The sequence below is a fragment of the Phocoena phocoena genome, chromosome 17 (assembly GCF_963924675.1).
Source record: "Phocoena phocoena chromosome 17, mPhoPho1.1, whole genome shotgun sequence".
Classification (NCBI taxonomy): domain Eukaryota; kingdom Metazoa; phylum Chordata; class Mammalia; order Artiodactyla; family Phocoenidae; genus Phocoena; species Phocoena phocoena.
In genome coordinates, this window is record NC_089235.1 from 28,575,585 (window position 1) to 28,705,623 (window position 130,039).

The 130,039-nt window shown below is 37.5% G+C and overlaps 2 protein-coding genes across 3 annotated transcripts; both read left to right on the forward strand.

Annotated features, from left to right (window-relative positions):
- Positions 1-32,752: 32,752 nt before the first annotated feature.
- Positions 32,753-44,160, forward strand: LOC136136884 (solute carrier family 7 member 12-like). Its single transcript, XM_065895136.1, has 4 exons — positions 32,753-33,543; positions 37,953-38,084; positions 40,744-41,105; positions 43,873-44,160. Exons 1-4 carry the CDS (start codon positions 32,877-32,879, stop codon positions 44,158-44,160), a joined length of 1,449 nt encoding a protein of 482 aa, XP_065751208.1. The 5' UTR covers positions 32,753-32,876.
- Positions 44,161-59,819: 15,659 nt separating this feature from the next.
- Positions 59,820-101,690, forward strand: LRRCC1 (leucine rich repeat and coiled-coil centrosomal protein 1). Of its 2 annotated transcripts, XM_065895221.1 has the most exons (19): positions 59,820-59,908; positions 62,210-62,415; positions 62,730-62,795; positions 67,119-67,286; positions 69,262-69,437; positions 69,538-69,744; positions 73,991-74,187; positions 74,462-74,609; positions 82,768-82,916; positions 88,428-88,632; positions 89,149-89,288; positions 90,690-90,891; positions 91,435-91,620; positions 92,365-92,539; positions 93,401-93,564; positions 96,421-96,629; positions 96,722-96,859; positions 99,589-99,724; positions 101,568-101,690. In XM_065895221.1, the coding sequence occupies exons 1-19, from the start codon at positions 59,820-59,822 to the stop codon at positions 101,688-101,690; spliced, it is 3,084 nt and encodes a 1,027-aa protein (XP_065751293.1). The 2 variants fall into 2 exon arrangements, with proteins under 2 accessions (XP_065751293.1, XP_065751294.1); XM_065895222.1 differs by lacking the exons at positions 59,820-59,908; positions 62,210-62,415; positions 62,730-62,795; positions 69,262-69,437; positions 69,538-69,744 and having other exon boundaries at positions 67,254-67,286.
- Positions 101,691-130,039: the final 28,349 nt, after the last annotated feature.

Below are 130,039 nucleotides of genomic sequence, written 5' to 3' on the forward strand. Positions count from 1 at the left end.
GGGAATCCAAATCTTTTATAATATCTTTTATAAGTCTTTCTTCAGAAGGTAGGTTCCAGGAATGACTCTAAAAGACAAAAGATCATTATTGTCCTTCCATCCTCATATTTTTCAGAGTCTAAATGTTCCCTCCTGGGCTCCCACAATTGCCACTGTAATAGAATTTAGCAAAGCATGTACTCAACCAAGCAGTCATTATCCTTGTAATCTATGACCATGTCAATCCAACAAGAGGATTCAAGTGCATGAACAAAAATTAATTTTGAATCCTCTTGGCTTCCTTATGGTCAGCTGCTGTCCAGAGGTTATACCAACCAGGTGAGATTAGGGTTGCTGTGTGAGGAAAAGAAGAAGCATAAAATTGAACAGTGATCAGGAAAGCCTCCTGAGTTTTCAAAATAGGTCTATATAAGTTCTTATCCTATTCTCCCTGATCACCACCCAGGAAGCAGCCAAGAGTAGATGATCATTCTCTAGGGATGGTTATATTCAGTGATCAAACTACCTGACCAAGGTGCATGGACCAGAAGAATGTGAGGGAGGAAGAGTCAGAAATATTTCTGTGTTGATATTTGAGGAAGCCATCCAAACACTAAATGATATCAGATGTATTCAAATGCCATATGTGAAAGATACATTGAATATCTTTGCCTTCAGCAGATTGACGTGTTTTTGTGTTGTACACAACTCTCAGATTTTTGAATGACCAAACACATAACACAGATTAATTTCAAGGGCCACAGTGGTGTGGCCAGAGTGGGCTGATCAAATTGAAACAGCAACACTGTAACCTGAAAAAGTACCAACAGCTATGAGTTGTCACTCCCAAGAGAGGGTCAATGTACAATGTAGTCAATTTGCCAGGAGTGAGCAGGGACAATATGTTGTGCAAGTGGCCTCCCTCACTGTGAACAAATGGTCAAATCTTGGCAGAAGTCACAGTGTGACATTTGGTGTTAGCCTCTGTAGCAAGAATATAGAGTCCTTTTTCTTATGTCCAGTGTATGATGGCAAATGTATTGCCATGTCTAGAAAGATGATGGATTCAGACATCAATCATGGCAATCTGGAAAGTGCATATCATTCAACAGCTTTATTCCAACTATTCCCATCAGAGAAGGGGCTCAGTGGACAGAACTTAAGGCTATTCTCATAGCCCATGCCAATTACCCCCTTGATGAAACTTGCTATATTTCTAATGACTTGAATTATTGTCAATGACCTGGATGCTTGGCCTGTCACTTGAAAAACTACAGACTGACAGATTAAAGACATCCATCTCTGGGACAATAAACTATAGAAAGAAATAATGGCTGCTGATTGGATAATCTGATGATTGGTCACCCATTACTGAGTAGAATACCCTTATCTATTTTCCATTCTGCATAGCTGGTGCAAAGGCTAACAACTGTAGCAGCCTAGTGGGCACCATAAGGTTTCAGCTTAGCTAAACTATCAGTGGGCCATGCCCAGACATTTGCAGGAACCCTTGTGAATAGAGGACCCCATTGAACCTGCAACTCCACTTCAGTCAGAAAACTGGGATGTAGCTTATACTTTTTCATGCAAAACCAAAATGCCACCGGACCAGGCTAGCTATGTTCTTGAATATGCCATTTCCATTTGATAAGAGAGAATTGTTGGGCTCTTCATACTTTTTAATAATTGAATACAATTTGATTCATCCCAAAATGAGAATATTAGGCTGGAAAGTCACAAGGCCTCCATGAGTCAGGTGTTCAGTTTTACAATATCCCAGTATCAAGCTAATATTTTTTTTCAAAAGCAGCTTACCTGGTAGTTGTGTCAAGGAGGAAACAAGTCAAAAACCTCAAGGGCTACCTCCAGCTATAAGGTGCCTTTCTTTGCCAGGAAATGCAATTTTAAAAAAAATCAATCACAGAGACTTCTAGGTCAAAGGAGTAATTATGGTTGCAGATCCAGAAAGGTAGAAAGTGTGCCATAGCTTGCTGGGCAGCTTTCAATACCGCCTGTTGATTTGTTCCTCCACTCAAAGGATACTGATCTGTGAATTAGCTGATACAGAAGACCAAGTAGAGTGCCCAAGTGAGACACATACAATCTACAACACACAAAGTGTCTGTAAGGTGCTGGGTTCCCTTTTAGTAGTAGGGGACCAGAGACAATATTTTTCTAGACTACCAGAGAGACTGAGTGTTGTGAATTTACCCACATGTTCCCCAGAAACCTTACTTGGCAAGCAGTACCATAAATATTGTTGTGATTCATCAGCCTGTTGGTAGAAGTGTAACAATACCAACTCATATCTGTTTAGACTGAGGCTTTTGACTTGCCCACCAACTGGACATGAACAATACAGTATAAACTGTGGATATTGGATGGCAGACAATACAGTATAAACTTTGGATGTCTTGCAAAATCCTGAACACCAACTGGTGGCAAATATCAGGGGAGTTTAGGAATCCCTAGGGGAATACTCCGAAAGTATGTTGAGCAAGTGAGATAGAAAAGAAATGTTGGTAATGTTTGAGACAGAATACCAGCCAGCATCAATCTATTCAGTGATTTTTTCCATTACAGTCACAATGTCTGGAATAACGACAAATGGGGCTATAGGAGCAACAATTGAGCATTTGGTAATAATCCACTGTAAAGCTCCAGGTCCCAGTAGCTTTTGTCACTGGGCATAGTTATATTGAGATATTGCGTCTTTTACCACCCCCCGCTACTGCCTTTAAGATTTCAATCAGGTCTGTGATCTTTCTCCTACTGAGATTCTATGTTGTTTTGTTGAACCACACAAGGAGGAAGAAGGAGAGGGTTTGGAAGGAACATACATGTCTAATACTCTCCACTTGCATCTCTACCTGAACAGGAGAACTGCCTCTGGACTTTTTGATCATTTATAGTACAAGCATCTAAAATATCAATACCAAAAATATATTCAACAGTGGAAGCCATGATAATACAGTACTTTGAATTTGCCCAAAGTGCTTTATTCACAAAGGAATTTCTGTGGGTAGAGGGCTTCACTTCTGCACTGTGAATTCTATCCAGATCCCCTTAGCTGAATCTAGCCCTCACTCCCCATTCCTGGGTTCGTTGATACTTGGGAACCCATATCTAAAAGACTTCATAAAGTTTCCCAGTATATTTGGATGGGTATAGCCTCAGGGCAGGGAGACCTCAGTCACACCCCTAATCATCTTTCTCCTCAAGACACCTGAGGTTAAGGGAGAGAAGGGGAGAGACCATGGAAAAAGAGAGAGTGGCTTTGTGCCACTAAGATACATTTTTTAATCTCGAATTAACAAAACTGCCTCCAGAAGACAGAGAATGTCGGAATAGATTTATATTAAGAAAACAAATTGAATTAATAATTTAAAATCTTCCCACAAATCAAATCCCAGGCCCCCGTAGCTTCTCTGATGAATTGTATCAAACATTTAAGAAAGAAATAATGCCACTCCTAAACAAACTCTTTCAGAAAAAGAGGGAACGCTTCCCAATTTATTTTATGGAACCAGTATTTCTATGATACCAAGCCAGAATAATTCTTTTCACAAAGAAAGAAAATTACATACAAATGTTATATACAGCATGTATTGTTCTATGAACTACAATGCAACAATTCTTAAAAGCATTGGTAAATTGAATCCAGCAACATATAAAAAAGGGTTATACACCATGAACAAGTGAGGTTTACCATTGGTTGGTTTAACATCCAAAATCAATTAATGTTTTACTAATATGGTAACTAACAAAGATCACATTATAATATTGAGATTCATAAAAAGCATTTGACAAAATGGAACACTCCATGATTTTTAGAAAATTTTGGAAAAAAATACGGATAGAAGGGAACTTCCTCATTTAGATAAAGAGCAGTTTCAACGTACTACTACTACTCCTTTGTCTTTGCGACAATTACAATTTAATGTTTGCTAAATTAATTAAGAATACTATACAGTACCAACATTTTGTCAGTTACATAATTAGTGGCTTTTTTTTATAAACCTCTTTATTGGAGTATAATTGCTTTACAATGGTGTGTTAGTTTCTGCTTTATAACAAAGTGAATCAGTTATACGTATACATATGTCCTCATATCTCTTCCCTCTTGCGTCTCCCTCCCATCCACCCTAACCCACTAACCCACCCCTCTAGGTGGTCACAAAGCGCCAAGCTGATCTCCCTGTGCTATGCGGCTACTTCCCACTAGCTATTTTACATTTGGTAGTGTATATATGTCCACGCCACTCTCTCACTTTGTCCCAGCTTACCCATCCCCCCGTATCCTGGAGTCGATTCTCTAATAGGTCTGTGTCTTTATTCCTGTCTTGCCCCTAGGTTCTTCATGACCTTTTTTTTTTTTTTTTTAGATTCCATATATATGTGTTAGCATACGGTATTTGCTTTGCCCTTTCTGACGTACTTCACACTGTATGACAGATGCTAGGTCCATCCACCTCACTAAAAATAACAGTTTAGTTTCTTTTTATGGCTGAGTAATAGTCCATTGTATACATGTGCCACATCTTCTTTATCCATTCATCTGTTCATGGACACTTAGGTTGCTTCCATGTCCTGGCTATTGTAAATAGAGCTACAATGAGCATTTTGGTAAATGACTCTTTTGAATTATGGTTTTCTCAGTGTATATGCCCAGTAGTGGGATTGCTGGGTCGCATGGTCGTTCTATTTTTAGTTTTTTAGGGAACCTCCATACTGTTCTCCATAGTGGCTGTATCAATTTACATTCCCACCAACAATGCAAGAGGGTTCACTTTTCTCCACACCCTCTTCCGCATTTATTGTTGGTAGATTTTTGATGATGGCCATTCTGACTGGTGTGAGATTATGTCTCATTGTAGTTTTGATTTGCATTTCTCTAATGATTAATGATGTTGAGCATTCTTTCATGTGTTTGTTGGCAATCTGTATATCTTCTTTGGAGAAATGTCTATTTAGGTCTTCTGCCCATTTTTGGATTGCGTTGTTTGTTTTTTTGATATTGAGCTGCATGAGCTGTTTGTAAATTTTGGAGATTAATCCTTTGTCAGTTGCTTCATTTGCAAATGTTTTCTCCCATTCTGAGGGTTGTCTTTTTGTCTTGCTTATGGTTTCCTTTGCTGTGCAAAAGCTTTTAAGTTTCATTAGGTCCCATTGTTTATTTTTCTTTCTATTTCCATTTCTCTAGAAGGTGGGTGAAAAAGGATCTTGCTGTGATTTATGTCATAGAGTGTTCTACCTATGTTTTCCTCTAAGAGTTTGATAGTGTCTGGCTTTACATGTACGTTTTAATCTATTTTAAGATTATTTTTGTGTTTGCTGTTTGGGAGTGTTCTAATTTCATTCTTTTACATGTAGTTGTTCAGTTTTCCCAGCACCACATATTGAAGAGGATGTCTTTTCTCCACTGTATATTCTTGCCTCCTTTATCAAAGATAAGGTGACCATAGGTGTGTGGGTTTACCTCTGGGCTTTCTATCCTCTTCCATTGATCTATATTTCTGTTTTTGTGCCAGTACCATACTGTCTTGATTACTGTAGCTTTCTAGTATAGTCTGAAGTCAGGGAGCATGATTCCTCCAGCTCCATTTTTCGTTCTCAAGATTGCTTTAGCTATTCGGGGTCTTCTGTGTTTCCATATAAATTGTGAAATTTTTTGCTCTAGTTGTGTGAAAAATGCCAGTGGTAGCTTGATAGGGATTGCATTGAATCTATAGATTGCTTTGGGTAGTAGAGTCATTTTCACAATATTGATTCTTCCAATCCAAGAACATGGTATATCTCTCATCTGTTCGTATCATCTTTAATTTCTTTCATAGGTGTCTTATAGTTTTCTGCATACAGGTCTTTTGTCTACTTAGGTAGGTGTATTCCTAGATATTTTATTCTTTTTGTTGCAATGGTAAATGGGAGTGTTTTCTTAATATCACTTTCAGATTTTTCATCATTAATGTATAGGTATGCAAGAGATTTCTGTGCACTAACTTTGTATCCTACTACTTTACCAAATTCATTGATTAGCTCTAGTAGTTTTCTAGTAGCATCTTTAGATTCTGTATGTATAGTATCATGTCATCTGCAAACAGTGACAGCTTTACTTCTTTTCTGATTTGGATTCCTTTCATTTCTTTTTCTCATCTGATTGCTGTGGCTAAAACTTCGAAATCTATGTTGAATAATAGTGGTGAGAGTGGGCAACCTTGTCTTGTTCCTGATCTTAGTGGAAATGGTTTCTGTTTGTCACCATTCAGGATGATGTTGACTGTGGGTTTGTCATATATGGCCTTTATTATGTTGAGGTAAGTTGACTTTATGCCTACTTTCTGGATGGTTTTTTTTTTTTGATAAACGGGTGTTGAAATTTTGTCAAAAGATTTCTCTGCATCTATTGAGATGATCATATGGATTTTCTCCTTCAATTTTTTACTATGGTGTGTCACATTGATTGATTTGCTTATACTGAAGAATCCTTGCATTCCTGGGATAAACCCCACTTGATCATGGTGAATGATCCTTTTAATGTGCTGTTGGACTCTGTTTGCTAGTATTTTGTTGAAGATTTTTGCATCTACATTCATCAGTGATATTGGCCTGTAGTTTTCTTTCTTTGTGACATCTTCACCTGGTTTGGTATCAGGGTGATGGTGGCCTTGTAGAATGAGTTTTGGAGTGTTCCTCCCTCTGCTATGTTTTGGAAGAGTTTGAGAAGGATAGGTGTTAGCTCTTCTCTAAATGTTTCATAGAATTTGCCTGTGAAGACCTCTGTTCCTGGGCTTTTGCTTGTTGGAAGATTTTTAATCAGTTTCAATATCTGTGCTTGTGATTTGTCTGTTCATATTTTCTATTTATTCCTGGTTCAGTCTCAGAAGGTTGTGCGTTTCTAAGAATTTGTCCATTTCTTCCAGGTTGTCCATTTTATTGGCATATAGTTGCTTGTAGTAATCTCTCATGATCCTTTGTATTTTTGCAGTGTCAGTTGTTACTTCTCCTTTTACATTTCTAATTCTATTGATTTTGAGTCTTCTTCCTTGTTTTCTTGATGAGTTTGGCTAATGGTTTATCCGTTTTATTTATCTTCTCAAAGAACCAGCTTTTAGTTTTATTCATCTTTCCTATTGTTTCTTTCATTTCTTTTTCATTTATTTCAGATCTGAGTTTTATTATTTCTTTCCTTCTGCTAATTTTGGGGGGGTTTTGTTCTTCTTTCTCTAATTGCTGTAGGTGTAAGGTTAGGTTATTTTTTGAGATGTTTCTTGTTTCTTAAGTAGGATTATATTGCTATAAACTTCCCGCTTAAAACTGTTTTTGCTGCATCCCATAGATTTTTGGTCATCGTGTTTTCATTGTCATTTGTTTCTAGGTATTTTTTAATTTCATCTTTGATTTATTCAGTGTTCTCTTGGTTACTAAGTAGTGTATTATTTAGCCTCCATATGTTGGTATATTTTACAGGTTTTTTCCTGTAATTGATACCTTGTCTCATAGAGTTGTGGTTGGAAAAGATACTTGATATGATTTCAATTCTCTTAAATTTACCAAGGTTTGATTTGTGACACAAAATATGATCTATCTTGGAGAATGCTCCATGAGCATTTAGGAAGAAAGTATATTCTGTTGTTTTTGGATGGAATGTCCTATAAATATCAGTTAAGTCCATCTTGTTTAATTTATCATTTACAGCTTGTGTTTCCTTATTTATTTTCATTTTGCATGATCTGTCCATTGGTGAAAGTGAGGTGTTAAAGTCCCCGACTATGATTGTGTTACTGTTGATTTTCCCTTTTATGGCTGTTAGTATTTGCCTTATGTTTTGGGGTGCTCCTATATTGGGTGCATAAATATTTACAATTGTTATACCTTCTTCTTTGATTGATCCCTTGATCGTTATGTAGTGTCTTTCTTTGTCTCTTGTAATAGTGTTTGTTTTAAAGTCTGTTTGTCTGATATGAGAATTGTTACTCCAGCTTTCTTTTGATTTCCACTTGCATGGAATATCTTTTTCTATCCCTTCACTTTTAGTCTGTATGTGTCTCTCGGTCGGAAGTGGGTGTTTTGTGGACAGCATATATACGGGTCTTGTTTTTGTATCCATTCAGCCAGTCTTTGTCTTTTGGTACGAGCATTTAATCCATTTACATTTAAGGTAATTATCGATATATATGTTCCTATTCCCATTTTCTTAATTGTTTTGGGTTTGTTATTGTAGTTCTTTTCCTTCTCTTGTGTTTCCAGCCTAGAGAAGTTCCTTTAGCATTTGCTGTAAAGCTGGTTTGGTGGTGCTGAATTCTCTTAGCTTTTGCTTGTGTGTAAAGCTTTTGATTTCTCCATCAAATCTGAATGAAGCCCTTGCTGGGTAGAGTAATGTTGGTTTTAGGTTTTTCCCTTTTATCACTTTAAATATATCTTGCCTCTCCCTTCTGGCCTGCAGAGTTTTTGCTGTAAGATCAGCTGATAACCTTAGGGTAATTTCCTTGTATGTTATTTGTTGCTTTTCCTTTGCTGCTTTTAATATATTTTGTTTGTATTTAATTTTTGTTAGTTTGATTAATGTGTCTTGGTTTCCTATTTTCTTCTAGGGTTTATCCTGTATGGGAGTCTCTGCACTTCCTATGCTTGGGCAACTATTTCCTTTCCCATGATAGTGATGTTTTTGACTATAATCTCTTCAAATATTTTCTCAGACCCTTTCTCTTTCTCCTCTTTTCTGGGGCACCAATATTTCAAATGTTGGTGCGTTTAATGTTGTCACAGAGGGCTCTGAAACTGTCGTCAATTCTTTTCATTCTTTTTTCTTTATTCTGCTCTGCAGTAGTTATTTCCACTATTTTATCTTCCAGGTCACTTATCTGTTCTTCTGCCTTAGTTATTCTACTATTGATCCCTTCTAGACAATTTTTAATTTCATTTATTGTGTTGTTCATCACTATTTGTTTGCTCTTTAGTTCTTCTAGTTCCTTGTTAAAAGTTTCTTGTATTTTCTCCATTCTATTTCCAAGATTTTGGATCTTTACTATCATTATTCTGAATTCTTTTTCAGGTAGACTGCCTATTTCCTCTTCATTTGTTAGGTCTGGTGGGTTTTTGCCTTGCTCCTTCATCTGCTGTGTGTTTCTCTGTCTTCTCATTTTTCTTAACTTACTGTGTTTGGGGTCTCCTTTTCGCAGGCTGCAGGTTCGTAGTTCCCGTTGTTTTTGGTGTCTGTCGCCAGTGGCTAAGGTTGGTTCAGCGGGTTGTGTAGGTTTCCTGGTTGAGGGGACTAGTGCCTGTCTTCTGGTGGATGAGGCTGGATCTTGTCTTTCTGGTGGGCAGGTTCACATCTGGTGATGTGTTTTGGGGTGTCTGTGGCCTTATTATGATTTTAAGCTGGCTCTCTGCTAATGGATGGGGTTGTGTTCCTGTCTTGCTATTTCTTTGGCCCAAGTTGTACAGCACTGTAGCTTGCTGTTCGTTGAGTGGAACTGGGTCTTGGCGTTGAGATGGAGATGTCTGGGATGTTTTCGCCATTTGATATTACGTGCAGCTGGGAGGTCTCTTGTGGACCAGTGTCCTGAAGTTGTCTCTCCCACCTCAGAGGCACAGCCCTGATGCCTGGCTGGAGCACCAAGGGCCTGTCATCCTCGTGACTCAGAATAAAAGGGAGAAAAGAAAGAAAGAAGATAAAATTTTTAAAAAGTAAAATAAAATAAAGTTATTAAAATAAAAAATAATTATTAAAAAAAGAAGAGAGCAACCAAACTAAAATACAAATACACCAATGATAACAAGTGCTAAAAACTATACTAAAAATTAAAAAATTAAAAAAAAAAAAGGACAGCCAGAACCTTAGGACAAATGGTAAAAGCAAAGCTATACAGACAAAATCGTACACATAAAGCATACACATACACACTCAGAAAAAGAGAAAAAGGGAAATATATATATATATATATCCTTGTTCCTCAAGTCCACCTCCTCAATTTGGGATGATTCATTGTCTATTCAGGTGTTCCACAGATGCAGGGTACATCAAGTTGATTGTGGAGATTTAATCCACTGCTCCTGAGGCTGCTGGGAGAAATTTCCCTTTCTCTTCTTCGCATAGCTCCCAGGGTTCAGCTTTGGATTTGGACCCTCCTCTCCGTGTAGGTCTTCTGAGGGCATCTGTTCCTCTCTCATACAGGAGAGGGTTAAAAGAGCAGCTGATTAGAGGGCTCTGCCTCACTCAGGGAAGGGGGAGGGAGGGGTACAGAGTTCGGGGCGAGCCTGCAGTGGCAGAGGCTGGCGTGACGTTGCACCAGCCTGTGGTGCGCCATGCGTTCTCCCGGGGAAGTTATCCCTGGATCTTGGGACCCTGGCAGTGGCAGGCTGCACAGGCTTCCGGAGGGGAGGTGTGGAGAGTGACCTGTGCTTGCACACAGGCTTCTTGGTGGCGGCAGCAGCAGCCTTAGCATCTCATGCCCGCAGACTCATCTGGGGTCCGCGCTGTTAGCCGCGGCTCGCGCCAGCCTCTGGATCTCCTTTAAGCAGTGCTCTTAATCCCCTCTCCTTGTGCACCAGGAAGCAAAGAGGCAAGAAAAAGTCTCTTTCCTCTTCGGCAGCTCCGGACTTTTTCTGGACTCCCTCCCGGCTAGCTGAGGTACACTAACCCCTTCAGGCTCTGTTCACGCAGCCAATCCCAGTCCTCACCAGGGGATCCGACCTCCGAAGCCTTAGTCACAGCTCCCAGCCCCGCCCGCCCCAGCGGGTGAGCAGACAAGCCTCTCGGGCTGGTGAGTGCCGGCCGGCACCGATCCTCTGTGCGGGAATCTCCCCGCTTTGCCCTCCGCATCCCTGTTGCTGTGTTCTCCTCTGCGGCCGCGAAGCTTCCCCCTCCACCACCCACAGTCTCTCCCCGCAAAGGGGCTTCCTAGTGTGTGGAAACCCTTCCTCCTTCACAGCTCCCTCCCACTGGTGCAGATCCCGTCCCTATTCTTTTGTCTCTGTTTTTTTCTTTTTCTTTTGCCCTACCCAGGTACGTGGGGAGTTTCTTGCCTTTTGGGAAGTCTGAGGTCTTCTGCCAGGGTTCAGTAGGTGCTCTGTAGGAGTTGTTCCACATGTAGATGTATTTCTGATGTAGTTCTGAAGTATTTGTGGGGAGGAAAGTGATCTCCACGTCTTACTCTTCCACCATCTTGAAGCTCAGATGCTCATCTTTGCCTCCATTTTAATTATTCCCTCAGACCTAATCCCCATAAACTATGTGGGATTCACAGATTGGATTCAACTTGGGCTAATGATGATGGGCTTGTTTAAACTGAGATTCCAGGAGTCCCACCTATCCAGACCTTATAAGGTAAATCAAACCTGAAAAAAATTCCCTTCACCTTTCTAAAGAGCATTTTGCACTTTTAGTTTTTTCTTACATCTGCATGTAAAGTCTTTTGAGCCCATTTTAGGAACATTTGATCTAAAGAATAGATTTTATATTTATTGGTTCAAAAGCTTCTTAGACCATTTTCAATTTGAAATCTCAAGAGAGAAAGCACTGGACTGGCCCTTGTTAGTAAAGGCAGAGGATCCTTAGGCTTTTTTATATTATAATGCAACTAGTGAAATTTGAGTCCACAGGGACCGTATGTGGGGTGTATGATGTTTGTACTAGATCTCAGGGGAAGAGATGGACCAATGTCCAGGGCCAATGATTATTTGAGTGTCCTCTTATTGGTACCACCTTAGATAAACTTGTAGGCTTGCCTAGGACTTTTCAGGCTTCTGAACTCAAATGTCTATAAGTGTATAAGTCTCCAGCTTTAATGGCCAATATAGAAGAGCTACACTCTAGATATTTGTGAAGGAGTATAATTGCAAACTCATTCATCTTTCAAAAGCTTACCTCAGAGACAGAATATGTACGAAGGATTGACTGAGGGATAAGTATTCTGTCAATTCCTCAAACCACCAAAACCTCTCTATATATTAACTATATCTGAAATGCTTCATAGCATTTGGAAGAATTTTTCCATAGCCTGTGGAAGAATTTTTTTCTTCTAATTGTTTACTACAGCCCGTCCATCTATATTGTAGATTTAACCAATGTTGTGTTTAACCAAACAACCTCTGGCAACTCATTCCTATACTTACTGAAAGGAGATCAAGTGATATATTTTTACATTATGCAACTGTCTTTCTAAATGTAGACCCATTGAAGAAAATTCTTCCTAATATTTGTATCAGAAATACTTGTGTTTCTAGGCAGATTGTTAGTTTTCTTTACAGACATTGACACTGACAATCAGCCTCTATATACAGACACCAAATTGAATCTCGGAGACAGAGTTTGGGTGAAGTAGAAAAGAACAGCTTTATTGCTTTGCCAGGCAAAAGGGACCACAGCAGGCTAATGCCCTCATAGCTGTGTGTGCCAACCTAGGGGGTTTGTGAGAAGTCTTATAGTCAAGGGGTGGTGTTGCTGATAAGGATCAGGGTACCTGAAGGGCATGAATTCCTTCAATCCAGAGATCCTCTGGCATCAGGTGGTCTCGTGATTCTCAAGGTTATGGAACTGTGACCTTCTCTCTGGAATGAAGAATACTTCATCACATAGTTAACATCTTCCATTTGGTGGGGGTTTTAGTTCTGCAGAAGAGCTCAAAGATATTGTCATGTATATCCCTTGAGGAGGAACCAGGACCCTGCCCTAAGGTTGCACTATTGTTTCCTTTTTTATTATTATTTTTTACTGAAGTATAGTTGAATTGCAGTGTTGTGTTAATTACTGCTGTACAGTAAAGTGACTCAGTTATACATATATATACATTCTTTTTCATATTCTTTTCCATTATGGTTTATCATAAGATATTGAATATAGTTCCCTGTGCTATAAGGTAGGACCTTGCTGTTTATCCATTGTCTATATACCAGTTTGTATCTGCTAATCCCAAACTCCCACTACTACCCTCTCCCACTCCCTCCCCCTTGGCAACCACCAGTCTATTTTCTATGTCCCTGATTTTGTTTCTGTTTCACAAATATGTTCCTTTGTCTCATATTTTAGATTCCACATATAAGTGATGTCATGATATTTGTCTTTCTCTTTCTGACTTACTTAGTATGATAATCTCTAGTTTCATCTATGTTGCTGCAAATGTGGTATTATTTCATTCTTTTTTATGGCTGAGTAATATTCCATTGTATATATGTACCACATCTTTAACCATTCATCTGTTGATGGACATTTAGGTTGCTTCCACGTCTTGGCTATTGTGAATATGAATAGTGCTGCTATGAACATAGGGGTGCATTTATCTTTTTGAATTATAGTTTTGTCTGGATATGTGCCCAGGAGTGGGATTGCTGGATCATATGGTAACTCTATTTTTAGTTCCCTGAGGAACCTCTACAGTGTTTTCCACAGTGATCACACCAACATACAGTCCCACCAACAGTATAGGAGGGTTCCTTTTCTTCACACCCCCTCCAGCATTTGTTATTTGTAGACTTTTTAATGATATGTCCATTCTGACTGGCATGAGGTGGTACCTCATTGTAATTTTGATTTGCGTTTCTCTAATGATTAGTGATGTTGAGCATCTTTTCCATGTGCTTATTAGCCATCTGTATTTCTTCTTTGGAGAAATGTATCTTTGGGTCTTCTTGCACTATTGTTTCTTGACTGCTCCTCCCTTGTCTCTGCATCCCCTCCCTTTCCTGATTAGCAACTGTTTAAACCTGCCCTTTGGAACTCAGGGAAGGTCATGGGGGCTAAATGAAGCCTATTTCCTACAAACGAACCAGGAGACAGAGAAAGGCTTTTGTGCCCAGGAGTCCCACAGGGTCCTGCTTGGTTTTAATACTTAAGCTTTGTAAGATCATGCTTCCCTTTTCATGCAGGCTGCTAGAAAACTTAAAGCTGAGTTAGTGGTTTGTCACTAACTTGTAAAATGGCTTATAGCATGCATATCTTGCCATATAGCTTTTATTATTTCTAGGCTTATAAGTTATTTTTAATGAGGTAGGTTCCAAACAATCCTAGTTTTATCAATAAGCTGTATTCTAAAAGCAATCAAGGGGCCCCTTTTATGATGTATTAACTTGGCCAAAAAGTTCGTTCGGATTTTTCCGTAACATTTTATGGAAAAACCTGAACGAATTTTTTGGCCAACCCAATACCTTGTATAAGGTAAAAGGAGGTAGCAGAATACCCACAGGAATATCTCAGCAGAACACTAAGGTACAGGGTTGGACTAGAAATTTTTAAAAGACAACCAAGACAGTTTATAGCTAAGATTTTCAAACTAAACTGTGAAAAAGAATAACTCTGGAATTTCTTATATAAATTCAGGTTCCTAGACATCACCCCTGGGGATTCTAATGCTTAGGGTGAGGAACAGAAATCTATATTTCAAAACTGAAGAAATGAAAGATAATGATAATCTTGCATCTGAGTCATTTAATGACTCAATAAATATGTACTAAGCAGCTACTATGTGGAAGACACTACTCTAAACACTTTAAAGCTATGTAGATAAATTGGCCATTAATTATGCCATCAATAGATTCATAGTCTAATAGGAAAGAGAAGAGAGTTACACAAAATATAGTAACAGGCAGTAATCAACAACCTTTAATTAAGCATTTTATTGTTTGCAGGTACTATTCTTTAATTACAGATAATAGTGTGTGTTTGTACATTCTTTAATTGTCCAAATTAAGATATACAAATTTGAAAGGTATGCATTGTTAAGACCCATTTTAAGGGAAAAGTGAGGATCAGAGAAAGTGAATCCGAACCCTGTGGTCCTTTTACAATAAAAATGTATCCCAAATGAATTATATATATGTTATATATTAGGTTATATATTAGGTTGAGGTGCAGAAAATATTAATTTTGATATTGCCTGAAAATAGAAAATCTTTATGGTGAAAAAATGCTTTATGGTAATAGTCTGGAATGTTTCATGATGTCTTCATTCAAGAGATCTGAATGGGCAAGTGGCACAGACTTATGAAAAAAATCAAAGGGTCAGCAAATTGGTGAAATTATTAAGTAAAAGCCTTCAGTTCTGCTATTTCACACCCCAAGGAGGTTCTCAGCAGATTATTTTCTCTTATATAAAAAGGAGGAAGACCTGGTAATATTTTTTTATTAATAAAACCAACTTCCTCAGTAGCAAAAAAATGTCTGTGGATAAAATGTTTTATGTTATTATTTGTAATAACCGCCAAGGCCACTCTAATACAAATTTATGTTTGCTCTCAGGTACGTTTGCCATTTGTATTTGGAACCATGGCCATGTCTTTGTTCTTGGTTTTGACACCCATTATCAAGTCTCCTAAGATGCACCATATCTATGTTCTTTTTATCCTCAGCGAACTTTTGGTTTGTTTGCCTTTTGTTCACTTTAATTTGTGGCTACGTGTTTCAACAAGGTAACTTGCTTTTTACAGTTACTATTAAACGTTTCGCCTGCTGATGACATTGATGAATATATTTCAACAGAAGGAAATTTACAGAAAATCCACCTACAACTGCAACCAAAAAAGAATAAATTATGCATATTTGACAAATGATTGATTTATTAAAAGCATCTTTCTCTTTTTTCTTTTTATGCATGAATTTCATACAATTTATTTTTCTGGCCTTTACACAAAATCTTTTAATTACATGTTATCATCAAGATTTTGATTAAAATTGTATCCTATGACAGTCATGATCTAAAGGATTACAAAGATAAAGTAAAATTATATTTGATCATACAAAATGAAATCGATGTCAAAAACGGGAAAATTTGCTTCCCAACAAATCCTTCCCTAAAATGGACCTCTAGAGTGAAAGTGCCTATGGACCGTGAACATCATGACATACACAGGCTGGATACTGTACTGTTGCCTTTCCACCCAGGCTGTCTGAGGCCCTCCAGAACCCAGTGATGTGGGCTGGAGACTTCCCTACTTAGTTTACATCAGCTGTCTTTGAAATGTTTCTCACCAGCCCAAGAAAAGCAGGAAATCAATTTAGCAGAGGGAAACAAACAGATGGACACAGTCATTTATTTTGAGGGGAATTCTGTGCTGTTTGAATTAAAGTAATGAGCACTTTATGATGCAGTGAAGTTGTTTTTGCATTTCATTTGAGTAATTCAAGCTGTAAACAGAGCCCCATGGCAGATGAGCAGTACCAAACTTCCTCAGCTTCTGGATATTCTAATAAAGGATTAGGGAAGGGAACATCCTTCCTCTTACAGAAGTTAATAATAATAATAATAGTAATAATGATGGTGATGGTCTCAATAATAGCATCTTCTTATCAACCATTATTATGTACAGGCCCCATGTAAGATACTTCTGTATATGGTATCTTTAATCCTCATCATACCTCTGCACGTTCCTACTTATAGATGACAAAACTGAGTCCCAGAAACTGGGAAATTTGTTATGGTTTCAGAGCTGGTAAGCAGTGGAGCTGGGATCTGAACACACTTCCCTATTATTCTAAAACTCTTAACTCTTCCTGCTGCACCACAGACTGAAGAGGTTCTACTGTCACCCATTCCTCCACTTTAGCATGTTTGCTTTCTTTTTTGTTTGTTTGTTTGTTTGTTTTGTTTTTAACATCTTTATTGGGGTATAATTGCTTTACAATGGTGTGTTAGTTTCTGCTTTATAACAAAGTGAATCAGTTATACATATACATATGTTCCCATATCTCTTCCCTCTTGCGTCTCCCTCCCTCCCACCCTCCCTATCCCACCCCTCCAGGCGGTCACAAAGCACCGAGACCTGTGCCATGCGACTGCTTCCCACTAGCTATCTACCTTACGTTTCTTAGTGTATATAGGTCCATGCCTCTCTCTCGCCCTATAACAGCTCACCCTTCCCCCTCCCCATATCCTCAAGTCCCTTCTCCAGTAGGTCTGTGTCTTTATTCCTGTCTTACCCCTACGTTCTTCATGACATTTTTTTCTTAAATTCCATATATATGTGTTAGCATACGGTATTTGTCTTTCTCTTTCTGACTTACTTCACTCTGTATGACAGACTCTAGGTCTATCCACCTCATTACAAATAGCTCAATATCGTTTCTTTTTATGGCTGAGTAATATTCCATTGTATATATGTGCCACATCTTCTTTATCCATTCATCTGATGATGGAAACTTAGGTTGTTTCCATCTCCGGGCTATTGTAAATAGAGCTGCAATGAACATTTTGGTACATGACTCTTTTTGAATTTTGGTTTTCTCAGGGTATATGCCCAGTAGTGGGATTGCTGGGTCATATGGTAGTTCCATTTGTTGTTTTTTAAGGAACCTCCATACTGTTCTCCATAGTGGCTGAACCAATTCACATTCCCACCAGCAGTGCAAGAGTGTTCCCTTTTCTCCACACCCTCTCCAGCATTTATTGTTTCTAGATTTTTTTGATAATGGCCATTCTGACTAGTGTGAGATGATAGTTCATTGTAGATTTGATTTGCATTTCTCTAATGATTAATGATGTTGAGCATTCTTTCATGTGTTTGTTGGCAGTCTGTATATCTTCTTTGGAGAAATGTCTATTTAGGTCTTCTGCCCATTTCTGGATTGGGTTGCTATTGTTATTGAGCTGCATGAGCTGCTTGCAAATTTTGGAAATTAATCCTTTGTCAGTTGCTTCATTTGCAAATATTTTCTCCCATTCTGAGGGTTGTCTTTTGGTCTTGTTTCTGGTTTCCTTTGCTGTGCAAAAGCTTTTAAGTTTCATTAGGTCCCATTTGTTTATTTTTGTTTTTATTTCCATTTCTCTAGGAGGTGGGTCAAAAAGGATCTTGCTGTGATTTATGTCATAGAATGTTCTGCCTATGTTTTCCTCTAAGAGTTTGATAGCTTCTGGCCTTACATTTAGGTCTTTAATCCATTTTGAGCTTATGTTTTGTGGATGGTGTTAAGGAGTGATCTAATCTCATACTTTTACATGTACCTGTCCAGTTTTCCCAGCACCACTTACTGAAGAGGCTGTCCTTTCTCCACTGTACATTCCTACCTCCTTTATCAAAGATAAGGTGTCCATATGTACGTGCGTTTATCTCTGGGCTTTCTATCCTCTTCCATTGATCCATCTTTCTGTTTTTGTGCAAGTAGCATACTGTCTTGATTACTGTAGCTGTGTAGTATAGTCTGAAGTCAGGGAGCCTGATTCCTCCAGCTCCCTTTTTCTTTCTCAAGATTGCTTTAGCTAGTTGGGGTCTTTTGTGTTTCCATACAAATTGTGAAATTTTTTGTTCAAGTTCTGTGAAAAATGCCAGTGGTAGTTTGATAGGGATTGCATTGAATCTATAGATTGCTTTGGGTAGTAGAGTCATTTTCACAATGTTGATTCTTCCAATCCAAGAACATGGTATATCTCTCCATTTATTTGTATCATCTTTAATTTCTTTCATCAGTGTCTTATAATTTTCTGCATACAAATCTTTTGTCTTCTTAGGTAGGTTTATTCCTAGATATTTTATTCTTTTTGTTGCAATGGTAAATGGGAGTGTTTTCTTGATTTCACTTTCAGATTTTTCATTAGTATATAGGAATGCCAGAGATCTCTGTGCATTAATTTTGTATCCTGCTACTTTACCAAATGCATTGTTTAGCTCTAGTAGTATTCTGGTAGCATCTTTAGGATTCTCTATGTATAGTATCATGATATCTGCAAATAGTGACAGCATTACTTCTTCTTTTCCGACTTGGATTCCTTTTATTTCCTTTTCTTCTCTGATTGCTGTGGCTAAAACTTCCAAAATTATGTTCAATAACAGTGGTGAGAGTGGGCAACTTTGTCTTGTTCCTGATCTTAGTGGAAGTGCTTTCAGTTTTTCACCATTGAGGATGATGTTTGCTATGGGCTTGTCATATATGGCCTTTATTATGTTGAGGAAAGTTCCCTCTATGCCTACTTTCTGCAGGGTTTTTATCATAAATAGGTATTGAATTTTGTCGAAAGCTTTCTCTGCATCTATTGAGATGATCATATGGTTTTTCTCCTTCAGTTTGTTAATATCGTTTATCACATTTATAGATTTGTGTATATTGAAGAATCCTTGCATTCCTGAAATAAACCCCACTTGATCATGGTGTATGATCCTTTTAATGTGCTGTTGAATTCTGTTTGCTAGTATTTTGTTGAGGATTTTAGCATCTATGTTCATCAGTGATATTGGCCTGTAATTTTCTTTTTTTGTGACATCCTTGTCTGGTTTTGGTATCAAGGTGATGGTGGCCTCATAGAAGGAATTTGGGAGTGTTCCTCCCTCTACTATATTTTGGAAGAGTTTGAGAAGGATAGGTGTTAGCTCTTCTCTAAACGTTTGATAGAATTCACCTGTGAAGCCATCTGGTCCTGGGCTTTTGTTTGTTGGAAGATTTTAAATCACTGTTTCAATTTCAGTGCTTGTGATTGGTCTGTTCATATTTTCTATTTCTTCCTGATTCAGTCTTGGCAGTTTGTTTATTTCTAATAATTTGTCCATTTCTTCCAGATTGTCCATTTTATTGGCATAGAGTTGCTTGTAGTAATCTCTCATGATCTTTTTTTTATTTCTGCAGTGTCAGTTGTTACTTCTCCTTTTTCATTTCTAATTCTATTGATTTGAGTCTTCTCCCTTTTTTTCTTGATGAGTCTGGCTAATGATTTATCTATTTTGTTTATCTTCTCAAAGAACCAGCGTTTAGATTTATTGATCTTTGCTATTGTTTCCTTCATTTCCTTTTCATTTATTTCTGATCTGATTTTTATGATTTCTTTCCTTCTGCTAACTTTGGGGTTTTCTTGTTCTTCTTCCTCTAATTGCTTGAGGTGCAAAGCTAGGTTGTTTATTCGAGATGTTTCCTGCTTCTTAAGGTGGGCTTGTATTGCTATAAACTTCCCTCTTAGAATTGCTTTTGCTGCATCCCATAGGTTTTGGGGCGTTGTGTCTCCATTGTCATTTGTTTCTATGTATTTTTTTATTTCCTCTTTGGTTTCTTCAGTGATCACTTCGTTATTAAGTAGTGTATTGTTTAGCCTCCATGTGTGTGTATTATTTACAGATCTATTCCTGTAATTGATATCTAGTCTCATGGAACTGTGGTCGGAAAAGATACTTCATACAATTACAATTTTCTTAAATTTACCAAGGCTTGATTTGTGACCCAAGATATGATCTATCCTGGAGAATGTTACATGAGCACTTGAGAAAAATATGTATTCTGTTGTTTTTGGATGGAGTGTACTATAATTATCAATTAAGTCCATCTTGTTTAATGTATCATTTAAAGCTTGTGTTTCCTTATTTATTTTCATTTTAGATGATCTGTCCATTGGTGAAGGTGAGGGGTTAAAGTCCCCTACTATGAATGTGTTACTGTCGATTTCCCCTTTTATGGCTGTTAGTATTTGCCTTATATATTGAGGTGCTCCTATGTTGGGTGCATAAATATTTACAATTGTTATATCTTCTTCTTGGATCGATCCCTTGATCATTATGTAGTGTCCTTCTTTGTCCCTTTAAATAGTCCTTATTTTAAAGTCTATTTTGTCTGATATGAGAATTGCTACTCCAGCTTCCTTTTGGTTTCCATTTGCATGGAATATCTTTTTCCATCCCCTTCCTTTCAGTCTGTATGTGTCTCTAGGCCTGAAGTGGGTCTCTTGTAGACAGCATATATAAGGGTCTTGTTTTGTATCCATTCAGCCAATCTGTGTCTTTTGGTTGGAGCATTTAGTCCATTTACATTTAAGGTAATTATTGATATGTATGTTCCTATTCCCATTTTCTAAATTGTTTTGGGTTCGTTATTATAGGTCTTTTCCTTCTCTTGTGTTTCTTGTCTAGAGAAGTTCCTTTAGCATTTGTTGTAAAGCTGGTTTGGTGGTGCTGAACTCTCTCAGCTTTTGCTTGTCCGTAAAGGTTTTAATTTCTCCATCAAATCGGAATGAGATCCTTGCTGGGTAGAGTAGTCTTGGTTGCAGGTTTTTCTCCTTCATCACTTTCAGTATGTTCTGCCACTCCCTTCTGGCTTGTAGGGGTTCTGCTGAGAGATTGGCTGTTAACCTTATGGGGATTCCCTTGTGTGTTATTTGTTGTTTTTCCCTTGCTGCTTTTAATATGCTTTCTTTGTATTTAATTTTTGACAGTTTGATTAATATGTGTCTTGTCTTGTTTCTCCTTGGATTTATCCTGTATGGGACTCTCTGTGCTTCCTGGACTTGTTTAACTATTTCTTTTCCCATATTAGGGAAGCTTTCAACTATAATCTCTTCAAATATTTTCTCAGTCCCTTTCTTTTTCTCTTCTTCTTCTGGAACCCCTATAATTCGAATGTTGATGCGTTTAATGTCGTCCCAGAGGTCTCTGAGACTGTCCTCAGTTCTTTTCATTCTTTTTTCTTTATTCTGCTTTGCAGTAGTTATTTCCACTATTTTATCTTCCAGGTCACTTATCCGTTCTTCTGCCTCAGTTATTGTGCTATTGATCCCATCTAGAGTATTTTTAATTTCATTTATTGCATTGTTCATCATTGCTTGTTTCATCTTTATTTCTTCTAGGTCTTTGTTAAATATTTCTTGCATTTTGTGTATTCTGTTTCCAAGATTTTGGATCATCTTTCCTATCATTATTCTGAATTCTTTTTCGGGTAGACTGCCTATTTCCTCTTCATTTGTTAGATCTGGTGCACTTTTATCTTGCTCCTTCCTCTGCTGTGTGTTTTTCTGTCTTCTCATTTTGCTTATCTTACTGTGTTTGGGGTCTCCTTTTTGCAGGCTACAGGTTCGTAGTTCCCGTTGTTTTTGATGTCTGTCTCCAGTGGCTAAGTTTGGTTCAGTGTGTTGTGTAGGCTTCCTGGTGGAGGGGTCTAGTGCCTGTGTTGTGGTGGATGAGGCTGGATCTTGTCTCTCTAGTGGGCAGGTCCACATCTGGTGTGTTTTGGGGTGTCTGTGGCCTTATTATGATTTTAGGCAGCCTCTCTGCTAATGGGTGGGGTTGTGTTCCTGTTTTCCTACTTGCTTGGCATAGGTTGTGCAGCACTGTAGCTTGCTGGTCATTGAGTGAAGCTGGGTGCTGGTGTTAAGATGGAGGTCTCTGGGAGATTTTCGCCGTTTGATATTTCATGGAGCTGGGAGGTCTCTTGTTGACCAGTGTCCTGAAGTTGGCTCTCCTACTTCAGAGGCAAAGCCCTGACTCCTGGCTGGAGCACCAAGAGCCTTTCATCCACACGGCTCAGAATAAAAGGGAGAAAAAGTAGAGAGAATTAGTAGAAGTAGGAGGAAAGAAAGAGAGAAAGAAAGAAAGAAAGAAAAAGAAAGTAAGAAACGAGGGAAGGAAGGAAGAAAGGAAGACAGAAAGAAAGAAAGAAGAAAAGAAGGAAAGAAGGCATGAAGGAAAGAAAGGAGGGAGGGAGGGAGGGAGAAAGGAGGGAAGTTAGGATAAAAGACAGAAAGAAAGAAAATACAGTAAAATAAAATAAAGTATAATAAAGTTATTGAATTAAAAAATAATTATTTAGAAAAAAGGGGGAGGGACGGATAGAACCTTAGGACAAATGGTGGAAGCAAAGCTATACAGACAAAATCTTACACAGAAGCATACACATACACCTTCACAAAAAGAGGTAAAGGGGAAAAAAATCATAAATCTTGCTCTCAAAGTCCACCTCCTCAATTTGGGATGATTCATTGTCTAAAGGAGGGAAGGAAGGTAGGAAGGAAGGAAGGAAAGAAAGAAAGAAAGAAAGAAAGGAAGGAAGGAAGGAAGGAAGGAAGGATGGAAGGAAAGAAAGAAAGAAAGAAAGAAAGAAAGAAAGAAAGAAAAGTATAATAAAGTTATTAAAATTAATTATTAAGAAAAAAAATTTTTTTTAAAAACAGAAACAATGGACGGATAAAACCCTAGGACAAATGGTGGAAGCAAAGCTATACAGACAAAATCTCACAGAGAAGCATACACATACACACTCACAAAAAGAGGTAAAGGGGAAAAAATCATAAATCTTGCTCTCAAAGTCCACCTCCTCAGTTTGGGATGATTCGTTGTCTATTCATGTATTTCACAGATGCAGGGTACATCAAGTTGATTGTGGAGCTTTAATCCGCTGCCTCTGAGGCTGCTGGGAGAGATTTCCCTTTCTCTTCTTTGTTTGCACAGCTCCCGGGGCTCAGCTTTGGATTTGGCCCTGCCTCTGCGTGTAGGTCGCTGGAGGGCGTCTGTTTTCTGCTCAGACAGGACGGGTTTAAAGGAGCCGCTGATTCAGGAGCTCTGGCTCACTCAGGCCGGGGGGAGGGAGGGGCACGGAGTGCGGGGCGAGCCTGCAGCGGCAGAGGCCGGTGTGACGTTGCACCAGCCTGAGGCCCGCCGTGCGCCGTGCGTTCTCCCGGGGAAGTTGTCCCTGGATCCCGGGAACCTGGCAGTGGCGGGCTGCACAGGCTCCGCGGAAGAGGGGTGTGGATAGTGACCTGTGCTCGCACACGGGCCCCTTGGTGGCGGCAGCAGCAGCCTTAGCGTCTCCCGCCCGTCTTTGAGGTCCGTGCTTTTAGCCGCGGCTTGCACCCGTCTCTGGAGTTCCTTTAAGCAGCGCTCTTAAATCCCTCTCCTCGCACACCAGGAAACAGAGAGGGAAGAAAAAGTCTCTTGCCTCTTCGGCAGGTGCAGACTTTTCCCCAGACTCCCTCCCGGCTAGCCATGGTGCACTAACCCCTTCAGGCTGTGTTCACGCTGCCAGTCCTCTCCCTGCGCTCCTACCAAAGCCCAAGCCTCAGCTCGCAGCCCCGCCCGCCCTGGCGGGTGAGCAGACAAGCCTCTCGGGCTGGTGAGTGCCCGTCGGCACCGATCCTCTGTGCGGGAATCTCCCCGCTTTGCCCTCCGCACCCCTGTTGCTGTGCTATCCTCCTCGGCCTCGAAGCTCCCCCCTTCGCCTCCCGCAGTCTCCGCCCATGAAGGGGCTTCCTAGTGTGTGGAAACCTTTCCTCCTTCACAGCTCCCTCCCACTGGTGCAGGTGCCGTCCGTATTCTTTTGTCTGTTTTTTTCTTTTTTTTTTTCCTTTGCCCTACCCAGGTACGTGGGAAGTTTCTTGCCTTTTGGGAGGTCTGAGGTCTTCTGCCAGCATTCAGTAGGTGTTCTGTAGGAGTTGTTCCACGTGTAGATGTATTTCTGATGTATCTGTGGGGAGGAAGGTGATCTCCGTGTCTTACTCTTCCGCCATCTTCCCAGCACCCCCATGCTTTGTTTTTATTTGAATTTAGTTGGAAAGCATCTTTCTCTTTCAACCAGAATAATACTCCTTATGTATATGTATGTACATGGAACATATGTAAAACACAACCAGCACAAGATACCTAATGCCCAGAACTTTCACGCTTTAACTCTCCTTATCTGTAACAAAAGCCTTACATCCCCAATAATGCATGCTGATCTTAGTTTCCCAAGACTGAAGTAAATGTCCCTCTTTGTGCACTGATGCTTCTGAGCTTATTATGTCATAATCCACACTCTGTTTTAATTGTCTACCTTTTTTCCCTAAAGACAGTGAGCTCCTCTAAGGGAGGGATTGTTCCTTAGTCTTTTTTTTTTTAATTTCATTCATTTATTTAAATTTGTATGCTCACCCCCTCAGACAACGTGGGGATAAGAATAGACATCTTATAAAATAAATGTCTGAATGCACAGACAAATGAGTGAATAAGTGAATGGACTGTAGGTGTACATCCCTATAGGGGGCATCTCCCCTGATATTCTGCTTCAGTTTGGGTTCTTGGCAACACCTCAGAAGTATTCCATTATTGATTTTAGCTCTACTTTTTTGCGTGACTGAGGCTGGAATGCCATATAGAGATAGTACCAAAGAAGAATCTACACTAGTTCTTACCAAATATTTATTTTCTTTCACCCCTTGACTGACTTCTCTGAAACTGCTTTTGTCAATATGACCCTACCAGTGTCAACATAAATGTTCCCATTTGTATTTATCACGATGCTCACTGGTGACCTGACACCACTGTTCTAAACATAATTGCAAACCACTTTTAGTGATAGCATTGAAATGATTAATACAAAATGAAAATTAAATCCTAGAGAAGGCAAATAGGTATCAGAGAACATAGGTTGAGAAAAAAAATGGGCAATTAAGGATAAAATTGGATCTAGCATATATACTTGGACTAGCTTACTACAGGAATAATACATGGAGAGCCTTGTGATGACCTAGTGAATGATTAATAAATCAGAGCCCAACTCTTCTTTTCAAATTTTGTCTCAGTGAGGTTTTCGATAAAATGTGTCTGGCAAAGAAATTCACAAATAGCAGGTGTCTGAAGGGCATGTAATCTATATTTTGTTTGAAAGTTGATTCAAATACTCTAGGACACAGGGTTAAAAAGTTGATGTTTTATAATGATAACTAAGGAGTCTGGTCTTTAAAACACAGTTCAAAGGAAAACACCACATATGACACTTTTTGCACACTCTAGTTTACAGGAACAAGGCTGGTAGACTACAGGTGATCTTGCAGATTCTGGACAGCCCAGGAAGGTATGTTTGGCTATGCAGAGGACAAGTGGGTTGGTGCAGCAAGGGTGCCACTCTAGGAGAGAGACCTGATGGCCTGCCACCTCACATTTCTACAGAGAGGTTGGAAAAGGGTAGAGATCATTCAACTGTGTAGAAAGACTCTGAGCTTGGCAGTTAAGTTGTCGATCCAGCAGACATGAACAAATACAAATTAGTCCCAGGACTTCTCTGGTGATGCAGTGGTTAAGAATCCGCCTGCCAGTGCAGGTGACACGGGTCCGAGCCCTGGTCTGGGAAGATCCCACATGCCACCGTGCAACTAAGCCCCTGTGCCACAACTACTGAGCCCATGTTCTAGAGCCCATGAGCCACAACTACTGAGCCTGTGTGCCACAACTACTGAGCCTGTGCTCTAGAGCCCGCAAGCCACAACTACTGAAGCCCACACGCCTGGAGCCCATGCTCTGCAACAAGAGAAGCCACCACAACGAGAAGCCCACGTACCACAGCGAAGAGCAGCCCCCGCTCACCGCAACTAGAGAAAGCCGGCACACAGCAACAAAGACCCAATGCAGCCAAAAATAAAATATAAATAAATAAATAAATTTATTTAAAACAAAAAATTAGTCCCAAATACAGCTAGTTTATTGCTCCTCACCCCATATCTCATTGCTTGTTAAAAAGAAAAAGATGTTTAGGGTTGATATGGAATTAAATGTGCAAAACAAGGATTTTCCCTTTAAATTTTCCTTTAAACTGCCTTTAAGGAGGCACTTCCCAGTTTTGTGAAATGTCCTTCTCTGATCAAAATCTTTCATCCCACCCACAAAGAGCCAGCCCATCCATTCCATGGAGTAGTATCCACAGTCATCTTCAATCAGGGCAAGTGAAAGCCCCCAGCCAAAGGGTAGGTATGAAAACAATGCCAAAACAGTAATCATGACCTGAATCTCCCATTCATAGGTGACATTTGTAGTCCCACACCACAAAAGAGGAATTCACTTACTGTGGCCTTTCTAGAATTTCTGGATATCTATTTCTAGGGATAATAGTCACTAAGGATTCCATCCTCACTAACATTTGTTATTTCTTGTCTTTTTGATGATAGCCATTCTGATAGGTGTGAGGTGATACTTCATTGTGGCTTTGATTTTAAAACAAACCATTTTCGAGTGCAGAAGCCCAGCAGTAATGAACTGCTCTGGATGCTCCACATACTACAAGCAGCCTCATAATTCCTAGGTTTCCCTTGCATGGAAGACTTGCTGTTCCAGAGCTTCAGTTCTAAAGTTCTAAAACCACCATGTAACTGGCCAACCCTACTTGTCAAGTGTCCTGTCCTGGACTCTAAGGGGAATGCTTCTCAAACCCTGTATATCACAGTTGGCCATTTTACCCGGATAATTGGTCCACATTTATGCACCTCAAGGTGCACAAGTCAAAGCTACTAATAACACAAGCTACAGTGCAGGGTCAAAGAAGTTTACAGATACAGTGCTGTGGGTACACAAGGGCCCCCAGACTCTTAACATCCTATGAATAAATGTCCTTATACCAGACATGGTACCAGGATTCTCATCCAGAGAAGGGCCCTCGATACTCTGAATATGTATACATTTATAGAAGAAAAAGTGGGAGCAGGGACCAGATAAATAAGTCCAAAGCGTCTGAGGATTCTAGTATTCCCTTCACAGTCATCCATATTGAAGCTAATACAAAATATGTTCAGCAGAAATTTAAAGCCAGTCCCTTTATCTCGACTTCCAACCAACAATCAAGGCACAGACAAACAAAAGGAATGAGTACTACTGCCACTTTTAGCATTCAATAACCTAAAATTATTATGCTATGTAACTATTATGCTAATTATTAACCAGAGACTCTTAAGAGAAACCAGGCATCTAAAAAAGTCTATGTAAAACTTAGTAAGGAGATTATAAAGATGAACACTTAGAAGGTTAATTTTTCTGAGGTACTAAATAAAGATCAAGAGAAAAAATGTTCTATATTCAGGAGAGATGATTCAAAAATTATCCATCTGGCTTTAGCTGAGATATCTATGACCATTTGACACATATTTCTAACATGTAGGGAGAAAATGAAGTAGCCTAATGGTTTGGACAGAACGGAAATCATTTTGCAAAAATTCATTTGTACACAAATAATTTTAAAATCTGAAAGAAAATCAGGTAAAATGATGTATATTAACTTTTCATCTTGCCACTTACAGGGAAAAGGTATTTAGCTACTATGGGAATGCAGTGAAGAGCAGTGGTTTAGAACATGAAATTTAGAATCAAAAGACCTAGGTTCAAATCTTGACTCTAACATGGCATGTGGATATTTGACAAGTTTGGTTTTTTTTTTTTACATCTTTATTGGAGTATAATTGCTTTACAATGGTGTGTTAATTTCTGCCTTATAACAAAGTGAAGCAGTTATACATAAAGTTCTCTGAGCCTATTTACTCATCTCTAAAATGAGGATAGGGAAGTTCCTGGTGGTCCAGTGGTTAGGACTCCATGCTTCCACTGCATGGGACACAGGTTCAATCCCTGGTTGGGGAACTAAGATCCCACAAGCCATAGGGTGCAGCCAAAAAAAATAAATAGATAAAATAATGATAACCATAAATCAATTTGAGTACAGATTAAATGAAATAATTCCTGGAAACTTCTTAGCATAGAGAAGCATGAAATATTAATATATGTCTTAATTTCTTTTTGGAGAATCCACAGAATAAGGAAAAATGAACGGAGATTAGTACTATATTGCTTCTGTAACTTCAAGTGGACACGAACACCAGAGTTGGACAAAACTAATTTACTTGGGAATAATACAGCATGGCCCATCATTTCCCTGATCAGGTTCCAAGCCTAGTCATCTTAAGTTAAAAGAGGCTTGACAGGGAGGCACTAACTGCTAAGAATGACAACACTCTGCCCTGCCCAGTTCCTGAGGCATTAGAAATAAGAAGAGGAATGTATTCATTAGTAACTTCAATTCACCAGCTAGGAGGAACTAAACTAAATCCTCCTGTTGAGTCCAGAGATACTTCCTGGACACCTACGGGACCTCTAATTTATGCCTTCCCTTACCCACTACTACATTGCACTCACCAGATCCCATCCCCTTTGCACTGGCTTTATTGAGGTTGTTAGTGTAGCAATGCTAGGTACATTACTTATTTATTATTGTATAATAAACTACCCTCAAAATTTAGTGATTTAAAATTTAGTGATTAAAAGCAAACATTTATTATCTCATATTTTCTGTCAGCTAGAAATTTGAAAGAGCATTAGCTGGGTGAGTCTGAATCAGAGTATATCATGATTTCAATCAACATACGGGCCAGGGCTTCCCTGGTGGCGCAGTGGTTGAGAGTCCGCCTGCCAACGCAGGGGACACAGGTTTGTGTGCCTGTCCGGGAGGATCCCACATGCCGCGGAGCGGCTGGGCCCGTGAGCCATGGCTGCTGAGCCTGCGCGTCCGGAGCCTGTGCTCCACAACGGGAGAGGCCACAACAGTGAGAGGCCCATGTACAGCCAAAATATATATATATATATATATATATATATATAGAGAGAGAGAGAGAGAGAGAGAGAGAGAGACCAGAAGACTACAACCATCTGAAGCTTGACTGAGGCTGAAAGATCCTCCTTCAAGATGGCTCACTCACATGGTTTTGATGAGAGGCTTCAGTTCCTCACCAGGTGGGTCTCCCCATAAATTCTCCTCATGACATGGCCAATGGCCTTCCCCAGAGCAAGTAATCTGAGAGAGAGAGAGATAAAGAGGGAGAGAGAGAAAAATAGAGATTGAGAGGAGAGGGGAGGGGGAACAAAATTTCACTGCCTTTTGTAACATAATCTTATAATTGACATACCATCTCTTCTGTATTCTGTTGTCACACAGACCAAGAGTAGTGATAGCACAGTATGGGAGGGAAATACACAAGAGTGTATGGATCATCTCAGAGGTTGGCTACCCCAAAGAGGACCTACCTGAGTTACAGTACACATACAACACCCATTATTACACAACTTTATAAGGTAAAAACTAAAAGACCCTCCTTGATCATTCTTCAGTCACTTGCCCCTTCACTCACTATACTCCAGACACAATACCTATCTTTCAGCTCCTGAGTACATCAAGTTGTTTTTCACCTATGAGGCTTTGCATATCTCTTCCTTCTTCCAGAAATTCTCCTCCCTCCCAATCTCTGCATCTTAAGTTCTCAGTTTAAATACTGCTTCCCCTGAGAGTTCTTTCATGATCAAATTATGTCATCAGTGATGTTAGTACTAACAATGATAATTGTTAATATTTACTGCATGGTTACTATATGCCAGGTACCATTCCAAGAACTTTTTATGTTCTAACACATTTAATTCTCACAATAACCCAATGAATTAGGTACTGTTATTATCCACATTTTACAAATGAGCAAACAGGCCCAAAGAAGCAACTTTCTTAAGGCAAGAAAACTAGGAACTGGTGAAGGATTTGAGGAATAGTGTGACTGACGTGTCCTGAACAAGAAGAGAGGGGAATGAGAGGAGATTAGAAAGAATAGTCAGGAAACTGATCTTGTAGAGCCTATAGACCATAGACTATAGCCTATAGCCATAGACCATATTACATTGATATTTTATTCTAAGGGCAATAGTAAACCATTGGAGAATTTTAAGCAGTACATATAATCTGATAAAGTAATACTTAAACATGTTTTAAATATAAAGAATAATAAACACTCAACCTAAGAAATAAAACACTACAAATATTGTTAAAGAGCCCTAGGCTACTCTCCTTTCCCCACTTACTCTTAGAAGTAGCCCCTATTTGGGGACTTCCCTGGCAGTCCAGTGGTTAAGACTCCACACTTCCACTGCAGGAGGCACAGGTTCAATCCCTGCCGGGGGAGCTAAGATCCCACATGCTGCGTGACGTGGCCAAAGAGAATAAAAAGAAGAAGTAGCCCCTATCTTGAATATCATTATATTTTTATCACATATGTATGTATATTATGTATATATACAGTGCGACTTGCTCTTTTGTTCAATTTTGTGCTTTTAAATATATATACATAAGACTATTATCTCCAGTTCATTCATATTGACAGCTTTGTGATATTGCATTGTGTAAGTGTAGTAAAATATATTTTTTCATTCTCCCATTTAATGGACATTTATGTGGCTTTAACATTTTTACAAAGAGAAAGAATACTGCTGTGATCATTCTTGTATGTTTATCTCTCTAAAATATGTCCTAGATAACAAAAGATTTTAAAACAATAGAAAGGAAAAGAAAAAGGAAAAAGCACCAAAACTGTCATTATCTACAGACTAAATGATTATCAGTATAGTAGAATTAATAAGAAAATAATTATTAAGCAATTAATCTGAGTCTAAGATCAATTGTGAATTACACACCAGCATCAAATAGTATGAAAATGTTCAAAAGATAGAATTTACAAGTGAAAATAAACACAATGTACCTAATTCTAAATTTAATCAAAAAATGAAAGAACATTAAATTTACTTTTAGAGTTGTCTACCTTTTTCTATGGAGAATGGGTTGGAAAAGACAGGAGCTAAAGCAGAAAGATGAGTTCAGAGTTTTTCACCATTACCTAAAAGAAAAATGATAGTGACTAAGATCAAGTTGTTTGTAGTAGAATCGGAGACACATGGTCAAATAAAGATATGATTTGGAAATAGAAACAAGAGGACTTGGTAATGGATTGGATGTGGGGGGTGAAGGAAAGTATCAAAGATATTGAAATATAGTTTTGATCAATTGAGTGGTAATGAAATCTACTGAGGCTTGAGACAAATTAGAATGGTAACAAGAGTTCCACCTTAACATATCAGTATTGAAGTTGCCTGTTATGTACACGTAGATATAAGTAGAGGCTTCTGTCTCCAAGTGAGTGAACTAGCTTGTACCAAAACAACCCTCCTACCAAAAATAATTTAAAATGTATAAAATATTAAAATGTCTATTTGAAAAAATAAGAAATATAGCAAAGCAGTAAGAGTTTAAGCAGTCAAAATCCTGAAGAAAAAAGAAAACTGGAGAAGTGAGCCCGACATTCAGCATCACTTCTCCCCTAGAAGCATTTGACAATATGTAACTGGTGAATCAGAAGATACATCAAAATAAAATACCTAGACAGAAACATGGAGAGAGAAGTAAAAGATGGAAATACAGAAAGCAGAGTAAACATGTATAATATGGGCACAAGTCTAATATACTTCTGGGATATAATTTCACATCCAACAGATCAGCAAAAACTTTAAGTCTGATGATACTAAATGTTGACAAAGCTGTGAAATTGGAATCATCTAATAAAACAGCAGAACCCTGTGAACTAGCAATTCCATTCCTATGAATATCCTAAACTCAAATATGGATTAAAGAAGAAATTGTAAAAAAAGTTCATTCAGCATTGAGTTTAATAGTGAAAAAGGGTCATCAAAAGGCAGATAGATACATTCATAAATAGAAACTGTAAAGGCACCTTCATTCTTCCAGTTGCCAGGCCCACATACCTTGCTCAATCTTATTCCTTTCAATCTCTCATAACCCCACATCTAAATTATCAGCAAATTCTATAGGGTCTACTTTAAAAATATATCAAGAGTCCAATCACTTCAAACCTCCAATGCCAGCTATCTTGTCCCTAAGCTTAAATACTTGCTAGTTCTATATACTTGGAATGGTCCATCCCCAGCTCCTTTCCTTTTTTTTTTTTCTTTTTCTTTTTTCCCCAGCTCTTTTTCTTGTGTGCAGCTCTAATTCCAGAACTACAAGTAATACAATAAATAATCCAGACAGCCATCTACTGCATGCTTAGGAACATCCTTGGATCAGGAATCAGTAAATAGAAACCCCAGCAACCTCATCTATTTCCAATAGCAGTAAGTTCAATTCAGGCTAAAATTTTCCTCAAGAGTACCTGTGGTTGAGACATAATTCACATACCATATGACTCCCCCATTTAGAGATGGGTTTTGTATATTACAACTTTTTAAGACTTGTGGCAAAATACATATAACACTAAATTTGTCACTTTGACCATTTTTAAGCGTACAATTCAGTGGCATTAGTCATATTCACAATGTTGTGCAGCCATCACCGGGCATATTTGAATTTTTAAATAATTAACATGAGAAACATTTTAACTCTGGCCTTAAAAGAGTCCACAAAATCTTAGAACAATTTACAAGTTAATCATTTTCAAAACCAAGTTAACGGCAGTAATAAAATGCTTATGTAAGGACAATGGTTAAATCAAGAAAGCACTTTGCAGAAGAATCATGGGGTGAATGTATAAGAGTTAGCAATCCACATGAAATTGTAAAATTATTTTTCAGGATTTAAAAAAAAAAAAAAACAGGAAAAAGGCAAAAGCATGCAACTCCTGAGGGCAATAGGATTCTTCCGTGGAAACATTTTAATATTTAGTGCCACAATAGGGGCAGGAATCTTTGTGTCTCCTAAAGGGGTATTAAAATATTCCTCACTGAATGTAGCTGTCTCCCTGAGTATTTGGGCTGCTTGTGCTGTGCTGACTTTGATCTCCGCTCTCAGTCACGCAGAACTGGGGACAACATTCCCTAGAAGTGGAGCACAGTATTATTTCCTCAAAAGATCTCTTGGATCCTCTGTTGCTTTCCTCAGTCTTTGGATCAAACTTTTTACTCATCCCTTAAGACTAGCTACTGAAACCTTGTTACTATCTACCTATACAATTCAGCCTTTCTATGCCGGGTGCCCAGCTCCAGAGCTACCAAAGAAGTGTCTAGCTTTGGCTATTCTGTGGTCTTTGGGACTTCTAAATACTCGAGGGGTGCAAAAAGTGGCTTTGTTTCAAACTATCAGTACTGTGACAAAGATGACTGTCCTCTGCTTCATTTCCATCACTGGGATTGTGCTGTTAGGGATTGGGAAAAAAGAGAACGTGGCCAGGTTTGAGAACGCTTTCGACGCTGAACTTCCTAACGTCTCACAGATTGCAGAAGCCTTCCTACAAGGATTGTTTGCATATTCTGGCACGTCAATCCTGAACAGCATAGCAGGTAAATCTTTTTCTGAAATAGTTTTGTCGCAGCATAAAGTTTTGTCTACAAGTCTGTGGAGAAAGATATATCTGATTTGTTTATTTGTGGGGAATTGAATTAAATCTGTTCTGCATGCTCTACATGTATGTAGTTTAATCATCATTAAGACTTGGTAGATACTTATCTATATAATATACACAGAATTTAGTGTTTTTCAGGTCACTCCCCTATCACAAACTTGGGAATTTTATAAAGTTTTCAAGAGAAAATTAAGACCACTCTCAGATTTTACCGTACTTTATTCTAACAATTTTTCAAGACATTTTGAGTTAAATATCAATTATATAAGAAATATATTAACATAATCCATTTGTAAAAAATTAAAACTATCACAGATTTTATATATCCCCTACCACATTGGTAAAATTTCACATCCTAATTTTGATTCCACAATATGTCTTAGAGAAATTTCCATATTAGTTCTTAGACATCTAACACATTCTTTTAACTGCTGCGTAATATTCCTTAGAATGACTTTACCGCACTTTCACATTAGAGGTATTTAAAATGTTTCCCATTTTTTACAATTTCAAGGACTGGTGTAATATCCATGCCTCCCTGCTTATATACACTGTTGTTTCTGCAGGGCAATGCTGCCCCCTCTGATGTCATGGTACCAAATGAATTTGGTAATAGTTGCATAGCTCTCTACAGTAAACAAAAGAAATAAATAGAAAACAATTCACTATATTTCTTTTACATTTTAAACTTATAGGAATATTAAAATTTAAGGAATATATTAAATATTGAAGTTATATAAAACTTCCAAACAAAATCTTTGCAAAAATTTTAATAAGAAACCGGAGTTTGTTCCTCTAAATATAATGTTGCTATAGATTTTATGTTTGAAATGTCCTTAATACTTTATCAAAACTTTTAGTGATGATTTCTTCAAATTCTAAATTCTTGAATTATTGAATTTTTTTATGTTCCCCAGTCAATGAGACACTTTGCTCACTCATGTAGATTACTAAAAATTTAACAGTTGATATATTTTTAAGTACTTTAGCATTTTCCTTTTTTAATTGACAAATGTAACATTGAAATTTCTTGCAATAAAATTAACAAATTTTTAAATATCAAGCCTTTTCAAATAAGACTTTAATTTACCTAGCACAAATTAATTATGCCAACAGTCACCTTGCTGCTAGTTTGGCCATTAAAAGGCACATGAGTCATAAGTGAAAATATTGGATATATATGGAGGCAGGGTTTCACAGGTCACTGCTTTTGGAACTGCATCCTCCGAGGGTCACCTAGTCAGTGGGCAGTGGTGGGTTCTGCAAAAATAAATACCCAGATGTTGGTGCACCCCTTGGCTAAAGTAAAGCATCACACTAGAGCAAGCCCAGGTGTTCTTGATAGTGATGATTACCTAAAGACACAGCGCAGTGCAGCTTTAGACCCAATTCTGTCTGAAGCACTCATCTCATTCTCCCCCTACTCCTTGGTTTGATTTGTTATCAAACAAGTTAAACCTTGAATTAAGGACAAGAATCCCATAACGGGAACTGACAGAGAAGTGTAACTTCAGATCAATATGGTTGTGTTTGAAATGTCTAGTGAAATTTTCTGGATCTGCAGACTATTAGAGCAGAAGGTCGAATGCGATGAGTACAGTAACACGGCCAGAACTTGTGGCTAATTGAATGGGGCTGGCTATCAGAACCAGCACTTCATTAACTTACCAAATTTAGAGATCTGGCTTCTTCCATCTCAAAATGGGTGATCCTCGCTAGAAAGAACTCTCTCCCTCAAGTTTGGTTCTCCGAGTTCCTGAGCTGTCATATTCCTAACTAATTGTAAACAGAATAGATAGCTTGTGTCTAGATTCTTACCACCAGCCACATATGGCTAGTGAGCATCTAAAATGTAGTTAGTCAAAGTGAGGTGCTCCATAGGTGTAAAATACACACCAGAAATCAAAATCTTGAATGAGCAAAACAATGCCCAATAGCTCATTAATACTTTTTTTATAAATGTTACATACTGCAATGATAACATTTTGGATATCTGGGGATAAATATATATATTACTAATTCCATTTCATTGGTTTTTCTTTTATGTAGCTACTAGAAAATTTTAAATTACATAAATGGCTCACAGCATATTTTTATTAGACAGTACTGCTAGAATAGGAAAAATACAAAATGTTCCCAGCTAGAGTCATTAGGCTTTTGTACCTTTTATCAGTTCATAAATGACTGTGGGCTGCTTCTGAGGGGAGAATGTAAACTTCTAGATTTTTCTAAGCAAGGCAGCTTCCTCCCCTCCCTGCCAAATCACCCAAGGACTAAGGGCAATTCTCAGGAGAAGGGTTCAGCTATAGGGAACTAGCAGTCATTATTCACAGAAGCTGGAGGAGAGGAGAACCTGCCGGTCAAGTTGTAAAGTCATTTACCCACACAGGGGATCAGGGTCACTATCTCAGGTGATTGAAGCTGTTGGGTGGACCATCCCAGCTCACACAGTTACTTACACTTCCCAGATTCAAGATAAGACATGTGATCTGAGCACTTGATGCTTCAAGTCACATATGCACAGGCTGGTTCTGTCACACTGTTGCTATAGTAATAGCGGACCCCAAGACCTCACAATTCAGCTGACATTGATTTTATATCAATATCACCTGATTTCTTTCCAATCGGAATTTGGATGGACAGACTCTCTTCTACATGGCTTACGACAAATTTCCTTCACTGCTTGAGTAGATTCAAACAATCTCTTGACTGCCTGATGGACTCTAAATTGTTTTCCTCTTATTATTTTATTCATAACCCATAAGACCCTGAATTCTATTCACACCTTTCTTACTTATGATGACCCAGTAGTCATTTTAATACAGTAAATTTGCCTAGGTAGGAAAAGTTTGCTTGGGAGAGTAAGGATGAGAAAGGTACTTCCTCAGAGGTCAATTTGCTTGAGGGAAAGAGATGAGAGAACCGTTACTTCTGAAAAAAGGAAGAAATTACATATCTCAGATGGGATGAAGAGACATGCTACATACCAAACAGTCTTTTTTTTAAACAACTGTACATTTTTTATTTGTACAAATCTGTGGGCTGGCAATCTTTGTTGTTAACTGCAAAATCTGTTTCCCAAAGTCCATTAAGGGTCACAGCCAGGTTAGAACTCCAGACCATTTAGGTCCAGGCCTATGCTCTTAACCACTCCCCTGAATTTCGTTTTTAAGAAAAACAGTATGATGTTTAGGAATTTTGAGATAATATGTCAATTTTAGGAATCCACTGTTGATGCAGTGTCTCCTCCCCTGAGGTAAGGCCCTTACAATTGACAGAAACTGACCCAAACATTGTTAGGTGCCTTGAGCTCATCCTTGCTTTTGGTTTAAAAACTTTATTATGTATTGGAGCTCAAAATTTTTCCCAACTGAGGACGTCTATCCAAGAGGGTGGGAGTAAGTGTCAAAAAGAACTCTGCACCTTCTGTCCAGGAAATCCATCACCTCAAGGTCCAAGAGATCTAGCTACATGAAGGCTGGAGAGTGCAGTGGTTACTGTCTGGTGTCAGACAAAACTTGTTTAAAATCCTGCCCTCACCACGTATTTGCTGTGTGACCTTGGGCAAGTCTCTTAACCTCTCTGAGTCCCTGCAGTTTCCTCTGTATTTGAAATGTAGACAAAGCACAGTATGTCCTTGTTGCTGTCATGGGTATTCAATACTACACTTTGGAAGCCTCTGTGACAAAGCAAGACATAGATGTGCTCACAAAAGGCTGCCATGGCATGGGGGAGGGGTGCATCTGTTTTCTTTTTGCACCAACTGATCCCATTGCATAGAAGACTGCCCACTGAGTTCTTCACATAGTTCCCTCCCTCACTTCCTTTAGGTCTTCCCTCAAATGTCATTTCTCAGCTAACTTATTTAATGCAAATTTCCTCCCGCCCCCCACTCTGCTCTCATCCCTGTTTCATTTCTTTCTCTTTTTTTATTGAGGTATAGTTGATTTACAACATTATATAGGTTTCATGTGTACAACATAGTGATTCACAGGTTTTAAAGGTTATAGTCTATTTATAGTTATCATAAAATATTGGCTATATACTATGCACTGTACAATATACCCTTGTAGCTTATCATTTTATACATAGTAGCTTGTATTAAATAGTCTTTTCCATCACTGTAAATCCATAATCATGAAATAGTTGGAAAATTTGGATTTTTAGTATAAGATGGTGAGAAATCCGAGCTTTCAGGCAAAACTTGCAAAGGAGTAGAATCAGTCAAGCAGATGAGGAAACAACAGACACATGAATAATAATTTCTCATCCTTTTCATTACAAAGAAGTCTTCAAAAGTCTCATAATAATATGACCTTTTCTGATGAGTTTATTTGTGTTTTTTAGGAGAGATAAAAAATCCTGGTGAAAATATTCCCAAATCTCTGATTACTGTCCTTCCCATGGTGGCTGTGATTTACTTACTGGCTAATGTATCCTACCTGGCAGTTTTGACTCCCAGGGAAATCATCTCTGCAGGTATGAATGTGTCTAGACAAAGAGGAAATAGTCACTACTACCTCCTCTGAATAAACAGGGACTCTTACATACTGCTATTTTTTCGATACACCCATAAGAGTGTAAATGTGATGTGGTCCTGCTTTGGTTTTCACAAGAAAGGAAAAATAATCATCTAAGCAATCTATTTAAAAATGAGCACATGCTAAAGACTAAGGTCGAAGGGTAGAAGAATGTGAAGAAGCAAGAACTGAAAAGAGAATGAGGAAGAGGAAGAAGAGGAGGAAGAGAGACATGGAGGAGAAAGAGGAAAGAGAAGAGGAGAAACAGGAGCAAGCAAGGCAAGAAGGCAAAGAAGAAACACTTTGTTAGAAGATGTTCCACCCTTTAAGGTGCACCCAGGTACCTGTCCTCAAAATAGTTGTTTGGAACAAGCAGTACCACCTTCATTATCTTCATTTTTCAGATGAGGAAACTGTAGCGAGGAAAGTTAAATAATGAACAGCATTGATAAGATTCAAAAATAGGTCTCAGTCATGCTCTTCTAATGATAAAAGATTGCTTCTTGATCAGGTTATTGCTAGTAATGGATTGTAAATGTGGACATCAATTTGCGAGATCTGACCTTCAAAAATATATTCTTCTCAATTCCATCAAGCATGGTGCTCAAAGTTACACAGCTAGTAATTGAAAAAGACAGACTCAAATCCAGGTTGTTTGACTCCAAGACCTGTGTTCTCAACCACCATACTAAAATGTCTCAACACAAGCAAACCAAATCAAAGCATAACCACCACTAATAGGGCCTATTAGCAAAGCAAGCAATAGTATGAATATTTATTAATATATATTAGATGATGAATTTTATTAATACATATAATCATATAACATATACATGACTAAATGGAGATACAACAAAAAGTTAATAGTAAATGGCACCATCTGAATGATAATATTGCAAGATATCTTTTATTTCCTTTTTTATACTGTTCATATTTTCCACAATTAGCATGTTGTACTTATGATCAGAAAAAAAAATTTTAATACCAAATAATTATATTTCCACAGAATCAAGTGACGAATTTTTATGACACCACTGGGTCTTTTTTAAAAAATGTTAAATTATGTTCACTTTACTTTAAAAAGACAGAGTAGAATTTGAAATATATTAGAAAAATTCTACAAAATTTTAATTTTTAAAAAATAATTACTCCTGAAAGAAGAGAAGTTTGGTTATCTAGAAAATTCATTTATTGAGAACAACTAACTCTTCAAATATTCTGGATAGAGGTCAAATAATACATCAACAGAAACATAGACTCCAAAACTATTGTATATACAAATAGGCACAGGGGTCTATGAACACACATAGGGTGTGTGGTTTTGGAGGGGCTGACTGTGTCACTCCAGTAACTAGAATTCCCCTGTAATGGATGTGTTTTCAAGGCCAGAGGTCACAAAGAGGATCAGTCTAGTGAGTCACACCACTGAACTGGAGTTCTGCTCTATCATCTGCATTCAAAGCCTTTACAAAACTAAGAAGCTTTGAAGTTCATTTTTTAAAAAATCGATATTTTACATGGTCCCAAAAGTCAAAAGGTGCATTTATACATCTTCTCTGAGACTAGTATAAAAATGTTATGTTGATTCTAAAAGAAAAAGAGGAATATACATTTTTAAAAGTAAAAAGAAACACACTGCTTCCCACAGTTTGGTCTCACAGGAATACAGTAACACACTAAAGGAGATTTTTTTAACTATGAAAATGAGAGGGAGAACTATAATTTGCCTTTCACCCTACATCCAAACCAGGCAGCAAGTTCTGTAAAGACCCACGTCACTAACATCTCTCTTTGGGTGTTCCCTCCTCTTCTTTCCCCCACTCAGTGCCCAGGCCCTTATTTTTCTTGCTTCATTTACAGCAATAACCTCCTAATGTATACGCTCACCTCTAACTTCCTCCTTCCAATCCAGCCTCCACTCAGTCTCTAGAGATGACTCTATAAAACACAAATCTAATCCTGTCATCTCCCTGCTTAAATATTCCACCATCTTGTTTTCTTGCATCTCCTCCCAGTCTCACTCTCACAGCTGCTGCAACCACCACACCATCACTCCATCATCACCTTCCTTCAGACCAACTATGAGCTCCTAACCTGACCATGGCAGGTTCTCCAAGATCTGACTCAAGCCTAACTTTCTATCCTCATCTCCTGCCTTCCCTTGCACACACACACACACTCACCACACATCAGACTTTCTAAACAATTTACTGTGTTTCCAGAATAAATACTATCTCTCTGCCTCCCTCGCAATGCCATCTCACCAGCCCCCACCTGATTTAGATGCCTTTCTCATGCTTAATGTCCCACTTATAAGATTTATTCTAAGTTTAATACACTTTGAGTCCTGAAAAGTGCCTCCTAAATCCCATGCACAAGCTAGTCTTAGAAAGTTTGAAATGTAGTGGCAAATCACCCCTTCCAATGCATTCTACTGACCAACACAGACCACAAGGCCAGACCGTATTGAAGAATAAGTAAAGAGACTCCCTTTCTTGGAAGGAGCTGCAAAAGCATATTACAAAGGGTATGGTTGCAGAGAAAGTGAAGAATTATTGCCGTAGTTTCAATCAAGCAAAGGGACTGACTTTTTTGAAATTTTTCTAAAATTTTCATAGATGCTGTTGCTGTCACCTGGACGGACAAAATAATCCCTTCCATGCAATGGGTCATTTCTTTTGGAATTTCAACTTCAATATTTAGCAGCATGTGTTGTACAGTGCTTTCGGCATCAAGGATGATCTACACAGCAAGCCAAGAAGGACAACTGCCTTTGATCTTCTCGATGCTCAATAACCACTCGTGTCCAACCATGGCTGTCAGCCAGATAATCATCTTAACTTCAGTTGTTATTATAACCTCAGATTTGATCAATTTAATAAAATATTCAGGATTAGCAATATGGTTTTTAAGAGGGTTACATATGATAGGTTTACTTAAACTAAGGTACCAGGAACCCAATCTACCTAGACCTTACAAGGTAAATCAAAATTAAAATGTTAATATTAAACTTCTATTCTCTGTCTAGGAATATAATTTCTTATTCTATATGGGATGCTTCTAACCAGTCATGAGTCAAATTTATGAAACATCTGAACCAGACCTCCATTTCCCAGCTTACTGATGTGTAATCGACTGTATGGGCTGCATTTGGTCTGATTTTTCTAGAGTAAAATGTCAAAACTGATTCTCCTCAAGGAAGACAGATGTTATCCTTATTGTCATCTTTCAGGAGCTAGGTAATAACACTTCTGAGGGGAGGGCTTTTTGTCCAGCTCAAAAGCATCTCCTCAGTCCATGAACAGATGAGGGTGATGTGGCATACTTTTCTTGTGTATGGCCTTGATAGGGTCTTTATTTTATACAATAAGATGTTAATCTAAGCCTCAGTTTAGGTGATTACAAAAATTTTGAACCTGAACTTAACTAGCAAGATAGAATCACTATCCTCTATGTAATGTCAGCAGGGCTACTGTAGGTTCCTAGAGTGTCTTTGTGCAAAATATAATAAAGCACCCCTCCCTCTAGGCAGTCCCAGCCCCGTGCCCAGGCACAGAGCCTGGTGAGCTAGATATCAGCCCCCTTTTTCCCCCTCAGATGGGTATGCTTGTATGAGTGTCAACTGCCTAAGCAACCATATGCAAAAGAAATAAAATCAGACTCTCATTTGAAAAGACCGTTCTGACAATAGTGTAGAAAGTGAATTAGAAGGAGGGGTGAGCAGTTTCAGGTCAAACAGCTGGTATAGATTTTCTTAGCTTTACCCCCTTTTAACTCAGGAGAATCCTAAATCTCAGAGATTAAGTAAATTACCCTAGATAAAAGGATCAGGGCTGGGATTTAAACCACACATTCTGATTTCAGAGACCAAATTTTTGTTATATTTACTGAAAAGATAGTGATGAATTTTTTATTCTATAAAAGATCCTCTGAGGAAATTTTCTCTGATCTTAGCATCAGGAATACTTGGGCCTCTTCTAAACAACTGATTTGCTTATGCCTTTTGGTGGCCTGCTTTCAGAATCTATATGGGGCTTTGTGGCATGCATTTTGTGAGCCAAATTTATTGTTTATCCATGTTTCTTTATTTCCCTCATTTCTTTTTATAATTTTCATTTATTTTGCCTTGGTATAAAATAAGCCATACCTTGCTATAATGTAAATCCTATAAGTTTCCAAACAGTCTTTGTTTTATTCTTTAATCATGTTATAAATATAATCCGGTGGCCCATATAATTAAGATACTTCCTGGTTGTAGAGATTGTATGGAAAATAAAATGATAGTCCCATATTTCATGCCAGCGACCATAAAACCACTTGAGTGTGCTTGTTAAAAATCTGAATTCCCAGTCTCGCCCCTGGAGGTTCTAATTTAGTAGGTCTTAGATGGGTCTTAGGAATCGGTATATTTATCAATTATCTTGGGGATTCTTATGCAGAGAGGTCGATTGACCATATTTTAAGAAACACTAGCTTAGACAGTTTTGACTTTCTTCCCCCCCCCCAAAAAATGGATCCCTCTTGGCCATGTCCCAAGTTGAAAAAAGAAAACAATAATATCTTGAATTTCAGTCATCCATTTATTCAACAAATATGCAGTGACTATCTGCTATGTTTCAGGCACTCTGCTAGGCAGTTCAGAGAAATAAAGATGAATCTTTCCATCAAGAATCTTCTTAGCCTCATAGAAGAGTAAGAAATGTATACAAATCACTGTTATAAAGTTAATTAAGAAATGCCATTTGTTGAGCACATTTTACTGAAGTACACTGTATGCAATTCTTACAAAGATTTTAGGAGACCAGCATTAGATAAAAAACTCATTGCAAATGAGTCTAAGAGGACCCTTTTTCTTTCGACACTCAGACTTTATATTTAAACTGTAATAACACAGAGCACACACATATTTCAGGAATATTTGATTAAAAACCTCTGAACATAATTATCCATTAGTACCCGCCGACCCACCATGTCCTTCCTTCAGTTGTGGTAGGGGTGCAGGGCCCTGAGGGTCTCACTGAGCCGTGTTTGGGGTCCCTGTGGAACAGGCACTTGGGGAACCACCTTCTGGTTGTTCTCTGCAAATAGGTCTGAAGATCAGATTAATTAGGTAGACCAAAGTTATACTGCTAGTCAGTGTCACAAGCTCCCTGGAGAAGAACCTTCTTTATTTGTCCTAAATACCTCTGTATCCTTAACATAGCACATGCCACTAAGCAATTCAGTGAATATTTCTTGAAAGAATGAGCAATTAAAATAACAGAGATTGCATTTCTAACCAGACTTTTCTGATTCCAGTATTTCTGTTGTTTCTATTACTTGATGGTGCTGCCCTAAGAAAGACTGACACATGCTCCCTTAAAGAAGCATTATAAACAAATATTTCAGTTATGATGTTACTGGATTTTCAAATTCCCAAAACTAAGAATGCTTCAATGATTAATACTAGAATGACATAGTTAATTTTTGATGATGTTTAAATGTATTTTTTCTATGCCTGAAAATGAAGCACTAATTTTAGTAAATAAATGACAATATCTGATGAATTGAGTAGGCATTCATGAAAACTATAGAATGAATAAAATACAGTTCCACTTTTTTACAATCATTCAGTCTGCCATTGATTTACTTTCTGTAATGTAATAGTTTGGAAACATCTGTTCCATAAGAAAGAGAATGTTCTTATGTTGTTTATAGAAACCTAAGGACAACGTCATCACTAATCTTAATCTTTTTTTAACTTTCAGGTGCCTTTGCCATTTATATTTGGATGCATAGCTATATCTTTGTTTCTGATTTTGACGCCATTGATTCAGGCTCCTAAAATAGAGCATGTCTATGGGCTTATCTTTATGTTCAGTGGACTCCTGTGTTACTGGATTCATGTTCACCTTAATCAACATTCTGTCTGTTTTGTCAAAATCACTTGTTATTTACAATTACTGTTTAATGTTTCACCACCTGAAGACCATGATGAAGGTACTTCAACAGGAAAAAATGACCTTAAAGAAATCTTTGTAAATAAGAAACTTTAAAATGTAAAATGTTTAATGAATGAATACATTCTTAAAGGTAAACTTTGCTTTAAAATATATAAACACAAAGCCTCTACCTCCTGCCCAACCTCCAGCTACACATATCAAATCCACCACCCTAGCTACATATTCAAGCTCTTTACAATTCACATTATTCTCTTGGTAACTGAAGCCTTAGTTCCATAGTGCCCAACATGTTTCTCACCACTTTCTTCTTGGTCAAAAATTTTAAATGCGTGCACACACACACACACACACACACAAACACAAAGTTTAAAAGGCATAATATGCCTTAGTCACTTAATTACTGCCTACTTCCATGTGTAAAAATTATTATAATGTTGTAAACAAGAAACTAATATAATGTATGTCAATTATATACCAATAAAATAAACAAACAAGTAAATAAAAAAACAAAAAGTCATTGCCAGGAAGATAAATTCATAGGTGCCTAGTGTATAGCAGATACTTAATATTTGTTGAATGAATGAATATAGTTGCATCAGCAAAAATAAAGAAAATATTGTAAATCTGTAATTGATATTAATAAATACTATGCATTACTTTCTACTCACTGGTCTAAACTCTTCACATTGATACCAATTAAAATAACATATTTTACTTTCAGGTCTCTGTATTTAGCCTTTATAAAGTGTGATACGCTAAATCATGGTCCTCAAAAATACGTCTAGGTCAATTAAGTTCATATCTAGTAAGAGAAGTTTATCAAAATGTTTCCCAAATTTTGTGGAACCCTAAAATCAATACATTAACTGGCATTAAAAAGGGAATATAAAGACACTAAAGTTTCTAAAATCCAGTAATAATAATAATGATTTTATTTTGTTCCTGTAAAAATAAAAATAAACAAGGCATTATTTAAAAAAAAAAGAAGGGAGAGAATGTCATGAAAACTTTTTTAAAGACTTTGAAATCGAGGTGGGGAACTTATTGGATGTCCTGTCTAGTATACCTTTCTTAGTTACTTGTGCTTTTTAATGTCTTTAAGCCATGTTACAACTCTAAGTTGTAGAATACTCATAATAATGCAAATGATTTTTGACAATAGAAATATAAGTGAATTTTGTCTAGTGGATGCAGTGATTACCATGGATACTGACCACTTTTACTTCTACTTGTAAATTTGTTTCGACATTCTTGACTGCCTATGTGTGCACATTGTTTGAATTCTCTTTTAAACTGGTTATAATATCTCACTGGTTCCCTCATTAAATAGTGAGTTAAATATTTTTTAAAATATATATGTATGTATAAGCTTATATATATTTTTATATTTAACTCATTTCATAGATATAGATATTGATATAGATAGATATAGATCTCCAGGCCCTAATCCCTGGAACCTCTGAATCTTACTTTATATGGAAAAAGAGTTTTTACAGATGTGATTAAGGATCTTGAGATGAGGAGCATTTTACTGGATTATCTATGCAGGCCCTAAATGTAATCACAGATGTATTTATAAAAGAGAGATAGAGGGAGATTAGATACAGACAAAAGAGAAGGCAGGGGGAGGCCTTCAAGATGGCGGGGGAGTAAGATGTGGAGATCACCTTCCTCCCCACAAATACATCAGAAATACATCTACACGTGGAACAATTCCTACAGAACACCTACTGAACGCTGGCAGAAGACCTCAGACTTCCCAAAAGGCAAGAAACTCCCCACATACCTGGGTACGGCAAAAGAAAAAACAGAGACAAAAGAATAGGGACAGTACCTGCACCTCTGGTAGGGAGCTATGAAGGAGGAAAAGTTTCCACACACTCAGAATCCCCTTCACTGGCGTAGACGGGAGTGGGAGGGGGTGGGCGGGGGAGGGAAGCTTCGGAGCCACGGAGGAGACCTCAGCAACAGGGGTGCGGAGAGCAAAGCGGCGGGATTCCCGCACAGAAGATCGGTGCCAACCAGCACTCACCAGCCCGAGAGGCTTGTCTGCTCACCCGCTGGGGCGGGCGGGGACTGGGAGCTGAGGCTCGGGCTTCGGAGGTCGGATCCCAGGGCGAGAACTGGGGTTGGCTGCGTGAACACAGCCTGAAGGGGGCTAGTGCGCCACAGCTAGCTGGGAGGGCGTCTGGGAAAAAGTCTGGAACTGCTGAAGAGGCAAGAGACCATTGTTTCAGGGTGTGCAAGGAGAGGGGATTCCTTCCCCATGTGCCCACAGAAGGCAGAGTGCCACCTAAACGAGCTCTAGATATGGGTGCGAGCTGCGGCTATCAGCTTGGAACCAGAGATGGGCGTGAAATGTTAATGCTGCTGCTGTAGCCACCAAGAATCCTGTGTACAAGCACAGGTCACCCTCCACACCACCCCCGGGCCCACCCGGAGCCTGTGCAGCCCGCCACTGCCAGGGACCCATGATCCAGGGACAACTTCCCTGGGAGAACACATTGCTCCCCACAAGCTGTTGCAACATCGTGTTGGCCTCTGCCACCGCAGGATCCCCCTGCATTCCAATTTTAACTATGTACCCCTCCCTCCCCCCAAACCTGAGTTAGCCAGAGCCCCTAATCAGCCGCTGCTTTAACCCCATCCTGTCTGGGTGGGGAACAGACGTCTGAGGATGACCTACATGCAGAGGTGGGGCCAAAACCAAAGCTGAACCCCAGGAGCTGTGCAAACAAAGAAGAGAAAGGGAAATTTCTCCATGCAGCCTCAGGAGCAGGGGATTAAATCCCCACAATCAACTTGGTGTACCCTGCATCTGTGGAATACCTGAATAGACAACGAATCATCCCAAAATTGAGGTGGTGGACTTTGGGAGCAACTGTAGACTTGGGATTTGCTGCCTGCCAATGACTTGTTTCTGATTTTTATGTTTATCTTAGTATAGTTTTTAGCACTTATTATCATTGGTGGATTTGTTTACTGCTTTTGTTGCTCTCTTCTTTTTTTAATTATTATTACTTTTTTTTTTTTTTTTTTTTTTTTTTGCGGTACGCCGGCCTCTCACTGTTGTGGCCTCTCCCGTTGCGGAGCACAGGCTCCAGACACACAGGCTCAGCGGCCATGGCTCATGGACCCAGCCGCTCCGCAGCATGTGGGATCCTCCTGGACTGGGGCATGAACCCGTGTCCCCTGCATTTGCAGGCAGACTCTCAACCACTGCGCCACCAGGGAAGCCCTTTATTTTAATAATTTATTTTTTTCTTTTAATAATTTTTTAAAATTTCTTTTTCCTTCTTTTTTCCTCTGTTTTCTTCTGAGCTCTGTGGCTAACAGGGTTTTGGTGTTCCAGCTGGGTGTCAGGCCTGAGCCTCTGAGGTGGGAGAGCTGAGATCAGGACATTGGACCACCAGGGACCTCCCAGCCCCATGTAATATCAATTGGTGAGAGCTCTCCCAGAGATCTCTATCTCAACGCTAAGACCCAGCTCCACCCAACAGCCAGCAAGCTCCAGTGTGGGACACCCCATGCTAAACAACTAGCAAGATAGGAGCACAACACCACCCATTAGCAGAGGCTTTCTAAAATCATACTAAGTTCACAAACACCCCAAAACAGACCACCAGACGTGGTCCTGCCCACCAGAAAGACAAGATCCAGACCCAACCACCAGAACACAGGCACCAGTCTTGTGTTCCAACAGCCACTGAACCAACCTTACCCACGGGAGGCAGACACACAAAAAATGAGAATTACAAACCTGCAGCCTGCGAAAAGGGGACCCCAAACACAGCAGGTTAAACAAAATGAGAAGACAGAGAAACACACAGCAGATGAAGGAGCAAGGTAAAAACCCACCAGACCAAACAAATGAAGAGGAAATAGGCAGTCTACCTGCAAAACAATTCAGAGCAATGCGAGTACAGATGATCCAAAATCTTGGAAATAGAATGGAGAAAATACAAGAAACGTTTAACAAGGACCTAGAAGAACTAGAGAGCATACAATGATGAGCAACACAATAAATGAAATTAAAAATTCTCTAGATAGAATCAATAGCAGAATAACTGAGGCAGAAGAGTAGATAAGTGACCTGGAAGATAAAATAGTGGAAATAACTACCACAGAGCAGTAAAAAGAATGAAAAGAATTGAGGACATTCTCAGAGACCTCTGGGACCACATTAAATGCACCAACATTCGAATTATAGGGGTCCCAGAAGAAGAAGAGAAAAAGAAACATACTGAGAAAATATTTGAAGAGATTAAAGTTGAAAACTTCCCTAATATGGGGAAGGAAATAGTTAATCAAGTCCAGGAAGCACAGAGAGTCCCATAGAGGATAAATCCAAGGAGAAACAGGCCAAGACACATATTAATCAAACTATCAAATATTAAATACAAAGAAAAAATATTAAAGCAACAAGGGAAAAACAACAAATAACACACAAGGGAATCCCCATAAGGTTAACAGCTGATCTTTCAGCAGAAGCACTGCAAGATGGAATGTTCTATATATGTCTAGATATGTTAGGTCCATTTGGTCAAAAGTATAGTTCAAGTCCAACATTTCCCTATTGATTTTCTGTCTGGATGATCTATCCATTGTTGAAAGTGGGATATTGAAGTGCCCTACTATTATTATCTTGTTATCTATTTCTCCCTTCAAATCTGCTAGTATTTGCTTAATACAGTCAGATGCTCTGATGTTGGGTGCACATATTTATAATTGTTATAACCTCTTGATAAACTGACACCTTCATTGTTATATACTGACCTTATTTGTCTCTTGTTACAGTTTTAAGTTGAAGTCTATTTTGTATGATATGAGTATAGCTACTCCTACTTTCTTTTGGTTTCCATTTGCATGGAATATCTTATTCTATCTCTTTACTTTCAGTCTACGTGTGTTCTTAAAGCCATGGTGAGTCTCTTTTAGGCAGAAGACAGTTGGGTCTTGAATTTTTTTTATCCATTCAGCCCCTCTATGCCTTTTGATCGGAGGATTTAATCCATCTACATTTAAAGCAATTATGACAGGTAAGGATTATCTGGCTGTTTTGTAGTTCCCTTGTTCCTTTCTTTCTCTTATGCCGTCTTTGTTATGATTTTCCATAATGGTATACTTTGATTCCCTTCTCTTTATCTCTTGTGTATCAACTGTAGGTTTTTGCTTTGTGGTTAGCATGCAGCTTACATAAAACATCTTAGAGATATAAAAGTCTAATTTAATCTGCTAACAACTTTTTTTCTGAGTAATGATATTATGCCTTAACTTTGTTTTCTGTTATCTACATTTACCCACAGACAAAGTACCTGCTTTTTTCCTTTTTTTTATTGAGATATAGTTGACTTACAATACATATGTCACAGGTGTACAACATAGTGAGTCACAATTTTTAAAAGTTATACTCCATTTGTAGTTATTATAATATATTGGCTATATCCCTGTGCTATACAATATATCCTTGTAGCTTATTTATTTGGTAGATAGTAGTTTGTATCTCTTAATCCCCTACCCCATCTTGTCCCTTCCACTTTCCCTGTCCCCACTGGTAACCATTAGTTTGTTTTCTATAATTTTGAGTCATTTCTATTATATTTTATTCATTTTATTTTTTAGATTCCACATGTAAGCAATATCATACAGTATTTGTCTTTCTCTGTCTGACTTATTTCCCTAAGCATAATACCCTCCAAGTCCATCCATGTTGTTGCAAATTTTCATTCTTTTCTATGGCTGAGTAGTATTCCATTGTATATATATACCACTTGTTCTTTATCCATTCATCTGGTGATGGATACATAAGTTGCTTCCATATCTTGTCTATTGTAAATAATGTTGCTATGGACACTGGGATACATGTATCTTTGTTAATTAGTGTTTTCATTTTCTTCAAATATATACCCAAGAGTGGAATAGCTGTATCATACAGTAGTTCTAGTTTTAGTTTCTTGAGGAGCCTCCATACTGTTTTCCATAATAGCTGCATAAATTTACATTCCCACCAACAGTGTACTAGGGTTCCCTTTTCTCTACATCCTCTCCAACGTCTGTTATTTGTGCTCTTTTTGATGATAGCCAGTCTGGCAGGTGAAATGTGACATGTATTTTGGTTTTGATTTGCATTTCTCTGATGATTAGTGATGTTGATCATCTTTTCAGGTGCCTGTTGGCCCTGTGTCTTCTTTAGAAAAATGTATATTCAAGTTTTCTGCACGATTTCTAATGTTGTACCAGATGTCTCTTAAACTGTCCTCATTTCTTTTTATTCGTTTTTCTTTTCTTTTCATCTTCAGTGATTTCCACTATCCTGTCTTCCAGCTCACTGATCCATTCCTCTGTATCATTCAGTCTATGGTTGATTCCTTCTAATGTATTTTTCATTTCAGTTATTCTATTATTAATCTCTGTTTGGTTGTTCTTTATATTTTCCAACTCTTTGTTAAAAACTTCTAACTTCACACTCTGTGCATTAATTTCTCTGCCGAGTTCTTTGATCCTCTTTGCAATCATTTCCCCAAACTGTTTCTCAGATAGATAGGTTGCCTATCTCTACTTCACTTAGTTCTTCTTCTGGGGTTTTATCTTGTTCCTTCATTTGGGACATGTTCCTCTGTTGCCTCATTTTGCCTAACTTGCTGTCTTTATTACTGTGTACCTGGTAGGTTGTTTACATTTCATGACATTTGCCAGCACCAGTGTCCATGTGGTAGAAAGAACTTCCAAAAATGGCTGCCACTACTGTCTATGTCCCCAGGGTGAGCTGCAATTGCATCCTGCTTCTCCAGTAGAATCCCCCAGTAAGTCTGACCTAGATGCCGTTCAAATTACTGCTTCTTGCCTGGGTCCCTGGGCATGTGCAATTTTGTGTGCACCCTTTAAGACTGGAGTGTCTTTCTCCCCCAGCCCCCTGGGACTCTGGGACTCCCCAAAGTAAGCCCACTGGTCTTTAAAGCCAAATGTCCTGGGGGCTTGTCTTCCCAGGGCAGGAACCCTGGGCTGAGAAGCCCAATGTGGAGCTCAGACCCTCACTCTTTTGGGAGAACGTCTGCAATTATAATTATTCTCCTGTGTATGGGTCGCCCAGCTGGGGCTATGGGTCTTGACTATACAATGACTGCATCCTTCTTACGTGTTTCATTGTGGTTCTTTATATCTTTAGTTTCAGAACATCTTTTCTGGTAGATTCTGGTCATTTGCATCAATAGTTGTCCCGTAATAGTTGTAATTTTGGTGTGCCCCAGAGAGGATGTAAGCTCAGGCTCTTTCTACTCTTGGCTGTCTATCATCTTGGCTGATATCTCAATAACAACTTATCTTTGATTGCACTAAAAAAACCCCAACCTTTTACTCCCCCCCCTCCAACCTTTCGGTTTGTTTGTTTGTTTGTTTGTTTGTTTGTTTTTGTGGTATGCAGGCCTCTCACTGTTGTGGCCTCTCCCGTTGTGGAGCATAGGCTCCGGACGCACAGGCTCAGCGGCCATGGCTCACGGGCCCAGCCGCTCCGTGGCATGTGGGATCTTCCCAGACCGAAGCACGAACCCGTGTCCCCTGCATCGGCAGTCGGGCTCTCAACCACTGCGCCACGAGGGAAGCCCCAACCTTTCGTTTTGATGTCACAATTTACTTCTTTTTATATTGTCTAGCCATTAACAAATTATTGTAGCTATAGAAATTTTTAATATTTTTGATCTTTAACCTTTAAACTAGAGTTAAGTAGTTAGCACTCCACATTAAAGTATCAGACTATTCTGAATTTGACTATATACTTTTTACCAGGGTGTTGTATGTTTTCATGTTATTAATTAGTGTCCTTTCTTTTCAGCTTGAAGAATTCCTTTCAGCATTTCTTGTAAGGCAGTTCTAGTGGTGATAAACTCCCTCAGCTTTTATTTGAGAAAGTCTTTATCTCGCCTTCATTTCTGGAAGACAACTTTGCCAGGTAAAGTATTTTTGGTTTGCACTTTTTTACTTTCAGCACTTTCAATATGTTATCCCATTCTTTCCTGGCCCAGTAGGTTTCTGCTGAGAAATCTACTGATAGATTGATGGGAGTTCCCTTGTATGAGAGATTTTTCTTTTCTCTTGTTGCTTTAAAAATTCTTTGTCTTTAATTTTAGACAGTTTTATTATAGTGTGTCTTGGAGAAGAGTATTTTGGATTGAAATGTTCGAGTACCTATTAGCATTGTGAACTTGGATGTTTAAATATCTCTCCAGATTTAAGAAGTTCTCAGCCATTATTTCTATAAATAAGATTTCTGTTCCCCTTCTCCATCTCTTGTCTTTCTTGGACTCTAATAATTCATAGATTATTTCTCTAATGGTATCCTATAGTTCACGTAGGTTTTCTTCACTCTTTTGCATCCTTCATTCTATGTTCTCCTCTAGGTGGATAATTTCAAAGAACCTGCCTTCTACTGCACAGATTCTTTCTTCTGATCCTTTTTGTTGTTGATACTCTCTACTGCATGTTTCTATTCATTCACTGTATTCTTCAGCTCTAGAATTTCTGTTTGGTTCTTATTATTATTTCTATTACTATGTTAAACTTTTTATTTTATTCATTTATTGTTTTACTGTTTTATTGATTTCCTGATTTCACTGACTTGTCTTTCTGTGTTTTCTTGTAGCTCATTGAGCTTCCTTAGAGCAGCTATTTTGAATTCTATATCTGGTAAGTCAGAGATCTCCATATCTTTGGGTTACTGGGAGAGTATTGTATTCCTTTGGTGCTGTCATGTTTCCTTGATTTTTGATGTTCCCTTAAGTCTTGTATTGCTATCTTTGCAGTTAAAGAAGCAGTCACTGTCTCCAGTCTTTAATGACTTGCTTTGAGATAAAAATCCCTTCTGTTAGACCTTGTAGAGATTCTGAATGCATGGTAAGCATTCAACAAAAATGATCCAGTAAGCTCACAGTATTTGCAAAGTCACTTTCTTTTATACTATATATTACAATGAAGCCACTTTCAAAGATTATATAAGAAGTTATTTTTTTATAAATGGCCTCATTTTTTTTACAGGAGAGCTGAAATACCTGGTAAAAATATCTTGTAGTTGAGGAAATATTTATCTGCCAACTATTAACCCTTTCCTTCCACACAGACACCAACACCACTACCTCTTCTGCCTCCACACAGTCACCATCTATCACTCATCACCACCTGACATATTATACATGTGTGTTTACTTGTTTGCTTACCTCTCCTCTGACTATAATAAGAAAGTACTTTGTCCTGACTAGAATATAGAAGGTTTGACTGTTTTGATCCTTCATATAGTGGGTACTAGATAAATATTTGTTGCATTTTAGGGGGTCTAGAGATTTTGAGGCTGATAAAGGGAAAGGATAAGATCAGCTTGTGATAGCACATACACGACTTACTTGGGCAGCACTCTTACTGGTTTGCAAGTGAGAGAAGTCACTCACAGCATGAGACTTCCCAGAGGCCATGGCAAGCCACTGGAGGGGAGGAAGGCAAGAAAATTCCTGGGGAAAGGAAAATCAGACAGAGGCTTGTACATCTAGAAGATGTCATTCAGCAGCACAGCATGCAGTCTCTGGATCAGAGAGTTTCCAAGGGCAGCAGTGATGTAGAGTCTTTATTGCCCTGAGCTTACCTTACTTGTGCTAACAGATGTTGTGTGCAGTTTCACAGGGCATGCAAAGCAGACAAGTTCTAAATGGATAAAATATCCTTATTTGGACTATATTTAAAACAATGGAATGTTTAAAAACTTGCTTGCTGGCTTTAGAGCTAATGGGTTTCAGCCTGCTGTGAGGAAGCAGACAACCTACAGTCCAGTATGCAGAGGTCACCTTTGGCTCCTTCACATACCATGTGTGAAATGAACAAAACATCATCACAAGTTAATTTCTCTATAGCTGATCCTGCTACAAAACTAGTGGAGGAATAAATGTTTGAATTAATGAATAAATACACATTGGGTAAATTAATACCTATAAACTGGTGGAAGAGCAGTAGCCTTACATAAATTTAATACTAGACTGGTTTGCATGTATACTCAGGCCCAATATAGATATACTAATTAATCCTAATTGTGGTGTAATTAATCCTAATATGTGAGGTAATCCAACAGGTGTTTCACATATATTATCTCATTCAATACTATGGAGCTTATACTACAATATTAAATTGTTATCCTCATTTCATAGATAAGGAAATGTGGATTCTAAAAAAATAACACAACTTGCTAAATACCATGCTGCAAGTAAGTGGAAGAGTGAGATCCAAACCTTTGCTCACTTGAATGCAAAGTTTACATTCTTTCCATTAAACTACAACTTCTTCCCTAGATACTCATCTACAAAGTATTATTTGAGTTAAATAATATCATTGTTATACCTCCAGTGGAGACTTCTCCACCCAGAACCTTTGAAATCGTCCTTTCTTAATTAGCTGTGACTAACTTGTTCAGTGGCATAGACAATTTTTTAAAAATAATTAACGTGTGAAACATTTTAACTCTGGCCTTCAAAGAGGTCACAACATTGAATAACAATTCACAAGTAAATCATTTTTAAAACCAAATTAGGTTTAATAATAAAACACTTGTGGAAGGATGAGATGGCTAAATTAAGGCCATGTCACTGTTTGGGGAGCCTTTCAGGAATATGAAATTTTAAAATTATTTTTTTTAATTACAGCAATTCACATGAAATTTTAATCCACATGAAATTTTAAAATTATTTTTCAGGATTTAAAAAAAAAAAAGACAAAAGCATGCAACTCCTGAGGGCAATAGGATTCTTCTGTGTAAACATTTTAATGTTTAGTGCCACAATAGGGGCAGGAATCTTTGTCTCCTAAAGGGGTATTGAAATATTCCTCACTGAATGTAGCTGTCTCCCTGAGAATTTAGGCTGCTTGTGCTGTGCTGACTTTGATCTCCACTCTCAGTCACACAGAGCTGGGGATGATCTTTCTTAGAAGTGAAGCACAGTATTATTTCCTCAAAAGATCTCTTGGATCCTCTGTTACTTTCCTCAGTCTTTGGATCAAACCTTTTGTTTATCCCTTAAGAATGGCTGCTCAAATCTTATTACCATCTGGCTATATATTTCAGCCTTTCTTTGCCAGGTTCTAGGTGTCCATGGAGCGCAGGTGGGGAAGCAGTGAGGATAGACAGGAAAAGACTGTGAAATAAATAATTTTATAAATTTTTTTTACTTGAGTGAGCAAAGTTTCTCATCGATGGTGACCATCAAGAACTTGAAGAAAAAAAAAAAGGCATGAAGAACCTAGGGGTAAGACAGGAATAAAAACACAGACCTACTAGAGAATGGACTTGAGGATGTGGAGAGGGGGAAGGGTAGGCTGTGACAAAGTGAGAGAGTGGCATGGACATATATACACTACCAGACGTAGAATATATAGCTAGTGGGAAGCAGCCGCATAGCACAGGGAGATCAGCTCGGTGCTTTGTGACCACCTAGAGGGGTGGGATAGGGAGGGTGGGAGGGAGGGAGACACAAGAGGGAAGAGATATGGGAACATGTGTATATGTATAACTGATTCACTTTGTTATAAAGCAGAAACTAACACACCATTGTAAAGCAATTATACTCCAATAAAGATGTTAAAAAATAAAATAACTTTCTGCAAAAAAAAAACAAGAACTTGAAGAGATAATCATTAAAACTTTTTGAATTAAAATTCTGTAGTCATTTCAAATATAAAATCTTTTTCATCTTCAAAATTAATTTTTGAAACCATATACATTTTAGAATAATTTTGTCAAGTTCTATAAAAGATTCAGTGGGGATTCTCATGATGGAATTTTATTTGAAGTGTATTTGGGGAAAACTGACATCTTTATAATAATGATTAAAGGTTTCTCTTGATTAAACTTTTTGATAAACTTCAGTTCAGTTCAGTTTCTTACACAAAATTTTGCATACTTCGTGCTAATTCCACAGCTTAAAATTTTTGTTGCTATGTTGATTTAGAAAATTCAAGAGAATTTCTTAAAAGATATTTTACTTTCTTACAGCATTGGTTCTAGTTCACTTTTAAAATAGAGCAGGAATCCTTGATTTGCTCATGACTTTAATGAGAATACTTCTAATGTTTCATATTAAGTATGGTGTTTGCTGTAGGTGTTTAGAAAATGCTGTTTAGTTACAGCACCATCATCTACCCTTCACTTGCTAAGATTTAAATTATGAAAGAATATTGAATCTACTAAATGACCCTTGCTTCATTAAGATAATTATGCTTTCTTATCAACTAATGTAGGGCATCTTTTATAGCTTAATGAGCCTTCCCTCTTTTTTTCTGTTAGTCTAACAGTTTCTCCATTTTATCTTTTTGAAAAACTAACTCTGTTTTGTAGATTTTTCCTAGTGTTTTTCTAGTCTTTAGTTCTCTTTCTGCAGGAGCCCATAGTCTTATACTCCCTCTGGTGTCCGACTGATGTACTAACTAGGGGCCAGGATGGAAGGCAGTTCCACTGCTCTCCCTGCTTTCCTGTGGAGAAGCCTCAAGCCCTGGCCTTCTCCCAACCTAGCAGAGCTGTGCCTGGGTGCACAGCAAGGCTCTCATCCCTTTTCCTTTGTTCTTAGCTGCCCCAGCAAACTATGACAAAACCAGCCCCCCTGGCAGTGCCATGAAAGGCCAGGACGTTCTGGCATGCTCTACCCAGTGTTTGGAGGGGGTGGTACATACAACTAAGTAACTAGAATTCATGAGTGATGCAAATTTTTTCAAGGCCACAAATCACAAAGGGGACTGATCTTGTGCTCCCATGCCATTGACCTGATGTTCTGCACTGGGATCTGAATGTATCAAGTCATCATAAAGTTTTTAAAGCTTTGGGTTTTATTTTGAAAAAAGCTTATATATTTTTAGATGGTTAAAAAGCCAAATGATGCCGCAATGCTATCTCACCAGCCCCAGCCTGACTGCCTATCTCATACTTGATGTCACACTGGTAAGATTGATTCCAGATATATTGCCCATTTTGCACCCATGAATACATCATAGATATCATGTAAAGCAAGTCCAAGGCAGATTGAAGTACAATTTAAAAATATAAAATAAAACTGCAGAATGTAGTTATTGAAAAGAGTTGATTACAGATTATTTACAGTTACAATTATTACAATTACAATCTATTAATGATAGGTTTTTTGAATTTTAGAACTGAGATCTCCTATAGAAACTACTTTAATAATTTTTGTTTTGCAGATAAAGAATTAGAAGCAAAACTGCAGGTTTCTAAGCACTTGTGATTTTAACAGGCAAATAACAGAAATACAAATTCATCAAATTATCATTCTGAAAAAACAATCAACCTTTAAGTGCTGAGGTAACCCAGATATAATCTACAATTTTTAAACTCTACTAACTATAATAAATATCTTGATGGATTAATTTAATTAATTATAATTAATTACATAATTTTGGAGGAAATATCCAGTACATTTAATATCATTGCAGAATGACTTGTTTCTTATGCCAGTTGTTTGTTTTAGGTTAGACTATAATACTTATCCTCATTGAAAAAAATCTCTATTTTAATTGATATTCAGTTATCGTATTAGTGGCTTATCTGTTATCTAATCCTATCTCCTCCAGAACAAAACAAAACCCTTTATTTAGCTCCTATTTCTGTTAGTTGGCAATTTGCACTGGTTCAGCTAGCTGCTTCCAGGCTCACGCATGCATCTGTGTGTCCTTAGCTTGGGTGACTTGTTTCTGCTACATCTAGCTTGCTCAAATGGCAGCTCAGGCAGTCTTCCAAGAGAGGGAGCAGAAGCCTGCAAGACGTCCTGAGGCCTAGCACTAGATGTCTTGGGACTAGCACTAGAATTCCAATGAATTCTATTGACCAAAACAAAAACTAACATGTAAGCCCAGAATCAAGGATCCAGTGAAGAGTTTATACCTCCACCTCTTGTTGAAAGGAGCTGCAGGGCTTCCCTGGTGGTGCAGTGGTTGAGAGTCCGCCTGCCAATGTAGGGGACGCAGGTTCATGCCCTGGTCTGGGAGGATCCCACATACCGCGGAGCGGCTGGGCCCGTGAGCCATGGCCGCTGAGCCTTCGCGTCTGGAGCCTGTGCTCCGCAACGGGAGAGGCCACAACAGTGAGAGGCCCGCATACCGCAAAAAAAAAAAAAAAAAAAAGGAGCTGCAGATGCATGGTAAAGCATGTAGCTATAGGAAATAGTGAATTGTGGCTACAAGTTTTAGAATATATTAGGTACAGCTGAACAATAGGAGACTAATGACAATTAAGTCTGGATATATCTTCAACATTAGAAAGTTAGGCCTATATTTGACTGCCAATGTTGACACAAATAATCAATAAATGATCTATAATAAAAATAGGAAAGCGTTTTATTCCAGCCAAACTAAGAACTATAGCCCAGGGGACCCAGATTCAATAAGTACTTGAATTATGTTCTGCTGGGCAACAAAATGGGGAAAGCAAAAAACAGCAAAATTATATAAATTGTCAAGAATTGTGCTTGGAGCTAGTAAGAAGTAAGGGTGTTTGTTAAGCAAGGTTAGGTTGAGGTCTGAAATGGTTGCATAGTTACAAGGGGAGACTTTGAGATCATAATGTTGCAGCTGGCAGCTTCTAGCAGATATTGTTTTGAAAACAGCTGGTGGTGTCCTTGAGTTTGATACAGTTCAGAAAATTCAAGTTCTGGAAGATGCAGGAATGTGTTTGAAACCACATCTACAAGGCCGCTCAGCTCCATTTTGAATGCCTGAATCAGTTAATCCATTTAGATTTTTAAATGCATTCTTTCCTTTAATGGTTAAAGCACATGTACAATGCATGTTTGACGTAAGGTAGGCTGTTCCAGTTAGCATAAAGCCAAACCATCTATAAGCCAGAATGACTTCCCCATGCCTGAGTATGTGAAAATTTCTTCCGTCACTAGTGAGGAACCACGGAAGATTTTAGTTTAGGATAGTGACTGGTCCAGGGTTGAGATAAATATTTTGTCTCCATTTAAAAATATTCCCTTGACCCAGAAAGCAATGTAACCAGGAGGGTTCTTGGACCTTATTTGGGTATTGTTTTCCTACCTGGAATGCCATTCTGTCCAGAACACACTGTGAGCTAGCAAGACTCTGTTCAGTCATCTATGGATGACTTCCTTTTATAAAACATTCCCACTACCCACAGTAATATACAGTTGGCTTAAATGCTTCTGTGCTGTTCCTAGCACTGGCCCTGATGCACAGCAATTCTGTTTCCTCCACTGAACTATGAATGCTTCCAGGAACGAGAATGGGCTTCATCTTATTCCTCACTGCATAGTGAGGTGCCTGGCACAAGTAAGGCATCCAGTAGACGCAATAACCTGGGGGAACAACTTATAGGTCTGTAAGACTACAGGTCTGTAAAAACAAACTGCTGTGAAATCGCCTTCAGAAGTCAGTCGCCTACAATGCAAAAATCATACAGAAGAGCCACAAAGGAAAGACGCATTCCTTCCCCAACCACCACAGGCCAGGCAAAATGTTTCGCTTTACGGCAAGTCTCAGGAGTCGCGCCGTAGATACCGTAAAAGGGAGGGAAGGCCTCGTTGGGGAAGCTCAGGCTTCTGGCTTTGCGACACCGTCGGGGCGGGAAAGTGCCGGCTGTCGGTTGGAGGAAGTCGGCCCGCCCCCTAGGGCCGGACCTCCGCGCACCCGGGAGGCGTGTTCCGGCCTTTCAGACCCAGCGCTGGGCGCCGGTTAAGACCCATCTCCCCGTTGCTGGTGCCATGGAGGCGCCGGTGGAGCCGGAAGTCGAGAATGAGGACGGCGAGAGCCGCTGCGGGGATCTGTGCTTCATGGACAAAGGCCTGCGGAGGTAAAGGGCAGCTTTACCGGAGACCGCACGGCAGGGGCCGAGGGTGGCGGGCGGCCTCGGTGGAGCGGAGGCGCGGGGCAGCTTTACCGAGACCGCACACGAAGGCGTCTGGCTGTCGCCCGCCGTTCTCCGCCACAACTGCGCTGCTGAAGTGCCAGATCCAAATCCAATGAGCCCCCTTTCCTTTCCTCCAGGGACTAATGAGCACCCTGGAAACTGCCCCACGTCCTGGTTCCCTGCCGGCGTTTGACCATCCTCCCTTCTTCGCTGGCTCTCCTTTCTTTGCTGGCAACTATTTCTTTGCTTGCCCTGTAATTGTTGGTGTTCGCGGGTTCTGTCCTCTCCTTTGCTCTTTCTCTATGACAGAAAGTGGCAAAGTAGTATCTCTGGCAGCCGTAAAGCAAGAGTTTGCTGCGCTTCATTGGTTTTGCCTTGATTGTCTTAGCTCCTGGTCTAATTACTTTGCAGAGCCCTGTGATACATATACTGTTATACTTCTTGAAAATACTAAACATAACATATTTAGTTCACTGCTTTCCTCTTTCATGCAGCCCAAATTTGTTCACGATACTAGGCTCTTGGTTCTGCATTGCTGATTGGTCCCTCTCTGCCTTTTCAGTCTTACCTCTTACCCTTTCTCCGGTTACACCCTGTGATTAGACACACTAAGCTACAAGCGGGCAGTTCCATAGTAGGCTTCTCTGTGCCTTTCCACATAGTTCCTTTGTTGCCTGCCCTCTCTGTGCACCTTGCTGATAATTAAAGCAACTTGTTCTGGATCCTGATCTAAAATTTGCCAGAAAGCCCCAGGAAGGTGTTTTTCAAAAGAATATTTATATTTATATTTAATAATAGCTGCCATTTACCGAATGCCATTTATGTGTGCATGTTACATATATTATCACAAATCCTCACAACAATTCTGCAAGGTAGTAATTTTACGAGGGACAGATCTGAGATTCAGAGGATCTTTATAACTTTCCCAACATGCAGCTGGTGGATTAAGTTTGAATTCAAAACCATTTCTATCTAATTTCACTGTCTGCTTTTTCGGCTATACTACATTATATGCACAATACTAATTTCCAGAAACCGAAATGCTTCAGAAACTAGATGGCTATCATTAAGAGCATGTGTTAATAGCATAAGGTCTGGCATTAAATAATAGCTCAGTAAATGACAGAAGCAAGATAATTGGAAAATATTTGAAACAGTCACATTTAGAGATTGCCAGTTTGAAATTTAGAAATGTTTTATCTTTTTCTGCCAGGGGTTCTTATGTGCTTCAGTCTGAAGACTAAAGGATAAGTTGAATGACCTTGTGACTTATTCATACTTTTCGTGTTTTAATTTTAAATTTGAGATTCTTAATGCAAATTTGGAAGCAAACTTGAATTCCTTGTTTTCCCTTTACTCCCTGACTGGTAAACTTCTCATTTTCCTGCTACTAGATTTCCTACAGCTTTACTATAGCTGCTATAGAACAGATGCCAATGACATTGTGTGTCCCAGTTCAAGCATCTCTGAATTATGTGCACTGTAGTTTATATTCCTGGAACTCCTATCTTCAGAAGAGATTCCAGTTAAAAATAGCAGTAATTGACAGAATGAAGAGATGAGTTCCATTTAGAGGAGACGCTTTCCAAATTCCAGCAAGGGAGGACAGGGACTGTTTCACTACGAATAGCAATAACTAACGGTTTATTTTGAAATCAACTACATTCTGGGTTAAACAGACATAGCAGACAGTGAAGAGAATAAGATTGTAAACTCCAGTGCCAGATCTGTATTTATACTGGCTCAATTTGGTAATAGCTACAAGAATTTGGACAAGTTATTTAATTTCTGTAAACCATGGCATCCTTAGATACCTACTGCTTGGAGTTGTTGTGAGGATTAAATGGACAGAGGAAACAGGTTTAGAGAGGTTAATTCATTTACTCAAATAACACAGCAAAAGTGGTAGAGTGCAGATTTGAACTTGGGGTGTCATGATTCCAGGAACTGACTTTACAAATAACTGCTTTCACTCAGTGCTGATGACTTTGTTTGCATATAGAAGCTAGAAATGCCCGGTGTCCCTTGCCTCTCTTGATAATGGTCCAAAATACTGGTTAGTTGTAAGAAGCACTGTACCTTATGAGACATTTCAAGGCTACTACAAGTAGGAAGGATTTTATTATAGAATGAATAGAGTACATACTTACTATCTACATGCTGTTTGGTTAATTTTAGTTATTTGGTCATGATTTTTAAATCCATTTTTTACTTGTTTTTGATAATATATATTTTCCTTTGTAGCATATCAGAGTTATCTTTAGATTCAGCCCTTCGTGCCATCAATCTTCATTGCAATAACATCTCGAAGATCAAAGCCATTGATCACATTTGGAATTTACAACATCTAGATCTGTCATCTAATCAAATAAGTCAAATTGAAGGGCTAAACACACTGACAAAACTACGTACTTTAAACTTGTCCTGCAATTTGATCACAAGAATAGAAGGTTTGTAAGTGATTTTCATCTAATACTTTGCATAAGGGAGCTGATTTAAGTCCATTTTTCATCTTCTTCCCAAAAGAGTGGGATAAGTATTATCATAAACTTTTCAAAACTGACCCTAAAACTCTACATAAAAAGTTTTCTTCTAGAAAAGTTATCAATTTTAAAAATATATATTTTGTAAAATACCAACAGAATTGATTTCACTGTTATCAGACTGTAGATTTGCTTCAGAGCAGTCTGAAATAGTATTGTAATACTATATAACTCTAATTAATTGATTATTTGAATCTTATAATGGCTTTATTTTGTTTTAGGACTTAAAGCACTAACTAATCTGACTAGACTGAATTTATCTTATAACCACATAAATGATCTTAGTGGTAAGTTGATATGCTTATGTTTTCTATAATGCTGAGTATTTGCCATGTATAATGAGTTAGACTGAGCTATGCATGTTAAAGAACTGAATAATCCAATTTTTGACCAAAAATCTTATCTAGAGGCTGTTTCTCAGTCATATTTGTTTTTTGTTGGTGCTAAAGCTACAGCTGAATAAAAAACTAGGAATAAAAACCAGAGTAATCAGTAACAGAAAAAGCTTGGTTAGAAAGAACCTACTTTGGGAGAATAATGTTTTAATCTTAGATAATTAATATACTATTATGTAGAGAGAGAGAGTTCCAGCAGAACTTTTTACAATGATGAAAATATCCTGTATCTGTGCTATCTGGTATGGCAATCAGTAGACAGATACGGCCTTTGAGCACTTGAAATGTGGCTAGTACACTGAGGAACTGAATTTGTAATTTTATTTAATTTTAATTAAATTTTTATTTAAATTTAAAAAGCCACATGTGGCTAGTACTACCATATTGGACAGTGTAGGTATATAGCATTCCAAAGGCTATAGCAAATTAACAATCAAGGTTTTTTTTTCTTTCAAAGATTTATTATTATTTATTTATTTAATTTATTTTTTTGGCTGTGTCAGGTCTTAGTTGAGGCATGCAGGATCTTTTATTGTGGTGTGTGGGCTTCTCTCTACCTGTGGCATGCAGGTTTTTCTTCTCTAGCTGTGGCACGTGGGCTCCATAGTTGTGGCACGTGGGTTCCAGAGCGCATGGGCTCTGCAGTTTGTGGCATGCGGGCTCTCTAGTTGAGGCGCGCGAGCTCAATAGTTGTGGCACGCAGGCTTAGTTGCCCTGCAGCATGTGAGATCTTAGTTCCCTGACCAGGGATCAAACCCTCATCCCTTGCATTGGAAGGTGGACTGTTTACCACTGGACCACCAGGGAAGTCCCAGGATTTTTTTTTTATTTTCTTTTTGACTTTACCATATATAAGAAGGTTAAAACTTGTTAATCTTTTAATTGATTAAAGTGATACACTGATAAAATGAATGGAGTTTTATGATAATTCTTAAAATTATCTGTCAGAACTAGCAGAATTTCTCAAATTATCTTCATAATCCTTATCAGTATTTGAAACAGTCTTATTCATTTGTTTGTTCTTCTCCCCTGCTAGAAAAATACGACCCTATGCCAGGTATTTAGTACACAAAAGAATAAAATACAATGACCTAGTTCCTACCCTTAACCAAAGTAGCAACAGTATTTTAATTTTTAAAAACCTTTTTCCCCAAAAATGTGGAAGTATTAGAATTGAGTATTAACTGTAGCTCTGTCTCTGCTATGTGATGCTGAGCAAAGTATATTGTTCTTTGGATGCAATTTCCTTAACTGAAAAATGTTAATTTTGGATAATATAGTTCATTCATTTACTTCTATAGTGATGAAAAAATAACAACAACAAATAGGTAAAGTTCTTATCACAGGGCTTACATTGTAGTGGGGAAGTAAAACAAATAAATGAGATCATGTCAAACCACCCCAAAAAATAAGCAAAAGATTTGAGCAGACCCTTCCCCAAGAGGATATCCAAGTTGCAAACAAGCCCATGATTTAAAAAAATGTTTAGCATCCTTAGTAATTAAGGAAATGCAAATTAAAATCATAATGAGATCCACTTCATACCTACTAGAGTAGATATACTTTTAAAAACTTAAAATACAAAACGCCGGTGAGATTGTGGAGCAACTAGAACTTGCATACATCACTGGTAGAATTCAAAATGGTAAAACTACTTTGGAAAACAGTTTGAAGGTTTCTTATAATGTTAAACAAATACTTAGCGTATAATCATGCATTTCTACTTCTAGTTGTTTACTTAAGAAAAATGAAACATGTCTAATCAAAGACCTGTACATGAATGTTAATATGATTATATTACTTTTTAATATAATCATGTTTATATGATTATTCATAATCTCCAAAAACTAGAAACCACCCATTTATCTATCACCTGGTAAATGGATAAACAAATTGTGATACATCCACAGGATGGAACACTACTTGGCAATAAAAAGGAATGAACTATTGATATATGCAGCAACATAGATAAATCTAAAAATAATTATACTAAGTGAAAGGAGCCAGACACAAAAGATTACGCTGTATGATTCCATGTATATGATATTCTGACAAAACCAAAGATACAGGGGCAGAATGAGATCATCAGTTACCAGGGGTTGAAGATGAGGAGAGAAGATTGATTTACATAGGAACACAGTGATTTGGGTGATGAAAATGTTCTGTGTCTCCATTGTAGGGGTTACATAACCGTATATGTTTGTTAAAGCACATCAAACTCTACTGTATATATTTTCTGCAACCCTATAAGTTCTAATAGATAATCCTTAGAATGATAATATTTTATATGTTCAGAAACACTTCAGTAAGTAAATAATGACAGTTCATACGATTAAGAACATACAAAAACACTAAGGCGTGATCAAGCTTGCCATGATAAAGGCAGTAAGAAGGCTACTGTGGCTAGAGCATAGCAAATGAGGGATTAATGTGCTAAGAAAAGAGATAACAAAACAGGCAAAAGTCATACAGCTTCATAAGCAGGATAAAAAGTTTGCATATTATTCTAAGTACAATAGGAAACCATTGGAAGGCTTTAAACAAGTAAATGACTCAATACATCTGTTTAAAGGATCACTTTGGCTGCTGAGTGGGTGAAGAATGGACTTCAGTAGGACGGGGTGAAAGTCAGGTGACAAGAAGCTCTTCCCGTGGTCTGGATGAGAGATGATGGAGACTTGAACTAGGATGGAAACAATGTAGAGGAGTAAATACGTTATGTTTTGCATGTGGAGTTCATAGAACTTGCTGATGGATTGAGATGAGGAGATGAAGGGAAAAGGAATCAAAGATAATTAAGAGTTATCTTTGTAGTAACAGGTGGTTGATGGTACTATTTCCTGACATGGGGAAGATTGGAGGAGGAACAGGTTTAGAGATGAAGGGGTAAGAATGAAGGATCCTATCTTAAATTCGAGAGCCCTATTAGATAAGTGTGTGTGTATGTGTATGACCTGCGGTTTGGGGGTAGGGCATCAGGGTTGGTGTTGTAGATTTGGCACATCAGTGCTGTTTGTTGCTCTGACACTATAGGAGATTCTGGAGAGTGTATGAATAGAGGAGGGGGCGACCAGGAATGCGCCCTGGGGCACTTTAAAATCAAAACATAAAAGGGACATGAAGTTGCAATATAAGAGAAAGAACCAGTAACATGGAACAGGAACTTAGAAATGTGGTAGTAAATTAAGAAGAAATGCTGAGTACTCATAAGAATGCTTGACAGGAAATCTGATCCTGTAGTGAGTGGTCAAAGACTTTTCTGAGGGTGTGACAGATGAACAGAAGTTAGTGACGAGGACTATGAAGAAAATGAGGCAACCCTGTAAAAAAGATGACTAGAAGTTAGCCAGATATGATAAAGATCATTGAGGAGAGAAGAGTATTCCAGTCAGGTTGAAGAAATTGAAGGGGTGGGGGGAAGGTGAGTAAAGTTGAATTTATACATTTATACATGGAGAGTACTAAACTAGGCAAAATTGAAAAATAAGACCTTCATTGGAACAGTGTAGAGTGCATCTCAGAATGGTCCTTCCAAAAGAAGGAAGGCTAGGGCATTCAGCCATGGATGATTCTCCTTTTGTTGAGGGGTTCCTGGAGGTGTTAACTACTTCACATTTCTGAGCTAAACTCTTGCTCAACAAGCTCCATTTTAAAGAAAATTCTGAGGCATGGCCCCTGTCCACCACAGCTGCAGCTGAAGTCAGGCTGTCCAGGGAGATGTGCCAGGAACCAGTAGCCTCTGCTACAAACCTAGTTTCTAACATTACCATGCTCTAGATAATCTCATGCAAGAAATGTTACCAGGGAGCTAAATCAAATGGGTGCTATTTATATTTATTTTATGCTCAAACCAATGAAACTGGAGTGTTAGCTTATGTCTCCTAATTAAAAATAATGTGTTGATTGAGAGCCTGAAGCCATTGCTTTATTCTTATTCTCATAAAAGTACATGGGCCTGGGGAGGTCCATTTGTTTTGTTTAAACAGAGCCCAGGTACGCCTGGGCTGAGGCTCAAAGAGATGCCAAACCTTTGTTTCTTCAAAACAACAATTGACTTTGCTGATAACCTGTTCATTAGATATAGCTGTTTACAGAAGGATCTTATTAATGCTACTCCTTTGCCTCTTGAAATACAACCTATATAAAAATTATTTTTAGTTAGCTGTTAGAAAAATTACTGTTGTGACATCAAAAACATTTTTTTTCCTGTTGCAGGTTTGATGCCCCTTCATGGAATTAAACATAAACTTAGATATATTGACCTACATAGTAATTGTATAGATAGTATCCATCACCTACTTCAGTGTACGGTAGGATTGCGCTTCTTGACTAATCTTATTTTGGAGAAAAATGGAGAAGATAATCCTGTCTGTCATTTGCCAGGTATGATCGATTAATTTAATACCTTTTGTAACAGTTGATTTTCAGAGCTCCTTTATTTCCTGCAACTTGTATTTATGACCTTGAATTTGTCTTAAGCTTTGCAACTTTTTATTATGTATTTGGAAAAGTATAATTGCAAATAAATTATTTTATTAAGACAAACTAAATTGCTGTTAAAAGAGGAACACAAACTGAAGAGATATGTAATTCTCTTTAGACAGTTTTATATTTGATAAGTGAATGCCTCAAAATTAAATTGTGCTTATGATATATTCTTATAGTATAATACTAAGCAGCCATAAAAAAGAATATAGAATCTCTTTAGCTACTGATAAGCAGTTATCTCCAAGATATACTACTGTTAAGAGAAAGAAAAGCAAGTTGCAAAACATTGTGTATAATACACTCCCATTTGTGTGCAAAGGATAACGTGTGTGTGTGTGTGTTTGCTGAGTATATATATATAAAATACCTAGAAGGATACACAAAAATCTGATAATAGTGGCTAACTTCAGTATTAGGTAGGTAGGGATCAGGAAATGAGAAAAGGACATCTGGGAATCAGGAAATGTTAGGAAAACTTTTTACTGAATACCTTTTGAATTTTACACCATGTGAATGTGTTAAATTATTAACAAGTAAATGACTATTTTAAGAAGAAAGCTTAAACTTAATATGAGCTTAGATTTATTAAGATACAAGATATATAGAAGATGCTGCTGAAATGCCATTTGACCTAATTCAAAATCATTGAGGTTGGCAAAGATAAAGCAGACCAGACTGCCATTTCTAGAACTCACTTATCTCAAAGTGCTTAACCCAACAATAAGATACAAACGTAGGATATGAATATACATTCTAAAGATGTGTTTGGGTAGAAGTTGGCTGCAGAGGCTGTGTTGTCATTAATATGCAGCTATGAGAAGGCTTTTCCCAGAATGGAAACCTATTTTGTTAATTTTACTTTGCAGAAGAATATATTAGATTTGAGATCAACTATTTTCCTAAGCCCATATAATGATAGAGTCTCCCTAAAAATCAGAGCAGATTTCCATTTTGGGAGGAAACCCTTTTCTTGGGAAAAAAACCTTATTCCTAAGACAACTTTAATTTACTGACCCACAAGTTGGATTTTTTTCCTAATAATCTCATCTCAAGAACCTCTAGTTCCTATAGTTTGAACCTTTGTTTTTCATTTTCTTTTCTAGATGAGGTATTTCTCTGAACACAGTTGCCCTCCCCCCAGAATTATTACTGAAATTACTTTTCTTTCTTCAAAATTTCTAACATGAATTTTCCAGACTTCTTTCTTTTGTACTTCCAACCACTTTATTTTACTTGGTTTTAAAATTTATCAAAATTGAAGTGTTTCTATTAGCCTAAACACCAAATTAATGTTAATTTGCCAGACTTCTCATATGTAATTAGGGAAAATAAACATATTCTTAAATACTTGATAGATTGTCTGTTTTAATCCTAGTTATATAGAATTTAAGAGGAGAAAGTAGGAATGTTTAAGTTTGTTAATGCTTATGGCCTCACTAGCAAAATTCTTGCTTCTCTGATTGTTATTCTCATCATCCTGATTTACATCTATACTAATCATATTACAAATAAAAAGAGCTATATTTGGTTTTCTGTCTGGAATAAATTGCTACTGGTTTCATGCATTTATAGCTTTACAGCAATTTTATAAAAGATAGATCCAGAAATGATGATTTTTTAACTTTCTGACTTTCATCAGGAGGGTTGTTTGGGAGGGATTGGGGGGTAGTGTTTTGTTTGTTTTGTATTTAATGATTATGTACTGTAGAAGAACTAAGTAGTTTTTTATTACACGTTTATTAGTTGCATTCCAGGACTAATTTTATCATTCAGGTGATATATCTGGTAGCTGATAATTTTACTTCATTCTAGAAATAATTAACCTTTCTTTTTATGCTTGAATTTTCATTTTGAATGATTTGTTTCCAAGGGTACAGAGCAGTTATGCTCCAGACTTTGCCACAGCTTAGAATCCTAGATTGTAAGAACATATTTGGTGAACCAGTAAATATGGCAGAAATAAACTCATCACGCCTACAGTGCTTTGAAGGTCTTTTGGATAATTTAGTTTCTTCTGACTCTCCCCTAAATATAAGTGAAGATGAGGTATAGTATGTTTTTTTTTCCTAATATAAAAGATATCTTCAAATTTTAATTAATAAATAAATGTAAATTTAAAGGATTTTGGTTTGTTTCTGTGTCCTAGATCTTTGATGGTATGCCAGTGGTAACACCACCTATCAATGAGGTAGCTCCCTTGGATCACTTTGTAAGTACACCAGCAGATACTGGTTTGACATCCTTTATATCTGTGTGTCCTTCTGAGCCAGAGAAAGTTAATAATGAAAATGATTTTCAGAATGAGATGAAACTTCAGAAATTAGATGACCAAATTTTACAGCTTCTCAATGAAGTAAATATTTTTCCTACTTTTCTAAGCAGTGTTTGTTGGAAAAAAAAATAGTAAAAAAATGTGCAATAAAATTGCATAAAGCTGACCCCCCAGAAACAGTCTATATTTATTGCATTGGTGTGTATGTTTATTTTTTTTTCTTTAAAATAGGATTCTATTGTAGTAGTAGTGGTAGAAAAAACATACTTTTTTCACTCATTTTCCTTAATGTCCTCCTTCAAATCTTCATTATGTAATTCTTTTGTTGTTCTGCAACAAAGGAATTATTTGTTATTATTTCCACCCACCCACCTTTTATTTCAAGTAAATAGAACTCTTTGGATTCAGTGCTTATTAACATAGAGGATATGTGAGCTACTTTTGGCCTCTACTTTCTCTTCAGTTGTTTCATGGTCAAAGCCACTTCTATAACCTATAGCTAAATGGCAAGTTATTTTATATAATTCCTGCTTCAATTCCTGTTTACAGCAGACCCTTACCAAATAACCTCTGCTTTCTTGAAATACTAATCCTTTTTTACCCCTGCTGCTAGTTCTCTGGTTTTTAGAAATTTTGAACTATGTGGTTGATCCGTAATTCCTAGAATTTACTACTATTTGAGTCTCCAACCTTCTCTCTAGCATTCTTGCTCTGACCTATACTGACAGTTGTTTCCTTGAACACTACACCTCCCAGAATGCAACGGATTTTTCCTTTATCCCCTACCTGGACATGGAGGAGAAAGACTGTGGGATAGGCCCGAAAGGCTATTAGTCAAAAGTCGGTTTGACCTAGAAATTTGTAGTTGAATTTTAATATTTAAATTTTTTCTCAAAATGGGGGTGGGTAGTGGAAAATGCTTATGGAATGATTATGGTTCAATGGGTTATTAATAATCCTGAACTATTGTCTTAGCTATAACATTAGCAATGCTTGATAAACATGAGGTCTACCTTAGGTGGGTGCGTGAATAAGACTAAAAGGATTCTGTGTGCCAAAAATCCCTAGAGATTTCAATTTGGGCCACAGAGGTAGATTGTAGTAGAACTGGGGCAAGAATGCTGGCAGATGCATTCTTTGACATCATTGATAACATATTACTGAGGTACTAGGCTCTTCATCTCTTCAGGTTTCATCTTCCATCTTAGAATGGCTGACTCTTCTTTCTCAATGTCAGAACTTAGATTTAAGCTTAATAACCTAAATTTGAAGTGAACTTTCCAGCTTCTCTTATGCCATCCTCATTTCATTCTCACAATAACTCAATCAAGTAGATAGAGATTAGTATATCGTTGTTCTTGTTATGTAGAAAAGAAACTCAGTTTACTTAAGAGTCCTTTATTTTAGTGAGGCAGAGTTGAACTTCAAACGCAAATGTCCTGATATCCAATCTGGTATTCTTTCCACTATCATGCTTCTTATTCAGTTAGTGATAATTCTTCCTACTTTATAACTAAGAATAGGAGTCTAGCTCTCTGGAGGAAAAAGGATGATTTGTTGCTATGCATATAAAATTGTTTAGGAGAAGGACTTCTTGTTTGCTAACTTACTTGGTATAAAGGGTAAACATACAATTTGAATTTCAGTTGATATATACACTTAAATTATAAGTGAAGTCATAAAGTTACTGAAAATGTGCTATAATATAATGATGGTTATTCTTCTTAATTACTGGACTTATAATTGTTACACTGATTTTGAGAATTCTGTCTGTGAAAGGCTGTTTTGTCTTTAAGTTTTCATTTTTCCCCCACCATTTTATTATGAACATTTTAAAACTTAGAGCAAATTTAAGAGAATTTCTTAGTGAATTAGCAGGATACCCACCAACTAGATTCCACCATCAACATTTTACTCTACTTATTTCATCATAGGTCTATCCATCTACTCATTTATCAAACTATCTTATTTTATGACACATTTTAAAGTGAATCACACGTATCAGTATACTTCCCCCTAAATACTTAAGCCTGCGTATCATATCATTATAGTTCAGTATTTTTTTAGTTTTTTTTACTTTCACTTTTTTTTTTTTTACTTTTGATGTAAAATAGAGATGTGTGTATTCCCTGAATTGACAGTACATAGGCCTGTTACCCAAACGTTTATGAAGGTGAGCGTAACTGTCCTAAAATGTTCCCTCGTGCTGCTGCTCACAGGGGTTCCTCTACTGCACTCCCCACCCTCACCATCACTTTTCTCATTTTTTTGACTATAGACTATTTAGTACTCCTTCCAGAACCTAATATAAATGGAATCATACAGTATATATACTCTTTTGTGTAAGGCCTCTTTCACTCAGAATAACCTTGAAATCAGTCCATTATTATGTGTATCAGTAGTTTGTTTTTATTGCTGCGTGGTATTCCGTTGTATGAGTATACCACAGTTTATTTTTCCATTATCCCTATTGATATACCACTGGGTTCTTTCCAGGTTTGTGGATAAAACTGCTATGAACATTATAGTACAAGTCTTTTTGTGAACTTAGGTCTTCATTTCTCTTCAGTAAATAGCTAGAACTAGAATTTCTAGACTATAGGGTAGGTGTTTGTTTAGTTATATAAGAAACTGCCAGAGCTTTCCCAAGGTGATTGTTCCATTTTATTCCCACCAACAATGTAAACTGACTGTTCCAGTCGTTCCATATCCTCACCAATGTTTGGTGTTAGCATTGATTTTATTTTAGCCATTCTAGTCGGTGTATACTGGTATTCATTGTGACTTTAATTTGCATTTCACTAATGATCAGTGATGTTAAGCACTTTTTCATGTACTTATTGAATCTTTTGTGCAGTGTTCAAAAATTTTGCCCACATTTTTATTGAGTGATTAGTCTATTACTGAGTTATAGGAATTCATTTTATATCTTGAATACTAATGTTTTGTCAAATATATTTTCTCCCAATCTGTGGGTTGCATATTCATTTCCTTAAGGGTCTTTTAATAAGCAGCAGTTTTAATTTTACTGATTTTTATTGTCTAGTTCTATCAGTTGCATGTAAGATGTTAGATTCTTCAACTATGATTGTGGATTCGTCTATTTCTTCCTTTAATTCTCTCAACATTTGCTTGTCATATTTTAAAGCTCTCTTACTAAGCACATACACATTTATGACTACTTTTACTTCCTATTTAACTGATTCTTTTATCATTATGCAATGTAAATTTATGTTTTTACTCAATTTCGGAATTTTGGGACATCATTGCTTCAAATATTTCTCTGTCCCATTCTCTTTCCTCTTTTTTCAAATTCCATTTAGACCTTTCGATGTGTCCCACAATCCCCTGATGCTCTGTCGGTTTTATCAACTTTTTTTCTCTGTATTCTTCATATTGAATAAGTCCACTGAACTCTTTTCAGGTTTACATATTCTTTCTTTTATCACCTCATTCTGTATTAGTCGAGCCAGTCAATTTTTACTTTAGACATTGTATTTTTCAGTTGTAAAATTTCCATTTTTTAAAATAATTTTTACTTCTCTGCTGAATTTCCTTTTCATTCATGATAAGCACTTTTTATATCATTGAGCATACTTATGATCACTGTTGTAAAGTTCTTCTCTGCTTATTTGAACATTTAGGTCCTCTCAGGTCTCCACTGATTGTCATTTCTCTTGAGAATAGGTTATATATTCCTGGTTCTTCCTACTGTGAGTAATTTTGGATTTTGTCCTGGACAGTGTGAATGTTACTTTGTGAAGAATCGAGATGCTGCTATAGGCCTCCAAAGAGTGTTAATAGTTTTGTTATAGCAAGCATTTAACTTGCTTTGACTAACTGCTGCTTTTTTTTATCCTTTGCTGGGCTTCTTGCAGTCTGTTCCATACTATCCTCAGATTCTTCAGACCCAAAAGTTTGTGGGTTTCCCACCTGAGTTTTAAGACACCCTACGTAGTGCCAATTGTGCTGTTTTCTTAGGATAAAAGCCATAAAGCAGAAACAATCCATTCTGGTCATATTTCCAGGTATCAACTCTCCTCTAGAATAAAACTACTTTTGTTCACTTTCCAGGATTCCAAGTAGTGTTTGTTTGTTGTTGTTTTGTTTGTATTTTTCCCCAGTTTGTAATTGTTATCTTGAGAGCGTCAACCTCATAGGAGCTTACTTGTCCATACCAGAAGTTGAATCCTTTCTCTTTAATTCCAAACATACCTAGTTTATAAATCTTTAATCTTGTAAAAAGTTGTAACATTTTAGAAAATGTCAAATTATGTTCTTTTATACTGAATTGAACTTTTAAAAAACTTTGTCTTTTTTATTCTAGACTTCTAATTCTTTAATAGATAATGTTCCTGAGAAAGATCTCAGACCAAAAAGAGACACAGATGTGACTTCTGAAAGTGACTATGGAAACAGAAAAGAATGCAATAGAAAAATTCCTCGAAGATCAAAAATCCCATATTATTCTAAAACTATTCAAACTGTTAAGCACCACAGTAAAAACAACAATGCTTTTATAAGGTACTTCTTTTAGTTCTAGGAATTCAGACAAGGCACACAGAAGTTACTATTGCTGGCTTCTTTCTTAAAGCTATCTCATGGTCATATTTTTTTACTATTCTAATGTCAAAAGATTTGACTTTTCAGCCTTGCAGCCTCAAATTTAGTCAGTATTTTCATATAAATTTATATAAAAGGCTCTCTTTATGCTGGATTGTCATTATCTAAGTTGTGAAAAATACTAATAAGTATAATACGTTTCTTTGAGTTATTTTTTGTGGTTTTCTCTTTGCAGTTGTAATCGTAAAATGAAACCACCTTTCTTTAAAGAATTACACGTAAGATCATCTTTAGTGAACAATAATATATTAGAAGAATCAGAAAAGCAGAAGACTGAAATAATTAAAGTAAACAACGGTAGCTCAGAAAATGCCACTTACCGGGTATGATTTAAGAGATTAAGAAAAATTGGATATGAATAATCTTATTTTTAAATTCGAAGTTAGTCCCAGAAAAACTATGCATGTTTTTATGAGCAAAAAAATATTTTGTGTAATTTTATTGGGGGTTGCGGTTGGGTTATTTTCCCCTTCCTGATTTCCAGATTTTGTGTAATGTCACTATTTTTGTAATTTTTTTTTAACATCTTTATTGGGGTATAATTGCTTTACAATGGTGTGTTAATTTCTGCTTTATAACAAAGTGAATAAGTTATACATATACATATGTTCCCATATGTCTTCCCTCTTGTGTCTCCCTCCCTCCCACCCTCTCTATCCCACCCCTCCAGGCTGTCACAAAGCACCGAGCCAATATCCCTGTGCCAGGCGGCTGCTTCCCACTAGCTATCTACCTTACGTTTGGTAGTGTGTATATATCCATGACTTTCTCTCGCCCTGTCACAGCTCACCCTTCCCCCTCCCCATATCCTCAAGTCCGTTTTCCAGTAGGTCTGCGTCTTTATTCCTGTCTTACCCCTAGGTTCTTCATGACATTTTTTTTTCTTGAATTCCATATATATGTGTTAGCATACGGTATTTGTCTTTCTCTTTCTGACTTACTTCACTCTGTATGACAGACTCTAGGTCTATCCACCTCATTACAAATAGCTCAATTTCGTTTCTTTTTATGGCTGAGTAATATTCCATTGTATATATGTGCCACATATTCTTTATCCATTCATCCGATGATGGGCGCTTAGGTTGTTTCCATCTCCGGGCTATTGTAAATAGAGCTGCAATGAACATTTTGGTACATGACTCTTTTTGAATTTTGGTTTTCTCAGGGTATATGCCCAGTAGTGGGATTGCTGGGTCATATGGTAGTTCTATTTGTAGTTTTTTAAGGAACCTCCATACTGTTTTCCATAGTGGCTGAACCAATTCACATTCCCACCAGCAGTGCAAGAGTGTTCCCTTTTCTCCACACCCTCTCCAGCATTTATTGTTTCTAGATTTTTTTCATGATGGCCATTCTGACTGGTGTGAGATGAATCTCATTGTAGTTTTGATTTGCATTTCTCTAAAGATTAATGATGTTGAGCATTCTTTCATGTGTTTGTTGGCATTCTGTATATCTTCTTTGGAGAAATGTCTGTTTAGGTCTTCTGCCCATTTTTGGATTGGGTTGTTTGTTTTTTTGTTATTGAGCTGCATGAGCTGCTTGTAAATTTTGGAGATTAATCCTTTGTCAGTTGCTTCATTTGCAAATATTTTCTCCCATTCTGAGGGTTGTCTTTTTGTCTTGCTTATGGTTTCCTTTGCTGTGCAAAAGCTTTTAAGTTTTATTAGGTCCCATTTGTTTATATTTGTTTTTATTTCCATTACTCTAGGAGGTGGGTCAGAAAGGATCTTGCTGTTATTTATGTCATAGAGTGTTCTGCCTATGTTTTCCTCTAAGAGTTTGATAGTTTCTGGCCTTACATTTAGGTCTTTAATCCATTTTGAGCTTATTTTTGTGTATGGTGTTAGGGAGTGATCTAATCTCATACTTTCACATGTACCTGTCCTGTTTTCCCAGCACCACTTATTGAAGAGGCTGTCCTTTCTCCACTGTACATTCCTGCCACCTTTATCAAAGATAAGGTGTCCATATGTGCGTGGGTTTATCTCTGGGCTTTCTACCCTGTTCCATTGATCTATCTTTCTGTTTTTGTGCCAGTACCATACTGTCTTGATTACTGTAGCTTTGTAGTATACTCTGAAGTCAGGGAGCCTGATTCCTCCAGCTCCTTTTTTCGTTCTCAAGATTGCTTTGGCTATTCCGGGTCTTTTGTGTTTCCAAACAAATTGTGAAATTTTTTGTTCTAGTTCTGTGAAAAATGCCAGTGGTAGTTTGATAGAGATTGCATTGAATCTATAGATTCCTTTGGGTAGTAGAGTCATTTTCACAATGTTGATTCTTCCAATCCAAGAACATGGTATATCTCTCCATCTATTTGTATCATCTTTAATTTCTTTCATCAGTGTCTTATAATTTTCTGCATACAGGTCTTTTGTCTCCTTATGTAGGTTTATTCCTAGATATTTTATTCTTTTTGTTGCAATGGTAAATGGGAGTGTTTTCTTGATTTCACTTTCAGATTTTTCATCATTAGTATATAGGAATGCCAGAGATATTTGTGCATTAATTTTGTATCCTGCTACTTTACCAAATTCATTGATTAGCTCCGGTAGTTTTCTGGTAGCATCTTTAGGATTCTCTATGTATAGTATCATGTCATCTGCAAACAGTGACAGCTTTACTTCTTCTTTTCTGATTTGGATTCCTTTTATTTCCTTTTCTTCTCTGATTGCTGTGGCTAAAACTTCCAAAACTATGTTGAATAACAGTGGTGAGAGTGGGCAACCTTGTCTTGTTCCTGATCTTAGTGGAAATGCTTTCAGTTTTTCACCATTGAGTATGATGTTGGCTGTGGGCTTCTCATATATGGCCTTTATTATGTTGAGGAAAGTTCCCTCTATGCCTACTTTCTGCAGGGTTTTTATCATAAATGGGTGTTGAATTTTGTCAAAAGCTTTCTCTGCATCTATTGAGGTGATCATATGGTTTTTCTCCTTCAATTTGTTAATATGGTTTATCACATTGATTTGCGTATATTGAAGAATCCTTGCATTCCTGGAATAAACCCCACTTGATCATGGTGTATAATCCTTTTAATGTACTGTTGAATTCTGTTTGCTAGTATTTTGTTGAGGATTTTTGCATCTATGTTCATCACTGATATTGGCTTATAGTTTTCTTTCTTCATGACATCCTTGTCTGGTTTTGGTATCAAGGTGATGGTGGCCTCGTAGAAGGAATTTGGAAGTGTTCCTCCCTCTGCTATATTTTGGAAGAGTTTGAGAAGGATAGGTGTTAGCTCTTCTCTAAATGTTTGATAGAATTCGCCTGTGAAGCCATCTGGTCCTGGGCTTTTGTTTGTTGGAAGATTTTTAATCACAGTTTCAATTTCAGTGCTTGTGATTGGTCTGTTCATATTTTCTGTTTCTTCCTGATTCAGTCTTGGCAGGTTGTGCATTTCTAAGAATTTGTCCATTTCTTCCAGATTGTCCATTTTATTGGCATAGAGTTGCTTGTAGTAATCTCTCATGATCTTTTTTATTTCTGCAGTGTCAGTTGTTACTTCTCCTTTTTCATTTCTAATTCTATTGATTTGAGTGTTCTCCCTTTTTTTCTTGATGAGTCTGGCTAGTGGTTTATCTATTTTGTTTATCTTCTCAAAGAACCAGCTTTTAGTTTTATTGATCTTTGCTATTGTTTCCTTCATTTCTTTTTCATTTATTTCTGATCTGATTTTTATGATTTCTTTCCTTCTGGTAGCTTTGGGGTATTTTTGTTCTTCTTTCTCTAATTGCTTGAGGTGCAAGGTTAGGTTGTTTATTCGAGATGTTTCCTGCTTCTTAAGGTGGGCTTGTATTGCTATAAACTTCCCCCTTAGAACTGCTTTTGCTGCATCCCATAGGTTTTGGGTCGTTGTGTCTCCATTGTCATTTGTTTCTAGGTATTTTTTTATTTCCTCTTTGATTTCTTCAGTGATCACTTCATTATTAAGTAGTGTATTGTTTAGCCTCCATGTGTTTGTATTTTTTACAGATCTTTTCCTGTAATTGATATCTAGTCTCATGGCGTGGTCGGAAAAGATACTTGATACAATTTCAATTTTCTTAAATTTACCAAGGCTTGATTTGTGACCCAAGATATGATCTATCCTGGAGAATGTTCCATGAGCACTTGAGAAAAATGTGTATTGTGTTGTTTTTGGATGGAGTGTCCTATAAATATCAATTAAGTCCATCTTGTTTAATGTATCATTTAAAGCTTGTGTTTCCTTATTTATTTTCATTTTGGATGATCTGTCCATTGGTGAAAGTGGGCTGTTAAAGTCCCCTACTATGAATGTGTTACTGTCAATTTCCCCTTTTATGGCTGTTAGTATTTGCCTTATGTATTGAGGAGCTCCTATGTTGGGTGCATAAATATTTACAATTGTTATATCTTCTTCTTGGATCGATTCCTTGACCATTATGTAGTGTCCTTTGTCTCCTAATAGTCCTTATTTTAAAGTCTATTTTTTCTGATATGAGAATTGCTACTCCAGCTTTCTTTTGGTTTCCATTTGCATGGAATATCTTTTTCCTTCCCCTTACTTTCAGTCTGTATGTGTCTCCAGGTCTGAAGTGGGTCTCTTGTAGACAGCATATATAAGGCTCTTGTTTTTGTATCCATTCAGCCAATCTGTGTCTTTTGGTGGGAGCATTTAGTCCATTTACATTTAAGGTAATTATCGATATGTATGTTCCTATTCCCATTTTCTAAATTTTTTTGGGTTCGTTATTATAGGTCTTTCTCTTCTCTTGTGTTTCTTGTCTAGAGAAGTTCCTTTAGCATTTGTTGTAAAGCTGGTTTGGTGGTGCTGAACTCTCTCAGCTTTTGCTTGTCTGTAAAGGTTTTAATTTCTCCATCAAATCTGAATGAGATCCTTGCTGGGTAGAGTAGTCTTGGTTGCAGGTTTTTCTCCTTCATCACTTTCAGTATGTCCTGCCACTCCCTTCTGGCTTGTAGGGTTTCTGCTGAGAGATCAGCTGTTAACCCTATGGGGATTCCCTTGTGTGTAATTTGTTGTTTTTCCCTTGCTGCTTTTAATATGCTTTCTTTGTATTTAATTTTTGACAGTTTGATTAATATGTGTCTTGGTGTATTTCTCCTTGTATTTTTCCTGTATGGGACTCTCTGTGCTTCCTGGACTTGATTAACTATTTCCTTTCCCATATTAGGGAAGTGTTCAACTATAATCTCTTCTAATATTTTCTCAGTCCCTTTTTCTTTTCTTCTTCTGGAACCCCTATAATTCGAATGTTGGTGCATTTAATGTTGTCCCAGAGGTCTCTGAGACTGTCCTCAGTTCTTTTCATTCTTTTTTCTTTATTCTGCTCTGCAGTAGTTATTTCCACTATTTTATCTTCCAGGTCACTTATCTGTTCTTCTGCCTCAGTTATTCTGTTATTGATCCCATCTAGAGTACTTTTAATTTCATTTATTGCATTGTTCATCGTTGCTTGTTTCATCCTTATTTCTTCTAGGTCCTTGTTAACTGTTTCTTGCATTTTGTCCATTCTATTTCCAAGATTTCGGATCATCCTTACTATCATTATTCTGAATTCTTTTTCGGGTAGACTGCCTATTTCCTCTTCATTTGTTAGGTCTGGTGCATTTTTATCTTGCTCCTTCATCTGCTGTGTGTTTTTCTGTCTTCTCATTTTGCTTATCTTACTGTGTTTGGGGTCTCCTTTTTGCAGGCTGCAGGCTCGTAGTTCCCGTTGTTTTTGATGTCTGTCTCCAGTGGCTAAGTTTGGTTCAGTGTGTTGTGTAGGCTTCCTGGTGGAGGGGACTAGTGCCTGTGTTGTGGTGGATGAGGCTGGATCTTGTCTCTCTAGTGGGCACGTTCATGTCTGGTGGTGTGTTTTGGGGTGTCTGTGGCCTTATTATGATGTTAGGCAGCTTCTCTGCTAATGGGTGGGGTTGTGTTCCTGTCTTGCTAGTTGTTTGGCATAGGATGTCCAGCACTGTAGCTTGCTGGTCGTTGAGTGAAGCTATGTGTTGGTGTTGAGATGGAGATCTCTGGGAGATTTTCGCCATTTGATATTATGTGTAGCTGGGAGGTCTCTTGTTGACCAGTGTCCTGAAGTTGGCTCTCCTACTTCAGTGGCAGAGCCCTGACTCCTGGCTGGAGCACCAAGAGCCTTTCATCCACACGGCTCAGAATAAAAGGGAGAAAAAGTAGAGAGAATTAATAGAAGTATGAATAATGAAAGAAAGAAAGGAGGGAAGGAAAGAAGGAAGAAAGAAAGAAAGGCAAAGAAGGAAAGAAGGCAAGAAGGAAAGAAAGGAGGGAGGGAGGGAGGGAGGGAGGAAGGAAGGAGGGAAGGAAGGAAAAATGACAGAAAGAAAAAAATTTTTTAAAAACCGTGGACGGATAGAATCCTAGGACAAATGGTGGAAGCAAAACTATGCAGACAAAATCTCACACAGAAGCATACACATACACAAAAAGAGGAAAAGGGGAAAAAATCATAGCTCTTGCCCTCGAAGCCCACCTCCTCAATTTGGGATGACTCGTTGTCTATTCATGTATTCCACAGATGCAGGGTACATCAAGTTGATTGTGGAGCTTTAATCCGCTGTTTCTGGGGCTGCTGGGAGAGATTTCCCTTTCTCTTCTTTGTTCTCACAGCTCACAGGGGCTCAGCTTTGGATTTGGCCCTGCTTCTGCGTGTAGGTCGCTGGAGGGCGTCTGGTTTTTGCTCAGACAGGACGGGGTTAAAGGAGCCGCTGATTCGGGGGCTGTGGCGCACTCAGGCCTGGGGGGAGGGAGGGGCTGGCCTGGGGCGGCAGAGGCCGGCGTGACTTTGCACCAGCCTGAGGCCCGCCGTGCGTTGTCCCGTGGAAGTTGTCCCCGGATCCCGGGAACCTGGCAGTGGTGGGCTGCACAGGCTCCGCGGAAGAGTGGTGTGGATAGTGACCTGTGCTCGCACACAGGCCCCTTGGTGGCGGCAGCAGCAGCCTTAGCGTCTCCCTCCCGTCCCTGGGGTCCGTGCTTTTAGCTGCGGCTCGCGCCCGTCTCTGGGGTTCGCGCTTTTAGCCGTGGCCCGCGCCCGTCTCTGGAGTTCCTTTAAGCAGCGCTCTGAAACCCCTCTCCTCGCACACCAGGAAAAAAGAGGGAAGAAAAAGTCTCTTGCCTCTTCGGCAGGTGCAGACTTTTCCCAGGACTCCTTCCCGGCTAGCTGTGGTGCACTAACCCCTTCAGGCTATGTTCAAGCCGCCAACCCCAGTCCTCTCCCTGCGCGCTCCGACCGAAACCCGAGCCTCAGCTCGCAGCACCGCCCGCCCCGGCGTGTGAGCAGACAAGCCTCTCGGGCTGGTGAGGGCTGGTGAGTGCCGGTCGGCACCGATCCTCTGTGTGGGAATCTTCCCTCTTTGCCCTCCGCACCCCTGTTGCTGTACACTCCTCCGCGGCTCCAAAGCTACCCCCTCCGCCCGCGAAGGGGCTTCCTAGTGGGTGGAAACTTTTCCTCCTTCACAGCTCCCTCCCACTGGTGCAGGTGCCGTTCCTATTCTTTTGTCTCTGTTTTTTCTTTTTTTCTTTTGCCCTACCCAGGTACGTGGGGAGTTTCTTGCCTTTTGGGAGGTCTGAGGTCTTCTGCCAGCCTTCAGTAGGTGTTCTGTAGGAGTTATTCCACGTGTAGATGTATTTCTGGTGTATCTGTGGGGAGAAAGGTGATCTCCGCGTCTTACTCTTACGCCATCTTCAAGGGCCCCCCCCCATTTCTATTTTTGTAATTTTTAAAGGAATGGAAATTACACATTTATTTAAGATCAGATTTCAGTGAAATCATTTTGTTGTATGCTTGTGGAGAAGAAAACATGTCTGAATTTTTGAATTCTTCCTAAAGCAGTGGTTCCTAACTTACGAGTCTCAGACTCCTTTAAATATCTAAGGAAATCTATGAGTTTTTGCAGAGAAACTTCCTTAGAGAAACTCATAAAATGTTGTATATAATTTCAGGGTATTCATGGGCTCTCCTGAAACCCAGTTTTGGACCCATGGATTCCAGATTAAGAGGCATTCAAGAATTCTAAAATTCTTCAATATTTTCCTTAATCATTCACATGTTGTTAAGAATTTTTAGCACACATTGATTTATTTTATATTTTTTATTAACTTACCCTTATTTTACTGTGAACAACTGGTTTTACTTAGGATTGTAATGTGCACTATTCTTCCAATAGTATGATTACTTTTTGAAACATTTCACACCTTTCATGCTATTGGTTTTGTCCCCTTATTCTCAGGTATAAAGGCCTTAATATTTAGAAAATAATAAAAGTCATTATGACAATAATAATAGCAGCTAACATTTATTGAGTGGCTATTTTGTGCCAGACACTGTTCTGCATGCTTTACTTCCGTTCTTTTGGTTAATTCTCACCACAGCCCTTTGAATTAGATGCTCTTATTCCCACATTATAAATGAGAAAATTGAGGCAATGAGAGGTTAGGTAACTTTTCCAATTTCACATAACAATATTGTTTTCTTTCAGGCACTAGTTGAGGAGCTAGATCAAGAGAGAGAGAAGAGATGGAAAGCTGAACAAACTGAAAAGAAACTTATGGATTATATTGATGAACTGCATAAACATGCAAATGAAAAAAAAGATATTCATAGCCTGGCTCTTCTTACTACAGATAGGTAAGGGGAAAGTCTGTAAACCTTAAGTTATCTCATACCACAAAGAATGCTGAACTTGGAACTGGAATGCCTTAGTTTAAACTAGCTGTAGTATGATGAAAAAAACTATGCATATGGTTTTAGTTTGAACTAATCTAAAGATTTAGGGCTTTGTCAGTTTTTTACATTAACAAAGGATTCAGGATATTAATTTGAGCCCTCAAGCTGGGAGATGTCAGATCGATAAAAAAAAAGTATTATAAGTGAAAAACAGGAAGAGTGTAGAGCTGAGATTGGCAGACTTTTTCTGTAAAGTACGGGGCTCGGCACATTTTTTCTTTAGGCATTCTGGGTCATAATCAGTCTCTGTTGCATATTCTTCTCAACAATGGGCTTCAGTACCAGATAACCCAAGTTTCTTAATTCTAATGTTTTCATTCAATCTTATTCCATTTTCCATTTTATCTCTTTTTTTCTGTAGTAAATTATGTAATACAGGATTGTCTTATTCCAAGATGTGCGAATACCAAACGGTTTTCTGAAATAACAATAACTTTTTTCTTCTGGTTCCTATAGGCAATTATTTCAAAAGTTATGCTTTTCCTTAAAAGGTTATAAGATTTTTTCCGTGGGATTCCTTTCAATTTTTATCTCTTCTCCTTGAATGAGCACCTGGTTTCTAGACTTGGTGTTTGCCAACAAATAGGGCTTAGGAAGTTGCTCTTGGTTCCATTTCTTAGCTGCTTATACAGTAGATAATTCCCTTCCTACAATCTTCATTCATTACTAAGTTGATGTACACGGCTCCCAGCCCAATTCCCAGGTTCTTTTAAGCATTTAACTAGTAAAGTTGTGTGGTACTGATGTGGTATTTTCTACCCCTCACTACCTGATTCTCTGATTCTTTGTACTTACAGAATATAAGGAAAATTACAATACCAAACGTGTTCCATGAAAACCTCTGTAATTACGCAAGCTATGATGCTTTGTGCTATTACTAGCCAAACCACCACTACCCACCAATTTCTTGCCTTATACAAGACAGTGCTGGACAGGGGTAAAGGAACAGAATGGATAAAATAACTGTCCTCTGACCACCTCAGAAGAAACAGCACTTTTGTTTGCAGTAGGTGCATAGGTAGCCAACATAGTTTAATGATAGATTTATAGAGACTGTGTGACTAAATGAGTCACAGTCATAGAATGAAAGAGAGGGTATATCTTTTTTTTTTTTTAATCCAGAAAGATACAAGGCAAAGTCTGAGTGTTCTAAGAGCTGTTATTATTTTAAGTTCGTTCCATTTGCCTTATTGTTGAAATTCCTCCCTGATTTTGGCACTATGTTTTCTCTTGTTTAGAGTCATATGTGTATGAATTTTTGTTTTATTCTGTTTTGTAGGTATTATCTAGTGGAATATTAGAGGAAGTTATTTCTGGGGTTGCTAGCCAAATTCTATTTTAATTGGAAAGCCTTGGACACACCTCATCTTTATCCTTCTTTAACCTCTTTGCTGTTGTGCCATGTTCCCTGTGTTATATATTTGTTGTTCTCTTGGAAATTCATCTTCAATCTTTTCTGATTCTTTTTTCATTTATACCCCGAATGTTTTTTGGGGATTAGATCCTCACCAATCTTCATATTCCCTTATGTGACTTGGTAGGGACTCTGTTTTCCTCATACCTAAGACACGGTCTAGCATCTAGGTACCATACTGTGAGTATATATTATCTCAAAAAGTGAATCTTCTTTACTATGCTTTTAATACCTAACCAATAAGCTCCCAAATCTTTTATCTGTTTTATAGGCCTCCTTGATTAACAAATTGTTCATCTAATCATCTTCTAAAAATTTCTTGTCTACATTGCTTATAAGTGTCTTAAGATCAGCATGTCCTTAGGTTGACTTTTTCCTGCTCCCTTATTCTGTATTCTTTGTTCTAATAAATGGTGTTCCAGTCAGCCACCAAAGCTAGAAATTTCAGAATGATTTTTTTTTGCTTCCTTTTTCATTCTCAAACTTCATAACCAGTTGGTATTGATACCGTCTTCATTCTGCTTAAACGGTGTTGAACTATCTCCTCTCTATCCCCAAACGGTTGCATCAGTTTAGGCCCTTATCTCTTGATTAGAGGATTTCTCTAATTTTACTGATCGGTAGCTTCTCTGCCCCTTCCACCATATGGTCCACAGAATAAAGTCCAATATTCTTTCATATAACATACCAAACTAGAGTTGAGAGAGTGAACAAAGGAAGACCAGTTTGGAGACGACTCTCAAAGGCAAGAGGACAAGAATTGGAGAAATGACTGTAGTATAGAAGCTGATGAGTGTAGGGATTTTTCTCAATTATGGGTTGGCAATTATAGTAGGTACACATTGGAGTGGCTGCCTAGCTCAGAAATTCCTTCATGAGGCTATGTCTTTGCTATTCGTTGTCCCCTTTTCAAACACTTGACTTCTGTTCTGTCATGAACTGCCTCTCTGCCTATAATATTGGTTAAGAGGTGAGCCCCTGGCCTTAGCCCACATGGCCACAGTGACCGCTGCATGGAGTGGGCATATGAACCAAATTGGACTAACCAGAGCCATTCCCAGAGCTCAGTTCTAAGTTGAAAACCAGCCTGTAGGGAATCAGAGAGAGAGACCTGATGGTATTCATATCCTTGGTTTCAGCTGTGCCTCGGAATAGTGCCACCCCAGCCTCTGAATTGGTTATGTGGGTCAATAAATTCTCCTTTCTTACTGAAACTAGTTAAGAGTTTTTAGTCAAAAGGCTCTAAGTAACACAGAGGTAGTATAGTACTAGGATATAATACTTAGTGTCTGGGGAAGATACAGGGAAGTCAGAGTTGACTTCCAGGTATCTGTTCAGATATTGCTTCCCTCCTGTAGCTTTCTTTATAAATGCATCAGTGTCCCCTCTGCTAGATATTAAGCTCCTTGAAGACCAGGCTGTATCTTATTCATCTTGCTTGCTTTTAAGCTGACATCTAGCACAATGCCTGAAAAAATGTGTTTTGTAGTTTTGCTGTTGAATAGTAAAGTTCACATAAGATAAAGTTTCATTAATTTATTTTTTTTCTCAATCTCAATATTTTATTTTTCACCTTTGTTGAGGTATAACTGACAAATAAAAATTGTATATATTTAAGATGTACAATGTGATGTTTTGTTATACATTGTGAAATCGTTACCACAGTCAAGCCAATTAATATATCCTTCACCTCATATAGTTGTTTTTTTGTGTGTTGAGAATACTTAATATCTACTTGCTTAGAAAATTTCAAGTATACAATGCATTACTTTTAACTCTAGTCACCATGTTGTACATTAGGTCTCTGGAACTTACTCATAACTGAAAGCTTGTACCCTGTGGCCAACATTCCCCCCACTCCTGACCCTTGGTCGCCACTATTCTACTCTCTGTTTCTATGAGTTCAACTTTTTATTTATTTATTTATTTATTTTGGCTGTGCCAGGTCTTAGTTGTGGCACGCGGGATCTTTAGTTGCATCATGCAGACTCTTAGTTGCAGCATGCATGCAGTATCTAGTTCCCCAACCAGGGATCGAACCTGGGCCTTCTGCATTGGGAGTGTGGAGTTTTACCCACTAGACCACCGGGGAAGTCCCATGAGTTCAACTTTTTTTAGATACCACATATAAGTGATATCACCAGTTATTTCACTTAGCATAATCTCCTCCACGTTCATCCATTTTGTCACAAATGGCCAGATTTCATTCTTTATTAGGCTGACTAATATGGCATTTATTTATTTATTTATTTATAACCTTTTAATCCATTCATCCATTAATAGACATTTAGGTTGATTCCATATCTTGATACTGCAAATAATGCTGCAGTGTAGATGGGAATGCATGTTTCTCTTTGAGATACTGGTTTCACTTCCTTTGGATATATACCCAGAATTGGGATTGGTGGATCCCACTTTTATGGTAGTTCTGTTTTTAATTTTTTGAAGAACCTCCATGCTATTTTCAATAATGGCTGCACCAGTTTAAATTCTCACCAACAGTGTATAAGACCTCCCTTTTCTCCATATCCTCACTAAGACTTGTTATCTTCTGACTTTTGGATAATAGCCATTCTAACAGGTGTGAGGTAATACCTCACTGTGGTTTTGATTTGCATTTTCTTGATGAATAGTGGCATTGAACATGTTTTTATATACTTTTTGGCCCTTTGTGTATTTTTGGAGAAATGTCTATTCAGGGGTTTTGCCCATTTTAAAGTTGGTTTATTTGTGGTTTCTCTGCTTTTGAGTTGTATGAATTCTTTACATATTTTGGATATTATCCCATTATCATATATATGGTTTGCAAATATTTTTTTCCCATTTGTCATGTTGCCTTTTTAGTTTCTTGATTGTTTCCTTTGCTGTGCAGAAACTTTTTATTTTGATGTAGTCCTACTTGTTTATTTTTGCTTTTCTTGTTCATGCTTTTGGTGTCCCCATGGAAAAATCATTTCCAAGATCAATATCATGGAGTTTCCTTCTATGTTTTCTTCTAGGAGTTTTATGGTTTCAGGTCTTATGTCTATGTTCTTAACCCAGTTCGTGTTGATTTTTGTGTATGGTGTAAGATAAGACCCAATTTCATTTTTTTTCATGTAGATATCCAGTTTTCCCCATACCATTTATTGAAGAGACTGTCCTTTCTCCACTGTATATTCTTAGGGTCTTTGTTGAAAATTAGTTGACCATATATGTGTGGGTTTATTTCTAGGTTTTCTATTCTGTTCCATTGGTCAATGTGTCTGGTTTTGTGCCAGTGCCATACTGTTTTAGTTACTACAGCTTTGTTTTTTTTTTATTGCAGTATAGTTGCTTTACAATGTTGTGTTAGTTTCTGCTGTGCAGCAAAGTGAATCAGTTATACGTATACATATATCCACTCTTTTTTAGGTTTCCTTCCCATTTAGGTCACCACAGAGCACCGAGTAGAGTTCCCTGTGCTAAACAGTAGGTTCTCATTAGTTATCTATTTTATACATAGTAGTATATATATGTAAATCCCAGTCTCCCAATTTGTCTCACCCCACCCCCCTTGGTAACCATAAGTTTGTTCTCTACATCTGTGACTATTTCTGCTTTGCCAATAAGTTCATCTGTACCATTTTTCTAGATTCCACATATAAGCAATATTATACGATATTTGTTTTTCTCTTTCTGACTTAAGTTCACTCTGTATGACAATCTCTGGGTCTGTCCATGTTTCTGTAAATGGCACTATTTCATTCCTTTTTATGTCTGAGTAATATTCCACTGTATATATGTACTACATCTTCTTAGATAAAGTTTCATTGATTTATGTAAAATGTTTTCCCTCTTGGCCCAATGCTAGTTTCAGGGATGGGCGAAAGGTGTACTATTTTTCAACGTTTTTTATCTAAGGAGAATTTGGAACATACTTCAAATCTTCCTCTCTACTGTAATTTTTAATGTTTAGTACAGTGTTTATCTTTCTATATGTGTAATATACTTAAAGCAACGTTTGATTTATGCTTTAGGCTAAAGGAAATTATTTTTAAAGAGAGAAATTCCAAACTACAACTCGAAATTATGGTTCACAATCTTCAAAATGAAATTAAAAAACTAACTATTGAATTAATTAAAGCAAGAGATCAACAAGAGGATCACGTTAGACACTTAAGAACCCTGGAAAAAGCATTAGAAAAAAAGGAGAGACAAAAAGGGCAACAGCAAGCAGCACAGGTATTTCTCTATTTTACTCTATCAGTCCCATGAGTTAACACTTTCATAGCTTCTGTCCTGAAACAAATTATGTCATTATATGGTAAACATAAAGGATGTTAGGCTGAATGCAAAAATTAGTTTAAATGAGCCAGTAATTTAACCTATGGAATCATTTCTTCAATTAGGGCTGCCAACATTCACAAAGCAGAGTTGGTGGAAATGCTGCAGGTTGTTAGGCTTGTGTTTAAGAGCCAGTTTTTAAATGTCTCCTTGGGGTACTTGGAGACTTTTAATTTTCATGCCTTCTGAATGGAAATTTTCAATAAAGTCTGTGGTGAAATAAGAGTTAATGCTAATGTGTTTGATGCTTCTAAGACTACACTTTATGAGACCATAGCATTTAATAAATTTTGAAAATCAACTTAGTCCCTAGGTCCTATTATTTAGAAGGCACTTGTCTTTGGGCAACTGACATTAAAATAGAAGCAGAGGAGATTATTATCTAAATACTGTAATGGTGTGTATTTTACTCAGATGCGACTTATCCAAGAGGTGGAACTCAAAGCCGCAGCTGCTGATAGAGAAATAAACTTACTTAGAACTTCTCTTCATCGAGAAAAGGAACAGGTGCAACAACTTCATGAACTTCTTGCATTGAAAGAACAAGAACACAGGTAAATGAAATATGTATATTTTAGGAAAATATGGACATTTAAAAATAGGAAAAAGTTATTTGGTTTTACCCCCTGCCCCTGCCAAGACTAGACAGTGATTGAGCAGTGGTGAAGTCTGGCACAGTTAGCTCATGGAGAATGACATGTTTATGTATGCTTTAGAATCAGTCTTAGAGTTAGAACCAGTAGCTTAAAAACAAATCAGTAACTTTATTGAGGTTGAGGTATGGGCTTATAGCAATGAAGCTCATTTTCCATTTCTTTAAGCCCAACTAAAAATTGATCATTGTAATATAGAGAAAGCTGTTTTAATTGACTTCCAAGTAACTACTTGTTAAATTATCAGTATTCTTTATCCCTTTGAAGCAGGGTTCAACAAACTTTCTCTGTGAAGGTCCAGATAGAAAATATCAATATTTTAGGCTTTTCAGGTCATGCCAAGCTATCTCTTTGTACCACAAAAGTAACCATAGACAGCACATAAATGAATGGGCATGGCTGTGTTTCAGTAAAAATTTACTTCCCCACAAGAAGGACAGCAGGCCGGATTTGGTCTATGGGCTATAGTTTGCCAACACCTGCATTTTAGAGTCCACAGTAATTTAAGCACATTCAGCTAGTTATCTGCTTACTACCAGTTGAATTGTATGATTGCCATGAGTTAATTGTGTTTGTTCTCAGGCCTATTTTGGTTTTGTCCTTGTATAAATCAAATTTTAATATATAAATTAAATTTTGATGCTCTGGGGAAAATTGTCATCATATGTGTGGTCAAGACAACTATAAAAGATTGGGGGGCAAATATCACAAAAATCTAAAAATTGGCACTTAATTTTCTTTTCAGATATCTTTTAACTTGTTCTAGTTTAAAGAAACCAAAACCAGAAGTAATGGGTTTTGTTTTATGAGTTTGATTTATTCAAGAAAAATACTGGAGAACTCTGAAGAATGAATTCACATTGAAATTAAAAAACTGGCCCTATATTAAAAGATTGGTGAAATTTCACACATAACTTGTTTTCAATTAACCAGCCACCAGGACCAGTCAGACTGTATTTATTGTATGTCAAAGACTCAACCAAAGTAGAAGATGCAGTGAGACAGAACCTGACTTCTGTGAATGCACCCAAAGAATTTTAGAAACCATAAAATGATTCTGAACTATCTCAGTGAAGTTAAGATTTGGCGTACTCCTCTTATCCCTGTCACCACCGAATACGCAATCAAAACTCATATTCTTTCTGTATCTACCATCCTATCCCTAGTTTTCTGTGTGTGAAAGTGAGGGGCTGATCTTTAACAATAGGGAATATAGAACATTTAGTAACTATTTAAAAGACCTTTAAAGTTTTTCTTTCCAGATAAACAGCACCCTGTGATTTTTATTTGTTTTTCATCCAGGAAAGACCTTGAAACAAGGGAGTTTTTTAGTGAAGCTGAGTTCCAGGAAGCCTTAGCTAAAGAAATTGCTAAAGAAGAGAGAAAACATGAACAAGTTATAAAAGAATACCAAGACAAAATTGATGCATTAAACCAACAGTATATGGATTTAGAAAATGAATTCCGTATTGCTTTAACTGTTGAAGCCAGAAGATTTAAAGATGTAAGAATGGCGTCTAGCTTTTTATTGAAAACAGAATCAACAAGATATGGCTTGATAAGAAGACTACATTTTAGAATTCTAGCTCTATTTGCATGTTGGCTATATGATCTTAACCAAATTACTTAAATTCTTAGAGCCTTATTTTTTCACATAAATAATAGCTAATCTTCAGTGCTATTGCCAAAGCTAAGTGAGGTTATAAATGGTCAAGTAAAGAGAGCACAAATAGGAATTAGGAAACCTGAATTCTCTATTACTATAGAGCACGGATTGGCAAACTAAAGTCTCCAGGCTCTATAAATAAAGTTTTATTAGAACAGAGTCATGCCCACTTGTTTACATAGTATCTGTGGCTGCTTTTATGTTATAATAGCAGGGTTGAGGACTTACAACACAAACACATATGGCCTGGCTAGCCTGCAAAGCCAATTATCTGTCAATTTTATTCTGATTCTAAAAATGAAAGAAGTAAGCTGTTTCCAGAAACAGGTATTTTCCAAATATTTGCAGAACTGCTATTTATAATGCAATTTTGAAATATAGGTTAAAGATGGTTTTGAAAATGTTGCAACTGAATTAGCAAAGAGCAAGCATGCTCTTGTTTGGGCTCAACGAAAAGAAAATGAATCTTCCTCTTTAATTAAAGATCTAACCAGTATGGTGAAGGAACAAAAAACAAAGCTGGCAGAAGTTTCTAAATTGAAACAGGAAACAGCAACAAATTTACAGGTAAGACATTGTAACATTATATTTCCTTTTTAATTTTTTATGTCATTTTCTCAAGAATATTGTGATGATTTGAGGAAGTACACAATTATGAACTAGATAACACTACTTATATATTCTTAACGTGTGTGAAAAGTAATATAATTAGGAGATAAACCATGATTGCACAGATTGTATTGCTTACACTAAAATAGTATTTAAGTAAAATAAGTGAATTAATTTTAAGAAGCATACTAAGTAAATGTACCAGTTTTACAGTGATACAGGTAGTTGAAGTTTGGGAAATACATGAATTGTTGATATATTAATTTTGTGGTAGTGGTTGTTTTTACATATACCTAACTATAATAATTTTTTAATTACTTTATTTCTGTTGTCTCAATTTTAAATATTAGTGGTATTTTGCCCAAAAGGACTCACTTTCTATAAGTAACCTTTAGACTATTGATATAAACAATATTTGTTGAGAAATTTTGAGTATTACATGTGTAGTTGCTCTTTTAAGATATTAAATAAAATTCAGAGCATTTACAGGAGTAGGCTCTTAAAATTTGACTTTTTATTTCATGACCTACATTTATCTTTAGTTAATAAAATTTAAACATTTTTTGATGTAAAATTTAGGAACATTTACTTTGTATTTGCTTAAATAGCATTTTTTCTCATTATAAAATGCAAAAAGAAAATAAACGCTTAAATATAATAATTACTTTGCATATTTTTTCAATGTGTTTTGGTGGTATACAGAATCAAATCAACACACTTGAAATTTTAAGTGAAGATGACAAGAAGAAGAGTATTCAAATAGAACTTCTCAAGCATGAAAAAATGCAGCTTATTTCCGAACTAGCAGCCAAGGAATCGCTAATTTATGGTTTAAGGACAGAAAGAAAAGTATGGGGACATGAGTTGGCACAACAGGGTAAAATTCTCAATTTTCAAAGGGAAAAAATAGCCCATTCTGCTAATCCAACAAATCTGGGTATTAGAAAAGGAAGGGCTTAACTCTGCCTAGACATACCAAGAAAGAAGGTGACACTGTATATGAAAGGAGAAGTAGTCATTTGCCAGTCAAACAGGAATGAAATTATACTTAGGAATTGGGAAGTAGTTTATTACACCTGTTACGAAGTTATAGCTCTGATTTTTTTGCTGTTGGTTTTCTTCCCCACTATAATTTGGTTACGTTTCTGAACAGGTATACATTTCTTTCTTATCTAGTGATTTTAAATTATTTGTACATATGCAGCATTCATTTTTTTAGCTAAAAATGTTGCTAACATTTATGTTGTTATATGTGGAGAAATGTGAAATCGTTTATGAAAGAAAACCACTTTAGGTTCAGATAAACTTACCCTCAGTCTCATTCCCTTTCCAGTCACCATAAGGCAAGAGATATACACCATTTTAAGGCATTCTTAGAGACTTCATAAATTATGAATAGTAGGTGTTGGCCTGAATGGAACATTGTTCATTTGTCCATTCCATATAGAAATCTATAATATGATTTTGTTTGGACAGCATAACATGACCCATTAAATATTTCATGTCTGAGTTACTTGTTCATGATTTGTGGTTTTAGGTTCTCAAATAGCCACAGTTGTTTAGAAGGCCTTTTTGTTCTTTTCCCCTTTCCTCTTCATATTGTACTATTATATATTTTGTTTCTTTATTCAGCTTTTCTTTTTATTAACTATATTATACATTGTAAAATTAGATGTTCATAAAATATAAATTCTCCAAGGTCTTTTTAAGTTTTTTACTGATGATGTTTGTTTCTTAGGATCTTCTCTAGCCCAAAATCATGGGAGACTAGAGGCTCAAATTGAAAGTTTGTGTAGGGAGAATGAATCTCTGCGAAAGGCAAGTGAACGTGATAATGACACATTAAGAATTAAGTGCAAAATCGTAGAAGACCAAACTGAAACCATTGGAAAATTAAAAAAAGTAAGTTTGACATTTTATTATAGGAAAAGAACATGTGGAAAGTTTGAAAGATCTGTGGATCATAGTATAATAATAAATATTTGTCTCAGTGCATCCCAGCTGTTATGGAATTTAAGACATATTATCATGTTTTTTCTTTTATGTTTGCCTCTTTGCTTTTAAAAGTTATATATGGGGCTTCCCTGGTGGCGCAGTGGTTGAGAGTCTGCCTGCCAATGCAGGGGACACGGGTTCGTGCCCCGGTCTGGGAGGATCCCACATGTCATGGAGCTGCTGGGCCCGTGGGCCATGGCCGCTGGGCCCGCGCGTCTGGAGCCTGTGTTCCGTAACGGGAGAGGCCACATCAGTGAGAGGCCTACATACCGCAAAAAAAAAAAAAAAAAGTTATATATGACATTTATTTATTAACTTATTAACTTGAAATTACTTTTACCTCAAAACTTTATGGAAAATGTTATGGCCCTTTGAAATAATTGGAAGTAGTGTCCATAAAGGGTTAGGAACCACAAAAACAAATATTTTATTTAAACTTTTCATTGTTTAGTATCTTCCAATATTGCTAATTCACATTTCGAAATTATGACAGAACCTGCTATCCTATATTTTAAAGTATCTGAATAGAAAGAATGTAAAAGATTCTTGCTTGTTCCCAAGGGAAACCGTTTTTACCCTGTTCTTCAATATGGCCTATCTTAAGAGAGAATACTAACAGGATCACTTGTTTCAAAGTATCTTACATGAAAATTTCCAGAGAAATATTCTAAAAGTTAGCTTGAACAGTGAATCAAATTTGAACTCCAAAATTTTCTTCTAGAGATTATCTTTAAGGTATAAAAATAGCTGAGAAAGGGTTTTTAAGAAACTTGTAAGTGAGATTATCACCCATAAAGTTAGGAACTCATTCTTTACAGTAATTATAACTACCTAAGATTTGATTTTTTTTTCATTTAGTCATTTTTAAGAAACTCCTTGAGAACTTAACTTCATCAAGTACAGAAAATAGAGAAACATATTTATCACCATGTTGCTATATCCATAGCTAGATTTAGGCTGTGAATGATTTAACTGTATAACCCTAAACAATTATACTGGTTTTTTGGTTTTGCATGAAACCAGAATTTCAATTTTATCTGTCATACATGCCAAGCTACACTGAAAATTATTTAAATTTTTTAGCAGTGAGCATTTTTTCTTGTTTTAAAAATCTATACTTGGTATATAATACTTGTGGTTGACATAACTGCTTCCACAGTAAGACTACTGCTTATTAATCTCTGAGCAGAGTTTTGGGAGGAAATGACTAGAAATGAATAAATAGTGGAGCCAAAAAACAGATGACTTTTAGTCTTAGATTTTTGGTTTAAAAAAAAAAAGTTTTCAGATTTTCAACTCATCATTTTTCTTTTCACAACTTAGTACATTTACTTTAAAGAACACTGTATCAGTCTCAAAGATATGAGCATTAATGGTACATTCCATCTAATCACAGAACATACAGAGATAGCTAGGCATAATTTCTTTTAGCAGTAAATTTATCATAGCTAATAACTTAAAGGGATAATGACCTAATCTGCAAAATTTGGAGTTCAGTGTTTTCAATTAAGTAGATCCTGTAGTTAGCTTCTGACTATGGAAATTAGAAACAAATCTTTTGAGATTTGGTTTCCTCCTGTGTATTATTTTGGTACTTTTAAGTATGGATCACAAAATTCTCTGATGCTACAATGTTATTCTTTCTATTAATGGGGTTTTTCATAAGAATCTTCTATAGCTTTTGTGGATTCCTAATATAATATGTGTCAAGACTGCTTTCCTCTAAGTACTTACTTAAGTATTACTCTTAAGTACAAGAGTTGTGAGGAGAAAATAAACAATTCATGCCTTTTATGCAAATGTTGGTCAAGACTAGAAGACTACCTGATATCTTTGCTTAGAATTTTTAGATATATAACACACTGAGGAATTGAACCACATTTTTTAAAATAGTGATGAATTCATGCCTAAATTAGCCTTGTTCAGTATTTGTTTGTTTGCCTCCATCTGCTTCCCAAAAGGGAAAAAAAGGCAAGGTGGGGCAGGGGAAACAGGGTAAAAACAAAAACTGCCAATTTCATCTTTTCTCACTTTCAGAGACTGATATCAGTAGTTGGTGTTATAGCAGGGCTGTTCCTGCCGTCCAGGCATACCCCCTTAAAGCAAACATGTTCATTGAAGTAAATAACCCATAAAAGGCCTAACACCTGCAAACACTTAACAGTGCCTAAGGCGGTCTTGAGCTTTCATTATCCTCTGATTTGTAATATGCAAATAGAGGATAAAGTATGACTCACAGTATAGAAGATTTAATAAAAGGAAGTTTTGGGGGATGTAGAGACTGTTTTCATGTGACATTGTAATAGTGATGAAATCATACTTTATTTTAAAGTATTTGCTCATCCTAATGCAGAAGACCCTTGTTAGCATAGTAGAAATAGCATTTTAATTTGTATCATACATGCACAGTGAACATAAGTCTTTGCTGTATTCCATGTTAATTGAAATTTTCATTGCAGTTTTCTTTTCCTTCTACTCCCTCTGTGTGGTTGGTAGTTACTCACTTAATGAAATAAAAAGTGTAAATAGTGCATCTTTCTTAGTGGCAGTTGAAACATAGTAGTAGTGCTATTCCTTATTGATTGTGATTTTTAAAATGTTCTGTAAATCTTTTCTAAAACATTCTTTGAATGTTCAATTTATTTTTTAGTCTATAGTTTTTATAACTTTAAACCATATTGAATTAATTAGGAAATGAGACATTCAAGATTAATAAAAATAATTATTTTTTTAAATAATGATTTTTTTTCTGTAAAAATGAAGTGTTTACAGGAAAGAGACGAGCAAATCAAAATATTACACGAAAAGATCACTGAAATACAAAAATGTACCCAAGAACAACTTGATGAAAAATCTTCACAACTGGATGAAATAATTGAGAAACTAGAAAGACACAATGAAAGAAAAGAAAAACTAAAACAGCAGTTGAAAGTAAAGGAATTAGAACTTGAAGAAATTAGAAAAGCTTACAGGTATTTTATGAATTTCCTGTTGAGAAATTACATGTGGCTTAATAATTTCATATAACCAATTTTATTTTTTAAATTATTTCTTCTCATATTAGTACACTTAATCAGAAGTGGCATGATAAAGGAGAGCTTCTGTGTCATCTTGAAATGCAAGTAAAAGAAGTGAAAGAAAACTTTGAAAACAAAGAAAGGAAACTTAAAGCAGAAAGAGACAAAAGTATTGAACTGCAAAAGTAAGTCCTAAAGTATGTGGGATATGTTTAAACATAAAACTGAATTGGGGGGCTTCCCTGGTGGCGCAGTGGTTGAGAGTCTGCCTGCCGATGCAGGGGACACGGGTTCGTGCCCCGGTCCAGGAAGATCCCACATGCTGCAGAGCAGCTGGGCCCGTGAGCCATGGCCGCTGAGCCGGCGCGTCCGGAGCCTGTGCTCCGCAAGGGGAGAGGCCACAGCAGTGAGAGGCCCGCGCACCGCAAAAAAAAAAAAAAAAAAAAAAAAAAAAAACTGAATTGGGATGGGTGGGTTGTATAGGACGGCGGGGGGATGGGGGTGAGGAGGGTAAAAACATGCTGGACATAGGTATTTGCCAAGTACTTTATTTCCATTCCATCTATAAAATGATTATAATAGTTCCTACTTTAATGTTTGATGTGAGGTTTAAACTTTATATATATGTGTGTATTTATGTATATATATATGGTTTGTATATTTAACATTTAAATAGTGCCTGACACATAGTAATTGCTGTATAAATATTTCATTTTTATTACTGTGATTATTGTTTTCAAACTCTGTTTGAATGAAAGCAGCAAGTGATATTTTTGGCTGTTGTATGTGGAGTTTAGAGGAGGAAATCACTGACTACCAGGGACAGTGAGCTCCTGAAGAAGCTAAAACAGATTTAGGTAGCAGTTGGCCTGCACCAGCTGAGGATAAGAGTTGATTTTAAAGAAGGGGAAGGAAATATATACATATATGCCATTGTTTTATGGATTTTATAAAATACTCTAGAGGAAATGAGGGTTTTACCTTGTAAGCTGTATAACTAGACTTGTTAAAATAATTTACAAAGTTGACTGCCTTAAAAATTAGGTAGCATGGTTTAGTGACCAGTGCTCATGTCAAGATACAGAATGGCATAGATAACATGGCATATAGGTAGCCAAAAAATCTCATATAGAGAGAGATAGGTTCCCATTATATCAAGTCTAATAGAACCTGGAAATTTGATTTCTCATATTTTAATTCTTTGAAAAGGTGTTATTTTACTCCCCAGAAAGTTTTGGTTGATAATACAGTCATTTGTTTATTTGCTAAGGGACCCTGTTCCACTTTGCTTTACAACCAAGCACTAATACAGAGACCTTGACTTGCAACCTATTGCAGTTTTCTTTCCTGCTGGTCACAGCTTTGCAGTTTGGAGTCCTTTTGATCCTAAAAGAAACAATCATTTCATATAACTAGCAGTTCCTAAACTTAATAAAAATCATAAAGCCTGACAATTTTTAGAATCTCTTATATTGCATTGTTTATCATGTCTTTAAGAGCAAAACAATAAAGGCTTGATTTTATACATTAATGCTTTTATGACTAAGATTGATAATATGATTTTTAATTTAATGGAATTTTAATAAAATAAGTACATTATTGTTCATAAGAATAGATTTTATTTGCATAGTTTCTTATAATGTATAAATTGATTTTTTTCTTATATCTTATTTTGAACCCAGCAATAATTTTGTGAGTTTGGCTGAACAGGCAGGATTATTGTGTTTTATAGTTGACAAACTTTAAACACAGAGTTTGTGACTCGCCCTTAGTCACATAGCTACCAACTGTTGCAACTGGGAATAAAAAAAAAAGACTTTTGATTCATGGTCCTGATGCTGAAAACTCATCCTCTGTATGCTGGTGCCGAATCAAGTCTCAGAGACAGAGTTTCGGGTGAAATAGAGAAGAATGGCTTTATTGCTTTGCTGGGCAAAGGGGGACACAACAGCCTTGTGCCTCAAAAAACTGTGTCCCAGCCTGAGAAGTGAGGAGTTTTATAGCAATGGTTCAAGGGTGGAGCGGCTAATAAGGATCAGGGTGTGTGCAGTGCCTGCACTCCTTTAATCTGGCCTCAGGTGGTCTCCTGATGAGCTTCTCTGGTTCCTTTAATCTGGTGTCAGGTGGTCTTCTCCCTAGTCTCTGCATCCCCTCCCTTCCCTCATTAGCAACTCTTTGAATCTGCCCTTTGGAACTCAGGGAAGGTCATGGAGGCTGGAGTCTATTCCCTACAAACAAGAAATGGGGACACAGAAAGGCTTCCATGCCCAGGAGCCCCACAGGGTCCTGCTTGGTTTCAGTCCCAATGTTCAATCCACTATTACAATGGGCTGTGCCAAAACCAGGAAGTTTGTTCATTATGGACTTAACGTTTTTAATAAAATTATTCATACTTAATATAAAGGAATGGGTATTTGGCCTATAAGAAACTTATAGCACTAAAATTTTGTGAATATTGTTTATAATTTATTAACATAGGGTTTTACCCATTAAGCATTAACATAGGGAAGTCAGACATATATGCTTACAAACTTGAACCTTCCTATAGTATATATACCTCAAATTATTATCACACTGCTAATACATGGAGGAAAAAAAGATTGATAGTAGCATCTATGAAGGTGCTTATAAACCATATTCTTAGACTCAAAATAAATGAGAACCAATGTACTCTAACTTTCAGAGGGTAATAGTGTAACAAACTTCCATTGATGTTACCTTACTCTATTCTGTTACTAAGATTCTGTTGGATGGTGAACTACTTATATCTTTAGTTACCCAAGATGGCCCTTTGTTATTTAATGGAGTTATGCTTCCATTAAAATATGAATGTAAGAGCTTCCATCTAAAAAGGCAAAAAACAGCCTAATTTTTATATGTACCAGTAGATATGTGGGTTTGTTTTGTTTTTAAGGGATGCAATAGAAATGCTTCATAGTATGGATGATGCATTTAAAAAACAAGTTGATGCAATTGTTGAAGCTCATCAAGCTGAAATAATACAACTGGCAAGTGAAAAGCAGAAATGTATTGATTCTGCAAATTTAAAGGTACTGTAAGTAAAATTCACTTTGATAATCAGTATTAAATTGTTATAGCTAAGTAAATTGGATCTTTGACAATGATAAAAGAGAAAAGGAAGCATGATTTAATAACCAAATAGATATGAAGAAAATTGCCAGTACAATCATGAAGCCAGACCAAAATGTCGGTAATACTTAGATTAGGTGTAGAATATAATTTTAATGAAACCAAGATTATAAGTTTGATTCTGATGTGCACCTGCTCCATGAACTCTGGATAAAAATTTCTGTATCCCTAGCCAATTTCAGCTGGAAGCCCCTTCGGTTACACATAGGCAAGATGAGAATGTGAATGTATTAAATACAATCCATCACTACCTAGGACAAGTTCTCAAGGAGTGTTTTATTATCAATTAGGGTTCAAAACTATCAAATTTCTCATTTTAATATCATTGACAAAGGAATGGGTTAGGATGATAGTAAATCAGAGGGAAACATCAAAATTACCTGCAGAGCTTTTTAATAATACATATGCATGTGCTTCCCCCTCAGACTTTCATTCACTAAGACTGGGATCAGACCCAGGTATTTTTCTCAACAGGTGCTTCTGATATGATCCCTCTGTTAGTTAAGATTCACTAGATGAGCAGACAGTTACAAATTTCCATTTTTCCCTGATTTTGAAGTAATAATAAGAAACAGATATCTTTAAGACTGGAGATTTATAAATCAGCAACTGGAAAAGGAAAAGAGTTAATAGAAAAGGAAAGTGATACTTCATATATTACAATCAAGGTTGTATAATTAAATGACATTACCATCAGGAGTCTATGTAACCAGAAAGGGGGATTTAGGTCTTTGGAAATAATCACAATGAATAAGGAAATATAACTTGTTCAAAATTTAGTTCTTTGTTTCATTTCAAGTTAACAGATGTTTCAGATATTTTATTTAAAATCTACCGATTGTTGAACAAGAGTACATTAGGTATTACTAAATAAAGTATAAAATTAGGCCTTTAGCTAAAAAGAAAATACTGTGTTTGATTATGGACATCTTGCCAATATGATGTAATATCAAAGGAAGGTGTTTGTTAGAGAATAGAAAAATTTCACCAAAGCTTAAATGCAGTAATCATGAAAAAAAATTGTAAGGCATCACGTAGAGGTGATCATTTAAATTAGAAAAAATGTTTTCAAAGGGAAAAAAATTAGGAAGTCTATACCAGAGATTAGGAAGAGGGAAGTAAACAGAAAGGGATGATGATATTGGTAGTACTCTCAGGAATGTTGTATGATAGGAGAGAGAGTTTCAAGCAGAAATTAATAGTATCAAATACATTGAATCCTAGGAGAATGTAGGTTAACAATAAAATCATAAGATGATCTCTCAAAAAGATGGTAATTTATAACCACCACCAGCAATTTTAGAAATGCAGTGTTTAAAGAGTTTCTTTGGAAACGGAGGTTGTTTCAGTTTTTAAAGTCAAATTCATGATTCAGCATTCATAATCAGCACAGGACAGTGGAAAGATTAAGTCAGAAGACTGGTATCATCCAAATATGCTCCTGAGAAGCTACACAACTTGAACAAGTTTTCTAAATTATAAAATAGAGTTAAAATAAATTACCATGTGTTAATCACAAGAACCTATGAGAAATAAATGGATAATACACATGTAAGTACTTTGTATACAGTATAACATTTTCCCTATTAGTATTTGAACAAGTTAACATTTTATTAACCTCTGTGCTTTAAATGGACATCACAAAATACAAAATGTATAAGAATAAATTTTTCACTTTTTTGCATTTTTTAAAATACATTTTCATTAAGAAATGTAAATGTTATAAAATTTATGTTGATTTAGGTTCATCAAGTTGAAGAAGAAATGCGTGGACTTCTGGAAGAAACGTGCAAGAACAAAAAAGCAATGGAAATAAAAATTAAGCAACTTGCTTTTGCTCTAAATCAAATTCAGCAAGAAATGTGATGGTTCTGAGAATGGATTGAATTGAAATGAACCAGCAGACCTATTGTAAAAATGATTAAATATTGTGATAGTAGTAACTGCTATGACTTTGAAATGTCTTTTTCTACACATTTCATTCTAATTATATTTTAAAAGACTTGATCAAGTATTTATTAATTGTATATGTAGGTTTTTTTATAATAAATTGTTGACAATTATGTGTATTAGAAAAACCTACCAAAATAACTAAAAACACTTTTTCTTGTTTCGGTGCTGTACATTGTTTGCTAATTACACATTTGCCTATGAGGGAAAGTATTTTAATATCGTTGTTAACCTTACTGTGTTGATGAAGAACTAATTATATTTATTGGTTGTCCTTTAGTTGACATAGCGCCATTCTTTTGAAAGGCTCGTAAATGTAGCTAAAAAATATTTTAAATCTGTATAAGGGATGTGGTATTTTTAAGAATGCATATGTAAGTATCTCCACATCACTCATAATGACCCCTTTTTATATAATGCATATGACTTTTTCATTAAAGATTACATTTAAGGTTTTATAAACATTGTCTCAAGAGGAACACTACCGTTCCACTGTCATTCTCTCATTTTTCCTTTTTAGTTACTATTTATGAAGAGAATTCTTATTTTGTAACTGGAAACAGTTTTCTTCCATTTCATATCAGTTCACTTATTACTATTTCACTTTTGTCATCTCTTATGTTCCTCTGTATTCAGAACAAAGATCTAAATACTATTCTCCTTACTATTTCTGAAAGAATATAATACCTAATCCTTAACTAATAGCCAGTGAACTAAGTTTTGAAAATTAAATGGAATCAGAAAAAATGTAAAGAGAGGGCCCCATTTTGTTATAGGCAAGATTTATACTGAAATCCATGGGACATCAAGCATGTCAATGTATGTAATGGGAGTCTGTGGAGGAGGGGAGGACATAAGAAATATTGGGGGAAATAATAGCTGAAAACTTCCTAAATTTGATGAAAAAGGTTAACCTACAAATTCAAGAACTTCTGTAAAACCCAGGATAAGCACAAAGAGAACCACACCTAGACACTTAAGAGTCAAACTGTTGGGAAAATCTTGAAAGCAGTGAGAAAATATGATTTATTTCATATAAAGAAACAATATAACTAACAGTTGACTTCTCATCAGAAATAATGGAGACCAGAAGGCAATGAAAGACATATTTTAGGTACAGGAAGAAAAGGAACAGTACATCCAGGGCTCCCCTGGTGGCACAGTGGTTGAGAGTCCACCTGCCGATGCAGGGGACACGGGTTCGTGCTCCGGTCCGGGAAGATACCCCACGGAGCAGTTGGGCCCGTGAGCCATGGCGGCTGAGCCTGCGCGTCCGGAGCCTGTGCTCCGCAACGGGAGAGGCCACAACAGTGAGAGGCCCATGTACTGCAAAAAAAACAAAAAAAAAAAGAATTCTACATCCAACAATATTATCCCTCAGAATAAATGCAAAGCAAATGAGACTAGAAGCAGTGGGCTGACAGAGTACTCAAAAAAAGTTAGCTAAGAATCTTATATCCCACAAAACTATCTTTTAAACATGAAACCAAAACAAAGTCATTCCCAGGTAACAGAAAATGTGTTCCTACCAGACCCACCTTACAACAAAGGCTGAAGGAAGTTCTTAAGGCTTCAGATCCTTTCAGAAGGTGACCCTAGAGAGTAATTTGAATACACATGAGAAGAAAAAAACACCAGTAAAGGTAATTATAAAAGAATATAAATATATATTTCTTTTCCTTTCATCCCTTAGCTGATTAAAAAAGCAAATATGTAAAACAATGTGTATAATTGTATTATTGGGAGTAAAACAAAATGTAATATTTCTCAATATCAGCACAAAGGTGGGTAAAAGCAAAGCTCTACAGAAGCAAGGAAGTAACAGACAGTAACTTGAAATCATAGGAACAAGTGACACCAATAATAAATATGAAAATGTAACTGTATATATTTGCTCTTCTTAGACTTTGTTATATAAAACAACTATAAAAACAGTTGCAATTATAAAATAGATGTAACATATATAACAGCACAAAAAGGAAGAGAATAGAGCTATATAGAAGATTCTATATTTCATTGAAACTGGGTTAGTATAAATCTGTTGTATATTCTGATAAGGTATGTATAAGCCATTGTGAAGCCATTAAGGAAGTAACTCAAAATAAATAACTAAAGAATAGAATTAAAATGTTATACTAGAAAATATTTGTGTAATACAAAAGAAGCAGAAGTAGAGCAATAAAGTATAAAGCAATTATTAAATGCAATAAAAAAGACAAGATATTTAGAAAACAAAAAATGGCAGAAATAAGTTCAACTCATGTATAATTCAACTACATCAATAATTATGTTGTGTGACTGGATTAAATAATCCAAAAGACAAAAATAGACAAGAAAACAAGATCCAGCTGTGTGTTGCCTACAAGACACTTTCAAATATGCAAATAGGTTGAAAGTAAAAGGACAGAAAAAGATATGTAAATAGCAACCATAAGAAAGATGGAGTGGCTATACTAATATCAGACAAAATAGACTTTGAAACAAAAATGTACTAGTAGGAAAGATGATAAAATGTCAATTTATCAGGAATGTATAATAATTATTAACATGGATGTACCTACTGGCATATTCCCAAAATTCATGAAGCAAAACTGACAGGCTTGAAGGGAAAAATAGGTAATTCAACAGTTACAGAAAATTCAATACTTCACTTTCAATAATGGATAGAACAATGAGGCATGAGATCAACAAGAGAACAGAAGACTTCAACGACACGGTAAACCAACTAGGCCTAACAGACATCTGCAGGATGCTTTCAACAACAGCAGAATCTTTACATTCTTCTGAAGTGCACATGGAACATTCTGCAGTATAGATTAGATGGAAGGTCAGAAAGCAAGCCTCAATGGGTTTAGAAGTATTGAAATCACACAAAGTATGCTCTGTGACCACAGCAAACTGAAATTAGGAAGGAATAACAAATTTGGGGAATTTACAATTATGTGGAAATTAAACACACTCCTAACTAAATAAGTACTGGATCAAAGAAGAAATCACAAGGGAAATTAGAAAAATTCTTTGAGGTGAATGGAAATGAAAAGAATGTAACAAAATTTATGAGATGTAACTAAAGTAGTTGTCAGAAGGAAATTTTTTATCTGCAAGCAACTACATTAAAAAAGAAGAAAAACCTGAAATTAATATCCTAACCTTCCACCTATAAATACTGGGAAAAGTGGAGCAAACTAAAGCCAAAGCAGACAGACTGAAGGAAATAAAAATTAGAGCAGAAATTAATGAAAATAGAAAAACAATACAATCAGTGCACCTAAAATTTTGACTTTGAAAAATCTACAAAATAAACCTTGAGCTAAATTAATTCAGGATAAAAGGGCTCAAATTATTAAAATCAGGAATGAGCACAAGAAAATGATAATAATAATAAGGGTGGGAGGAAACTCTGGAAGTTGTTGAATATGTTTATGGCCTTAATGTTGGTGATAGTTTCATGAGTTTATACTTACTCCCGCTCATCAAATTGTACAGACTATGTACAGCTTTTGCATGTCAATCATACCTTAATACAGTGGTTTAAAATAAAAAGAAAGAACTCCATAGGCAATAGAATAAAAAAGAATAAAATTCTTAGGTATAAATTTAACAAAAGAAGTGCAAATCTCATACTCTGAAAACTACAAAACATGGTTGAAAGGAAACAAAGAAGACAATATTCATGGATTGGAAGACTTAAGGTGGTAATTCTCCCCAAACTCATCTACAGGTTAAATGCAATCCCTACCAAAATTTCGGCTAGCTTATTTGCATAAATTGACAACATGGTCTCTAAAATTCATACAGAAATTCAAGGGACCTAGACTATCAATCTTGAAAAAGTTGGAAAACTCACACTTCTTCATTTAAAATCTTACTAGAAAGGTACAGAGGGACAGCAGCCAAGATGGCAGAGTAAAAGGACCCTAAGCTCACCTCCTCTCAGGAGTACACAAAAATAACAAAAATCTGCAGAACAACCATCATTTAAAAAGACTGAAACCTACCAGAAAATATCATTTAAAAAGACTGAAACCTACCAGAAAATATCCTCTATAGCTAAAGACATAAAGAAGGAACCACAATGAGACTGGTAGGAGGGACAGACTCATAATATAATCAAATCTCATCCCCCCTGCGTGGGTGATCCACAAACTGGAGAATAATTATATTACAGAGGCTCTCCCACAGGAATGAGTGTTCTGAGCCCCAGCCTGGGGTTCCAGCACTGTGAAGAGAAGTTCCCAGAGCATTCAGTTTTGAAGGCCAGCGGGGCTTAGTTGCAGGAGCCCCACAGGATTGGGAGAAATAGAGACTTCACTTCTACAGGGCACACAAAATCTCATGCATACCAGGACCAAGGGCAAAAGCAGTAATTTGATAGGTGCCTGGGCCAGACCTACCTGCCGGTCTTGAAGCATCTCCTGGAGAGGTGGGGGGCAGCTCTTGCCCACCATGGGGACATAGACACTGATGGCAGAGATATGGGGGAGTGTTCATCTATATGAACTCTCACTGGAGGGAGACATCTTGCTTGGGTCATTAGCACCAAGACCTTGCCCCACCCAACAACCTGTAGGCTCTAGTGCTGGAATTCCTCAGGCCAAACAACAAACTGAGTGGGGACACAGCCCCACCCATCAGCAGACAGGCTCCTAAAGACTTGCTGAGCCCACAGACACCTCTAGACACGCCCCTAGACGTGGCCCTGCCCACCAGAGGACCAAGACCAACTCCAGCCCCTTGGGGGCAGGCACCAGCCCCTCCTGCTTAGAAGCCTGCACAAGTCTCTAGACCAGACCAGCTTCAACCACCAGGGGGCAGACACCAGAAGCAAGAAAACTAAAGTCCTACAGGATGCAGACAGAGTCCACAAATGCAGGCCAGACACTATCCTGGGACCAGCTGGTCCCTAGCCATTGGGTGATAAGAGGGGAGTACACTGCTGGGATGCATAGGACATCTCCTACAGAGGGCCACTTCTCCAAGGTTGAGAAACATAAAAGGACTGCACTCTTAAAGGGCATGCACAAAATCTCACACACTCTGGGACCCAGTGCAAAAGCAGTGGTTTGAAAGGAGCCTGGGTGAGACCTAACCTGCTTATGTTAGAGAGTTTACTAGAAAGGCAGGAGGCAACTGAGCTCATCCTAGAGACATAGACACTGGGGCAGCCATTTGAGGGAGCTCATTCTACCATGAGGACACTGATGCTTGTAAGCGCCGACTTGGAATCTTCCCTCTAGCTCATAAGCCTCAGGACCCAGCCCTGCCCCCACACACCAGTCTATAGTCACCAACACTGGGACAACTCAGTAAGCAGGGACAAAGCCCCCTGTACACACACCCCAGCATAGAAGCTGCCTTAAGACTCACTGAGCCCACAGCCTCCCCTGGACATGACCCTGCCACCAGAGGGCCAAGGAACCTGTCCCCACACACCAGTGTGCAGGCCTAGACCTGGGACCCCAGGGCCCTGCAACCAGAGACACTAGTATCCAGATCCACGTACCAGTGGGCAGGCACCAACCCCAGAATCCCTGGCCTCACTCACCCATGAACCTGCTCTAGCCTTGGGATCAGTCTCACAGACCAGAGGGCAGACACCAGCCCCAGGACAACTGCAGCCCCACAGCCTGTGGACCCAGCCCACCCACCAACAGCCCAGCCCCAGCCCTGGGACTGGCTGGGCCCTGGCCCTGCCCACCAGCAGGTGAACACAAGCTTCAGAATACCCCAGACCCCACACCCAGGGGTGTCAGGAACCACTCCCATCCAGTAACAGCTCTGGGACACCCTGGGCCTTGCAGGCAGAACTCAGGACATCGCTTTGCCTATGGGTAGGTCATCACTAGCTCCAGAACATGGCTTCACCCACCACTGGGCAGGAACCAACCCTGAGATCTCCTGGAAGCTGACAGCCCATCAGTGAGCGAGTACTAGCCGTCTGGGGTTCCACCACCAGCTACCTCATGGCACAGCCTCAAAAACCAATGGTCAGCAGCCTCCAAACAAGGAGGGCCTGGCAACCAACTGGACCAGGGACCAGCCAGGCCTACCAGACTTCCCACAGTAGTCAGCCCACCACCACAGAAGGACCCAAGCAGCCCACATAGGGGGCACCCCTAGAGCATATAGCTCTTGTGACAAGAGTGGAGTGCACTGCTGGGATGCATAGCTACATCTCCTACAAAAGGCTACTGCTGCAAGGCTGGAAAATGTAACCAACCTACCAAATACATAGAAATAAAAACAGCAAGTTAGGCAAAATAAAGTGACAGAGGAACATGTTCCAAAAGAAGGAACAAGATAAAACCCCAGAAAAAGAACTAAAATAGAGATAGGCAATCTACTTGGGAAAGGGTTCAGGGTAACAATTGTAAAGATGATCAAAGAACTCAGTAGAAGAGTGGATGCACAGATTGAGAAGTTAGAAGTATTTAACAACAAAGTGTTAGAAAATACAAATAACAACCAAACAAAGACCAAGACTACAATAACTGAAATGAAAAATACACTAGATGAAATCAACAGTAGACTAAATTATACAGAGGAAAGGATCAGCAAGCTGGAAGACAAGGTAATGGAAATCACTGACGCCAAACAAAAAAAAGAATGAGAAGAAATGAAGACAGTTTAAGAGACCTTTGGGACAACATCAAGTCTACTAACATTTGCATTATTGGGGTTCCAGAAGGAGAAGAGAGAGAGAAAGGGACTGAGAACATATTTGAAGACATAATAGCTAAAAAATGTCCTGACCTAGGAAAGGAAATAGACATCAAAGTCCAGGAAGCATGGAGAGTCCCAAACAATATTAACCCAAAGAGGAACAACACCAAGACACATTGTAATTAAAATGGAAAAATTAAAGATAGAGAATATTAAAAGCAGCAAGGAAAACAAAAAATCTATAATAGATAACACACACAAAACAAAGAAAGAAATCCAGGTATAACACTCAAGATAGACACCAAATCACAAGAGAATAGAACAAAAGAAGACAAAAGGAACAACAACAAAAATCCCACAAAAATAATCCCACAACAATTCACAAAATGGCAATAAGAACATACATATCAATAATTACTTTAAAAGTAAATGGACTAAATGCTCCAATCAAAAGACATAGAGTGGTTGAATGAATACAAAACGAGACCCATATATATGTTGCTTACCAGAGACTCACTTCAGATCTAAAGACACACAGACTGAAAGTGAGGGCATGGAAGAAATTATTCCATGCAAATGGGAATCAAAAGAAAGCTGGAGTAGCAATACAAATATCAGAGAAAATGGACTTTAAAACAGACTGTTATAAGAAGCAAAGAAGAACATTACTTAATGATGAAGGGATCAATCCAAGAAGATATAACAACTGTAAATACATATGCACCCAACATAGGAGAACATAAATACATAAGGCAAACAATAACTAACATAAAGGGAGAAATTGACAGTAACACAATAATAGTAGGGGACTTAAAACTCTGCTTACATCAAGGGACAGATCACCCAGATAGAAAATCAATAAGGAAATACTGGCCTTAGAGGACACATTAGATCAGAAGAACTTAATAGATATACATGGAACATTCCATCTAAAAGCAGCAGAATACACATTCTTTTCAAAGGCACACAGAACATTCTCCAGGATGGACCACATGCTAGACCACAAAACAAGCCTTGGTAAATTTAAGAAAACTGAAACCATATCAAGCACATTTTCCAACCAAAATGCTATGAGACTAGGAATTAACTACAAGAAAAAAAAACTGCAAAAAACACAAACATGTGGAGGCTAAATAATATGCTATCAAACAACCAATAGATCACTGAAGGCATCAAAGAGGAAATCAAAAAAATGTCTGAAAGATGAAAATGAAAACACAATGATCCAAAATCTATGGGTTGCAGTAAGAGCAGATCTAAAAGACAAGTGTACAGTGATACAAGCTTACCCAAGGAATCAAGAAAAATCTCAAATAAACAACCTAACCTTACACTTAAAGGATCTAGAAATAGAAGAACAAAAAAAAATCCAAAGTTAATAGAAGGAAAGAATGCATAAAGATTAGAACAGAACTAAATGAAACAGAGACTAAAAAAAATAGAGAAGATTAATGAAACTTAAAGCTGCTTCTTTGAAAAGATAAACAAAATTGATAAACTTTTAGCCATCATGAAAAAAAGAGAGAGGGCCCAAATCAATAAAATCAGAAATGAAAAAAGAGAAGTTACAACCAACACCACAGAAATACAAAGGATCATAAGAGACTATTATTAACAACAATATGCCAACAAAATGGACAACTAGAGGAAATGGACAAATTCTTAGAAGTGTACAATCTCCCAAGACTGAACCAAGAAGAATTAGAAAATAGGAACAGACCAATTACCAGTAATGAAATTGAATCAGAAATTTTTAAACTCCCAACAAACAGAAGTCCAAGACCAGATGGCTTCACAGATGACTTCTACCAAACATTTAGAGAAGAGCTAACACCTATCCTTCTCAAAATATTCAAAAAAATTACAGAGGAACAAATGCTTCCAAACTCATTCTATGAGACCAGTGTCACACTGATACCAAAACCAGACAAAGATATCACAAAAAAGAAAATTAGAGCCCGATATCCCTGATGAACATAGATGCAAAAATACTCAAGAAAATATTAGCAAAGTAAATCCAACAATATTTTGAAAGGATCATACACCATGATCAAGTGGGGTTTTTCCCAGGGATGCAAAGATGATCAATATCCACAAATCAATCAATGGGATAAACCACAATAACAAACTGTAAAATAAAACCATATGATGATTTAAAAGATGTAGAAAAAGCTTTTGATAAAATTCAACATTTTTTATAACAAAAACTCTCCAGAAATTGGGCATAGAAGGAACATACCTCAGTATAATTAATAAAGGCTATATGTGATAAGCTCACAGCTAACATCATACTCAACAGTGAAAAACTGAAAGCATTTCCTCTAAGGTCAGGAACAAGACAAGGATGCCCACTTTCACCACTTTTATTCAACATAGTATTGAAGTCCTAGCCATGGAAGTCAGACAAGAAAAAGAAATAAAGGGAATCCAAATTGGAAAGGAAGAAATAAAACTGTCACTTTGTGCAGACATTATGCTATAGAATTCCTTAAGATGCCTCCAAAAAACTACTAGAGCTCCACAATGAATTTGTTAAAGTTGCAGGACACAAAATTAATATACAGAAATTGGTTCCATTTCTATACACTAAGAGCAAGCTATCAGTAGGAGAAATTAAGGAAGCAATATTTACCATTGCTTCAAAAAGAATAAAATACCTACAAATAAACTTACCTAAAAAGGTAAAAAGAACTGTACTCAGAAAATTATAAGACACTAATGAAGGAAACTGAAAACAACAAAAACAGATGGAAAGATAAACCATGTTCATGGATTGGAAGAATTAATATTGTTAAAATGACCATACTGCCCAAGGCAATCCACGGATTCAATGCAACGCCTATCAAAATACCAACAGCATTTTTCACAGAACTAGAACAAATAATCTAAAATTTTGTATGAAAACACAAGAGCCCCTGAATAGGCAAAACAATCTTAAGAAATAAGAATAGAGCTGGAGGAATCATGCGCCCTGACTTCAGACTATACTACAAAGCTACAATAATCAAAACAGTATGGTACTAGCCCAGAAAATAGACACATAGATCAATGGAACAGATTAGAGAACCCAGAAATAAACTCACACACTTATGGTCAATTAATCTACAACAAAGGAGGCAAGAACATACAATGGTGAAAAGACAATCTCTTCAGTCAGTGGTGCTGGGAAAACTTGACAGCTACATGTAAAAGAATGAAATTAGAACATTTTCTCATACAAAAATGAACTCAAAATGGATTAAAGACCTAAATGTCAGACCAGATACCATAAAATTCCTAGAGGAAAACATAGGCAGAACACTCTTTGACATATATCATAGCAATATTTTTGTTTTGATCTGTTTCCTAAGGTAAAGTAAACAAAAGCAAAATTTAGTGAATAGAACCTAGCTAAATGTAAATGGTTTTGCACAGCAAAGGAAACCATCGACAAAATGAAAAGACAACCTACTGAATGGGAGAAAATATTTGTAAGTGATATGACCAATAAGGGGTTAATATCCAAAATATATAAACAGCTCATACAACTTGATATCAAACAAACAAACAACCAAACCATTGATTAGAAAATGGGCAGAGGATTTGAATAGACATTTTTCCAAAGAAGACATACAGATGGCCAACAGGTACATGAAAAGATGCTCAACATCAATAATCATCAGAGAAATGCAAATCAAAACTACAATGAGATATCACCTCACACCTGCCAGAATAAACTATCATCAAAAAGATCACAAATAGGGCTTCCCTGGTGGCGCAGTGGTTGAGAGTCCGCCTGCTGATGCAGGGGACACGGGTTCGTGCCCCGGTACGGGAGGATCCCACATGCCGCGGAGTGGCTGGGCCCGTGAGCCATGGCCGCTGAGCCTGCGCGTCCGGAGCCTGTGCTCCGCAACGGGCGAGGCCACAGCGGTGAGAGGCCTGTGCACCGCAAAAAAAAAAAAAAAAAAAATCACAAATAATAAATATTGGCAAGGTGTAGAGAAAAGGGAACCGTAAATTGGTGTAGCCACTGTGGAAATCAGTTTGGAGGTTTCTCAAAAAACTAAAAATAGGGACTTCCCTGGTGGGCCAGTGGGTAATACTCTGTGCTCTCAATGCAGGGGGCCCAAGTTCAGTCCCTGGTTGGGGAACTAGATCCAACATGCATCCTGCAACTAAGAGTCCACATGCTGCAACTAAGAAATCCACATGCCACAACTAAGAGCCCACATGCCAAAACTAAGACCTAGCATGGCCAAAATAAATAAATAAAAAATAAATACATACTTTAAAAAAACTAAAAATAAAACTACATATGATCTGGCAATTCCACTCCTGGGTATATATTCAAAGAAAATGAAAACACTAATTTAAAAGATACATGCACTCCAATGTTGATAGCAGCATTATTTACAATAGCCAAACTAGGGGAGCAACTTAAGTGTCCATCACTAGATGAATGGATAAAGACAATGTGGAATATATTTACTATGGAATACTACTCAGCCACAAAAAAGAATGAAATTTTGCCATTTTTAATAACATGAAAGGACCTGGTATGTATTAGGCTTAGTAAAATAAGTTAGGCAGAGGAAGTCAAATATTGCTATGGTATCACATATGTGGAATCTAAAAATAAAACAAACTTAGGGAATATAACATAATAGAAACAGACTCACAGTTATAGAAAATAAACTAGTGGTAACCAGTGGGGAGAGGAAAGGGGGGTAGATAAGATAAAAGTAGGGGGGACCTTGAAGATGGCAGAAGAGTAAGACGCGGAGATCGCCTTCCCCCCCACGGATACACCAGAAATACATCCACACGTGGAACAACTCCTACAGAACTCCTACTGAAGGCTGGCAGAAGACCTCAGACCTCCCAAAAGGCAAGAAACTCCCCACGTAACTGGGTAGGGCAAAAGAAAAAACAGAGACAAAAGAATAAGGACGGCACCTGCACCAGTGGGAGGGAGCTGTGAAGGAGGAAAAGTTTCCACACACTAGGAAGACCCTCCGCGGGCGGAGACTGCGGGAGGCAGAGGGGGGAGTTTCGGGACCGCGGAGTAGTGCACAGCGACGGGTGCGGAGGGCAAAGCGGGGAAATTCCTGCACAGACGATCGGTGCCGACCAGCACTCACCAACCCGAGAGGCTTGTCTGCTCACCCGCCGGGGCGGGCGGGGCTGCGAGCTGAGGCTCGGGTTTGGGTTTTGGACGGAGCTCAGGGAGAGGACTGGGGTTGGCGGCTTGAACATAGCCTGAAGGGGTTAGTGCACCACGACTAGCCGGGAGGGAGTTCGGGGAAAAGCCTGCACCGGCCGAAGAGGCAAGAGACTTTTTCTTCCCTCTTTGTTTCCTGGTGCGCGAGGAGAGGGGTTTAAGAGCGCTGCTTAAAGGAACTCCAGAGACGGGTGCGAGCCGCGGCTAAAAGCGCGAACCCCCGAGACGGGCGCGAGCCGCGGCTGAAAGCGCAAACCCCAGAGACGGGCGCGAGCCGCGGCTAAAACCGCGGACCCAAGAGCCGGGCGGGAGACGCTAAGGCTGCTGCTGCCGCCACCAAGGGGCCTGTGTGTGAGCACAGGTCACTCTCCACACCCCTCTTCCGTGGAGCCTGTGCAGCCCGCCACTGCCAGGTTCCCGGGATCCAGGGACAACTTCCCCGGGACAACGCACGGCGGGCCTCAGGCTGGTGCAACGTCACGCCGGCCTCTGCCGCAACGTCACGCTGCCTCTGCCGCCGCAGGCCCGCCCCGCACGCAGTGCCCCTCCTTCCCCCATCCCCCAACCCCCGGCCTGAGTGAGCCGGAGGCCCCGAATCAGCGAATCCTTTAACCCCGTCCTGTCTGAGCGAAAAAACAGACGCCCTCCAGCGACCTACACGCAGAGGCAGGGCCAAATCCAAAGCTGAGCTCCTGTGAGCTGTGAGAACAAAGAAGAGAAAGGGAAATCTCTCCCAGCAGCCACAGAAGCAGCGGATTAAAGCTCCACAATCAACTTGATATACCCTGCATCTGTGGAATACCTGAATAGACAAGGAATGATCCCAAATTGAAGAGGTGGAATTTAGGAGCGAGATCTATGATTTTTTTCCCTTTTCCTCTTTTTGTGAATGTGTACGTGTATGCTTCTGTGTGAGATCTTGTCTGTACTCTTGCTTCCACCATTTGTCCTAGGGCTCTATCCGTCCATGACTTTTTTAAAAAAATTCTTTTTCTTAATAATTAAGTTTAATTGTAATAACTTTATTATACTTTACCTTCGTTCTTTCTTTCTTTCCTTCCTTCCCTCCCTCCTTTAGACAACGAATCACCCCAAATTGAGGAGGTGGTCTCAGGGAGCAGGATTTATGATTTTTCCCCCTTTACCTCTTTTTGTGAAGGTGTATGTATATGCTTCTGTGTAAGATTTTCTCTGTATAGCTTTGCTTCCAACATTTGTCCTAAGGTTCTATCCGTCCCTTTTTTTTTCTAAATATTTTTTAATTCAATAACTATATTAGACTTTATTTTATTTTTACTGTATCATCTTTCTTTCTGTCTTTTTTCCTTCTTTCCCTCCTTCCTTCCTTCCTCCCTCCCTCCCTCCCTCCCTCCTTTCTTTCCTTCTTTGCTTCTTTCTTCCTTCCTTCCTTTCCTCCTTTCCTTCTTTCTTTACTCATACTTCTACTAATTCTCCCTACTTTTTCTCCCTTTTATTCTGAGCTGTGTGGATGAAAGGCTCTTGGTGCTCCAGCCAGGAGTCAGGGCTCTGCCTCTGAGGTAGGAGAGCCAACTTCAGGACACTGGTCAACAAGAGACCTCCCAGCTCCACATAATATTAAACGGTGGAAATATCCCAGAGACCTCCATCTTAACACCAGCACCCAACTTCACTCAACGACCAGCAAGCCACAGTGCTGGACAACCTATGCCAAACAACTAGCAAAACAGGAACACAACCCCACCCATTAGCAGAGAGGCTGCCTAAAATCATAATAAGGCCACAGACACCCCAAAACACACCACCAGACGTGAACGTGCCCACTAGAGAGACAAGATCCAGCCTCATCCAGCACAACACAGGCACTAGTCCCCTCCACCAGGAAGCCTACACAACCCACTGAAACAACCTTAGCCACTGGAGACAGACATCAAAAACAACGGGAACTACGAAAGTGCAGCCTGCAAAAAGGAGACCCCAAACACAGTAAGATAAGCAAAATGAGAAGACAGAAAAACACACAGCAGATGAAGGAGCAAGATAAAAACCCACCAGACCTAACAAATGAAGAGGAAATAGGCAATCTACCTGAAAAAGAATTCAGAATAATGATAGTAAGGATGATCCGAAATCTTGGAAGTAGAATGGACAAAATGCAAGAAACAGTTAACAAGGACCTACAAGAACTAAAGATGAAACAAGCAACGATGAACAATGCAATAAATGAAATTAAAATCACTCTAGATAGGATCAATAGCAGAATAACTGAGGCAGAAGAACGGATAAGTGACCTGGAAGATAAAGTAGTGGAAATAACTACTGCAGAGCAGAATAAAGAAAAAAGAATGAAAAGAACTGAGGACAGTCTCAGAGACCTCTGGGACAACATGAAACGCACCAACATTCGAATTATACGGGTTCCAGAAGAAGAAGAAAAAAAGAAAGGGACTGAGAAAATATTTGAAGAGATTATAGTTGAAAACTTCCCTAATATGGGAAAGGAAATAGTTAATCAAGTCCAGGAAGCACAGAGGGTCCCATACAGGATAAATACAAGGAGAAACACGCCAAGACACATATTAATCAAACTGTCAAAAATTAAATACAAAGAAAGCATATTAAAAGCAGCAAGGGAAAAACAACAAATAACACACAAGGGAATCCCCATAAGGTTAACAGCTGATCTCTCAGCAGAAACCCTACAAGCCAGAAGGGAGTGGCAGGACATACTGAAAGTGATGAAGGAGAATAGCCTGCAACCAAGACTACTCTACCCAGCAAGGATCTCATTCACATTTGATGGAGAAATTAAAACCTTTACAGACAAGCAAAAGCTGAGAGAGTTCAGCACCACCAAACCAGCTTTACAACAAATGCTAAAGGAACTTCTCTAGACACGAAACACAAGAGAAGGAAATGACCTATAGTAGCGAACACAAAACAATATATAAAATGGAAATAGGAACATACATATCGATAATTACCTTAAATGTAAATGGACTAAATGCTCCCACCAAAAGACACAGATTGGCTGAATGGATACAAAAACAAGACCCTTATATATGCTGTCTACAAGAGACCCACTTCAGAACTAGAGACACATACAGACTGAAAGTAAGGGGATGGAAAAAGATATTCCATGCAAATGGAAACCAAAAGAAAGCTGGAGTAGCAATTCTCATATCAGACAAAATAGACTTTAAAATAAGGACTATTAAAAGGGACAAAGAAGGACACTACATAATGATCAAGGGATCGATCCAAGAAGAAGATATAACAATTGTAAATATTTATGCACCCAACATAGGAGCACCTCAATACATAAGGCAAATACTAACAACCATAAAAGGGGAGATCAACAGTAACACATTCATAGTAGGGGACTTTAACACCCCACTTTCACCCATGGACAGATCATCCAAAATGAAAATAAATAAGGAAACACAAGCTTTAAATGATACATTAAACAAGATGGACTTAATTGATATTTATAGGACACTCCATCCAAAAACAACAGAATACACATTTTTCTCAAGTGCTCATGGAACATTCTCCAGGATAGATCATATCTTGGGTCACAAATCAAGCCTTGGTAAATTTAAGAAAACTGAAATTGTATCAAGTATCTTTTCCGACCACAACGCCATGAGACTAGATATCAATTACAGGAAAAGATCTGTAAAAAATACAAACACATGGAGGCTAAACAATACACTACGTAATAATAGAGTGATCACTGAAGAAATCAAAGAGGAAATAAAAAAATACCTAGAAACAAATGACAATGGAGACACAACGACCCAAAACCTATGGGATGCAGCAAAAGCAGTTCTAAGGGGGAAGTTTATAGCAATACAAGCCCACCTTAAGAAGCAGGAAACATCTCGAATAAACAGCCTAACCTTGCACCTCAAGCAATTAGAGAAAGAAGAACAAAAAAACCCCAAAGCTAGCAGAAGGAAAGAAATCATAAAAATCAGATCAGAAATAAATGAAAAAGAAATGAAGGAAACAATAGCAAAGATCAATAAAACTAAAAGCTGGTTCTTTGAGAAGATAAACAAAATAGATAAACCACTAGCCAGACTCATCAAGAAAAAAAGGGAGAAGACTCAAATCAATAGAATTAGAAATGAAAAAGGAGAAGTAACAACTGACACTGCAGAAATAAAAAAAATCATGAGAGATTACTACAAGCAACTCTATGCCAATAAAATGGACAATCTGGAAGAAATGGACAAATTCTTAGAAATGCACAACCTGCCAAGACTGAATCAGGAAGAAATAGAAAATATGAACAGACCAATCACAAGCACTGAAATTGAAACTGTGATTAAAAACCTTCCAACAAACAAAAGCCCAGGACCAGATGGCTTCACAGGTGAATTCTATCAAACGTTTAGAGAAGAGCTAACACCTATCCTTCTCAAACTCTTCCAAAATATAGCAGACGGAGGAACACCCCCAAATTCCTTCTACGAAGCCACCATCACCTTGATACCAAAACCAGACAAGGATGTCACAAAGAAAGAAAACTACAGGCCAATATCACTGATGAACATAGATGCAAAAATCCTCAACAAAATACTAACAAACAGAATCCAACAGCACATTAAAAGGATCATACACCATGATCAAGTGGGGTTTATTCCAGGAATGCAAGGATTCTTCAATATACGCAAATCTATCAATGTGATAAACCATATTAACAAATTGAAGGAGAAAAACCATATGATCATCTCAATAGATGCAGAGAAAGCTTTTGACAAAATTCAACACCCATTTATGATAAAAACCCTCCAGAAAGTAGGCATAGAGGGAACTTTCCTAAACATAATAAAAGCCATATATGACAAGCCCACAGCAAACATCATCCTCAATGGTGAAAAACTGAAAGCATTTCCACTAAGATCAGGAAAAAGACAAGGTTGCCCACTCTCACCACTCTTATTCAACATAGTTTTGGAAGTTTTAGCCACAGCAATCAGAGAAGAAAAGGAAATAAAAGGAATCCAAATCGGAAAAGAAGAAGTAAAGCTGTCACTGTTTGCAGATGACATGATACTATACATAGAGAATCCTAAAGATGCTACCAGAAAACTACTAGAGCTAATCAATGAATTTGGTAAAGTAGCAGGATACAAAATTAATGCACAGAAATCTCTGGCATTCCTATATACTAATGATGAAAAATCTGAAAGTGAAATCAAGAAAACACTCCCATTTACCATTGCAACAAAAAGAATAAAATATCTAGGAATAAACCTACCTAAGGATATGAAAGACCTGTATGCAGAAAATTATAAGACACTGATGAAAGAAATTAAAGATGATACAAATAGATGGAGAGATATACCATGTTCTTGGATGGGAAGAATCAACATTGTGAAAATGACTCTACTACCCAAAGCAATCTACAGATTCAATGCAATCCCTATCAAACTACCACTGGCATTTTTCACAGAACTAGAACAAAAAATTTCGCAATTTGTATGGAAACACAAAAGACCCCGAATAGCCAAAGCAATCTTGAGAACGAAAAAAGGAGCTGGAGGAATAAGGCTTCCTGACTTTAGACTATATTACAAAGCAACAGTAATCAAGACAGTATGGTACTGGCACAAAAACAGAAAGATAGCTCAGTGGAACAGGATAGAAAGCCCAGAGATAAACCCACGCACATATGGACACCTTATCTTTGATAAAGGAGGCAGGAATGTACAGTGGAGAAAGGACAGCCTCTTCAATAAATGGTGCTGGGAAAACTGGACAGGTATATGTAAAAGTATGAGATTAGATCACTCCCTAACACCATACACAAAAATAAGCTCAAAATGGATTAAAGACCTAAATGTAAGGCCAGAAACTATCAAACTCCTAGAAGAAAACATAGGAAGAACACTCTATGACATAAATAACAGCAAGATCCTTTCTGACCCACCTCCTAGAGTAATGGAAATAAAAACAAAAATAAACAAATGGGACCTAATGAAACTTCAAAGCTTTTGCACAGCAAAGGAAACCATAAGCAAGACAAAAAGACAACCCTCAGAATGGGAGAAAATATTTGCAAATGAAGCAACTGACAAAGGATTAATCTCCAAAATTTACAAGCAGCTCATGCAGCTCAATAACAAAAAAACAAACAACCCAATCCTAAAATGGGCAGAAGACCTAAACAGACATTTCTCCAAAGAAGATATACAGAATGCCAACAAACACATGAAAGAATGCTCAACATCATTAATCATTAGAGAAATGCAAATCAAAACTACAATGAGATATCATCTCACACCAGTCAGAATGGCCATCATCAAAAAATCTATAAACAATAAATGCTGGAGAGGGTGTGGAGAAAAGGGGACACTCTTGCACTGCTGGTGGGAATGTGAATTGGTTCAGCCACTGTGGAGAACAGTATGGAGGTTCCTTAAAAAACTAGAAATAGAATTACCATATGACCCAGCAATCCCACTACTTGGCATATACCCTGAGAAAACCAAAATTCAAAAAGAGTCATGTACCAAAATGTTCATTGCAGCTCTATTTACAATAGCCAGGACATGGAAACAACCTAAGCGCCCATCATCGGATGAATGGATAAAGAAGATGTGGCACATATACACAATGGAATATTACTCAGCCTTAAAAAGAAATGAAATTGAGCTATTTGTAATGAGATGGATAGACCTAGAGTCTGTCATACAGAGTGAAGTAAGTCAGAAAGAAAAAGACAAATACCGTATGCTAACACATATATATGGAATTTAAGGGAAAAAAATGTCATGAAGAACCTAGGGGTAAGATAGGAATAAAGACGCAGACCTACTGGAGAACGGACTTGAGGATATGGGGAGGGGGAAGGGTGAGTTTTGACAGGGCGAGAGAGAGTCATGGACATATACACACTAACAAACGTAGTAAGGTAGATAGCTGGGGGGAAGCAGCCGCAAGGCAGAGGGATATCAGCTCGGTGCTTTGTGACAGCCTGGAAGTGTGGGATGGGGAGAGTGGGAGGGAGGGAGACGCAAGAGGGAAGACATATGGGAACATATGTATATGTATAGCTGATTCACTTTGTTATAAAGCAGAAACCAACACACCATTGTAAAGCAATTATACCCCAATAAAGATGTTTAAAAAAAAAAAAAAAAGAAAAGATAAAAGTAGAGGATTAGAGATACAAACTACTATATATAAAATAAACTATAAGAATATATTATACAACATAGGGAATATAGCCAATATTTTATAATAACTATAAATGGAATATAATACCTTTTTTAAAATTAATTACTATGTTGTACACCTGAAACACATAATATTGTAAATCAAGTATATCTCAATAAAAAAAATCACAAAGTGTAGAAAATATTTTGAATTGGATGAAAATGAAAATAGAACATGGAAAACATTATGGGATGCAGCAAAACAATATTTAGAGAGAAATTTATAGATTTAAATGCCTATGTTAGAAAGAAAGAAAGGTTTCAAATCAGTAATTTAAGTTTCCTTTTTAAGAAATCAGAAAGGGACTTCCTTGGTGGCACAGTGTTTAAGAATCCACCTGCCAATGCAGGGGACACGGGTTTGATCCCTGGTCCGGGAAGATTCCCACATGCTGCGGAGCAACTAAGCCCGTGTGCCACGAGTACTGAGCCTGCGCTCTAGAGCCCATGAGCCACAACTACTGAGCCCGCGCGCCACAGCTACTGAAGCCTGCGTGCCCTAGAGCCCGCACACCACAACTACTGAAGCCCCTGTGCCTAGAGCATGTACTCTGCAACAAGCCATCACAATGAGTAGCCCACACACTGCAACGAAGAGTAGCCCCTGCTCGCCACAGCTAGAGAAAGCTGGCATGTAGCAACGAAGACCCAATGCAGCCAAAAAAAAAAAAAGAAAAGAAAAGAAAGAAAGAAAAGAAACCAGAAAAAGAAGATCCACTTAACCCCAAGGATAAAAATATTAAATCTCAGAGCAGAAATCAATCAAATAGAAAAGAAACAAAAAAAGCAATAGAGAAACTAGCAATCAAACCAAAAGTTGGTTCTTTGAAAATATTTTCAAAAAATGATGCACTTTTAACAACTCTGGGCAATAAAGAAGAGAGAATAAAAATTTCTAAAATCAAGAATGAAGAAGGGTCAGCATTACAGACTCTAAAGATGCTAAAAAGGATTGTAAGAAATATGATTAACAACTTTACGCTGACAAATTAGATGACTTAGTTGAACAAATTTTTGAAAAGATACAATTTACCAAAACTGACTCAAGAAAAACTAGAATATCTGAATAAACCTATAATAAGTAAACTGAATTCCTACAAAGAAAAGCTCAGGTTCAGACAGCTTTGCCAGTGAATTCTGTAAAATATTTTAAAAATAAATAAAATCAGTCCATAGCCATACTCTTTCAGAAAAGAGAGAAGGAAGGAATAGTTCTCAACTCATTCAATATGGTGAGTAATAAGTTGATAATTTCTGGTGGCCATTAATTATAAATAATATTTATAAACTCACTTATAGTAAGTCTCTACTAATATGTACCCCCTATGATGTGTATGTCAATGTTAAAGAATGGCTTTGATGGCCACACCAGCCTGGATTTCTTCTCTGAACGATTAGATACTTGATATTTCACCTCTGACCATACTGTTGGTGGTAGATGGCCATGTGTGCTTCTTTCCCGTTAAAAGTCCCCTGTCCACAGTAGTCACTGTCAAGCTAATTATCAAGGAGACTTTTGTCTACTTCAACCTCCTGCAGGAAAGAGTAGTTCCTTAATATTGTGTGGATAGGTAAAAGTGAGGATACAAATCAACTGTGATCCATAGATATTGTTCAGCCAAATACCAGTCAGCCCCATTCATAAATCATCAAGTTTTTTGCCTGATGATGAGCTCAGCATGTGGTTGATCCCAATTTGTTAAAATAGATGATATAATATGAAGGGACACTTCAGGAAGATTTTGGAATCCTTAGTGTGCACTAAGGTAGCACATGCTCCATCAAGCTTGTCTAGTTATTACCATTTATCTAATCTTGATTACATCATTTCTACTAGCTGCTAGAGTACTAGGCTTACTTATCTGTGAGAAGGAAGAGCTAAGAGCCCTCAATTCATAACAGGTAGTTCAGGCCGTTGTGTGATACAGAAATGGGCTCTGTATTGACACATGCTGTGTGTGTGTGTGTGTGTGTGTGCCTTTTGTCTAAAGATGATTGAAAAGATGTTAGAGGTTTAAAAAATTATTTGACTTTCTGGGTCATGGGACCTAAGAAGGGTTGATTACAACTGAAGCTTATTCCTGAATCCAAAATCTTGATTTAAAAGTACCTCAACTTGGGCTTCCCTGGTGGCGCAGTGGTTGAGAGTCCACCTGCCGATGCAGTGGACATGGGTTTGTGCCCCGGTCCGGGAAGATCCCACATGCCGCGGAGCGGCTGGGCCCGTGAGCCATGGCCACTGAGCCTGCGCAGCCGGAACCTGTGCTCCGCAATGGGAGAGGCCGCAACAGTGAGAGGCCCACGTACTGCAAAAAAAAAAAAAAAAAAAAGTACCTCAACTCAAATTTACTAGACTTCCAGCTTAACTAGTACATACAGCACATCAAATTCCCAAGGCCAAGGTATGCTATCTCAAGACTGCTGGCTCCGTCAAGGTTGGGATGTTAGGGTAGAGGTTTCAGTTTAATATTCTGGAGTATAATTAGAAAAGATATTCTACCTTCTCTCATCCATTGGAATTCCAGTATGTTCACTTACATGGTAAGACCCTAAGTTTTTTGGAGAGATAACAATTTATCCCTTCTCCTTTTTGTTGAGATATTAGTGAATAAGAAGTTGATATCTTGCTTCATTAAATCCTACTAACATTTAAATATCAACAATGCGGTTGATTATAGTAATGTCCTTAGGTTGATCTCATCATTGAAAGTCCCAGTAAATAAATCTGTGACAAATAGTAGGTGAATCCAGATTTTATAGGTGTGGGAGAGCAACATTGCCAAAGTTGTGATTGCTTAATTCAATTGGTAGACTTTTATCAAGAAATCTTGATATTCCATCTGATTTATGATTTATCAGCTGGACATACTAGAGGATTGAAAGGAGATAGAGTGGAAATACCAAAGGTGGTCCTCAGTTATCTATTTTTTACTTCCTCTGGAGAGATGGTATTGCTGCTCACACCTAATGTACATGGCTTGAATCACAGTGATCAAAGGAGATATGACCAGCTAAACACATTTTATTAATATAATTGACTCAATTATGTTAAGTGCATGTAACCACTGCTTTTGTCCAAGTGTCTCCTCGGGAGTACATAAATTTAAGACAGCTGTTTTAGGGTGCCTAGATTCTGATTGAGTTCTTTCATTACAGCTCAGTCATGCTCTTATTCCCACCATCAGTGGCACAGCTTGGGTCTAAGTCAACAGTCTGACCCAATTGCTTCCCATCAGATAGCTCAAACCTTGTCCTTTCTAGAGCTGCCTACCAAATCTCTTACCCCATTATCACTCTTTGAGAAGTCTATTGAATCAGGCATACAGACAGCCACCTACAAAGCAAAAGAAACAAACATCTATTTATTAAAACTTATGAAACAAAAGCTAAAACCAATCCCCACCCTCAACCCTTACCTCAGGATCTAGCTGAGGATATGTTCAGGCTTTAAAGAAAGGGTAAGCATCCTTCCCACGTGGCCACTCTCTTTGGTTTGATATACATACTTAGAGGAAATTATATAGGGTGATCAGTCTGTGGGTCTTAACCTGAGTCTCACCAAATCAAAACACTCATGTCCAAGGGCTGCTGTACAGTTTTCCACCATGACTCCTACCAGGTTTTGGAAAGGAATTTAGAAGTATAGTTGTTACATCTGTAAGTAAACTGAATTTTTCCTTATACTTCCTTCAAGAAGTATATAAGCTGTAGTCTGCTTATATACACATGGAAAGTAAGAATGTGATTTATAATTGAGGTTGGATTTTTATTTTCCATTTTATCAAATTCTTGGAATATCTTTTACTTAAACCTAAGGAAATGGTTGTTCTTATGATCTTGAGAATTTGAGGTCTAGTTCAATATCATAAGGATTTTCAATATCTTTCTAGGATTTTGACTACTGTCTGGCAGTACTGCCCACAGTAGATAGTTACTCTTGACTCACTTCATGGTTATATGCTTCCCAACCACCTCCCACCTTGCAGTAGGCTGTTCTCATAGCTGCCACAACTTTCAATGGATTATCTTATTTTTGTTTGCCAGTTTTTCACTTCCATATACATACTGCTATATTTGTTGGTAATGTACCTGTCTTGATTTTAGAGTCTGTTTTCTTAGGATGTGGTCCCCTGAAAGTAAGGACACAGTGGGAGACTTTGAAGATTGGTCTATACCACTTCTTTCCATTATCCTTAAACCTTTGTGGGGAGGGGCTTCTTGACTGGCAGATATTTTCTTCTGGACAGTGGTGAAGAGAACACTAGTTTATACTTTCAAATCCTGGACTCTCCCTCCTACTCAGTGCTAACAATGCTGGCAGGTATCACCTACTATTTTGTAAACATTACTGATCTTATGAAATCTGTCTACTTGCTCTCTTTACTGATAAAACCCACATAACAATTCTGAACTTTGAGAGGAAATTCTTTGTGATGCATAATTGGCTAAAAACTACAAGAGTAGTTTAAGTTTTCTAAATGGTTTTCTTCCTGTCAGATAAGTGTTTACCAAAGTTCAACTGATTATGATCATTGAATAAACTGACCATATAAAAATTGGCATAACATCATTAATTTCACCTTCATGATTTTTGGGTTTCACACTACCCAAACTATTAGTTTCTTATCAGTTTTCCAAACATGGACTTACTTTTAAAAGTTAAATATCCCTTTTAGCCACAACTTAAATAACATAAATGAAATCACTAGTTTAATGTTTTGGTCATGTTTATTTTTAATTTTTGCCTAATCCACATTAAATTAATCATGAAAGTATTAAAATAACAAAAGATTTACCATGTATCAGCTACAGTCATTCTGTTAACACTAGTAATATGTATATCACACAATTACAAAAGACAGATAAATTGTTGGATGATCTACTGACTGAGGAAAGATCCCAAAGGTAATTTATTTTTCCAGTTTACAAAGCACTATTTTTTCAGAGATTCTAAAAGCATGTATTATTTCATTTTATAATGTGTATGGCTAACATGACTTAGTTGGGAGATATCCACTGAGAGTCTGAATTTAATTTTTGCTGAATAAATTCCTTAATTTTTATAAATGGCACACATATAATTAAATAAATAGGTATTTTTATAAATAAAATAGTCAATTACAGTAGAGCAAGATAGGATGGTACATTTATTAACATTACATAATTCTAGGGTACCTATAATCATTATCTTGAGGGATTTATTTTAGAGTGCTTTATTTTTTCATTCTAGGGAATAGATGTGACACTACACAAGGAATTGAATGATGTGGGGACCATTCACTGGTGAGAAATTCTTTTGATAAAACCACTTTTAGAATTACTCTCTCGGTGATAAATTCAAAAATTTTCAACTCTAGGTTGACACAGGGTCTTAGTTACCAAAGGGTTTGTATCAGAGCGTATGATTTTTAAGTTTGTGTCTTAATTGGGGCAATGTATTGTGAATAGGAGGTCTTTATGCTATGGCTTATTATTTGCACGGCAGTCATCTTGCTTTGGTAGTTTAGTGATAAACACTTTTACCTTACTGAAATTTCAAAAAAACAGTGTTATCAACAGTGTTTCCAGTGGGAGAGTTGCTGAGCAACTTGATTTTTCAGGAAGGTCTAAGTGACATACAGTTTCTGTAAATGTTTGACCATATTTACCTTCCCTTTTTATCCACAAGAGCAGTTAGAGGACTGTTCAGGTGTTAGTAAATAGAAGCTTCTAGTGTATATTAGTTGAGTTTATTTTTGTTACAACAAACTTGGATCTCTTGTTCTTACATTTGAATATGTGTGGTTGAAGTTCAAACCCCAACATCAAATCGTAAGTTTTATCTTAATGAAGATGAGAATTCGAATTTTCAATCTGACTCTTCAAGAAGATTTAGAAGCAACTATTTGTTTCTTTTAATATCATGCCATATTTTTGAATGTAAGCTGCCTTCTGAATGTAAGCTTCCCTCTTTCGGTAATCTGCCTTGATAGGGCAATAAGGTAGAGTATAAGTCACTAAATAAAATTTAAAATCTCTTTAATGTGTGTGAATTATATTTCTATAGGTGTTTGAATGTAATCTTCATTTCCCATTTCTGCTTACAGGGTACACACTTCTGAAGTCAAGGTCTATGGGTTATCTATCATATTATTACTATACCATGCAGGTTATAGGTAGGTAAAAAATAATGTTTGTCATAATGTGAGGATTAATAATCTTTGAAACATATGTGTTTACCTAATTTTTTTAATCTTGAAAATGCATAAGATAGATGTTTGTGTGTTGTAAGATTTGGAAGGAAAAACGGAAAGCCAAATTTTATCTTCATTAACTTAGAACAGATTAAACAAGGGTGTAATAAAGCTGATGTAAGCAGCCTTTTGATGAAGTTTCTTAGCTCAAAGGAGACCTATCTCAAAGGAGATAGGAGTTCCAACCTATCACTTCCAACTGATAGGCTCATGCATTTGAAAATCAGTACGCCACCATCAGTGAACAAAATAAAATTTGGTTGAATTTTCTTGAATAGTTAACTACTACATTATGACACAACTGCACATATATTAAACTGATCCTGGACTTCTATGAAAATAACATATGTGAAATTCCACAAATGTGACACTCAGTCCAGTGAGCTATGGGCTAATAAGTCATTCCGTCGAATTCAAAACATTGAAGTCCTCCCTCCTACTCCTGAATTGGCTAAGCAGCTGCACTTCCAAAATGCATAAAAATAATGAAAATATAATCAGGAGCATATAAACAATATTATAATAGATCATAATATCTGCCCAGTTAATCCGGTGTAATTAGTCTGAATTTAACAAAGGATTACTGTCATGCATTTAGTACTACATAGGTCAATGCAATACGGTTTAGTTTAACTGGATTATTCTAGTGCACAAAAATCTTACCTACTTCTTGAGAATATGCTATGAGTCCTAACTTTTGATGGAAAGAATTATTAGGCTTTTGTCAGAATTGTTACAAAGAACTAGTGTAGCAATTGATAGCCATTTAGAGTTGTCTCCTTTATAGCCGAAAGGATACAGAAATCAAATTCAGAGTAATATACTTCAAACAGTGACCAATATCAGTTTCTTAAAGATTATTTATATTCTGATTTTTAAAAATCACATTTTTAAATAATTCATTAGCAGAAATTTCAAAATATTAAAAAGACTTATGCATTATCAGGCTCTGATCTTTAGCAGTTTTAGGAAAAATGATATATTTTATTATTTTTCATTGTGTTATTCAGTGTTTCTCAAAGGGGTGACTGTGTGCATGAGAATTACCTGAAACTATCTGTGAAGAAATGCAGATTCCCAGGTCAAATTCTCAAATCAAATGCTGATTTAATCTCTGAAATTTGGAAAAAAGAATCACATTTTAAACAAACACCATAGATGATTTTTCTCCTTAAAGTTTGGAAGCCACTGGTGTAAGTAATTTGTAGTTTCTCTAACAGACATAGGATTTTGAAGGCTAATTGAAATAGCTGCTAACTTGTGAATGTGTTTTAGTTGAATCCTACTGAGTTTAAACAAATAAAAAATTCATTGTGAAAAACACAAAAATATTGCAAAATAAATTTCAAATGACCTATTAGCATCATTAATAATAACTGCGTTGTAGAAAAACTTTAAAAACTGAAATTAAAAAGAACAATTAAAAAATTACCAAAATAGTTATTATGATTTAATACTGCATGCTATGGAATGAATTGTGTCTCCCCCAAATTCATATGTTAAAGCCCTAACCACATTTGGAGAGAGAGCCTTCGAGAGGTATAGGTTTAGACGAGGTCACATAGTGGGGACCTCATGATGGGATTAGTGCCCTTATAAGAAAAGACATGGGAGAACTTGTTTGCTCTCTCTCTCTCTGCTATGTGAGGACACAGAGAGAAGGTAGCTGTTTACAAGCCAGGAAGAGAGGCCTCACCAGAACCTGACCATGCTGGCACCTGAATTTCCAGACTCCAGAACTGTGAGAAAATAAATTTCTGTTGTTTAAGTCATCTTGTCTATGGTATTTTTGTTATGGCAGACCAGGCTAAGACACATATAAAAAAGTTTTTTAAAATAACAACTTTATTTTTATCAATTCCTGTCCCTGCATCTATAGCACAATGTTACCACTTCAAATTAAAACTAAAACCTCCTTAAGAAACACTATTGTATTTATTAATTCTATTGATTTATTAACAATAAAACTAATTTGCAAATTAATTTAATTTGTAAAATAATAGTTTTGTTAATGCCAAATCACATAGCAGAACCCATTTTGAGATAACTTAAATTGAGTGGTTTTATTAATTGAATTTTTCATGTTTTACTAAAGATTTTTTTTTTTTTTTTAATTTGCGGTACGCGGGCCTCTCACTGTTGTGGTCTCTCCCGTTGCGGAGCACAGGCTCCGGATGCGCAGGCTCAGCGGCCATGGCTCACGGGGCTAGCCGCTCCGCGGCATGAGGGATTTTCCCGGACCGGGGCACGAACCCGTGTCCCCTGCCTCGGCAGGCGGACTCAACCACTGCGCCACCAGGGAAGCCCTACTAAAGATTTTTAATTCCAAGTTTTGCTTATAGAGTTCTTTGATTAAATAAAGGTTGGTTATTAATGAAGTTCTGTACCTATGAATTGGAAGCATAAATATTTTGTTATAAATGGTGTGTCCAGTTTTACTAGCTAATGCTGCTGAGTATTTCACTTCATTCCAGTGACCCTTTTTTGCTAGTTTATTGTTATTTTAAATTTAAAATATTTCTTGCATGAAACTTTCTTGATTAATTACCATCATATGGAATTTTCATTCACCTAATATTTATTGAGCATCTACTATATCCAAAGTGGTGTGTGTGACACCAACTCATTTAAAATTTAGTTCTGACTCTCGAGAGTTTGTAATCAAATGAGAAAAAACTTTTACCCAGATCTGTGTGTTATCTCATTTCCCATCAATAGTTTGGGGTATCACGAAACACAAGAACCTGTGGGTGCCTAATATTCTAAATAACACAATATAATTTGGTTCCAGTAAGGTATTAAGAACACTGTTGTAAATGCAGGAGATCTGGAGTCCAGCGGCGAGTCTGAGCAATTCAGGACCTCTCCCTCCACACCCCAGTATCTCTACCTATGACTCCATGATTCTGTTTTTCCTGTATTTCAAATCCAAAAAGATAATCTATGGAATATAACCCT

What these genes read in the sequence shown, in the direction of transcription:
- LOC136136884 (XM_065895136.1), top strand. Translation starts at nt 32,877, where the DNA reads ATGCAACTCCTGAGGGCAATAGGATTCTTCCGTGGAAACATTTTAATA. An exon ending in AATCCTGAACAGCATAGCAG is followed by an intron (nt 33,544 to 37,952) that starts GTAAATCTTTTT and finishes TGTGTTTTTTAG; the next exon opens with GAGAGATAAAAAATCCTGGT. An exon ending in CAGGGAAATCATCTCTGCAG is followed by an intron (nt 38,085 to 40,743) that starts GTATGAATGTGT and finishes AAATTTTCATAG; the next exon opens with ATGCTGTTGCTGTCACCTGG.
- LRRCC1 (XM_065895221.1), top strand. Translation starts at nt 59,820, where the DNA reads ATGGAGGCGCCGGTGGAGCCGGAAGTCGAGAATGAGGACGGCGAGAGC. An exon ending in ACATGAGTTGGCACAACAGG is followed by an intron (nt 92,540 to 93,400) that starts GTAAAATTCTCA and finishes TTTGTTTCTTAG; the next exon opens with GATCTTCTCTAGCCCAAAAT. An exon ending in GAAATTAGAAAAGCTTACAG is followed by an intron (nt 96,630 to 96,721) that starts GTATTTTATGAA and finishes TTCTCATATTAG; the next exon opens with TACACTTAATCAGAAGTGGC.